Source organism: Sturnus vulgaris, chromosome 5, assembly GCF_052056855.1.
Source record: "Sturnus vulgaris isolate bStuVul1 chromosome 5, bStuVul1.hap1, whole genome shotgun sequence".
NCBI classification, from domain to species: Eukaryota; Metazoa; Chordata; class Aves; order Passeriformes; family Sturnidae; genus Sturnus; species Sturnus vulgaris.
In genome coordinates this window covers 61,044,530-61,188,708 of record NC_142247.1, presented here as the reverse complement: position 1 = coordinate 61,188,708, position 144,179 = coordinate 61,044,530, and the positions used below count along the sequence as shown (strand labels likewise).

Genomic DNA, 144,179 nt, shown 5'->3' with positions numbered 1-144,179 from the left:
CTTTTCAGCTATTCTTTGATAAACTGAGTGGTGTTTGCTTAAAGGTAATAGTCATTGTTTAATCCCAACTGGCAAATGATCCCTACACAGCCACTCACTCACTCCTTCAGGGGGGATGGGCAGTGAATTGGCAGACTAAAACTGAGGAAACTCATGGGTTGAGATACAGACATTAATAGGTAAGGCAAAGGCCCTGTGCACTCGAATAAAACAAAACAAGGAATTAATTCACCACTTCCCATGGGCAGGCAGATCATCCATCCCCATGATGCATTATAGTAATTGGGGAAGACAAACACCATCAGTTAACATGTCCCTTTCCTGCTTCTTCCCTCAGCTTATGTGCTGAGTATGATGCCATGTAGTCTGGAATATCCTTTGGATCTGTTGGGGTCAGCTGTCCCAGCTACATCCCATCATAACCTCTTGTGCACTCCCAGCCTCCTCACTGGCGTGAGGGGCACAACAGGCCTTGACTCTGTGCAAACACTGCTCAGCAATAACAAAAACATCCTTGAATTATCAACACTGTTTTCAGCACAAATCCAATATATAATCTCATATCAGCTACTCTGAAGAAAATTAACTCTGCCCCAGCCAAAACCAGCACAGTAAGAGTACACCAATTTGCCAAAGAACTAGCTGCAGAAGTGTCGTGAGAAGGTGGAGTCAGAGAGGAGAGTAATAGAAAACACCCCTCTTCATATTGCTATGATACCAAGGAGAATGTTTCCTACCCCACTGCCTTTACTCTGCTTTAAAAAGTTCTTGGTGCTCAAATAATACTTCTGTGATCTGTACTAGTGTGTGAAGACATCTTGAAGTTCTCTTCTTTGGAGGCTTCATGCATTTAACTAAAGGAGTGTCCAGGGCAGCTTCCAGTAGAGGGGTGGATGCTGTTTGAAGGCATCCCTTAGGACTGAGTGTCCCTGGGTGTGCTCTGACTCTGCAAATCCTCCAGGCCCAAAATAGAAATAGAGAGTCACAGGCCAGAACAAAAGCAATCAAATTCTGTATAAGCTGCCAAAAAAAATCATCAGCCTGGGTTGTTCCAATGAGCAGGCTGGTGTGGGAGCCCGAGCAGGCAGTAGTGCTGCAAAAGTCTTAGGAAAAGTCACTCACTTGTGATTTTTTGGATGGGTAATGTCTCTCTGAAATAGCACTCATTTCCCAAAGAAGTTGCCTTCCCTGGGGCCTGGCAAGGAGGATGAGGTGACCAGCTAAACCAGCTAAACATGCACAGTACAGCACAGATGATCACAGAAATGCTGGGACAGGGTCCGTGGTCCTTGCCTGAAAGATCTAATCAGGGCACTGGTGATGGCAGACCAGAGCCACTGCAGGCTCATGCCAGGAGTCAGACTAAGGGCTGTCATGTATAGGCTTTCCACAGTGTCCAGACATGGTCTTGGCATGGGCATCCCTGGAGCAAGGAAGCTCTTGTGAAAGGTTTATGATGTTGGAGGTGAGCTACAGGGTCACTCCTAATGAAGGCCACTCCTTGGCCTACGGTGAGAACAGTGAGAGCACCTGCATTGGAAATGGGCTTTATGGTCACTTTACATAATGAAATGTTGTGAACTTTTTGGTTTACAGTTTCTTGATACTTGTCCATGCCTTTCTTTAATACTGTAGGCATCTTCCTCCAGATAAGCTCTGATGTTGCCTGGGCATTCGATGGGGCTGTACAGCCCCAGGAAACCCTTTCTGGTCAATTTTTCCAACAGGTTGCAGTGGATGAGGCAGGGCTGCCAGCCCACCAGGGACCCTTCCACCACTGCCTGCTCAGTGCCACACAGATCAGCCCAAGATCCCAAGCTTGTCCTTTACTCTGCTGCCCTCAGAAAAATGTGATGGAGGGCATTTGACCAAGACCTCTTCACCCCAATAACGCTTCTGCTGTTTTGTCTGTACCAAGAGGTGGCTTTGATGGATATAATGCTTGGGGTAAAACACAGTTTCACCAACCCTGCCATAAACGGGAGCAACCTGGGCCACAAGCAGCCCCTTGTGCTCTCCCCTCTTCCCATAGCAGAGCTCAGCTGCCTCCCTCCTGCACTGCCTCCCCTGTCACAACCCAGCCCGGCTCCTGCATCCGGTGTTTTGTGGAAGAAACTATCTCCTTTGATCTGCTGATCTTTGATCATCTAATATAACTAAAGATCATGAATTAATGCTGATGCTGTCTCACAGGGAGCCCAAGTTCCAGATATTCTGTTTGGTGTACTGTCAAGATCTCTGAAAGCAGCATTTTTGTGACTGTTTAAATAGCAACCGTATGTGGAGAGCAGGGTTGATGGGAAGGTGACTGTAGTCCCTGTTGCAAGGATCTGGCTAATTATAGAGAAGCAGCTCCTCTGCTGATGTGAATTTGTCACAGCCCTGCTGGAAAGCACAAGCCATGAAAATTCACATCAGCTGAAGACACTTCCCATCAGCCAAGAATTTGCTGCAGCTTTGTCTCTCTAATATAAATATTTATGTGGATAGATCTGGTTCCATCTTGCAAGTTGACAGTCTATGAAATACCTACAGCTTCAGGTCCTCACCCTTCTGCCTCATTATAGCTCTTATAGATAGTATTACAAACAGAGCTATTGCCTGACACTAGGATTTTTATTTGAATCTTGATTCCACAACAGACAGATCATATTACTGCTGGCAACAGTTAACATGCTTCTGAATTGCCTTTGTTATCCTTGTGGATATAAGATGCACAGATTCATTCTGAAGCATCAAGAAATCCACGAAAGAATGCACATTTCAAGTTGAAATCTTCCCTGTGTCTTGCTTATTGTCTTTATCGTAGCACACAAATGAAGCTGTTATGTTTTTAGGGCACTGGCTGCTTAAAGCCTAAAGATCATGGTGGATATTTAAAGAAATAAATCTATCACTGTTTTTCCAGACGTTTTCTGTGGAAGTGCTTGTGAGCATGGATGGGGGAGTAGGGATATGGCATCACAGACCAAGTCAGCTGGAGGAGTACCTCTCCTCAATACCAGGCTGAGGCACACAAATATTGAGGTTTAAATTTCTTGGGGCCTCCAACTGCACCCCCAGGCAAGGCTTGGGCTGGCCCAGGCTGTCAGAAGGAGCTTCGCAGTGTCCATGTCATTGACACAGAAAAGATGCAGACATGGCTCCAGCCTGAGCTGGCTCTATCCAGTACTCCCACAACACATCTAGCATGTACCAAAAGCGTTGTGTCTCATTAAATGCAGAAATGATGAACACCAGCCTCTTTTACCTAAGGTGAACATAGTAAATTGAATTCCCTCATGTCCTAAAAGAGGATTTTAAAGTACATTTTCCAAAAGCCATGTGCTGGCAGCTTGTGGATGTACCCTTGTGCTGAAGCTGTCTAATAGCATAAAAATGGGTATCAGACATCCCAGGGATGTCAGAGAAACAGGGACACAAGTAGCTGGCACTGCTCTGGTGGTCATTGTGCTCCCCCAGGCAGGGATTCCAAATTTCTTCTCTGTCTTGCCCAGGTTGTCCCTCCATGGTAGCCTACCAAGTCTTGGGATAAAGGAGTAAGCATGGGGAGAACATTTCTACCCCCTTCTCCCTCCAGGGCAGGCACTGGACTGGCTCTGGTGAGGCTGGAGTCAGCTTTCCCCACAGCTGCCTGTACGGTGCTGTGTTTTGATCTGTGGTTAAGCCAGTGTTGACAGCACATCGGGGTTGCAGCTATTGCTGAACATGCTTGCACAGCACCAAGGCTTTCTCATTTCTTCACTCTCCTTTCCCCCAGTGAGTAGGCTGGCAGTGGGCAAGGAGATAGGAGGGAACACTGCCGGGACAGCTGGTCTGAACTGGTCAAAGGGATATTCCAAGCTGTGTAACATCATGCCAACAGTAAAACTGGGGCAAGGAAGAAGGAGATGTTTCAGGTTTCTAAAGGTGCTGTTGCTCAGAGAGTGGCTTGACATTGGCCTGCTTGTAGGAGATGGTGAGCAATTTACTTTGTGTTACCTGTGGGGATCTTTATCTTGTTCCTTCACTTATTAAATTGCCTTGGTTTCATTCCACAAGTTTTCTTGCTTTTGTTTTCCATATTGGAAAGGAACACATTTTTATGCTGGGATCCATGGAGTAATGAGAAATATTTTCGGGTGTAGGAAAGGACACTTCCAAACAGCAGAAGAATTAAGAGAATACAAACCAAGGTCTATGGAAATATGATGTGTCACATTCAAAGGACCACCTAAATGTCCTGCAAAGAGAAATGACAATGGCATGTATTAAATATAAGTCAGTGTAAAGTATGAGAGAAAAACAGTGTACAATAGTTCCATTTACTGAAAAAAAAGTGAAGGCTCGATTTTTGTTCTCTATTTCAATGTAACTGTAGAAAGAGAAAATGTATTTTCCCATGAGAAAGGAAACTACATTAATGATTCCTTCTTTTCAATAGCAAGCAAGAGAATGCAATGTGACAGGCATAAATGTGTGTAATGTCTAAGAATTCTAACTTGAAAGATTTCAAAGCAATGACAATTCAAAACTCATAGTGTAGTAAAATCACATTTTTAAGATGCTGAGAATAATTGGATTAATATTTATGTGGAGGGAGCAGAAGACATTCTTAAAGCAGAAAATCTCTCTGTGTCCCTAGAACAGGCCCCATGGAAAACCATACCCTAAAGATAAGAAACTGCTTGCTTAATGACAAATTCAAAAAGGAATTCAAACTCCAATTAGTGGACCCCCTGCTATCTTTCGGTAATATTAGTGGTTCATTTTCCTTTAGTATCTATAGGCTAGTTTTGAATGTAAAATTCTTCATGGATTGGTCAGAATGTAGAATTCCCTTGGTAATTGGTGCAAAATGTAAAACCCTCAAAAGGTATAATACCCCTGAAAAAACCGAACTGTTGAATATGCTGGACTGGATACCTTCACAGAATAAACTATGGAATTGTGCCTCTCTTCCTGTTCCGATCTCTTCACCCTGCTGGTTTGAGGGCGAGCTGCAAGGCAGATTCTATCCAGGCAAGGCTTGGAGTCGTGCCCTGTCACTGAGGACTGCTTTGGCAGTCTTGGGGATCCCACGGGGACCCCAAAACCCACCAGCGACATATTTAGATTTCAATTAAATTATGACACCAGAGAAACCACTCAGTTGAGAAACCGCTCAGTCAAAAAAAACCCACTCAGTCAAGAATAGGAGTACTTGCCAAGGACAATAACTTATTTGTCTCATATGAACATTATCATTCTACCTTAATGGGAGCAGGGATGGTCTGGTGCACAAGGTGCTAGTATGAAATCTAGGCTCATTTCTTCACAGCTGTCCTCTGTGCAGAGTTCTCCTCTGTCCAGACAAGCACTTAAGCCACAGAACCCAAAAAGCATTTTCTTACTTAACTCCCACCAGACTTGTAGTGAGACACAGGCAGGAGTCGGGTGCTCCTCACCTGGGCACTGGCAGCTGCCTGTCCTCACTCCTTGGTGTTTCTGCGTTGGCTAAGCTGCTGAGAAGGCCAGTGCCATGAAAACCAAGTGTACTCTGGATAGCTGTGAGTTAATTTGAGAGGCTCCTGCTGCTGTCAGATGCCCAGCAGCTACAAGAGCCAAACCAGCAGCCCTTGGTTAGCAGCAACCCTGGTATGCCAAGTCACTGGTAGCCTCCAGGGGGTTCCAGCAGTGGCAGGAGGAGGACTGGAGCCACCACAACTCATGAGATGACAGGTGACAAGCAGCTGAGGCTCCTCAGCACAATCCCAGCCAGAAAGTAAGGTGTCAGAATTTTTTTATTCATTCAGATAAAATCAGGTAGGACTGGAGCAGATGTCAGGAAATCAGCTGATCCAACCTCCTGCCCAGTTGCCCTTATAGCACTTCTGAAGAAAAGCTACAGAACATTTTCTTAAATAACTTCCAGGGATGAAGGTGCTTTTGTAGGATGCTCAGTGCCAGCAAGGTGTTTAAGGTCTTGCAGACAGCAAGGGATCCAGGAGTGTGGCTAATTCATGCCCAAGGTGAAGGGGAGATCAACCATTTCAGCCCCAGGGATGTCCTAGTTGCTGACCCACAGCGACACATGACATGTCAGAAGTTCAGCAGTGCAAAGGCAAGCTATGGAGGCATAAAAAAAAGTCAGGGAACCTGTCACACAAGGACATTATAGAAAAAGAAAAACAAAAGCAGGACTGGGTCCTAGTTGCAGTCCTGCCAGTTATTTCCTGTAATCTTGAGCAGCTCACCCTTGTGCTTCAGTTTACACATCTGCAAACCAAGGCAAATAGCATCTGCCTACTTCAACATGGACATTTGCCATCATACTGCAAAGAGCTAAGAATAATTTTGTGTCATTAATGTTGTTTAATTCTGTGTTGTCCTCAATAACAATGGATGTGGCAAGATGAGCTCACAGCCAAAAAACTGTTTTTATATGCTGAATGGCCCTATACAGTGGGACCAGGTGAAGCAGCAGCATCTGCTTAACTCACCCTCAACCTTCAGAGGGTTTAAACTGAGTTTTCCTTGTGCAGCATGAAATTGTGCTGCAGTATTGACCACCAATCCCTCAGGGAGCAAATACAGTTCCTGCCTCATATTGTTAATGAATGTTGGAGCATAGAAACGGCTTCACACGGCTTAACTTCCTTCTCTTCCTCAGTCACCAATAAAAATACCTGCCTGACTTTACTGGTAAAACATTTTCTACTACCGCTGGCAGCCACAAAAGGCTTTTCTCCCTGAATTGTAATTGTAATGCATTATGCAAGCAGTTAAGCAATGGAGAAAGAGCTAGAAGCCTGCAAGAAACCAAATAGAGCCTCACACAGAATACACATTTGCATTTTTTCTTCAAAATTATAAAAGAACTGTCCTAGCCAGTTGGGTTGGCCAAATTTTAAATCTGTGTGATATTAAATGACACAACCATGACACAACTGGGTTTCCATAATGGCTTTTTACAAATTTGCAAAATATAGATGACTTTTCCAAATGTAAGTAATGGCTATTTTTATTTCATGGCTAAACTCTAACTCCATAGGAAGGCTGTTCCACCAAAATATTGGATGTTTCACAGGCAAACACACATCTGGGAGGTTGTGGACGATTTTATATTTATGGGCCCAGACATTTTCCCCAACAGATGTGGGATCCCCCTGTGACAAATTTAAGTCTTCTGATAATAGACTTCACATTTTTTGGCTACTTACCTTGTACTAGTGGGATTTAATGGGCTGCAGATTGGAAGCTGCTGATTTAAATATCAATCAAATTAATTCTGCAGAAGGATTTGTCATACTGTGAGAGAAAGAGCTCAACCCCTGCAGATGCAGGGAGGAGGGGAGTGCAGGATTAACTTGTGTAGTTATGACATGGTTATGGAGGCTTCTTAGCAGAATTTCTTGTTTCAGAGATCTTCTGGGGTGCAAGGCTAAGGGATCATAAGACCCCAAGAGTATCAAGTGAGGACGGCACTAGGTAGCCCCAGCTCCACAACAAACACCCTGCATTAGTCTTCCTCTATCCAAGGATTACACTGTGCTCTGTGGCCACAGGTAGAATTCCTACATCTCTTTTAGAGCAGCATCATTCTGTCTATGACTGGATATCTCTGCACCTCTCCTATGGTGTGTCCTCCTCAATTGCCCTCTCCCCGTCTCTTGTCCTGGGCACTTTTCCCCTGATGAGGAAAGTGCATCCCCTTACACCGAGCCCCAATCGGCATTTAGTCCCAACTTAACTCTGGATCCACAAACAAGCCTGCAGTTAAAACATCATCTGGGATGAAAAATGTGATGTACTGATGACCGCTCCTCCATACCACCCCCCTGATTTTGTAGACTCTTGGTTTGGGCTGTAACTTTGGGGCAAGTACCAGGTTAGATGCCTGGCCAGGGGCATACCCTGTATGTGAGGATGGTTCCCAGAAATGAGCTAAATCAAATGGAGCCCTTGTCCCAGAAAGTAGGATCACTGTCCCACTCTCCAGATGGATTTATGCTGGGGCTGCCAAGCAGTAGGTACAGTATGAATGCCCAGTGATAGCTTGTGGGCTTTGACATCACGGTGCAGCATGGGAGCAAATTCAGGAGAGACCTACCCTGGGCTGTAGGTCAAAAACACATATTACAGGTTAACAGCTTGAGGGGAGGCCATAGGCTTTGTCTGTTTTTCTCTCTGTGCCCGTTTCTGCAACTTTTTTTGCATGGTATAGTTGTCAGAATCTTACATTGCATGCTGAAAAAGTTTGGGAATGCATAAAGTTAACTGAAAGTGGGAATTGTATACTAAAAAAATTTGCCCATGGACCCATGTCCTACAGACCATAAGGCAGCTTAGGGAGCACCAGCCTGCAATATTTGTTTGTTGCACAAAATCCAGGAAAGCGTTCCATGAACTAGATACTTTTGGGATTAGCCTGTTACAAGTCCTTTCATTGAGGCGTGTGATATAAAGCCTGATTTTAGGGTCAGAAGCTTTCAGTCTAAGCTGCACATGCAGTGTTGTGCAAGGGGATGTACAAGGGAAAGAAGCAAACTTCACTGTCAGACACTGACAAGTCTTTTGCCATCCCTTAAATCTGGAAGGCTTTACTTCTGGTTTTGGAGTTGTTGCTCAGATCTTCTCACAGACTTTACTAATTTTCTTTGAGCTTTGGTCCTGTAAATATTAACTGCTGTCAATTTGTTTGATGAGCCTGTTGCTACTCAAGGGTCTGAGTACTTCAAACCTTTACCTAAATAATGCAATGTGACTTATGTTTGGGAGGAGCCACTGCGAATCTTTCAGCTCCTGCATGATATGAATCACAAGTGAAACCAGAAAACATGTGGCTGGAATTAGTTGTATAACAGCAGAGCTGCATTATGCAAGTGCCCAATCCTCTGCTGAAGTCAAACAGGGACTTGTAAATCAGGAGACACCACTAGCAATGATGGGATGGTCAGTAGGTTGTTGTCAGACCTTGTTTATTCATTGAATAAAAGGAGTTGCCGAACTGATGCTTTGCCCTACCCCTAAACCTGAGGCCCTGACTCAGTTGTGGTTCAAAGACAAGGACAGGATTCCAGGTTGTTTTGTTCCATCGCTGGCCAAGGGCACTGGCTAGCTGTGGGATAGGGCAGCACTCAGCCATGGCTCCTCAGAGGAGTGCCATTGAATCACACCCAATGTAAACCTTCACCACTCTCCCTGGAGGCACTGTCAGGTCAGGCTTGTCAAGCCTCCAGGAGAGGCTGCTCCTCCTGAGGCACCCCCAGGCAGTGGTCCCTGCTGTTGGCTGTGTCAGGCTCTGGGATCCCATCTGGGGGACAGCCTGTGCACCAGTGCACTCTCACCACCTTACTGCACACCAGGGCCAGGCTGTGGCACTGAGCCCTGTGGCAGGGCACAGGGACAGGTCAGCCCACGCCAGCCGTGCTCTGGGCAAATGTCAGGGCTGGAGGCAGAAGCTCTGGGCACAGTAGTGGGAGCACTTGGGAAGCTCCCTGCTCTCACATCAGAGCTCCACTCAGGCTGCAAGCACCACAGCCAAAGGTTTCACCTGGCAGCTATGAGGGAGAGTATTTGCTTTCAGGTCATTCTAGCACAGATTTCTGTGACTATTGAGCACTTCCTTCTATGCTGTGCCATGTGCCTAGGGCAGGAGCCCACTCAGCTGCACCTGCAAGATACACGGATACAGCTCCTTGCTGCTGGGGCTGGGCATATCCTCTGCTGTGTTTCCCTTGGAATGAAGTGCTTGGAGGTTTTAGTCCATCCTTTGTCACCTCCCGCTGCTATATGATGCTCAGAGTTTCTATTTTAAGCAGAAACAGTCCAAATGAATATGTCACAGTTAAGGTGACTCACGCCCCAAGAACACATTCTTCCAGATTTATAATCTGATTTTTGAAGCCTGAGCAGCCCCACTGCACACTCCAGGCATGCCTGAGTAGCTTGTAATAACCCTCTGTGGAGGTTAAGGCAACTTTGTTCAAAGGTATTTCTTTCAGAGCGAGAAAAGTAAAATTGCCCTGGCTAAATAGACATGAGAGCACTGATCAAGGAGGGACAATGTGACTTTCTGCAAGTAGAGACATTGTGGAGCACTGAGCTGAGGCACCTGAGTTTTGCAAGTGCCAGCCCATCAAGCACAGTACCCCAGGGTAGTTCTGGCAGCCCCTGCTGCCTGCAGCCACCATCCTCCACCCCCACTATGAGTTGGGGTCCCCATGAAGTTCTCAATGTCTCCTTCCACAGTGCCATCTTCTACCCAACTTGTATTGAAAGTACAAGAAAAACTCTGCAGCATGCATCAGGTGCTCAGGGAGGTAATTGCCTTAGCCCTGCCATGTCTCTACCAGTCTGTTGTCAGTGCCGAAATATTGGTCACCAGCAGGAGGGCTCAGCCTGTGCACACCTTGTGCCTGCTTGCACCAGTGCATCCCGAGTGTTGAGGAGCAGGAGGGCTGCTCTTCTGGTTTGGTAGCCTCTTCCACTTCCTTGGCAGAGGCCTGAGCAATGACACAGCTGGGTGGGGTGACAGGGGACCCTATTTTCCGACAATAGCTGCAGAAAAATAAAAATGCCAACATGAATCAGCTGATGCACAAAGACACTCAGGTCATTTGTGTCAATGAAGTGTAACTCTATATTGTTTAAAGAACATCTGCCTAGTGACAACGTGCAGGAGTTTGACTACATTGAATTGAGGTTCATTTTTCACCTGGCTAAAGGGCTTTTACAAGTGTCTTAAACCTCCCTAGCAATGTTTGCTGAAAGGTGTTCTGAGAAGACAGTGATTTCACAAGAGGCAGTGGATTAGCCCATATGCCTGAGCCATAATTCCCACTGCTGGCAGTCTGATGTGTGCCTGCAGGATAACTGGCACATAACATTAGGGCATGGAGCAGGTCTGCAGCCCACGGAGCTATGTCAGGTGCCCCTAGGGAGCCTCCCACGTGCAGCACTGCCAGCCGGGACAGCTTCTATAAGAGATCAGGGTGCAGGGGAGCATCCTTGCAGAGATCCTGACTAGGGGAGCACTGAGCTCAGAAGACCTTGTGACCCGTGGAGCACTCAGCCTGTGTGTGCATGGGGTACCCTGCAGCCTCAGGGCAAAATTTCACCATCAGTTGTAAAGTAAGAGTCTGTGGGCATCTCCCACTTGGCACCAGCAATTACAGTATGGCCTTGCCTTTGTCCAAAAGTGCAGCAATAAGCTGTGACATGAGCATCCCCACTGTTTGACACAGTAGAAACAAGGAGCAGAGTTGCTATCTTGTAAGAAAATCCTGTAACAGTTCAAACCACCCAACTGGTGTAATCCTCTGTGTGGAGGGGTCTGCATGATGTACTGCACGTGGGTGCACAGCTTGGGGCTTCTGCTGTCTGAAGGGATGTAAGATTTTTACAGTGTTTTCTCCATGTTAGGATTTAACCCCAGATGGCAACTAAGGTACCATGCAGCTGCTTGCTCCACCTTCCCCTTTTGTCCCCCCTTCACACTGGTGAAATGGCAGGAGAATCAGAAAAAGGTAAAACTAGTGAGATAAAAACAGGTAAGAATTTTTTATTAAAATAAAATAAAATAAAATAAAATAAAATAATAATAATAATAGTCATAAAAAGAGAGAGAACAAAGAGAAGAAATGAGACAAATGAAACCCCAGAAAAAGAAGTGATGCTCACTATAATTGCTCACCACCCCAAGAAGCCATCAGTGGCTGCTGGCCAGCTCCCACCAGTTTATTAACTGGACATGATGTTCTATGATATGGAATATCCTTTTCGCCAGTTCAAGTCCCCTGTCCTGGCCACACTCCCTCCCAGCCTCTTGTGCCCCTGCTCATTGGCAGACCATGAGACACTAAAAAGTCCTTGCCTTAGCAAGGACACTATTGAGCAACACAAAGCTTCAGTGTTATCAACATCACTCTCATACTAAATCTGAAACACAACACTGTAACATATACTAGGAGGAAAACACTCTATTGAGTGTTGAAACCAAGCCACTCTAATAAACAGGATTTTAAATTATATTTCACCGAGTCTGAGTGCCCTTCTTATGGGGTCTGCCATGGGCCAGCCCCTCCTGCTGCAGGACGTCAGGCACTGGGTGTCAGGTTGGTAGGAAGCATCTGCTTCCACAAATCGGGTTTCCTGGAGTGGCAAGGGAGCAGACAGGCGTTTCCATGGACATTTAGCCTAGCATCAGTCCTAGAAAGGTCATTTTTCCAAGCTGGTGTAGCACTTCTGATAATAACAGTAGTGTGTGGCATATATTTGAGCATCATGTTCTACAGAAATGGGCAATGAAAGTGCCTTTTCTGATTTTCAGCATGGATGATTGTTCCAGGTTCTTAAAAAGGGAAGGATGTTATGAGAGGTGATCAATAAAGAAACTCCAGCATTTGGCAAACCACCTCTTCTATAAAGCTTCCAGTGTCCATGTTCTCTACCTGCATGCTGGCCAGGTTATTGCTGGATCAATCCCTGTGATGTTGAATCATTTCCACGCAGAGGTGTTTTATTACTCCACTGCCTACAAAACTCAAAATATGATAAAGCTGATAAATAATATATGAGATCTTTAGTTGCCACTGATCACTCTCTAGAAGCCAGGAAAGCACTCACCAGAGTGCCCTTGATTTGCAACACATAAAAGCTTTGGCTTCAAGGACCTTAAACCAAAACCAGAACAGCAACTATAATAAATATGCTCTGTGGTTGCTACTTTTGCTATCAACTTCAGCTGCTAGAAGGAAAGAAATAAGATAATAAGAAGAATATTAATAATAATAATAAACCAAAATTGAATGAAAACTCCTTGAGAATTTTTTTGGCAAATCTAGTCATTGCACTGAGATGGTATAAATGGATTCAAAAACACACTTCTCTTTGTGACTTCAGGAGGTTTGTTCCTGACCCTCTAACTAGGACATACTACTCATTGTGCTGTTCATGTTTATAATAGGCTGTCACCATATCATCACCGGAGGAAAACAAGGCTCTCTAAAAGAATAATATTCCCAAGTGGAAAAATGCTTTTACTCCTGTCACTTCTTGCATGTGCAGTTACAGAACAATTACTCAGAAGAGTCTTTCCCTCATTCACCTTGTTATTGATACAGTGTCAGGACTTAAAGACTATTTCCATTTTCTGTCCCTCTGTGCAGTCAGGGAGTCTACAAGTTTTTCTGGTATCTGTCCAGTCCTTCCATCTCATGATAAAGGAAACTAAAAATACGGGGCAGTGTATGCACTACATTTTGGCAGAGGAACTCAGGACCAGTCAGAGGATCTGGAACTATCTTACTTTCCTCCTTTTCCTCCTTACTGCTGCACTTTCTGGCACATTGGCAACTTGAATCTCCTAAGTTTTACAGTAAATTTTTGTATCACTAATAGATGTGTGGTGTGGGAAATGAGAAAGGGCAAAACGTCTTTAGGCTGTCCACAGTCTCCAAGCCAGAAGAGATGTGTAACATATTTCTGTCCAGGTTTCAAACACACATTGGTGCAGCTTTTATTAAAATAATGTTGAGTAATTTCTTAGAACAAATTTGTACTGGAGGTAAGTTAACTGGTTCTGTATTAGCCAATAGTTATAGCTAAAAAGAGCTGAAAATTTTCTAGCAGAATGATGTGTATGGGTAAACACGGTTGTGTTGAAACCCAGATACCCCAGGAAGCAGGATGATTTCAGTGACATTTGATAGGAAAAAAATGTAAACATTCATTTGGATAAGGCTAAAAGTTCTGTTTGGGCACTGCCAGAACAGAATATTTTTATTTCATAGTCTAATTAAGATATTTCAATGTTAAAAGCCCTCACATTCCAAACATTTTAGCATTCAACATGCAAAATTTTAATGCATCAAAGTATTTTTTAATTGTGATCTCATTTTACTTCTTTAAATTAGGGTCCTTCCTACCCATAAGACCTGAAGACTCTTGCTGCAAGTGAACTGCCGCTGGTTTGTACCACATAGCCCAACACAACGCCTGGAAAACTAAGCTGACCCTTTAGTGAGGGTAACATGCACTAAAAGCTTTGAGTCAGAAACTAAACACATGATCATGAGCTGCTTTTTAAAAATCTAGCACTGCCTGAGGAACTTCATTCTTTTCCCACAGTCCTAGGCAACATTTCTACTGCAATATCAAAGTGCAAACCCTAGATCAGGGTTTGCCTGCAAAGTTTTGCAAAGTTTTACCAGGTAGCTGTTATGGCTGAGAGTGTAGGAGTATAGGTATCTCAGTCAGCACTTTAGAAAATTTTTTAGGAAAAAAATATTGTTGTTTCAGTTGTAGAAAAAATAAAATCCCTACTGACAGAGTGCTGTAGGTGTGTCCTTATTGCTGACCTGGCCTGAGGCCAAACAAGAGAGCCCCTCCCTATCTGTGCCTTGCATCACTGAGGTTGGATCAGGACACCAGTTTCTGATGAGGAAATAAGCATTTTCCCAAAGTGGGGCCCAAATGATATTTTTCGAAGGAGCCTGAGTGGAACAGTGGTGAGCTCAGCTAAAATTCTTAGAAAAACTGGTGTTGCAATAGCAGCATGAAAGCCCTCTGCTCATATCTGCTGAGGTTTTGGAAGTCCAGTTCGTGTAGCCAAGACCCTGCAGAACAGGCCAGATGGGATATGGCCACAGCCCATATGGGGGGTTCCGGTGAATCCTTTGTAGTATCCTTCCTCATGACCATCCATCCTTATGGGACCCCTCCTCTAGCCCACTTTGTGTTTCTCCAGCTTCACCTAATAGCAATCAGACAGTGGCCTCTCTTGCTGTCTAAACTCAGCTGAAATGTGACACTACTGAGAACTGACCATGAGATGAAAAATGTCAAAAAATTTGAAGGCAGCAGTCCAGGCAACCTAAGGCCACAGTGCTACAGAGCTGTGGACATATAACTTCTTCTCCAAGCAAGAGAGACTGTCCCCAGTTCTGGGATACCAGCCAGGCTCCAGGAAAATAATGGTTGAGCTTCTGACAGGTAAACTGAAACCAGGCAGAACTGTTTTTCTCAAGGAGCTCCCTTAGCATGCCTTATCCCATCCTGTTGTGTTTGGGCAAGAGGGTGCAGAGCTCCTGCCTGAAACCAGGCATGAGCAGGGACTGACTCTCAGTCTGTCATTGCCCAGTGAATATTCCTCTGGTTACTTCCAGGCTGTTACAAAGAGGTAAATGACCTCCATGATCTTTCTGCTGAACAGCAAACCCAGGAATCTGGGTTCATTCTAAAGTAAATGATGAACATTTCTGATTTCTCAGGCATCTGTGAGAGTGAAACCATCTCCATTTGGGTGTTCCTAATGGGGATTTCTTGTCCAAAATCTTTTCCTGCTGCAAGAGGGTCTCTGTGCCTGTGTGGCTACAGCATGCAGCATCAGCATGTCAAAATCAAATGCAGTTAAGACTAAATCCTTGCTTGTGCTTTAATTTACATGAACTTAAATGCTAAGGCCATGCTTATTATCTTACAGGGTCAGAGCAGTAGCTGGGTCCTGAGGAAGCACTTGTTGGCAGAGTGAAATAAGCCAAAGCACTCTGCAGAAGGGAGGGAGAGGACAACATGCCTGAACTCAGCAGAGGGCAGGAGACAACAATTATTGGTGACAGGCAGTTTGGGCTCTTCAGCACCATCTGTCTTCACAGCAAATCCAATGCTACCTCAACTTTTTAATGCATCTTATTGCTAATCAAATAGCACTGCTCCCACACAACAGAGCTATTTACTTTGAACCAGCAGAAACATATAGAGCCCTATATGTTTATATGTTAATATGGCCAATTGCTACAGCTTGAATCCTTAGACAAAAGGAGAAAATCAGTCAGAAATTACTAAATAACTTGTTTGTTGGGGGTTTGGTTTTCTTTCTTCAAAGTCGCTGGATTTCCTTCATCCATTTGCTCAGCTCTACAGATTTTTCTGAACTGCAGAGCCAAAAGCCATCCATACAGGCCCACATATCACAGGAACAAGAGAGCCACCAAGAGAGTTGTTTTGACAGTAAATGCTGAAATTACAAAAGCAAACACATTAGTTTGCTTTGAAAAGCCCTTAGTGATGTTTATGCTGAAAAATCAAATGTAGTCAAAACATCAAGTCTTTCTTAAAACTTCTAAATTGTTCCTTCAGTTATAAATCCACTAAAGACTTGAAGCAGCAGAAGCATGGATGTCTTAACAGTCCTTGATAGCTGTGTAGGCTGCAGATGGAGAGCATCCAGCCAATACTACCCAAATATTGGATGAGGCAGACAAATGAAAGCAGGACACCATTTCCAGAGCTTATGATGAGTCCCTGTAATTCATAATCAAATTAGGGACTGGCTTCTTTTCGCAAGTGATGGAGTGGGAACGTGTTCCTGCCCTCATGTTTCACACATCCAACCTACAGCTTTCATGGGTGATTGGTGGTGCTTGTACAAAGGATGCCCAGTGCAGAACTAAGGTGCCTCTTTGCCTTTCAAAACATTTCTCTACCTCTCTCTTCCTAGAGACCTAGGACTCATTACTAGGTAGAACCTTTATCTTCCCATGTATAGCCAGGGCTATTTACACTTTCATATTTTTTGTAGAAGTACGCTTTATTTTTCATATATTTTAGCATACTATTCAATTGGTTCATTCACTATGTTTTCTGCTCCAAATTGAGATATTCCTGCAAGCTGGATAGCTGGTAGAAAATATCATTCTGTGCCATGATGAAGCAATCCAGAGGACAAGGATTCAGAGGGTTATTTCCAAACTGGTGTGTGCCAACAATGCTCCGGTAGAATTGAAGAGACCTTTGTGGCATTACTTGCAAAAATCACTGGAGGAATGTATCAAAAGTGCATTGTAGAAGTCGCTTTTACCTACCGAAACAAAGATGTGTTTGTGACCCATCAGTACAAATAAGTAGCCTCGATTAGTCCTATAGGTTTGCATGGGATCTTTGTTGGAGTTTGTTCAACTTGAACATTAAGAACATATACACACCAGAGAAAAAAACACAAGAAAATGACCAAATGGTTCACACAAGGCAGAGACAACAGAGCTGCGTAACAGCTCCAACACTGCAATAGTATGGAGTGATGGTGGCTCTTCAGTGACCTTTAAAACATGTATCTGGCCATAGATAAATGCCTAGTTGGTGAACTTTAACTTTGTTTAAAGCTGAAAAGACAGCAGGACGTAACTGGTGACTGCTATGAAGGCTCAGACATGGCCTGCCGGGGTGTGGGTGGCTATAGGAGGTACCTGGGGCACAAACACGTGAGCTGGTTCCTGCCTGCTAAAATTATAGTGTGTCCCACAGTCCCCAAAACTTTTCCTTCCTTTTTAAAGAAAAACAAAACAAAACCAAAAACAAACAAAACCAACAAAACCAACAAAGAAAATACTAAAAAAACCCCCAAAGAACAAACAAATGAAACGTAAAGGAACCACAATTAAACAAAATCCCAACCAAATAACCAGAACAAACAAAACCCCACGACACAACACGCACACAGCCGAGATACGTCAGAATGCAGTTGTTAGAACAAGCCGGCCCTTGTGCCCCGGTGCCCGGGCCGTGCCGGGCTCTGAGGGCCTGTCCTGCCTCCCGCCTTTGCGCTTCGTCTCTGCTGCGCCTCACACGCCACCTAGTGGCCTCCCAAGTGGAAAATTCCTCATTAAAGTGATTTACAGACACGCCTCCTCTACCCGCTGTTCCGGACACGTCAAGCTCGCTGTGGAAGAGCCCAGCCCCGGTCGCCGGCCCCTCATGCACCGTCAGGCTCCTCCGAGACATTCCCAGCTGCCTGGCCTGTGCTCACAGCTCCCTCCTGTTTTCTGTCACGGTCAAAGCCTTCATGGAGCCCGCACCCATTTGGCTGCTCGCCTTACCCCGCGACCTTTACCAAATATCTGGCAAGAGAAGAGGTTGTGCATTTTACTTTTAAGCACTCAGTGATGGCGGACGCTCACCACAAAGTTCATGTTAGTTAAAATCCTAGTTTTCCAAGGGAAAAAAAAAACAAATCAGAAATGTTTAAACTACTCTTGCTCTTTCCCTCTCCCTAACTTCTTACAAGGGTCAGGGAGGATTTTATTGTTCAGCTCAAGAGCTGCCTTTTGAGTGCCCGACAGCCATTTTCCTTCAGACAAAAGGCATTATACCATAACCTTTCATTTGGGCCATTTCCCCAAGAAACAGGAAGTTTTGAGTTTAAGAGCAATGTTTTGCCTCCAAAAGCGGTAATTTGATTAGTCTTGCTCCCTTCTCAACAAGTTGTCCTAAGGGGTGTGTTAATGGAATGCCCGTGTGCCCCAGCCAGCCCAGCGTGCTGCCAGCAGTGACACGGTGTCAGCAGAACAGGCAGGGGACAGCCCTCAAGGACTGCCAGCACCGCGATCCCTCGGGACAAGCCCAGCTCCAGCCAGGATGCGATGCCTGTCACAGGACACAGAGCATGCATTTGCTCTGTGAAAGGAAGAATGTTACCGTCACTAAATCAGGGCAGTGGCTGTCCAAGTTACTCTGGGCAAAGAAAGGAACTGGACCTGACCCATGTTATCTCCAGCACTTTCATTAGGCAGAGACAGCGTTAAAAAAGAAGCCAGTTTCCCTAAATATTAATTTCTTGGTTTTAATTTTAAGTGCTTGAAAACAGAATAGATCCTCTTGAAAGTACTTGAAAGTTTTCTCTGCAATAAATTATTTGATTTTTCTAAGAAAAAAACCAAAACAAAACACTCAAAGCAACTCTTTCAACATTTCTGAAATTATGTACCTTTTTTTTCTTCCAGACCACTGGAGAAATCACTTTCTTTTGTGAAAGGCCAGTGCTAGGCTTTACCACAGCCAAAAATCATTGAGCTATGCTGACACCCCTAAAATAATTTCTCCCCTCATCAGTGTGTCCTTATCTTATACGTAGTTTAAACCCAGGTGCTGACCCTGGTTGTTGGGCATCACCAGACCCTGAGGGCTGTGAGACATTGTCCTGCCCTTCAAGGACTGGTTCCTCACCATAGCAAAGGCAATGCAGGTGAAATTTTGCCACAAGGACAAGGCAGGACAAGGACCATCAGAGCTCCGGAAGCATAAAGGGAGGGAGCAAAACTGACTTTCTGTCCTGGCTGCTATAGGAAAGTCAAGGAAGCAGGAACGAAGGTGCACTCAGCAGCTAGAGGGCAGGCTCATTTTTCCTTTAAAACTTGGGAATCACTTCCTCACAGTTGCAGTGACTGCCAGAGTATCCAACAAAAGTGACTAAGATGTAAGTCAGTCGGGATGATTGGAGAAATCTTCTGTGTATTAACTTGGGGGAGGGGGGATCCAAATTTAAAAAACCCAAAAGCACAAATGTACAAACTCGATAGTTGTTTCAAAATGCTTAGCTTCAGCCAGGCAGGCTGATATCTGAAGCAGCAGGAGGAGAGAAATCATTTACAAGACAGGAATATTCCACAGATGTGGCCATGTCTGATTGGAAACACCCCACAAAAAGGACACATTGGCCTTCTAGGTTTCCATAACAGGAAAAAATAATTGAAAGAATTTACAAATAGCATTCATCAAAGCATTCCAGGGAAATTACTTCGTGGTTTTTTTTTTTTCCTATTCAGGAAAGGAATGTGAAGCAAGCTAAGAAGTCTCTGCAGAGTATGGTCTCAGGTAAGTTATGTACTCCCTAACACAGAATTTTCCGTTACTTTCTGTGAACATAAGGTTTGGGAGCTCAGCCCTTTGCAGGGAATGCAGCTAAAGCACCCATCCAGGCACACACCCAGTGCTGCTGGTGTAATGCTGCCACTGCTGTGCCCCCACTCAGATGGGCAATTTTATATCTTCAAAGGCAAATTCTCCTTCTCTTCATTGCTTTGTAAAAGAGCATTGAAAAATCACCTGTCATGGTATTACTGTTTGCATTGGAAACTTCCTTACTGAAGCAGAAGGAGAGACTCTTACACTCCCTGATGTCACTGCTGTCTCCCTGTTCATACAGTTAAGGACTAGGCCAAGCAATACTACAAATGATGCCTGAATACTAGCATAATTATGGGGGTTCTGCCAATGCAGTTCACACTGGTGAGATGCCAGGCAGTGCCAGCCTGGTGTGGATGGGGGAGGTAACACTGTGTTGGACTGGAGGAGGATTTGAAAGCTCCTGGGGTACACCAGCTACCTGCCAGTTTAGCAGGCAGACGCTTCAAAAGCAAATATATCTGAAGGCACTGCAGTTTTCCACCCATCTTGCAGCAGTGGTTGCACCTCCCAATCAAAATCTCATGGGCACCCTTGATAGGCAGCAACATGGGAGAAGCCTACCAGAGAAACAAGGCTTGGTCTGGACCTGAGCACTTTTGTCATCTGAGCAGCAGCCAGAAATCAGTAAAGTCCATAGAGATGTAATCCACTAAAAAATACACCACCCTTTGTATTTTGGTGCCATGGATGGCACACTGCACTGGTCTGAACTGTGAGAGCATGGCTTAACATAAACACAACCCTCAGCAGAGTATGTTACTGAGAAAGTAGTTCTTTTCACTGTGCTTCCCTTGTCTATCTGCAAATGCCAAATCGTCATGGCTCCAACATGGACATCTGGTGCATCATTTCAGTAGAGAAAGGCTTGAAAGATATTTGGAATATGAAGGTCCCATTAAAGGTCTGAAGAGCCTCCATTCTTGGGAACAGAGAAAGCCATGAGAAGTGTTTTGGCTGTTCACCAGACAAGGGCAGAGGTTTTTCTGAAAAAGCATTATTGGAAACACAGGAGGAGAGAGAGATGTTCACACACAGCTGTGTCAATGCAGCGAGGATTCGGCAGGCAGAGGTGGAGCTGTCAGGAGACAGCCTAGTGGGAGGGCCTCCCACTGCCCTCCTCTGCCTGCCTTTCTCCTCAGATTATGCTCATGGCCACGTTTCAAGTGACGCAATAAAAAAAACCCCACCCCCGATGGCAGCTGCCGGAGCAGGACCTGATTCCTTGGCAGCCGCACTGCTGGGAAGCTGCTTCTGGAGCTGTCCTGTGGCTCAGTCCTGTGTTAAAATGACATTTTATCTTTCTGGTAGCTTTTACCTCTAGGTTGGTATGGCTTAAACTTGCTTTTCCCTTTTTTTTTTTTTTTTTTTAGAGAGTAGAAAACACTTTCCACATGTGTAAGATCACATCTGATGAAGAACAAGCAAGCACTATTATATAGCACACGTATTTTTCTTCTTTAACCAGGGTGTAGAACAAAAACATTTCATCCTGAACTGAGTGGGAGAAAGAGATGCAAAAGCAGAAGTAGGATTAGAGGGCAGACCTTTTGCCAGCCATCATAGCCAGCACAATGTCAGATTTAACTGTCATTGTAAATAGCCCTGGTGCAAGACCGCCATGCAGAAACAAAGGAAAATTGAGCTAAACTGGTGCTCGGTAAACAAATTCTCCCTACTCCCAAAATTATGAACCAAATTACAAACAGTATTTTTCTTAAAGGGGAGGGGCTGGAGGGGAGGGAAGCCAGACGAAGAGGTATGAAGGCATACACTGGTGGGATCACCTGCCTCTGTTCCTACCTGGGCTCTCCCAGTGCCAGCACCTCTGGTCATATTGGCTCCGAGACCCACACAGAGTTAAGCTGCCTTGAGACCTAAGCTGCCCCTTGCTCAAGAGAGAAAATGTTGCATCAACTGCTTCCTTTTTACACATTTACCAAAATCTCCCTTGCCTTGAATATCCTGCTCCTTTATTTGCAGCCTCCCTTACACAACCATTCACATCATGGACACTGAAACAAGATTCATGGCTGAAACTTCTGCTATACATTCTCCATTTAATGATGTAACTCCATGCTACCAGAAATAACTCTAGCATAGCAGAACACCAGTGCACTTGCCTGTTGGCTCCTCTCTTCTGCCTCACCAGATCTCCATGAAACACCCTCCTTGGTGTGGGTCCCACCTCAGACTGTCCTTCCCTGTGCAGTTGGTCACGGGGAACAAGGGCTGCTGTCCCTCGGGCACGGGGGGGAGAGTAGGGAGCAACACTGGCAGAAGTAAAAATTATCAACCCAGAGAGACTGCAAAACTACAGCAGAAAATTCACTTGCTCTAAATGTACAAGCAGAAGCTGTGTGTACTGAAAACTGCTGTTTAAAGGCTGGAGAGGTACAAGGGAGAAAGGAATGCATGTTGTCAAAATGCTTTAAAGCAGCTCCCAAAAGGCCAGCTCCTACATGCAAGTTTATTCGTGGCTCTGCAAACTAATCTGTCCTTCACCTCTGCCAGAAGAAGGACCAGAAGTATCCAGCTCTTGGGCTCTAGAAATTACTGCCTGGGATGTGCTATTTAAAATGGTCTTCTTTTGTCAACAAAGAGCAAATATGGAATAGCTATTTGCAGTGTAAAATCCCATGCAAAGACAAGGTCCTGGTTGCAATCTGCTGTAGGGCACATCAGCAAGATGAGCACCACCGCCACCTCTTGCTACTCCCTCTCACTTTCCTCAGCCCGAGCTGAAGGAAATACCCTTCCTGTACTCTTTGCAACATCAGAAGGCCTGTGTATAAAATGGCTCCTCTTGACAGCAAAGCCATGCTGGGACTGATCCTCACAGTTCCCTCCTACATGCCAAGCTGCTGACAAATATTTGTTAGGATTAACCAATTAACCAGGCCAGATTCAGGCCACTATTAAAGGAGACACAAGCCCTCCTTGTGCCTCCTAATTTGATCCCACTACATGTCATCCTCAACCTCTCAGCATCCCTCAAAAATACATATAAAATTGCAACGGTAAGACACTTCTAGCAAACTTGTGATTGATTATAACAAAACAATTTTCTAGTCCAAAGCCCTCAGTGGGATTATACATGCAGATCCATAGTAGAGGCACGAGGAAGGTGACAGAGCAATTGTCTTTATAATTGTCTCCCAGATGGCCTAGATGCTGAGTGGTTTAGCAATTCACTACACAGAATTCCTTATAATAAAAAAGAGGGACTGATGTCTCCCGCAGAGAGGCAGAGGAGGGCCCCGTGGCAGAGACTGGAGTAGACCTGTGCTCTCAGTAGCACACTTGTGACCCAGCCTGGCAGGACACCACATGAAAGGAGCCACGTCTTTGTAGTCAGGGTTCTGGTAACAAGAAGCTTAAGAGGCAAAGAGCAAGCTGAGTCCAGCTGAACCACAGTGCACTGAGGCTGTTTATGATTTGTCTAAACCACAGATCCTTTTAATACATCTCAGCTGTGTCCTTGCTGGAGGCAGATCTCCCATGGTGGCAGCACACACACAGGTGCAGCACCCAGCGAACCCAGTGCTGTGGAGGCTGCTGGGGACATGGCCTTTGGCTGGGACAGCTGCTCTCACTGCTCATTTCCAGCCATCCTTCACACGCACACAGATTTCCTCTGTGGTAGGGAGCACTGCTGGGAAGACAGATCAATCATGCCTCTGCCTGGCAGGTTGTTAAAGCAGGAAGGCTTTCATTAAGTCAACAAGGGTGTTAATTTATAGTGTGTTTGCTACTTCTCTCCAAATACTCTTCCAGATGAGAGCTCGCTCCCTCACGCTTGCTGCATGCTGAGGGCAAAGATTAACAAGCGTTTTGTTTACCTGAGTGCTTGATGCAGTCCTTTGCCCCTCTCACCCTCCACTGTGGGCTGCTGGCCTCTGCTTTGGGTTGAGCTGCTGCTCAAACTGCAGCAGCAGATTTGTCCGATTGAAATGAAACATGCATATGTGGGGATTTGACCTAAGAGTTGCTATTTAAGGATATAATGTTGCAAATGACTCCAAGCATTACAAATGCAAAGCCAAATTTCGCAAAAACTCCTGTTTGGACAAGGTGTAAATTATTGCATACCAAGAGCTAATCATTAGTGAAGTCTGAATCTACCAAAGCAGAACTACTTCTCCACTCACAAACACTGAATTTTGTCAGCTTTTTGATACCAAAAAAATTTTCTTAGAGTTGAACAACTAAAGGTTTATTATTGGATTAAGGACAAACTAGCCAGTGCAATGAAAAATATATGCATAAAGTATTAATGCTTGTTTTTTGGAAACTGCAACTATTTATATTACATATTCCATAGGTAATTTTAATTAATTGCATCTGAGAGGCAAAATAATTAGCTTCTAACAAAGTATATTGCAGTACAAACTTAACACGTTACAAGCCATCCTGCATTTTCATATTTGCAGCAAGGACTGTGAAAATTATCCAATAAAAGGAGTAGTTTCATCATAACATCCTTGGCCTGTACTAGTTCAAGTTGGTGTTTTTCTTTTGTTGTGTGGTGTCTCTCACTGTTAGAAAACTTTAAAGAAAAGATGACACCACTCAGGTCTGAGATGTACCTGGAGGCTCTTGGACCCCAAGAGTCAAAGAGATGCAGGACAGTGGGGAAGGCAGACATAAACAGCTTCTGCAGAAAGAGTGCATTTCTATAGGCAACATCTCCCATTCTCTCCAGTACCTATCAGCCTGGGCCTAGCAACAGAGGATGTACTGAAGAGCCATTGAAAGAAGCTCAGGAGCCTTTGGGGATTTAGCAAGGTTGTGTGTGCTCACCTCCAGCTGCCCAGAAGTTCCTGTCTGACACATTGAACACTGTCCCAGCCTGTGTTAACTGTGAGCTTATACATCTGACATATGCAGAAACTGCCCAGGTCTCACTGTTGGGTTCTTACGTGGAAAAGCACCACACTTTCAGAGCATCTCTGTGTTAGGGAGCCTGGGACACTCTCTCCCTGGACAGACAATTGCTCTTTGAGATGCTGAAGGTGAAGAGAAACCTAAGAAGGCGTAATAACCAAAGTTACAGTCAAGAGAAAGCTCTCAGGTGCCTGTAACAGCTCACTGAGCTGCCCATGGGCATTTTACCCTTGTACTGACATGCTCCAGAGTGAAGCTGCCGTGCTGCCATGGAAGGTAGCATGCTGTAACATCACTCATTCAACTGGAGGACTTCTTTGGTTTTGCTCTTTACAGACACCTCAAGTGGAAAATATGTCCTCTCATAAAGTAGAGTGTGAGAAGCAGCATCCATAACAAGAAAAGCAGCACTGTCTCTTGGGAAAAAGCATTTATGTCCTCTGCAGTGGAGAATATGCAGCAGAAGGCTGCTGTTAGAAAGCTCTCTCTGCTGTTTCTTTTTAAGAAGAGCAGAGAGCATGTCTTCCTAGCAGATAGCTCAGAAAAAGCCTGGGAACTGAACAAAAAAATCCCTGGATTATGGAAGAGATGCTACCCCTCCTGCTATGCAATGAGTTGCGCTACACCATGGAGAGATTGGGAATTGCAATGGTAGTACCTGACTGGTCTGTAAGGCTGTGTTTGAGTGTGGCTATGAGCAGTGATGTTGGGCAACATAATCAAAATGTGAACAGGCTACAGGAGGTTTGCTCAGACCTATATCACCTCAGGTGTTCTGAGATGTGTTCCAGACTGTATTATGGACCAGTCTGAATGGAGGGATGAAAATTCAGACCATCCCCATGAGAAAAATCACTGAGAAGGACCAAGGGATCTTCCAACATGGAGACAAAACAAATGTTTGGAGCCAGGAGCTGAAGTCAGTTTTTGCCAGACCCATTTTTTGGAATTTCAAAGACCTATTGAAAGTTTTTATGTAGTGTAAAAACGATGTAGAAAATTCTGAATGTCATTAAAGCCAACTCAGATTTCCAAATTAACTCTTTGTCTCCATAACCTTTTCATTAGAGAGACAGTCCACTTACAAACCCTTGAAAACAAGAAAAAATGCAATGTACTGCTTTCAACTTTTCAACACAGAAGCTTGACCAGGAGGTTAATCTCTGAAAGTCTTAAGCCTGGCTAACATTGCATCCAGTGGTGGAATTCCATGCTATTATTACAGCAAGGCTTGATTTTGCTAGGACTTCAGAGAGCTGAGATGTCTATGGTGTGAAGACTGCATGCCTGAACTGTCCTTTTCTAGTGAAATAAAGTAGTGAAAAAAATTAGAGTTTTCAGATGAGTATTTCCTCTTAAAAAATCAACACAACTGGAAGACCACTGGCTCCTTATGAAGTTCCTTCCTTCATAAATCATGCTGGAGCTTGTTGGAAACAGAAGGTATTGCAGCCCTATTCATTCTCATTAGGCAACAGGGAACCACTAACTTCCTTTATGGAACTATAAACTATCTGGAACAATAGGATCCACCATCCAAAAGGCAAGCACATGACACAAGTCTTCTGAGGGAGCTGAGCTGCGCTGGCAAAGTGCTTTGCTGGGTGATGCCGGGTGGTACAGACTGCAGGCAGCACTCGCTGGAAAAGAGCTTGGAGCTGCAAACAAAGTGTTTCCTCATGTTAAGCAAAGAAAGCAGTGCCTGTTCTTTGTAAATAAACAGCTAGGTTTTGAAACAATCCAAATTTTGGCTAACCACTAGGGTCAAAAAAGGCTAATAAATCCTCTTTTTTCCTGTTAACAAAACCCACAGTTTTATTTTCTATAGCTTTCAAAAAATAAAAATGACATCATGACTAATTTTGGAAATTCTTAAATATTTCTTCGTTTGCCTGGCTGGAGCATCCTGTCCTCTCTCTGTCTCCCTTGCAGCAGGGACAATCTCCCTTCAGACACTGGAGGTTTGGTACAACTCTGACATTATTTCAACCACGTGGCAAAGTAGAAACTACAAAAAAGAGTATGGCTTTTCTCGATGGTGTAGGCTGCAGACAACGAATGTGAAGGATGGTGGGTCCAAGTGAAGAAATCTAAAGGATACTATGAGTCTTTGGAGAGGTGAAAGTTAGGAAGAGGCAGAGATATGAGCAGGAGAGGGAAGCCAGAGCAGAGAAATGCAAGATGAGGTGAGCAAGGAGATCAAAAACTTATAAAGTGCAAATATAAAGTTATTGGCAGGGAAGACGAGGGCAGATGGTGAAGTCCTCAGGAAGATCTTAAGAGAGAGAATGACCAGCCCAAATAATGGCAAATAAAATTCAGTGTAAGCAGGTGTAAAGCCATGAATGCATTTAAGGAGAAGCAGCTTCAGCTTCACATATAAATAATGTTTTCCATGCTTTCTGTTGTTACTCAGGAGGGAAGCCTGGCTTGAACTGCTGTAGACGTTTTCTTGAAAATATAAAATCGCTGCTCTGCAACAGTCAAAGAACAAATAAATGTTAGGGATTACTACAAAAGGAAAAGCCAATATAGTAGTGCTGCTGTATAAATCCATCTTGTATCTGCACCTTGAATGCTCAGTGCAGTTCTGGGCCCTTGAAAAGCATAGAGAAGAGATGGAAAAGATTCAGGAAGAGTAACAGGGTGAGCAAAGGTGTGACACAACTTCTGTACAAGGAATAGTGCAGGAGAATAGGACTTCTAAAGCTGGAAAAGGTATGAGATGTGGGATACAGTACAGGGAAAGCTGTGATATCATTAATGACTCAGAGAGAGTGGATAGGGATGGAGTGTTGGTTGTGTCTCCAGGAAAATGAGGGACCAGCTCACAAAGCTGGTAGGAACCAAGTTCCAACCAAACAGAAGGAAGGGGCTTGTCATGCAGCAGGCAGTGGACCTTTGGTCCTTCCCAAAGCACCCTGAGGATGGAAGGAACTTACATGCTCGCTCAAGTGTTTGGAGGGGTCCATGCCACAGGCAAATCACAGCAGGTTCAGGAAATCCTCTGACCTGAAAATTGTTGGAAACGGGCAGAAACTGATTGATATGAATCTGCTTACAGCCCCTGTTGAAGGCAGAGTAGATGAATGGGTTAGATGATCCAAACCAGCACAGCTGTTCCTACCTGGAGTGAAAATAGATAAGATAGACTCAAGCAAATACAGGGATCCCAAAGGGAGCTACAGTGGCAGCATGCAGCACAGCAGGAGGTGAAGTCAGGGGTTTGGGTGAAACTGGCATAGTTAAACTGCAGTCCAAAGGTGTAGATGAGGAGGCAGAAGAAAAGCTGCAGTTTCAACTCCATCAATGCTTGGGCTGAGCCCAGACATGCCCCACTATAATCAGGAGCAAAGCTTCCACCGAGCGGACCAAGCCCTCGAGACATAAAGACAAGCAGTTAAGTGAGGAGTTTCAGGGTCAAAGAATATCTCCAAGATAACAGGAGACATGGCACGGGTGAGTCTGTACAGGCAGAATTTGCAATTTATCTGTGTTAGTTATCTATCAACCAGATCCAAATTATTTCAGTCCTGACTGAATCCAAGAAAATGTTCAATTCAGAGATATTCCTTTGCAGACTCTCCATGATATCCTAAATAATAACTGCAATGTAGATATTGCCCACAGCACAGTTATTTTTTTTCAATCTTTTTAATAAGCACTTTGAAATAAGCAGAGTTGCCTCCACTTCAAATGTGATATAATCTAGTGGTGAGATGTTACAGAGTCATGGCCCCAAGGCAAGGTGCAAAGCCCCCCAAAAGGCCAAGAGTTTCAATTTTCTTTAAGGGTATGTGAGTTTAAGAAATATCCAAGTGGAAGGAACCACTATTCATTAGTTCTCAAAGCACTATTCCATCAGCAATAATCAGCAAAATAAATATGTTTCTTCACAGAACTGAAGAATGCTTCACATTCTAGGGCATATTCCTAAATACCACGATTTTTTTCTCATACTGACAACATTTATTTTTGGTAATGACCTTGAAATAAGCCTTTCCTGTTCTGAGGTTGTGTTTTCCTGAAGGACTGATCTTGGTTTGTTTTGTTTACAACTCCTACATGAAGTTTCTCAATAAGTGCACATGTTACGGTCAGTATTTTGAGAGAAGAGTCTTTTATTCTTTCAGCTGAAGTAGACTGCTTTTCCTGGAGTGCTGAGAAAAAATAATTTTAAGAAGCTGATCTGATTAACTGGGTTAAACTACAAATGTGCCAAATTGCTCTGCAGACGTGGCATAGCTGCTGACCTGCACCGAGACTGGAAATCATTCCAGGCTGTGATGTGCCATGTCTGTTCACATCAGCTGTGCACTGGGAAATGCACAAGCAAGGAGCTTCCTGAAAACGTCCTTCAGCTTAGGGTTCAAAAAAGATTTGTGTAAAACATGTTGCTTGTGAGGAAACCAGCCTCTCAGACCCAAGAAATATAACTTCTCACAATTTATTAGTATTTCTCAGTTTTCTTCCAGCGTATCCAGGACAGCATGCACAGATGGACACAGAGCACAGATGGACACACAGCCCTTCATGAAGAACTGTTCTTCACCTGATGCCACTAGCCCTCAGCAATTCAAGTTGTTTCTTCTTTGCACTATTGAGATGCAAAAAAAACCTTGCAGCAGTTTGTTTCTGACACTGCAGTTTGACATCTCTGTGTGAACCTTTATATTACGTTTGCTCCCCTGCATACTGCTCAGACACCCAGTTTGCAAAGCTGGGCCTCTCCACATAGAGCAGTCCTTGATCCCCACTGTTCAAGGATGCATTTTGGCAGTAGGAGGTTACATCTGTGGGTCTCAAACACCTTTTCAAAATCCATCCTCCTGTTTGTTTTCCTTATCACATCTGCTCCTCTTGCTCACATTCAATGGGGAGGAGAAGCTGGCATGTGAAGACAGATGTTGGAAGAAGAGCAGACCTTCCCCAGTGCAAAGCTTCAGGATTGCTGAAGACATTGCCTAATAGAGCTTTTGTTAACTGTTGGGAAGGAGGAGCCTCAGAGGTCATTCATGCTGCATCTGGTGAGCACTGTTGAAAGAGTCTCTCCTGTCTGTGCCTTCAGTCTATTTTTGTGCGATCTTCATATCATGCCATCACAAGTCAACGTGCAGCTGCACCATGAACTGGCCCAGGGAACTGATCTGGCTGAAAACTCACCCAGCTAAAAGAAGGAAAAAAAAATCTTTTCCAGACAGCTCAGATCTCTGATCTCATTTACCACACAGCAACACTAACAGTTGTACCACCACCGGGGAGGTAACCTCTTCCCACAGCTGTGGTGGCTGCTGCCAACTCTTCCTCAGGCAGCAACCCAAGCCTTTGCCCTATGGACCTGCTCCTTAGGAACTGAGTTTTCTCATTTCATTCCCATTACTAAGGCAATTCTAGCTTGTGTAGACAGGCAGTAACACATGGATGCCCAACATGCAATTTGAAGAGGTCTGGTTAGAAAGCTCACATGGGAAAGGATCTGCAAGAGCTCTCTCCTTGTAAATACAAATGCAATAAGAGAAAAGTTTCTCTGGCTACTTCTTGCTTCACTTTGCACTCTCCTATCTCCTTGGGGAATTTAAGTAAATAGTTTATATAGGCAAAATCTTTCAGTAGCTTCCTTCCTCTCCTTCCTGTTCTGTTAACCAGTGGACGGAACCAGCATTCCCTGCCTTGAGACCTCTGGTACCAGAGAAATACTACTACAGTACTACAGTACTTCCCTTCTAGCATTAATTAGAGTGGAAACAAGAAGCTGGTAACATGTGACCCATTTGCCACACACTACAGCTCTGTCTGTTAATAGATGTGACCTTTGTGACTAATACAGTGCTGGGAGGTACTGGGAGGGTGCATTAAATCCCTCCCTCCAGCACAGTTGTCATCCTCATCATCTCATCATACATCCAAGCGAGGAAGCTGCAGTTTCAAAGCCTGCCAATTCCTGCAAGACACACGAAATGCTGGACTAGGTCCAGAAATCAGCCACAGAATGGGCAATTAGTGTCAGGAGGTGACAGCAGAGGTCAGGCCAGTGCTGTACTGTCCTCATACCTGGAACTAGGTGCCCACGGGGGTGACAGCCCTCCCACAGCCCTTACTGTGCATTCAGCCTCCACCTGTGACAGGCATCCCACAGCTGCATGACACAGGGCTGGCAGCTGTAATGGCACCATCCCAACGCTCTGCAGAGCCTCTTCCTGCCCTCTGCCCTCTGCCCACTGCCTACTGCCTGCAGACAACAAGCCCTGGGCTCCAGCACAGAAAGGATGGCTTCCTGTTTGCAGTGTGTGTGTGTGGGTACCAAGGGCCTTGCAACATCTCCAGTGAAGTGAACTCCCAGTGAAGAAAACTTGTTACAATCCATTGAAACCACTCTGCTGCTGGACCTAAGGCCTGGAAATTTTCTCCCTCAGGTCTCTTGCCTGGGTGATTCTGTTACAGACCCTCGTGTTGAATGCCACAGGCCCTTCACACCTCTTACCCCTCAAACCACCACCAACCCACCAAACATTCTCACCGATAGCATCCCACACCAACACTCCACCCTCCAGTCTCGCTCCCTGGATCTCTTGCCCCTTCCCCAAGGACTGTTCTACCCTGTCATGCCCCACATCACACCCTTCCCTTGTGAGCCTTGCCCCAGCCCCCATCCTTGCCCCATGTGCTTCCTCCCCTCATTCCCAGAGCTTCTCCCTGTCCATCCTCCCCACTCTCTGTGGAGCCACATCCTGCATCCTTAGGGAGTACATACCTTGACATGGCAAGGGAAGGGACATCCCCCCAGACTCAGCCCCCGTCCAGCTCTGCACACCTTCATGATGATGTGCTGAGCTCAATACTCTGGTTGTGGTCACTCTTTAGAGCATTTCTGTTTGCTGTGGCTCTGGGCCAGCACCAGGCTGAGGATGCACCATAGAGCCCACTTAAAGCAATGGCCCAGTGATCCTAAAGATGGAAGAAAAATTTGCAATCGTACATATATGGAAAAATCAGCAGACAAGGGAAACTTTTATCTCGGGTATCAAAGTGCATGGTCAATTAATGTTTGCATCTCCATCAGGGAAACTTGCAGGAAATTAGCAGGCTGTAAATGCTGAATTTAGAGCGTGTTCTGGGAACTGCATGTGCAACTGCCAGAGGACACACAAGCCTGCAGAAGGAAATAGGGAGACAGAGCTGTACCTTTAGCCCTGAACTTCCAGATAATGCTAACAAGACAAACTTGGAGACGGGAGGAAATATCCCTACAGGAGTGGTGTGCAAGTGACTGCTTTCTGCTGCAGCACCTGGGCCAATGGCCACACTCAGCACAGGGGCAACACAGGGCTTACAACTATTGCCAACAGCAATAAAGTTGTGCTGGGGATGGACCCCTAGCATCCTCACAGTAAAATCTGCCAGTCATCCTGTTTGCTTACCTGTCCCTCCTGCATTTCACTCACAGTGAATTCACTGCCCTTCTTTGTCTTGTGGCTGTTTTACTGTCGATTTCTTCATTCCTTACTCATCATTGCAGGCATTGTCGTCTTGTGATAGCTGTCATGTAATTAGAATGAAAAATCTATGGAAAACTGTAGGTGGAAGGCATACAAACCATTTATTTGCCAGACTCAAAAAGTTAAAACGTGTTTATAAAAATATGAGAAATAAAGATTTGGTCTGAGGATCAGCTTTGTGCTTCTTTCGCATGTGCATGAGAGGGACATTAGTTTTCCAGAGTTACTGGCTTTTGTTCTGCAAATGTAGTACCCCAGGGTTACCTCTGTGTGTGTGCTGTGGGCTCAGCTGGACTCTCTCCATACTCAACCTGTGCCAGTGTTTCTGCTCTGCTAGCACAGCCTTAGAGCAAACCTGTTCAGACAGTTGATCTGGCTGAAAAATGCCTACTGGGTTTTAAAAAAAAAAAAAAAAAAAAAAACTAAAATCCAGCCTTTTGCTGGGTTACATCCTCTCGTCTGATTCAGCACATGGAGAGCAGCTGCTTTAGCAGAAGGAGAAGATGCAGGAGCAGCAAAGAGTGATGGAGAGGTGCTGGCAGTGGCTACACCACTGCCTTTTTTATTGTTGCTGGTGAAGGTGAAGCCAGAGGATGACTCTGGCCATTGCTAATTGCCTGAGAATGCAATCCAGCTCCTCTCCAAAGCGTTGTTACTTTGTCCTTCCCCTTCCATGCACGCTCTCTTGTCCTCCAAGTAATTATGAACCAACATGACCTGTATAAATGTTCCTCCCTCATGTGCCTCGCAGCACTACCTGGGATCCTGCTCTCTCCTCTGCCTCCTGGCAGCCTGCAACAGAGGGGCTCCCCCACTTTGCCAGTCAGACTTGGGGCTGATGGTTGAGATTCCCCTCTGCTCCCACACGTGGGCTGAAAGAAGTGGTGAGGCAAGCTGACACACCCTGGCTTTGCAGGTGGGAAAGGCAGAGGTGTTGTGAGTTGCTCTTTGCCCCTGTCCCTCTCCATCTGCCTCTGGGGTCCCACTTTGGGCAGCAGCTCTGACCTTATCCCCAAGGGATGAAAAATAGAGGTGACAGGAAGGATAGGAGTTTTCCCTCAGGCAGGGCTGCCTTTGAAAGAGATGTGGTGCTGCCTTGGGGATTAGCCAGAGGAAGTTGTGCTTCGCTGGAAACATGACTAAGAGCTTCAGTCATCTCTGAACTTTGTTCACCTCTGAATGTTGTTCATCTCTGAACGTCATCCACCGCCATTCCTAAAGAAAATCTCAGGTCCTTAAGTACCACAGGAATTGTGCTGCTGCCTTCAGTGAGGGCTCATTTCAGCCTTGCTTTGGTCTCTCTGCAAAACAATCTTGTGCCACTGAGGCATCACCACTTTGGTAATATTAATACACACCACAGCTTTAGGTCACAAACCTACAAACTCCATCTGGAAATGCAATTTTTAGTCTAAAATTAAGACTTCATCTCCTTTTCTCCAAACAATTCTGTGTATAGCTTTTTGGTTTACAATTAAAAACTCCAGGGGGTAGAAAGCCAGGTCCCAAAAGTTTTCCTGAACCACAAACCCACATTTGCCTCATGGAACAAATGTGTCTTATGCTCTGGCACTGCAAAGACCTCAGTTCCCTCCTCCTGCCATTGCACTGTCTCTGAGCTGTGCAGTGCTGGGGGTGCCACGTTGTCCCTCTCACAGCAGGAGCTGGGCCAGGCTGGGGGCTCAGTCTGACAAATCAGAGGCTCCACAGGTTGGCTGCTACCTGGAAGGCTTAAGGGAAAGATTATACTGCTCAGCCTAAAGCAGGAGTTGAACCAAAGGATGAGCAAAGTGTGCCACTACTGTTAATGTTAGTGTTTCATTCGCTACATTGGATTGTAATCCCAGGAGAAGTATCATGCAGTTATCCTCCTCCCAAAATAAATATAAATATAAAATAAATATAGCCATGGTTCAAAACAAACTTAGGGGAAAAAAGAGTATGTATTGACTGCCAGGAATAAACTCGATAAACGAGCTATTAAAATATTTATTGTATGCAAAGGTCTTTGCCATCCTTGAACCTTCAGGATCATTTTTGAAATCATTATTTTAAACACTAGAGATGAACAAAAATTTCTGGTTGGAGTAGTTTATTTTCATTATCTTCAGTAGGCTACATGGGAGCATGATAAAACTGCATGTTGTCCTTGATGCTGAGCTCCTCCTTATAGTGCCATCAGTAGTTCCCATTATTTGAACACACTGGAATGTTTTTTCTGTGGCATACTCAAGGCCAAGGATTAGTTGGGGGAAATTATCTCGAAATGCTGAATTATTTTACTATCCAAAATCTTAAGAGTGAGGTCATAGAGATTTTGCTGGCATTTTCACTTTTTTACCACAAGTCCAAATAGCATTAATTGAGGAATATATCTGTCAGAAATATCATTGTTAGGAGATGCAGTTTGTTTCTGTAACTCCATTTTTAAATACGCACTAATATATTTCAGAGTCTATTTTTTGGCAGTCTTTAAACAGATATATTGGAGGGTCTCATATTGCCCATGTGACTCGCGTGAGCTTAAAAGCTCCTGAAACAGAGTTCCTACGTGATGGATGCTCAGATCCCAGATCTGACATGGGTCATTCCAGGCTCAATGTTAGAATCAAACCACACTCCATCACTTCTCCATATTTCCCACTGTTGCTGCTGGACCAGCAGCCATAATTTCACCACCTTCTAATTCAGGGTATAAGGGAACTCTAGTGTGACAGGCGTGGCATATTTAGCAAGACACGTGTCTGGTCAATGGCTCAGAGTATCTGGGGGTGGCTGTGGTGTCAGAGCTATGACATTATGCAGATTGGAAGAAATTGAGAGATAGGTATCTTGCAAACACCTATCCTGAAAGAAAAGACAAACAGGGTCTCTGTTGAGGAGCAGGGGCAGGATACCAGGGACAGCTGCACCCACCCCTCTCACAGTCTTCATGTCAGTCAAAAATCCAAGAGCTGGGATAACATCTCTGCTCTTGATACTAATAGTAGTTTAAAAATGTAATGAAATTACGTCAAAACTCTGGTGACTGTGTAACTGATCCTTCTGGAAATGGGTGGTTGGGAGTGGTTCGGGTTCCACAGGGCTGCCCCAGCTATAACCCACATATGGAGGAGCAGGTATGATGCAGTTTCCTTCCCACCCCCAGCTTCTCTGCCAGAACTACAAAGGGTGACACTCACAGCTTAATTCAGCATGTTTTGAAGCTCTCCGAGGCAGGAAGTGCTGAGAGATGAGCCTGTGGGCACAGCTGGCATTTGAGGCAGCCAACCAGCATTTTCAGCTTGCCATCCATGTTAAGGAACATCCCTCAGGAGTGTACAGAGTGTCTCACACTTGGATCTATGCTGTCTGTGCAAGCATGCTTTCACCAGCTCTCCAGACTTCATCACAGTTTCAGAGAATTTGCTGTTTCACCTAAATCTAGTTCACAGAACCACGTGGTGAATATAAACTTCATAGAAACATTCTCTGTTTGAAGTAGCAAAGCAATAACAATGCACCCAGGAGCTCTAAAAGGAGCTTGGAAGATATTTTCAGTGCTCATCAGTTGTGACAGATAATTATGGATTTGAATAGATTTGCAATTTGTTTATAAATACAACTTCAAAAACTTTCTACTGAGATGTCTTCAGCAAACTGCTCAGCTTCATTGTTAATTAAGAAATAACATTTACACATGCATCTTAAAGTGTCAAGAAATTACAGGAGTACTGCCATTTCCACTTTAAGTGTTAAATTTTATAATCTTCTGGCTGGGGAAAAAAGAGGAACTTCAAGGGCTCAGCAAACAACATATATACCTTCACATTGACTGTGTTTTATTTCATTCTTTTGAAATTCCTGCCACGAATCTGTTGTTAGATGTATTTCTGACTGAGTGGGTCCAAGGACTGGTTCGCCAATCCTGGCTGTTTATCAGCTTTCTACCTTAAAATATATAGCCCAATAGTAGTTGATTTAAGTTTTAGATATTGTAGTCTGTTGCTGACCAACATATCATCTGATTAGAGAACCTAACAGAGTGTATGTGGAGGACACCTTCTCTTTCTTCTTTCTTTTTAAGTAGAACAGGCTTTTCAAGATGTACATGTGGTGTTTCAGCATACACATGGTAAGAAAGAGCTCCAAACCCAGTCTGCCAGAAGAACATTCCTCACTCAGCACCAACTCCCTCTCTGTGTGTTCAGGCAGATATTTAATTTTGAGTGGGCCCCTTCCCAGACAGGGAGCTGCATCCTAGGAAGCTGCAGCCAAAGTCCTTTCAGGTGCTTCCTATAAAAGGGTGCTGTTGCTTTGTTGTCATTATACCAGAGAGCCTGCTGCATTTTTGCTGTATCAGGAATACATTCATGCTCAGTAGGCAATGACTGATGGTGCTTTCCTTATCAAAATCCACATTTTTACACTGCAGGGTGAATTCCTTCCAAATTCCTTCCTTCCTTCCTTCCTTCCTTCCTTCCTTCCTTCCTTCCTTCCTTCCTTCCTTCCTTCCTTCCTTCCTTCCTTCCTTCCTTCCTTCCTTCCTTCCTTCCTTCCTTCCTTCCTTCCTTCCTTCCTTCCTTCCTTCCTTCCTTCCTTCCTTCCTTCCTTCCTTCCTTCCTTCCTTCCAGCTCTGATTTTCAACGTTAGCCTTGTGCAGAAATGTGAGCTCCACCTTTCCATGTGTACAAAAATGCAGATCCCACAATCACTCGTGTAACATCTCCATTACAAATCTGTGCAGTTGAGATTGCACCTAGCAGCTTCACAGTAAGCACAACTTATTAGAGATCCCCCAGGACAGCCAGCCCCCTTGTGTCAACTCTGCAAGAGGAGCCTAACCTTAGGGACATTCAGCTGGAGTACTCTGAAAAGAGTAACTATTCAAATCTATGAACACACTGTGCCTGCCTGTTTTGGAAAGCTGGGAACACCCTTTCTATGTATGCTGGGGCTGGAAACAGGGATGAACCCAGAGCTGCACAACACAGTTTCCAACTCCATCAATTATTTTTTCTCTCTTGCATACACGGTTTTATCCAAGCCCATCTTTCTTCTTCCTTGATTCAAAGAACTTGTATATTCAGCCCTGTCTACAACCATGACAGAATATTCAGTCCTTGACCATGCAACCTGATTTGGGTTACTTTTAAGTTCAAGTGTATGTGAATTTGGAAATCTAGCTCAAATCCATATCTGGTTAGAAACACTCCTGACACAGATAGTAAAAAATCTCAGTTTCCCTGAACTACTCTGATTCTGTGGGTAGATGGTCTTTTCCAGCTATTACACCCCAATCACACTGAAGAATCCTCCAGAGATCACTGCAAATAACACACAGCTCCTTAACAGGAAAACAACTACAGCAAATGAGGTAGAGTGAGAAATCAAAATTTCCACCTGGACCCCACCAACCCGCAGCACCCTTAGGGCAGCACACAACCACCCTGAGAGCAGCATGCACAGCCTCAGTACAGTTCACATCCCACAGACAGAGAAAAAAGTTACATCCAGCTTGAACAAATGCAAGGGAGAAATTTAGATGTTGTTCTGCAAGAACAAATTTATGGCTTAACATATAAAACAGGGCACTAAAGAGGGCAGATCAGGGACTGCTGGGTGCTGACCTTCTCCTTTGCTTCATGGTATTGCTCCACCTGGTTGATAAGGATCCTATTACTCTCAATTAAGCAATATGATTGTTTTTCTTTTTTTTCTTTTTTTTTCAGTTCTAGGGACAAAGTCCTGGACACCAGCAAAAGAAATTACTTGAGGTTTTAGGAAGAATTTGTGTTTGTATCTAACAGACCAATTTAACTCTCAACAGCTACGAGGCCATTCAGCCCTGAGAGCTCTGTAAATTCAACAGGTACTTCCCAGATAATTGTCTTACCTGCTCACCCTGCTAAACTCAGCAGAGTGCCACAGCCCATAATTACAGGGGACAGGTGTCTGGAAGTCAAACAGTGGAGTGAAGTGGAGAAAGCCCAGCACAGCAGAGCTTGGGCTATTGTGTGACCTGTGTGTGTGGTTAAAGGCCACTTGACAGAGGACATGCACAGAGAGCACAGATGTGCTTCTTTCTAGCACTTCCAAACTCTGAAGAATTTTACAACATAACTTAATAATGTGCTGGGGCCACAGTTTTTAACCTGTGGGTTTGCTCCTAGGTTTCAAAAGAAAAAAACTCATTCCAAAGTCCCATAAATATCATCATGCAGTTGGTATCAGGGTGGCAGGGACAGCAGCCACAGGCAATGCTTGCTGTCCACATGAGCCATCTGAACCCTTTAAATCTTACGTGGCTTTGTTGGTTTTTTTTCTTGTTCAGTATTTCAGGGGTGCAAATATTTTGACTTATTTTCACCAAGCCTTCACTTCAGACTTGGCTCCTTCCAGTTCTCTCCTCTCTTCTGTCCCTTCCAAACCACCTGTTTCTTTTCCCAGTTTGCTCTTCATCTAGGCAATTCGATGCATTTAAAATAAATTTCCAGGACACACCTAGGGCTTTACCTAGATCAAATGTTTTAAAATTTACATTTGTCTGGCTGTTTAGATTAAGTCTTGTGTATTGGCATATGACAAACAAAGTGATACTTACCCAACTGTAGCTGAGTTATATTGCATTTGCTCCAGTTAAATCTATATTATCATTTGCTTCTTTATGTTTAGTTTTGCAAGGTAATGCTATCTCAGGGAGCAACTGAAGCCAGCTGTGGCATTGGAAGGCTGTTATCTCCCAGCCTTGAACTTGGACACTTTGTATTTGGCAAATGTCCACACTCACAAGCTACATCCTAGTCCAATTTTCTCACTCTCCACACCAATTCGGCTTATAAAATGATTTAATAACACCTCAGTTACAAAGCAAGTTCAAATGGCTGGTATTGAGTCTGCTTTATATGAAAAGTTATGAACCAAAGTCAACGTGCATTCTTATGAGAAAATTTGATTGATATATGCAATCAATTTATAAACTCAGTTTATGTAGTGGATTGCGTTTCTGTAGAGCTGTCCTCACACTGGAGAGGAAGAAAAGTCAGGTTTTAGGGAAGGATAAGCTGCTGGTCAGACCCACCCTTGCAAATGCAAGCAATCCCCAGCTGTGCCTCCATGCTCCAGCCTGGCTGGCAGCTGCTGAGGGGCTTCATCCTCCAATTTCTTCTTGGCAAAGTCACACGTCTGTTGAGCCATGACCCAGCTGAAGCCTCCTAAAACCCACATCAGGGAAGCAACAATCCCCGGGTAAATTGGGCAGGCTCTTCTGCTGTCTGCTTCAGTGGCTGCCAGGCCCTTCCATTGGGCTTACACCTTGCTGTTGTGGCCCACTGGCAAAGGACACAGCAGAGTAAACCATTGTGCTTGAAGAAGCCTGGTTCTCCGTGGCAGGAAGGGACCATTTCAGAACCTTGACTGCACTGCCCTACACCTGGGCTTGCTCCTGTTGGTCCTGATGCTTAAAAGCAGGGTGCCATAGGTTGAAGAAAATCCATGGGCAGCCTGTAGAAGCATATTCCTGCTTCCCATCAGAGCTGCTTCATAGATTCACCACTCATTTGCATGTTAAGGTTTTGGCTAGTTTTGCTTGTTCCTCCCTGTGAAAAGTCATCACTTTGTTTAATTGCAAAAGTAAACCACTGTATTCAAGAGATGAATTATCCTACTGCTGCTAGAAAGTTTGACAATTAGTAGCTTGGAAGATATTTATTACCAAAGTAGTTGTTACTCTGAAATATAACATTATTTGTAGAAATTCCCCATTGGGGAAAGAATAATCTATGATACATAGAAGGTGTTAAAGCCCCACCAAAATAGCATCTTAACTGTTCCTTAAAATGGCGACTTGTACACAAATGATGAAAAACAACTCAGAAAGTTAACCAGTTTAGTCCTGGAGCAATGTAAGCCTTTAAAGATGGATCTACAGTGCACTGAAAATCTGATTATGTAAACTATCATAAATGGATTCAGTGTGTTAGAGGCCAATACTAAATCTTCATCTGTTTACTGGGAAAAAAAGGCAGTAGGGAGCTATACATTAAAATGAAGATTGATTTCAGAAAGCGTAGCAGAAATGAAATATGCTGACATAATGAGTAAGCACAAAGAAAGAAAGCATAAAATTAACAATCGTCAGCTCTTGCTCCAGGATTGGAACTATAAACTAGAGAATGACATTTATTGTAATGCTAGTCCTTGAGATGAACTGCAGAAGTTTTGATAGAGCTTGTCAAAACTTTCCAGGTACTTGGTTCAGAATCTCTGCTGCAATTATGCCTGGTCATTAAAACTAATGGAGACATTCCTGAAAAATTCTATGCACAAGCTCCTGCTCTTCCTGTCAGAATGAAGCCCTGGAGGGTATAATTTCAGATGTCAGAAGTAAAGATCTGGGGGCGTTCTGCACCACTCTGCTCTTACCTGACACCTTGGTGTTTTTCACTCACAGCCTCAGCCAGCCAAAGTACTTCGTCAGTCTCATCACATTGTAAAACATTACTTTGTTGCTATTGAACAGTGCATCATTAGCAGACAGGGCTGTAGCTCTTCCAAGGTGAAGTGGAGTCAGGAGCAGGGAGGGAAACCCTGGCCCTGGCGCCAGCTGAAGCTGGGAACTTCCACTATCATTGAGAGGTGAACTGTAGGTCACGGGTATCCTACTGTCTGAGAGTGTATCACTGAGTGAGGGACACAAGAAGAAATGTTTTCTTCCAGAGTGTGGAGGTGGATAACAATGTCAAGAAGGTTGGATTATGGAACATCTTGTTCTGGATATGACTTTTAAAGGCCTAGAAGGAATAAAGCCTACATAAATATGCTTATGAAATAGCACTCAAAAAATTCATCACAAGTATCAATGATGTAAAAGTAGATTTTCACATCTTCTTACACAAAACCAGCATGGTCATAAGTTGGTGGTATGGCATGTTTCAGAACTGGAGGCCACTGAGTCTGAGCCTGGCTGTTCTCAGCACAGCAGCATCCTTGGGGGTTCCCCACACTCAGGGTACTTTGTTTCAGAAATCACATCACATGAGGGGTTTTGGGTGTTCGTCAGTAAATATACCTGCTGTTTGGTTTGGTCCAAGGCTTCACAGCAAAGTTACTGTGAGTGCTGTGGAACTTTCAATCTCTCTTTTCTACCTATCTAGGCTGCACTTTTACAATGGTATTTAAATTGCCATAATCCTTCTTTAAAATTATTTTCATTGAAATTTATTATAATCCTGAAAGGGTTTATATGTGATTTCATAAATGTTTTTGGTCAAATATTGTGGCTTTTTATTTGTTACTAGTCTCTTCTTTTTCTCTCTCTTCCTTCCAAAAGGATTGTTCAGCAAAAGCACTTAATGATACAATTATATTTAAAAAGTAGTCAGTGGCATGAGAGTTGGGATTAGATACCATCCTTTTACTGGATGTATACATCAAAATAAATAATGAAAAAAAAAACAGGGAAACCATCCAGTGGAGCATTTCAGATCCTGAAAAGAACATACTGTGCTGCATTTTTTGAAACCAGGCCTCTATAAACTATAGCTTGGTAAAATAACAAATTTTTTTTGAAAGACCAAATGTGCTAATGAGCACCCAGGTTCACTGCCTGCAATGCTGGGCTGCTGCACCAAAGTGGAAATCACAGCAAATCAAAAGGTCAAATTAGTGTCCAGTCGGTTTACAGGACAGTTTCTGAAGGTTTTCTGATACCTGCTTGTGCTACCTCCCTCCCCTACAGGGGCCAGCAGACTCTGCCATCTGCAGAAGGGGTGTTCCATACCCTGGAGGAGTGCCAGGCTTCTCTGCCCTTGGCTCTCCTGGGGTTTTCCCATTGCACACCTCTGCTGGTTTGAAAGCAAAAACAGTGATAGACTCCAAGTCAGAAATACAATCTAACAGGAAAAACAAGGGAAAGGATAAAATACATGCAATAGTATGAAAGAAAACCACTGTCAGAGTCAGAATACAACCTGGCACTCCACTAGTTAGGGTGGTGGTAGCAGTCAAGGTGAAGTGGTCTTGTTGAAGTAATGATCCTGTAGAAAGGTTTGGTAGCTCTTGTCCTCTGGAAACCAGTGGGTAAGGGCTGCCTTGGTGTTCCAAATCTCAGTTTTTATTTAGGTAGGAAATGTTTCGCTCTTCCCCCTGCTTGGAGCATTTCACAATGGGATGATGTAATTTTATCAGTCATACAGTGATGGCAGTAATGGCCCATTAACAGACCATATCTTCCTGGAGGAAGCATGAGTCGTGGAAAAGATAAAGAACAATGCCCTCTTGGTTCTTAACAGATGGCCCATCAGCAGAGGATATCTCCCACAGAGATAAGGATCACTGCCTCAGCTGATTTCAACAGATGGTGATAGAATGCATACTTTGGGCACATCTTCACATTGTAACCCAGGACACACCATAATGGGAACAGCCTTGGCTCTGGAGGACAGGCACAGCTGTATCAGTCCAGAGAACCTTTCCAAAGTGACTTGAGGCTGAAGAGCGTCCAGCTTATTCTAATACAAGAACAATTTTTTGATTGTGGATTCCTTTAGACTAGAAGCCTGCTGATTTGAGGGTGGGGCAGAGGGAAAGGCTGCCTAGGGCATTTTATCTCAACAGATGAGGTATTCTTTTATGTGAACATGAAATAACTTCATTTTGTCCTGTATTTGTCATGCCAATTAATCCAGTGGGTCTGCCCAAATATTATCCATGCAACAAAAATATATTAAGAGAAAGCAATAAGTCATGTTGAGAGGGGTGGGAGACCATATCTGGATAACAGCAGGTTATTTTATCAGATCTTAAAATGTATATTTCTGACTCACCTGGAGCAGGATGCATCACCCATCACTTTTCTGTTTTCTGCAGCATACACATCAATGCTAGAGCCAGTCTTGCAGGCTGTCTCAGGAGTCAGCAAGAGAACCCACACTTTTACAGGAGTCACCTCATGCTAATGCTGATATTTAATCTAATGAAGGTGAATCAGGCCTGATTTCCCTCCAGTGACTGAAGGGGAGCCCAGAGCAGCCAGCTCTGACACAGAGGGGTGTGCATTGGCATCTACAGTGAGGTGGGATCCTCAGACTGAAACAGTTGATCTGCCTTAAAATGTAATCATGGGATTGATTGTCCCAGATTTTCCTGAACGTAGAGTGCAAAATTCAAAGAGGAAGGAAACAAGGAGAAACCAGTGTGAAGAACCTGATGTGACCCTGTACCCCAGAGATGAGTCACTCTGATCTCTCTCCAATAGCCAGGAGACAGGCAGATGGGTAACTCACATCACTGTCAGCACACAGACACATCCATTACCTGCAGTGACAAAGTCATGAAACCTCCATTTCTGCTGTAGGTGTATAATTAAAGTACAAGAAAAATCTGAGTCACGAGTGAAATTCAGCCTTCCTTCAAGTATGTGATGAGTGCGGTGTTAATCAATTGAAGGACTGGAAAATACTGATCACTGTTCAGGTGAATCAGAGAAGGAAGTTTCTTGGACGTGACATATAGAGAATATGTGGTTTGAAAAGTGTGGGGGGCAGCATATTAGTGCTGGGTCTGTCACAGTATTTTTCGCTGGAAGACAAGTGTGTCTCTTATTACCTCCCTACACTTTTAACTGGATTCTTCCAGGCAATATCTGGAGTTGTAGGTTTTCTTCTTTTATATGTGTATTTAAATATCTCAGGGTATGGAAGAACGCATATGCAATACCTGTTAACCTGTTAATAACCTTTCCCAGTTAAATAATTACTTACTGGACAAGTAGAGTGCAGTTGTAATAGAGGAACTCTAATGTCTACATAAATCCAGCTTAGAATTATACTGCTACTTAAAGATACTTTAAGGAGGTTATTTAATTTTCTTTCTTACTCCATTGTAATTAGTGGAAAGACACGGGGTTGTTAATGGAAAGAAGCCGGGCTGTTTGGATACCTTATTTAAATATTTCTGTGTCCTCATACCGTGTTGTGATTTGGCTAAAACCCTTTCGGTGCTTGTTGCAGTTGTGTAGCAACTGATACTCTGCCAGTCAAGACCCAGGAGCAGTAAAATGACCCTTTATTTGGGAAAGTTTCATCAGAAAAGGTTTCTGCTGAAGCAGATCAGTCAGTGCCAGGTAGAATTTGCACCATCAAGCCACTTTGTTTCCTAGGAAGAGGGCTGCAGTGAGGACCACCCAAGCACTGAAGCTGGTGACATCATCTCTGCATCTTTAGCAAATGCTGCAAAACACCCATAGCCAGGAGCAAGAAAATCCAGAGTCACAGGCAGGGCTGGATCAAAACATAGAAAGAAATTAAATTGTTTCAGTGTGACTTACTCTTGGCCAACCCTTATGGGCTGCTATTTTGTATCTGAGTTTCTTCTCCCCATCACAGTCCAACAGGCAATTTCTTATTCAGTCTTTTAACGACTTTGATCTGACCCATCCCAGGTCTTTTAATGTTTACCTGTTTTCCAGTCTTCTGCAGCTTCACAAACCCTCCAAGATATCATCAGCTCCCCACTGGAGCCTCAGGATGCTGAGACAGTCTGGGTGATGGATATGAGGAGCCATGCAGGTCTGTGAGGACACAGAACAAAGATAGTCCAAGGCTTTTTACCAACTTAGTCCAGTTAGACTTAGTAGGAACTCATGTTAGATGTGGCTTTTTAGATGGACCTAACAAGTTTGAAATTACGCAAACCACCTCCTTCAGGCTGTGCCTAAGCCTGTGATGAATTGTAATGATAGTCCAGGATCCTCCAGGATCCTCCAGGAGCTCAGCAGGGAATATGATATAAGTACAGGTACGCAGTCAGCTCACATCCAGATGGGTTTTCAGAGAGAAAAACTTTAGCTTCGCCCTGAATGGAAGTAGTTGGACTATTTCCAGACCCAGCCTGACTCTGGAATATGCAACACTTTATACATGTGGTACTAGTGCTAATGAGCCATGTCAGACACTACCTAGCTCTTTATCTGTGGCACAGATAATCTACAAACTGGATAATTCCACCAGAGATGCCTGAGAGCTGGTTTTAGCTGCAAACACCTTCATGATTGCTTTGACTATGTCCCTAAATACTGTAGAGTGATTCTCGTTAGACCAAATCAAGCTGAAAAAATCTAATTGTAGGAGCATTCCATTAGCTCTCTCTTCTCTTCTAGTTTCAGTTCTTCCCCTTTCAACAGTTATGTTAATTGCATTAAACATTTCATAGCTGTTACTCTTTTTAGTGAAGGTGAATGCATTAAAAAAGTGTATTAAGTAACCTGAGTAATCATGGAAGTCATGATAGAATAGGGTCTTGCTCTCAAAGGGGTGGTTGCATTGGCCAGATCTGCCAGTCTTTCACAGGCAAAAGAAACTGATGTTTGCCCTGAAAACCTCCTGCCTTCTGAATGATTCCTTTTTGGAAACAGGAAGCTTAAACGCTGCTTTGCCAAAACAGTTCAGGAGCATGAGACTATCTGCACAAGCCATCACTAAAGCCTGAGAAGGAAGGAGGGTGCAAAGAAAACAAGCAACGGAACAGCTGTGAAAGCCTGAGCTCACTATCTCCTCAGATTATGCTTTCACCCACAGGTGGAGCAGAAAGCAAAAGCAGCAGGCATTACAAGGAGAGAGCAACTAAAAACACAATGCAAGCTCAGTATTTGGTACCTTCCCTGCCTCCCATTCTCTGTCTCGTGTCCTGTCTGCTGGTCTTCAGCCCATTCAGCTGTGACAGCACAACGGTTTGCAGGACTCTAGTTTGAACTGGATTAGGAGCCTAATACAATTTTTTTAAAATCCTGCCAAGAAATGTCAGTTGTGTGATGGAAATGGGTGATTGTGAGAATAACTGAAATGAGCATTCCTCCTGAACATGTGGTGTTAAGAAACCACAGCCCAGCTCCAAGGCCAGCCTGCTCCACATTGTTCGGATTTACAAAAGGAGCTGCCGTTAGAAGCTGGGAGTCATCCTTCCTGGGATTTGGGTTTTTAAAATTTGCTTTGTTTTAAATAACTGAGCACTGATGTCTTCCATCACAACAAATATTGTGGCTATCTTATTCAGTGTTTATGTTTGCCATCTATTGTAATGAAAATAAAATTCAAAGGTGAAAAAGAGCTGAGAGGTGAAAGTATATCCATATCAGCAGTTTCTGAGGGCAGAACAATAAGGAAGCAAATTACAGCAAAATACAGCTTTATAAACCAAACAAAGTCAAAGGAAAAGGTATACTTAAAAATAAAATAAAAAAAAAATTTAAAAAGTTCCTCTTTGCAAAATGCAAAGCCATACTGCTGTACTCCAGAGGAGGTGAGTGCCCACCCATGCACATGGGCTGTGACTCCTGCCAGCAAGGCTTTTGGGGCAAAGTACACATCTTACGTGCCCTCATGCTCCCTACCAGGAATCTAAAAGGGTGGCATTGCTCCTACTCTTTCTAAGATTTTTCTTTTTGTCCATCACAGTGGTTGAAATTCTCAGGCTACCTCTATATCCCCACATTTAACAGTACCAGGAATATGCTTCAGCACTCCCTATTCTCCACACCACAAATTTTTAGCAGAGATCTTGACATATTTTGACTAATGCCAGGTAGCTCTATACCAACCAACCTGGGTAGAGTTCAGTACCACCATGGGCCAGGGACTGCTCCCAGAACCAGTTTCCATGTGGTAAGTTTTTCTTACCCTATTTTGGAGGGTAAGACAGTTTAATATTATGGACACAGGCAGCTCCTTGCCAATTGGCCTCAGTGCCAGCGAATGGACCCAGGAACATTTATTTTGCTAGCATAGACACAGCTTCAGTTTCTTTGTGCTGTGGTTCCTCTCTCACTCACTTGTGTTTTAAAACCTTTTTGGTAACATTTTGCTTGTCAGCTGGTAGATATTTTAGACAGCAATTTAAGGACTGAGCAGAATTCCTTGTTTTATTTTCCTAGAATAAGTCCACAGTAAATCTTCAGGTATCCTGAGGCTTTACAGTCACCTCCTGCAGAGCTGGAATAGCTGCTAGCAATGGGCACTCATGCTGAGTATTTTGGTGATGGATGAGACAAATCCTCTGTAATTTTTAGGCTTGCAAGTGCTTGCAAATACTCTTTCTTGTCTTGTACTAAAAGTCCAAAGATTTACCTGAGCTGGTACTTTGAGAAAGAAACCAAGGACTTCTTGGCAGCTTAAAGCACACTGGTAAACCATAATTTTAACTTGCTAATACTATTCTGTTTTAGGAAGTTGCTCTCATGAAACTATTATCTGGAGAGAAGCAGGAGTCAGCCCCTAGTGTCCTGCAATTTCTGTGCTTATGGGCTCTGCCTGCATTTTTTCCTCGATGTGTGTATAGCACAGTCAGACCCGCCTTATGTCGGAGAGCCAGACAAATACTAGTGCCTAATTTAACATGCAGCTCATGTGCCTTTAAATAGCAGCGAGAGCCGAGCCAAGCCATCCACTGCAGCAATTTCTGGACATATGTGCAGAGCCCCCCTCCTCCCCTGAGCCCTCCCAGCCTGGAGCTGGGAGCGCACACGAGCTGTGCAGAGGGGCTGGGGATTGGTGCTGCTGCCTGTCACTTCACAGTCACCCCACTGACGTCTCCTCCACGCTGTTGACTTGATCCCGTTTCTAGCCAATATAATTATAACATGGAGAATCAACAACGGTTAGCAATTTGGGTTAAATGTAATTTAGTGCCCCGAAATTGCTGCACTTAGATGAGATTTTGCTTCTCTTGAACCATGCAGGGAATGTGAAGAGCCTGCATACTTCTGCTAAAGTAATTCTGGACAAAGGAAAGATTGACACTGCTTTCTTCAGACTCTATTAAATGCTTGAGTGACTTTGGCATGAGTTTCTAATCTGTCGTTGCTCTTGGAATTCCACATGCAAGAATGGGACCTATCTGAAAGCAGAGGTTCCAAATCCATCTTTCTTTGGGGGAGGGTGTCCATATATATGGATGTATTCTCCTTAAAGAAGCAGAGCTCAAAATCCCTGATCATCTCTAAGGGTTTGCTTAGTCCCTTGAAGAATGTATGTCTAATATTTCACTTGCAGTGCCATTGTATCCGTAAACCATGGAAGATAGCGTGAAATATTGCTGTTACAAGGTCTGAAAAATAGTCACACGAGCCTAGAAAGTCAAAGAGCCCATCACAGAGTGCTCTTGTGCTACTGGGATGGCTGCCAAGCAAGGCATGCAGATTGCTGTCGCTGAGCTTTTGAATGATGAGAAAATGACTGGGACTGCTCAGCACAGCAGACGCTCCCTGGAGCACCCAGAGAGGTCAGTCAGCATGGCTGCTACCTTTGGGAGCCAGTTTCTAGGTGGATTGTGCTAGATCCTGGGCCAGATCCTGAACATACATTTTAATAGAGGTTTCCAGCTCCGTATATCAGTCCGAGAGAAGGCTTCCTGACTAGGGATTATAGCTTTAGAGCTTGTCTGCCTTCTCTGCAGATGCAGAACAGCCATCATTTTTCCAACCTTCCAAGCTTCCTCTGCCTGACTAGGAAGGCAAATATTTCTAAGTGAAATTGTCAGCTATCCTCTAATTCCTAAGAAACTCAGCAAAAAATAGCCTCAGCAACCTTTTATGATTTGGCGACAATGAGCCTTTTGTTAATCTTTAGTACTGAAAGAAAAAGGTTATCATCTGACATGCTCATGTATTTTGATTAAGTTATTTATGAGCTTGACTTTGTCAGGATCTATTAACTCATACCTCTGTGTTCCTGAGCAGCTGCTTTGATGACAGCATTTGTATTTACTGGCAGAAGTTTGTCAGCCTGTTGGTTCACAGCACGTAAATGGAGAAGCTTCCACATTCTATATCTTAATGTCAAATGTGCTTACCATGGTCTCAGAGACTTCTGTAGCTATCCAAGGGCTCAGAAGTAGGTACATTACTGTTTGTAAAGCTCTTGGCTCTTGGGTGGCAGGGGACAACTGATTTCCAGGAGCCTGTTGCAACAGCAGCAGCTCTCCACCATGCTCTCCAAGAGGCTTCAAGGCCATTTTCATTTGCACTATCTGGGATCGTTACAGAAATTTTCTTGATGGTGTCCTAACAGGAATCTCAGTCCTTGCATGGAGGTTTTTAGAAAAGGGCAGATGCCAATCTAGGAATTGGCACCTGCAGCTGACAATCACAAAAAGGGGTTCTGGCTATAAGTCATGAAACTAATCTCACAAAGAAGAAAGCCATCATTATTCTGTGCCTTGAGATAAAGATCAGTTTATATGGAGTGCTTTCCAGTATACACAATTTTTTTAATTGTTTTGCATTTATAGTCTTCCAAAAGTGCCCACAGAAACTTCTCCAGCACAGTCAATACTTTTCATAGCTCGTATAGTTTAATACCTATTAACACCAACCAGTTGGGTTGTAGTGTTGTAATGTTGGTAAAACCAGAAATGAACATTCAACGCTTGGTGATTTACAAATGTCTATCACATTGATACCACTTGTTTTATTCACAAATGTATACAATTGCATGAACTATACTGCTTGAATGACATTCTTGAGTTCATATTTTACGTGTAAAACAGACAGGTACTTCTGACTGTAGTTCACAAGCAAGAAAGCAAGAAAAAAATTATCTTTGAACAAGAGCCTGCTATGTGGCTCTCTGGAAGAATGAGAGTAGAATTTTATACAATTGGAGCATTTCCTATTTAGATCCATCTGTCTACTCTTAACTGCAGGATTTGTAGTGTAGTGACAGATTTAGTGATATGGTTGCATTGGCTATGGAAATGAGTGCTTTTCTGGTTAGAAGTGGTCACCCAGAGATGATGGCTCAGTCATGCAATAGGAAGCATCATGGCACTGTTCCAAACTTCTTCTCTTCAGATGAGTTTTCTGTCTGGAAGGATTTGGAATCCCTTTCTAATCACATGGGCTAGACCTAGAGACCCATGAGAAGCACATTCAGGGATATAGCTGAGGATGTGAAGTGACTTTCCAAAGAAAGAAAGCAGTAGTGAATCATTGCAAGCACAAAACCGCATAGGGCAGACAGGGTATTCCAACATGGATCATGGACTATTTCTATTGTACACTAAATAGACCCCCAGCCAACACAAGATTGAACCTGACAATGTAAAGAAGAGAAATAATTATTATCCATGGATAATCACATGGATTACATAGGGTGAACTGGAAGCTTCCAGCAGCCACCTGCAGTTATAAAGATTTGTCAGCAAGGATAGGAAGCGTACATCCACTCAAAGTGATATAAAGAATGAAACTACAGTAGAGAACTGGGTCTAAAATTAATCTCAAAGGAAGAAATCCACCATGACAGAATTGTGTAAGAAAACAACTGGAGATAAATAATGCTCCTGCCCATTATGGGGCTTTGTACAATTATTCTGAACACAAGCCACTACGTAGAGCTGGCTGGTTTCCTTCCCAGTACTTTGTTCCTTGACCGTACCTTTACACTATATAATACTAATGAACAAAAAATTAATAGCAAGGAGTACTCTTATGTTTCAGTGATTTTAGGAAAGCATTTGACACCAATGCCATTGTAGCAAGACACAGAAAATACACGGATTTCTTTGCAAAAATGTTTATATTTTCTAAAACTTTTCTCAGTACAGAGGTAATTAAATCATTGCTTTGATGTCACTGCCAGCATAGGCTAAGGGACATCCTCTCCCTGCAATGTCTTGTAGTGCTATGTAACAAATATCTGCACAGAGACTGGAGTCCCAGGGGTGTTTGGTGGTCTTGGTTTGCTCAGAATATCTATTCATCACCAGATGAGATACAACAAAAGACAAACAGCTTAGTCAGAACAGCAAAACAAAAAGGTCTTATAATCAACAGGTCAGAAAACAAAGGCTATGAAAATAAATATGACCTTACGTGGCAGTGCTGTTACAGAAGGAGTAACTGCAAGCATTGTCACATTTATTTACCCAGGCAGTGTATCTCAGAGCCCCTGTGACTCTGTCTGTGGTGCAGGGCTCAGATGAGCAAGGGAAAGAGTCCTGGTGAGAATAGAGTCTCATATAAATAAAGTTTTCACTAAACTGGAGATGAAGGAGAAGCAAAAGTTTCTTCAAGCACTGTTTGCAAATCTTCCAGTTGGAGATGCATATCAGATGTTCATAATAAAAGCCTGGGATAAAGAACAATGACAATTTGAGGTGTTTACAATCACCAGTAGATGACAAAAGTAAAGACAAAGAAGGTCGAATCCGTTGGCTGTATCCTGACCATATTGAACAACAGACTTAGTGATTTGAGGGCCAGAGAAGACAATGCTGACTTGAGGAATTTCTGCAGGGTCAGGAAAACTGGAGAAGTGACCTTGAAGATTAGCAGATGGATAAAATTAAAAGTATTGGTCTATAATAGGATTACTTAAGGGCAACTGACATCTGTGAGGGTTGGATTGCATTGGAGCATCCTTCAGTATGCTGAAGTTTTCTTCATGTCTTCCCACATCGCCAAGACAATGGTTATATTCACAGGGTCTCCTGCGGGCAGCCTTGACTTTGCTGTCATGACCAGTTTTTCCTACTTTACACACTACAAGCCTGTAAACCTGCCAATGGTTGCTTTGGATATCTCATTTCCAACAAAATCACGTGTGGTGATGGGCTAACCCTGTCTGGATGCCAGGTGCCCACCGAGCCAATCAATTACTCTCCCCCTCAGCTGAGCAGGGTGAGAAAAAAATATTATGAAAGGTTTGTGGGTTGAGATAAGGAGACAGAGAAATCAATCACCAGTTACTGTCACAGTCAAAACAGACTTAGTTTGGGAAATTATTACCAATCAAATTAGAGAAATACATGTTGAGAAGTAAAACCAGACCTTAAAACACCTTTTCCTCCATCCCTTCCTGCTTCCTGGGCCTAACTTCTTTCTCAACTTCTCTACCTCCTCCTCCCCCCAGCAGTGCAGGGACAGGGAAAATGGGGATTGTAGTCAGTACATCACACATTCTCTCAGTTTTGCTCCTTGTGCTCTTCCCCTCCTCCAGCGTGGGGTCCATCACACAAGACAACGAGACCCAGTCCTCCAATGCAGGACTTCCCCTTGGCTGCAGCTCTTCATGTAGTGCTCCATTATTATGGGATGCAGTCCTTCAGGAACAGACTGCTCCAGCAGTTTATGTTCTAGTAACATAAAAAATTTATTCCTCAAACATTTCAAGGTACTCAGGTCTCTTAGTGCTGCAATCCAATGGAACCTATTTCCAACAAATAAGAAAGCTTTTTCTTAACTCATCAAATGTTTACATTGCTATGTTAAAAGAGTATTCATCATACAGGGATACAGTCATAGGACAGTAATAATTATACCAAGAAGTATTGCAAGTTCCAGCACGGCTGTTTACATACCTATTTTTAAAAACAAATACCTACTGGAGGTGTGTACATGCTGAGGTATTTATTCCTTCATCTCCTAAGGAATATTAATGTATGCTTTTCTAGACCATAGGCGATTTTTGGGGAACACATCACTGAAATCTCTTCCCCAACTCAAAAGATGCATACATAAAGATGAGTCAAAAGGAAGGAAGAAGGATTAGATGGATTCAGGGATATAGAGAAATTTTCACTTGTTCTATCTTGAATATAAAAGGGCATCCTCCACTGAAAGTTTTTAAAAACAGTGGAGAAAAATTGAATCTTGGGCAAAGAACAAAGATAACTTAATTGTCTTAGTACCCAAGTTTGGGCCAGACAACTTTTAAATACCTGTCCCCAGCAGGAGACAGAGTGAGAGCAGGCAGCTGCCACCTCACCCTGGGTTTTGTTGTCAGTGTCTCACCCCAAAGATAGTGCTGAGGGGGCTTGGGGGCAATTCTTTTTAGAGGAAAACCAGCTTGTTTGAAGTCAGATGAGTTCCCAGAGCCAATGTATTGCCTAGCCACATCAAGTGTGTGTTTGCAAATGGGAGGACGGGTGGCATATGTGCAGGAGCCGTGGGAAACAGGACTTATCTCCACCAGGATGTGAAATTTCTCATGGATGCGACCATGAAACGAACCTAAGTCGTTGTTAAGGCAATGGAGTCATTGTATTTAAAGGTTTGTATTTTCATTGCAGATCTGGTTTGTCACTGGACTTCAGCACACAGAAAAAGCAATTCTTTAGATGACCGGTACAACTCAGTTTCAGCAGTAAATCATAGAACTGGGCCAAAGGGCAGTGTACCAAATTTTGTCAGCCCTAGTTCAGTGTGGTCTGCACTTCACCTTTCGGATATCTATTTCTTTCACTTCCCCAAGAGGAAACATTGTCATGCACATCCCCCCCTACAGCATTTTGGGTCTCTTCTGTTCACTTTGAGCCATGAAAGCAGCCAAATTTTATGATAGCAGAACTTGCTGCTCTGTTATAGAAGGGATACTCTGGTCATGAAGCTCTGATGGATGTGGCTCCTTAAGTTAATACCTTCTTTTTTCCTTCACCATGTGTCTGGAAACCTTCTGGCATGGGCTGGCCTATCATAGAGTAGCTACTCTGTTTCTTCAACTGGTCTCCTTTTTGCACTCATATAGGAATTCAGCAACAGCTTTGTAAACTTCCTTTTGGACTGCAGCCCCATCCTCATTTACTTTTAGAGACTTCTGCATTGCAATTTGCATATATAATGTACAGTTAATTACTGTTTAAATTAAGCACACAAAAATCGAGATGTGATGATCTGTATTATCAAATCAGGTATGAGATTAACAGCTATTATAAAATAAATAGAATGTGTAGATAACTCTTACCATTTCAGTGGCTCATTTATAGAACCATTGATTCTCTGGGATGCAATGAACATACAAATGGAGAACAAGTTGCTCATGCTAAAAATTCAGTCCCATCCTTTGTCTTCTTTTCCATCAGGCTGCTGCCTATGTACACCAGAAATTTCCCACGCTTTATGACAATCTGGTATTTTATGCCTTAATTTTGTAATTTCTTTTGCTTAACTAAATACAATTTTTAGTAGCAGTCGTTGCCAGAAAATAAAAAAGGACAGATCATACAAAAATTTTAATTTTATCAACAATTTATATATCTCTATAGTGTCTGTCCCTCTTTTCTAGCCCTGAAGCAAAATAACACTGGAATTAGTAAGGTTGTTGTCATATCCCATCCCCAGCAGGACTGCAAAGTCTGTGGTCAGCCCTTTTACATAAAAACTCCTCAGGCTTCTGCTCAGACCCCTCTCTGGGGAAGCAGAGTTTAGGTCCCACATGAAGAAATTAGGATTACATGTAAGACTTCTACTGCCTAGATAACACTGATCATAGAGTGTTGTATAAATTGTGGATATCTTCTCTCCAATAAAGAGCCAAAACTACTCGGTACACTTTTCTCATATATACAAATAGTTTGTGAATAAGTAAAACAAAATTTAGGGGCAAATTTTCTATTGGCAGTAAAAGAAGAAAAATTGCAATTTACAAGCTGCAGCTCTAAATGTCTTGTGTTTTGTATGCCATGTGTAGTGATACATCTGAAAGGAAGTGAAGGTGTTTTCTAAGAACAAAGTTAATTATTCAGTAACAGTTCTTAAAGTGATCAAAAAGAAAGGTGTAAGAGACTTTGGGGTTTTTTAATACAAAAGAGCTATTCTTTGAGGTATTGATCAAAGTAAAAAGAAAAGCAAATCAATTAGGGGTTGGTTTCAATACCATGCATAGGCTTTTGCTGAGACAGAATGGAATATTTTCCCAAGCAGGAGCAGTGCCTACCAAGACAAATTATTTTATTAAAAACAACCTGCACATTGCTTGTTTTAGTATGCAGTATTTTTAACTTCTGGAAAATCCCTAAATGAATTATTAATTTTTATCTTTGGAAAGATAAAACCAAGCAGTATCTGAGTTGTTCTTTTATTTAAATAAGCAGAGCTGTAAGAGTGAAGAAAAAAATAAGCAAATAAATAAATAAAGAAAAGAAAGAGGCAGGAAGTAATGAAAGGCTTTTAGTAGTATTAACATTATGTGTTTGCTTTGTGTCCATGTTGAAGAGCACAAGCCATGAAGCAATATCCCATTTTATAAGGCACTGTGCAATCACAAAAAAAGAGGAGAGGGTGTGCTCCAAGTAGTTCACTGTTTAAATATAGCTCTGCAGATGACAGACGAGTATTGAGTAATGGAGGAGGACAAGGACAAACAGTTCTGCACACCTAATGCCTGAGGTGGCTGTACCAAAGCATATTCCAGAGACACTCGTACTAGTGGTTTTGGGGAGCTCCCCTTGGCAGTGCTGGCCAAGAGCTCACACTCTAAAATGTTTGCAGGAAGATGTGACAAAAGGGTGGTGGATGGAGTATTGTGAACATCATTCAGGCCAGGAGGGAGATGATAAGAAGCGCCAGTTTTAAGGATGGGCTTGTGAGTGAAGATAAGGTTTATGAAACAGAAAAGAGAAGAGGGCAATGGAGAGGTCCCAGAGAGCTGAAAATTATTTCTTTGCTCCTGGGTGGTAAATGGAGGGCTCTCTCAGCTCAGATATAACTTCCTCAGGTGAATGAATATCCATTTTCTTGGGGGCATCACACAGCAAGCTTGACATGAAGTTGAAAGCTTATTGAAAGGAAGCAAATGGCACAAGAACAGCCATGGATTTTGTTTTCTTGACAACATATTTAGTGTCTTTCATTCGGGGTAAAACCTGACATTTCCAATTACCATTCTGTGTACGAATCCATTACACATGCAAAGATAAAAATAAAACCAAAACATGAGGCTAATACTGTGCTGCTCCATTTTCCATCCAAACAGAAGGTCTTTTCAGGATGAGCTGGCCTCTGGAGCAGTGTGGAGTGACCCCCATTTGGGATCCCACTCATACCCCACAGTGCTCACAGGTCCAGGAAGGAGCTCTCATGCAAGGGTAGTAGGTTGTCTTTAAAGGACTGCTGAAATGATCACCTCAAAGCTACCTGTTGGGCCTGACTACATATTCAGAAGTCCTATTTGTGGTGTCTTTCCTCATTAGAGTCAGAAGCTATTTAGAAAAATTATCTTTACTATTGTTACATTTATGGAAATGCAGAGGGTGAAAATTTAGGTAATATGCTCATGTCCACTTGAGAATTACTGGAAAAGCTGATCAACAGCTCAGTGCTGCCTTACACCCAGTTCCACCTCTAGAAAATGTCCACAGCTGGTGACCACTTCCAAGAGCAGGAATTGGCTGAGCAGCTCTGCCCTGTCTTGTCTTCAAGTTAGATTTGGGTTAACATGGAAAAGAAATTGGTGTCTTTGAAGGCATTCTTTGAAATGAACATGAAGGAAACGCTTTGCACACAAAAAAGGTCTAACTAAATAAAATCATTCAACTGTTTATGTCTGCTTATCTCCCTTCAGCTGTGATGGAAAGAAGACCTCAACTGGTAAGTGTTAAGAGTACAAGAGAAGATCAAACGAGTAGAGAAAAGGTTTAACTCCAGAAAGGGTCTTCCTACTACCTGTGCTGACCATTACTCGTGGTTATGTTTGGCTTTGCCTAGTGTAGTAGTGTCTCCTCTCTCTCTGAGATCTGAGGTGATCTGCTCCTTTGCAGTTCAGGTGGGGCAGCCATCCCATGTCCCACCTCATTGGCTCCCCCTGAGACTGCTGAGGTTTGGAAAGGAAGCATCTGCAGGGCATTAGCATCTCACAAGTAAGTCAACACAAGTGATCAATCCCCCACTGGTTTAACAGAAAAGGGGTTGCTTCATCTTTCCAGTGCTGGTGTGCAGGAAGACACCTGTTCTCTGGTTAAATTGAGCCCAGAGAAGCAGGCAGACAGGCAGGAAGGCAGGAAGGAAGGAAGGAAGGAAGGAAAGAACAGGATACAAATGTGTTTGCAGCCACCAGGTGGGCTGACTTTAGCTTACATTCGTTTTGAGTTATTTTTAGTTGTATATGCATTCCCAAAACAACTTCACTAAGTGTAAAAAGAAGCCCAAATGGTGGGATACATCAGAGCCCAGTGTCTTTTGCTATGTTAGTTCCCTCTCAGCCTCTCCCTATGGCCCCAACCCTCTAAACCCACAACAAAAGCCGTTTCTGAGGCTCCTCTGCCAGTACTGCAATTACTGCAGTAATTTTTCCATGGATAAGGTGGCCCTGGTTTATGGCTCTGTGTTCATGTTTCTTTACACACTGTTCACATGGCATTAATAACCTGGATTTATCATGCACTGATAAGCAAAGGTTGAGCCAAGAGCTTCTCTTGGCTCTAGCACCCCTCTGGGTTTGATGCTTGCAGTGATTCTGCATTGCTTTTAAGATTATCAGAAAACCTCAGGGCTTTCTTCTGCTGCTTTCTTCTTTTAAAGGTTGGCAATGTTTCCAAGTTTCAGTTGTACAAAAGCCACCCCCCAAGCCAAGGCTGTTGTGAGGAGGTTACATAGCATGTGCAGCGGGTAAAGGAAAGTTTAAAGCAGCATATCCAAGAGCAAATTAAAGGGGACGTTGGCCATTAAGATGATTGTTGTCAAAACAGCAGAACATTTATTTGTACTTTTATGAAGAATCACCTGTTTAAATTGTCTTGTTATAAATGATTATGTACCCCTGTTTACATAGCAATATTTTTTTCTTAAGAAGGCAGTCTGCCTTTGAGCAAACAGATAAAACTCTTTTCTTTGACTAATCATAAATCACCCTTCCACCATTTTTCTTTCTCCTATTACAGAGATCCTAACTCTGTCCTCTTTCTTATTAATAGATTTTTGATGACTACTACCAATGCCACAGAAATCATAGATTAATTCGAATTACGAATTAATTGTAAATTGTAAATTACGAAGTCTGTCCCTCGGCCATAAATGGACAATAATCTATTCATGTTAACATCTGTGTAAAGTGGCTTTCAGGAGATTTTTTTCTCAGATTCCTCATAATATTTACACATTGAGTGCAGACAAGTATTAAACAGACCTTGCTTCAGCAGTGAGAGCACGCCCTGCTCTAGGCCAGTGCCAGCTGAGTCCCACTGAGTCCCACAGGCTCAGCATCAGCCAAGGCAGCAGGAGAGGTGACCCCGAGCTCCACTGAACAGGGATGGTGCTGAGAGCCAGGGAGCTCAAACCTCTATACCAATAAATGGAACGAGTGGCCAAGAGCTTCTCCCTCTCCAGCCTCCCTGGGTGTGGAGTTTGCAGCTGGGATAAGGGAAGCCTGCAATAGACTCAGCAAATGGTGAGAAAGCTTCAGCACTGGGTACATGCACTTTACCCAGGCCAGAGAGGAGCAGCAAAATCTGAGGCCTCACACATGGTGAGGTGTTTGGCAGGTCTATAGACCCCTGCACAATGCAACCCATGGAATGCATCATGCTTGAAGGGCAATAGCTCTGTTCAGGAACATGGCTGGGCCTTGGAGGGATGGTGCAAGAACCCTGGTACTGGCCAGAGGGACTCCTCATCAAGCAGGGCTGCTGGTGTGCTCCTTGGGGATTAGAGCCCAGCACCTCTGTGCTGCTGGGAGCCAACAGCCATGGAGAGGAAGGAATCCTGTTTCCCTGCTGAGCAGACTGCCCACTGACTGTGCAAGGGCTTTCATAGTCTCAGTGCAGATGCAGAGAGGAAGGCATAGCACAGAATGAGATCTAGGATCTCTCTTAATTTCTTCTTTTCTGAGGACCACATTTATACTCAAGCATATATTTTTGCTGCCCCAAAAGCACCATAAGCTCAGCAAACTGTAGACTCAAAGAATTGTTTAGGTTGGAAAAGACCTCTAAGATCATTGAGTCCAACTGTTGACCCAGCACCGTTAAGTCCACCACTAAACCATGTCCATACATGCCACCACTTTTCTGGGCAGCCAGAGCTTGACAACCCTTTTGGGGAAGAAGCTTTTCCTAATATCCAATCTAAACCTCTCCTGGCACAACCAAAGGTGATGTCTTCTCATCTTGTTACTTGGAAGAAGAGACCAATACCTACTTTGCTACAGACTCCTTTCTGGTAATTGTAGAGAGTGATAAGGTCTCCCCTGAGCCTCCTATTCTCCACCAGCTCCCTGAGCTGCTCATCAGACTTGTGCTTTAGAACAAATGAACCAGTCCTTGCTAGTAAGAGTTTCTCAGAGGGGGACACCAAGTCTCACCAACCAAGTGCTCCCTTAGGCAGTTTCATCTCCTCCAAACATTGCTAACTGCATATTCCTGTCACTTTCCAGCATCTGCTGGACTCGGTGTGAAAGCTGTGAGGGAATCCTTTGCGTCTCTCACAGGGACTGCTTATGTTTGATCATCCCAAATAATTATGCTTCCTTAAAGAAACAGCCCATCTAAAACAAATGTCACGTATTTCCCTGGTCTTCAAAGTTTACTCCAGTCTCAGGCCACAAAACCATTCACCTTCTCTCTTTATGCCCCAGCAATTCTTCTGTGGACCACCTTTGGCTACCCAGCAAGGAGGGCAGATAACCCCTCAACACCACCCTGCAGTGCCTGCTTGTGAAAGATGGAGGAATTTAATTAACAACCACAACCTGCACTGGGCAGCCAGTGGGTGTGAACCTGCCATGTCCTTCCAGAGAGAACAGCCCAGGCAGGTGGCACACACCAGTCCTAGCTGGTGACACTTTGTGCCTTGTACAAAGTGTGATAGGCAAAGGACTCATCAGTCCAGCCCTTAGGGAGTCACCAGAGAGAGGTGGAGTCAAATTCCTGTCGGCAGGAGTGAAATGCAGCTTCTTGGAGTGTGGTCTGTGCTCTCCCATGGGGGAGAGTGAGGCTGCAGCTCCTGCAGTAGCAGCAGCAGAAAATATTTGCCACTGGGTTCCTTGGGCATTCCTTATGAAGACCTATAATTAGATATTTTTCTTCACATCAGATGCAGAGAATTTTGTTTCTTCTCTTATTTGTTTACCACCAAAAGGAAAAAAAAATAAAAAATGGAAATGGGAAAAGAAAAGCTTTGTTTGGGACCACATTGCTTGGGTTTTTTAGGGATTTTTTAAAATTTTGGCCACTGACCCATAAATCAATTTTCCTTTAGGCTCTATATGCTCCTGAGGGCTATGCATCAGCACCCACCCATCACCTGGATAATGAGATCAACTGCTTAATTTAATCAAATTGACAGAAACATGTTCAGACATAATGGGAAGAGGCTTTGTATGAGGATGCATTACCAAGCCTATTTCCTGCTTCGTTCCCCCTGCAATCCACTGCTCCACTTGTAATTCTGGTAGCTCATATCCCCACACCCGCCTTGCACTTCCTCTCAGCTTCTCACTCGCCATTTTTTCCTAGGTTTCTTTCCTTCTCCCTGGGAGCCTAGGAGGCTTTAGCAGCCTGCCCAGCTCCACCTCCTTTTCTGCTTGCTGCTTGCTCTCCCTCCTCCCCCTCATCTCCAGGCTTCTCAAAAGCTCAAGGCTTCTGCTTCCAGTATTTTGATTTCCCTTTCTTCCTCTTACCAGCTTCTCTCTCCATTGGGCATTAAAGCAGCCCCTCCACCTCTTTTTTTAAGAGCAAGAGTTGCTTTTAAATTTTTCCCTACTTCTCCCTCACCTTCAACAGCCAAATGAGCCTTTGTTCAATGAGATTTTCTTCCTGTTTTTTCCTTTGTCTTCTTCTTATCTTTTGTGGAGGTGCTACCCTGCTTCCCTTTTATATCTGCTTATTTACATTCTTTTCTCCAGTTAAAATTATCGCATTTGCACCAAATTTGAAATTTGTGATTTTCCTTGCTCTCCTGCAAGGTCCATTGAGATCTCAAAAATTAATTTATACTTTTTCTCCTTCCCCTTTTCTTCATGTCTATTAAAATTACCCTAAAATTCCTTGTCATTGCCACTTTTAACCAGGATTTTATTTCTGGCTTCTCCACCGCCTTCTCTGTGCTCAAACAAAGGCCATTCCATGATTGCAGTAATACTTCTGTAGATTCCTGGTAATTATCCTGTTTACTCATCCTTGCTGCTCAGGCAAGGTTTCCTTCTTGTTCAGAATAATTGTACATGTACATCTTCCACCCCAACTGCTCATCTCCCGTGTTTGACCACAGCTCTCCCCACTCAAAATCCTGCCCTGGATTTGCCTTTCGTGTCATGATCATAGCTGCTGTCCTCGTCTGCAGAGCAGCCTCCATTGCTCTGTGTGCTGCAGCCGCCTGCCAAAGCGCTCAGCCCTGGCACAGAGCTGTGCTCAGGGGTCCAAGGATCCCTTTTTGGTATTACAATGCATTTGTAGACAGCCTAGCATAAACACAGGGAAAATTGTGTTTATATTTTCATTGAGGGATATATAGTTAAATCTCTTTTTTATCATACCACCTTATTTTCCATATGTAAATTCAGATAAATGAAGTTTACAGGTTCTTAATTAACAGTGAGGTTGAATTTTTGTAGTTTTCTCTTTAGGAATTCAGCTGGAAGATAAATCTTCAGATATCAGAAAGGGAGTGTTAGTTTATATCTCACATCCTTTTATAAACATGGGTTTCACACTGCTTCCTCCAGCTCTCCCAAAGCAGGATACAATACACAGGCTCTGTAACACCAGCAGCCTTAAAGGAGAGCGTGCTTGTTTTTAACCTTGGATGGCAGAGTCAGACATGCTGCACAGGAGGCAGGGCATGGGCAGCAGTACCTCCACTGCTTCAAGGAGAGCTCTTTCCCAATCTGTGGAGGTGCTGTGCCGTTGTCTTGCATCCTTGGGGACCACAGGTTGAAGTGCAAAGGAAGGATTGGTCTTGTAGAGCCACAGCACCTGCACCCTTCAGGGAGAGTGAGTTGGCAAATCCACAGCCCAGGTTCCCCAAGGGCTCTGGGGAAAACTGAGGACAAAACCTCCTTAGCTGCCATACAGTCTTGTGAAGAGAAGACAGGAAAAACTAGGAATTATATATATAAATTAATTTCTAACCTGGAAATACCGAAGCAGAGAGAATTTTTTTTATCTTCCACTAGTAGCAGATGTACTCAGATACAACAGTACTTCAAGAAGCAAGCTGCCACCTCTGAGAGCCTTGGAAATACTAGTAGTAATTAAAAATGTATTTCAACTGTGTCTGCAATTTATAGCTGAATAGCTTTTGAAATGTAGAATGAACAACAATAAATGCAGGTTTCCCTGCAGGGAAAAGGTCTCTTCATCAAGGGATGATGAGCACATTTGATGTTTCATATTCCTTCTTTTAAAATGCCCAGTTAGGAAATTTGCCCAGATTACTTTGTAAAACCAAAATAGTTCATCCACTTCAGGTAGAATTAATCTAAAAATGTACTTGAGTATGAGAATAAAATCTAATTTGGAACAAATATATCTCTCTAACCTTTACAGTAATTATAAAGAATGAAAATAGGTGGTAATTAATCTTAATAGTTCAGCCTGCAAAAACAGAATCATTACATATCAGAATTTTAAAATATGCATTTTGGAAGCTTATGCATGTGCTCCCAAAAGTAGCATTATCCTTGAGACACTGACTATCCCCTCCTCCCCTAGAGCTGCCCAAACACTCAATGTGCCTCGCACCCACTTAACCAAGGTGCCCGTGCTTTTATCTCGAGTGGAACAATGTACCAGTGCTCCTCCACGGACCTCTTACAAGACTGAGGTCTTGATAACTCCCATAATTCTCAATTTCCCAGCCACCCTTTATGCTATTTTACTACCACTTCAGCATAGAAAATGAAGCCTGCTGACATCCTGTGTGAAGGAAGCACACTGCTGATGAACACATCAAGAAAGACAAGAGCTACACAGGTGCTTAAGGCAGCCTCTTGGGGTTTAAGTTATGCTGTATCGTTGGAAATTTTTAAAAAATTTAAAAAGCAAAAATAATAAAAAAATATGCAAATCTAATCTCAAGTGAAATGCCAACCAGTCTTAGATTTTGTGCTTTTAAATTAGGAGGAGACATCCCATTCCCCTACAATGGATCTTGCGTTTGAAAGTATTGCTTGGAACACCTGCCTTGTGGCACAGGCAGCAGATCCCACAAAACATTGCTGACACCCAACAGCAAACATACACACTGGAGCTGTAAAACCAAAAGGCACAGCCCTAATGAGCCAGAGGAAGTGAGCACAAAGAAGAAAGGCATCACCAGCATCCCAGACTCCTGCAATGCTGAACAATGCTGTCTTTGTAATGAGTCACTGTTTCATCCTTCCTTCCACTGAATTCAGAGTGAATCTCAGTAGGAGAAGAGCAGAGTTCTGTGCAGAGCAGAACCAAAATCGTCCTCCTTCTTGCTCAGAGACCACTGCTGTGCTGTGGTTAAGATAACAATTAGAACCTGAAGACAATTAAATACTTGCAAAATGTGCTCAGATCTAGCTCTTGTCTCTAGAAGCAGACAACTTGCTTATGAAGGAGAAGCACAGCACACTAGGTGAAAAAAAAACATAAACAAACCCAGATCCTGAAAATCTTGTGCTTGATTTTAAACATATAAAAACTGAATCGTCTTTTATTTTAAGAGGTTGGAAATCACATGCTCCATGCTTCTAAGGGTTAGACATGCACTTTCCCCTCTCGCTCTTTCAATGAAAACTGAGTCTCGTATAATGATAGAGCTCTTGGTGATACAATGTGAAAAAAAATATTTTGAGGTGCAAGGTGGTATTATCAGAAGTAGCAACATGACAATCATCCACACAGACCTGCTCACTGAAGTTGCTATGTGTTTCATCAAAAATTCTGAACATTGTGATTTCCTTGGCTAACCAGAGTGCCCTCTGAGACTTCAAGGAGAGTCTTCCTCTCTCACCAGTCCCTTGCCACAACATGGAGTTTGTCAGTATATCACAATTTGAGTTTTGAGTTTCTGTGCTGAGCTAATATTAAAAAAAATAGCCCTCTATTTTTACTAAAATTAGTAAGAATTTCTCCTGGAATGAAATGCAGGCCGTATTTCCAAGAATTGCACTCTTTTCCAGAAAGAGGAAAAGATTGATAAGGACTTGCTCCAAGGAGTGTTATCCTTTGCACATCCAATAAAAGGATAAAATACTGAAAATACTTCATATTAGAGCCAAAATTTGTGTGAGGTATTTATTGCCAAGAATACTCAGACTGAGTGCATCCCTTTTTATTGCTCTTGGCACAAAGGGCACTTCCATTCTATTGCTATTGTTATTTGAGCAGTCTGAAACAAGGCATAAAGTAATACCAGGTCTATCTCTGTGTTAATCCTCCCCAGCAATGCTGTTGCCATAGCAAGGTTATACATGGATTTCAGTGGGCACACACAGATTGAAACCTATTGGCTTTTGAAGTCAGTTCAGCATGTTTACAGGGGCTGTGTCTGCCTTCTGGATTCCTTGCAAACTTCAGGAATTTCACAATCTCATTTTTCTGTATAATTAGTTTTTCTTTGATTGTATAAGAAAATAAGATATTAATTCACTACTTACTTTCTAATAAAGAAAAAAGAGTGAAAATTACCATGCCTACCATCTTGTCAAATGTGTTAAAAAATCCAAAACCTGTTTTTTTACCCATTTGTACCATGAATTTCTTAAAACAGCATGTTATTTTCAGAGACTAGGTACACCATGACTTGTAATTAAGATATTTGATTAAGGAGGTGCTACAGTCACCACAAATCAAATCTGTCTTTGTACACACACACATATATCTCTATAGCTATTCATCACCAACTATTTGAGTCAAAACATTTCACACATTACAAGGATTCTACCTGGTGTTTTGTTTGTGTGCTGGTATGTGAAGTATATACTGAAGTTTTTTAGGCTTTAATTATGTGAAAAATTGCTATCTTTTACACTTTAAAAGTTTTTAGAGAGGGCTTTTATCCAACTTGTAATGCTTTATAATTAAAATATGAAAATATCAAAATAGCAAATGGAAGAATATGCATGGTTAGATTTTAGATGATTGTATACTTTAAACATAAAATCTTGACAAGCTCCTAAAATACTTTTAGGCAATGTGGGCTACTAGTGTTTCAACTATAGCAGACTGTGAAAATCTTAATTAAAATATTTACTAAAAGGTGTTGGGATTTGTACACTCCAGTTCATAAAACAAGAAATTCATTCTTGTTCAACCTTGTGTCCAAGCCTCCCACTGCACAATGATTCATTTTCTCTGAAGTTAAGAAAACAGAAGAATTCTCTCATGAACAAAACCAAACATAAATTCTGAAGATAAATCCTATTTCTTTGGAACTTAAGTCTGCAGAGAAAGAACACTATCAGTTAGAGGTGAGTGGGAGAGCAATGGCTAGTCCCTTCTTCTCCAAGGTTTATGGAGGATATAAACACGGGCATGCCATAAATTAAACAAGGTGAGTTTTCACTCCCAGTTTCTGTCATTTTTTCCTTTTAGATTGGAAACCCTTTTCTTATCTTGCTAAGGGATTCCTGAAATGCAGATCACACCACTGTCTGAGTGCCAAATACAATACTGTCTCATAGGATTATCATCACTGCAGCCTGCCTTTCACCACCCTGAGCACTGGCACATACTGTACTGTTGTGGTTGTTTTCCCATGGACTTTTTCCCCTTGTTCCAAGTTATTGCATCTAAAACCGTACTCTTGAAGGGCAGATTTGGCTTTGTCATATCTAGTAATGACTTCCCAGTAAGGCATTACACAGGCAAGGGCCAGTGACCAAGGACACCTTTTCTCCAGTGCTGAGGAATTTGGCCTTGAACAGAGGGAGATGTTGTGCAGCAGCCGCAGTGGGGATCAGACTGCAGGGATGGACAAGGACTGGGAATCAAAACAGAAAAGAATTGTGTTCTCTGACACCACCATTGCATAAATCCATAATGTCTCTATTTTGTTTAAACTGTCTGAGAAGTGTAGTCAAGTGTTTGGTTGACAAATTATGGGGAAGCATTGCTGTAGCCGTGAACCATTCCTCATCCCCTCCCTGCCACACCCCCAAACCTCAGAGCTTGTGCAGTGACCACAGTGGCTTCCCCATGTTTAGCTCAGAGATATAATGAGCACTCAATAAGGTAAACATCTCAAGCCACTGCCACCCCTGAGTGTCACACTGTCACTTGTGTGCAGACAGAAGTCAATGCATCTTACTGAGGGCCCCTAAATTCATTGCAAGTGTGGAAAAGGAAAAGGCACATACAGCACAAGATAAGCATGTAAGAAACTGGGTAACTACAGACTGACAACCAAGGAGGGTGCAAGAGCAATGAATCATTCAGTGATACATCTTTAGAAGAACGGACTTTAGGGGTGTGGCAACACCCAGAAAACCTCCTGAACAAATGTTGCCTCAGCTGGAAGGAGTCTGGCAACTGAAGAACTCAAGAGACATAGGGACACGAGTATCAAACCTTGTGGAAACAGACCAATGGGCTACATTTGATTTTCTCTTTCAGAACCTTTGGAAAGATGGCTCACCAAAACTGCAATTGCACCGAATGAAATTGAAAATGCCAAAATGTGTGTATGGTACTGGACAGGATTTTAGGAAAAAAAGGAATAGGATATGGGATGTGCTGTCTGTATTGCATTATGCATCCTACCACCATTGTCCAGATAAGAGGAAGACTAGAGGAAAATATATATCCCAACAGCTGTTACTAAAATCCCAGACAGTGTAACAGCCTGGAAAAAAGTCTGGGATAGGAGGAAAGCTGTTTTTCTGAGAATGCATTGTCACCCCAGCACAAACATGTTGGTTTTGGATAATAAGCAAGGGAATAGATTTAAGGTGAAACCAAAGAGGACTGGAATTGGCAGTTTAAACCAGGAAGGGCTTTGGAGTGGCCACCATCACATCACCATTGGTGGAGTAGACAGGGGTGCTGTGTAACAGCCCAGCCTTAATGCAGATTCTGAGGGTTTGCTCTGCACAAGGCAAGCTGAGCAATGACTGAACTGGTGCCTCCAGCTAAGAAGAAAGGATCTCAAGTGAGAGATACTAAATCACCAAAAATGTCCTTTGTTGTTAAGGGTTTGGGATTTAGACCCGCATTTACTGAATAATTTTGCTTCCAATCTTGAAGCTAGATGTCATGACTTCAGCTGATGCTAGAAGTGAGGTCAGCAAAGATTCAAAACATTTAATCCTGCTCTGTTAAGAAGCAATTTATCCTGTAAAGCTGTGCGTCCATGCCATGAGGTGCATCATGTTTGCTTGTCAAGGCTAGGGTGAGAGCACATTTGGTGAGTTCAGGTATTATGCACCCAGAACACTTCTTGACATGGGCAGACAGCAGAGGCACATGGCAATGGAGAGCTATGCAAACCTGTGAGCACTTCACCAGGCTGACTCTGAGTCCTCACAGGATTTTTGTAGCAATGTTTTGTACCTTCTGCACAAGACTGAGATGAGCAAAAGTTCATATCCAGCATATGGATATGTATGGATATATTATGTATGAGTGCAGAATTTTGACAACTAAACTGAATATATCCACAGCTCCCAGTAGCTAACTTTGTGGGTTGAAATGCTATGTTTTTAAGTCCTGCTTTAGTTAAGGTTCTCCAGTAGTGCTCAGAAATTCAGAGAATTCCAACAGCTATCTTTAAAACTTTAGGTTTATTAGAAACTATACCTAAGCAACAGGGCTTTAGATTTCTTGTAGGAGGTATTATGGGAGGCAAGAACTAAAAAGTCTGTGGGAAGCCACACATGAGCATATGATCTGCCCATAACACAGCCTTCCAGCTGTTCTCACATCACATTAGATGGTGGGTTTTGGTCTTTCTGGACTGTGAACTATAAATGGGTCAGAGCTTTCTCACAAGATGCCCTATATCCAGTGCTTTATGGGTGCAAGCCCAGAGGGGTGTGAGTCCTGACAAAATACTTGCCTATTCTGACAGAGGCAGAAAAACGACCAAAAAAAAGATGGACTGGAAAAGCAAAAATTGTTGCTCTTTGTTTCTGATAGTTATATCCACAGACCACCTAGGTATGTTCAAAGGTATTTGATTTATCATAGAATTGTACTCCTTTAGTTATTTTTTCTGCTGCTCAGTGCTTTTCTCTTGAGAACATCTCTCTAGAATCTGTCCCTAGAAAACAGTGAGCTATTTTTATCTCTGAGCTAGACAAAATAATTCTGCTGGGGGAAAATGAGGATGGCTGAGAGGTCACTTAACAGAAGGCAGGAGAGATGGGGCTCAAATTATATATTTGGACAGGCTGTGAGCTCTGCTGTGTTTACAGGTACCAGCATGGGGAAATCTGGGTTATGGCAGGTGTCTTGAAAACCCTCTGCACCAGAGACTGCTGAGAGGACGATTCACTGGTTGTGCTGTGGTCTGCAAAAGCAGCAAAGGGGAGACTGACCTGTGCAGGAATGCAAAAGACACTGGGGCTTCCCAAGCAAACAAGATATGCTATTTTATCCCTTCCCATTCTTTGAAAGCACAGAAATTAGACTAGCAGAAAATGGTTGCCACTAGTAACAAGGTGTTTTAACATGCTGGTGGTTTCAATAGCAGTGAGAGCTGTTGAGCACAGTTTTATGGGGACATATATTCTGTCTGGAATAGAGCCACAGCCCTAGCATCAGCTCTGTGGGATTTGGAAAGCCCATGCCTTTAGTCACTTTGTGAGACAATTTACATTTATCACCTCCTCCCCCATTGTGAACTCCATCTCACCAGGAAGGGGAAGAAGGAAGGAAGGAAGGAAGGAAGGAAGGAAGGAAGGAAGGAAGGAAGGAAGGAAGGAAGGAAGGAAGGAAGGAAGGAAGGAAGGAAGGAAGGAAGGAAGGAAGGAAGGAAGGAAGGAAGGAAGGAAGGAAGGAAGGAAGGAAGGAAGGAAGGAAGGAAGGAAGGAAGGAAGGAAGGAAGGAAGGAAGGAAGGAAGGAAGGAAGGAAGGAAGGAAGGAAGGAAGGAAGGAAGGAAGGAAGGAAGGAAGGAAGGAAGGAAGGAAGGAAGGAAGGAAGGAAGGAAGAGGAGGCTGAAACAGCAAGGGGTGGATGGTGAAGGAATGGTGCTGTAGTTGCTCACAGAGGTACAGCACCAGAGCTGATCGCCAGCACACACCTGGGGCTGGAAGCTGGTCCACTAATGTTGTTCCCCTGATTCCAGCTGGGCTGGGGAAGAGGACCAAAGACATGTCCCTTGATATGTCCTTGCATGGCTCTTCAGTGAAGGCCAGGGGCATCAAAGGAGTGACAGAAGAAGTGTGCCCTTCCAAACTCTTCAGGTGCTAAACAGGCAGGGTGCTTTGCTCCCACCAAAGATTGATTTGAGCTGTCTGCATTGGAGACACTTGAGCCATGCCAACCCCAGGAATTTGTCTGGATCTTCAAGAGCAAGGCCATAACCTTCCCAGTTTAATGAGGCACCATTCAGCAGCTGGAAGCCTCCTGGTACTGCCACGGGGTTATGTTGCTTCTGGGTACACTGATAGCCCTCTTGAAGCACATCTAATGGGTTGCATCAGTTTCTCAGTTGCGAACCCTGGACTTCTGGGATGCTGATGTCCTCAGAAGAAAACAGTAGGAAAGGGGAAAAAACACAGAAGAACAGCAAAGGCTGGGGAAAGCAGGAGAAGTCAGGGTTTCCATGAAAGAATATTACATAGGTGACTGAGAAGGAATGAAATAGTCAGAAAGAACTGAGGTCTGGCAGCAGCAAGGAAATCTGAAAATGCAGCAGGTCACTTGTACAGCAGGAGACACATTTGGGATGTTGCAGTATGTTGGGGTTTGAATTGTTCCCTTTTCTTTTTGTGGAATTTTTCCCATTGTTATGCTAAGTATTTGTGGCTACACCTTAGTAGTAATAGTTTCTCTAGCAGGGGGGTAGGGAACAGGGGGAGGACAGAAAAGGAGAGGTGGGACAGGGGGGCCTGGGCTCTCTCTCGCTCTCTCGCGCTCTGGTGGAGTCAGAGGAAGATGGCCAGGGCTCCTCCCGCAATCCCAACATCGGGAGCCACGTTCCCTGCTGTCAGACATCGCTCTGCTGCCTTCCCACTTCATCCCACTGCCTCCGGGCACTCTGCCGAGCACCACGACCGACACCGTGAGGGGGGAGTGGCTCCTCCATCCCTCTCAGCCCTGGGCCGCTGCCGCCATCACCCAGCGCCTTCAGCTGCGCGGGGCCTGCCCTGCCCACAGCACCGGGAACTGAGCGCAGGGAGAGAGGCCTTGGCCAAAAGGGACTGGAACTGAGCTACACTGTTCTGGTTTGTTGTCAATTTTTATAGCTCTTTATAGTTGTTGTTTCTGCTGTTTGCCTGGTTAGATATATTAGTAAAGAACTGTTATTCCTATCCCCATATCTTCTGCCTGAAAGCCTCTGATTTCAAACTATAACAATTGGAAGGGAGGGAGTTGCACTCTCCATCTCAGGAAAGGGGTTCTTGCCGTTCCTTAGCAAATACCTGTCTTTCAAACCAAGACACAGTATTAGAAACCATATGCTGAAGTAGGTCACTACATCAAGAGCAGTTATTGCCTTTGGGCCCAACTCTGCTGTTTGCACTGGCACAAGGAGCAGGCACCAGTGAGTAAGAGGGTGCAACAAACTGTGAAACCTATCACTCCCTCAGATGCTGTCCTCATCTCCAAGATCAGCCAGCCCTTTCTCTGGCTATGCCTGCACTGTTCATCAGTTCTGGGTCTGAGTTTGTGCTCAAGCCCAGCATCCTTTACCACCCATGCTGGTTTGTGAATGCTGAACTCCAGACCTGCCTGGAGTAGTGAAAACTTAAATACTTGCATTATGCTATCACATGCTTCCAAATTTTCCTTTACATAGTCTAGACAGACTGACATCAGCTGGATTGAATTAAGGTGGTCCATCATGAGACATCCTGAAACTTGTGTCTTCCTAAGCACAGCCCAGACAATTTATGTCTAAACTGCAGCTACCAAGATGAAAAGAAAATGGATGGCTAATATGGTTGAATCTCTTTAATGTGTCCTCAAATTCATGTTACAGCTCGCCCCAAAATAATCATTGGTGCGTGTGATGGAATTTCTGTGCACAAGAAGCCTAGAGCCAGAAATGGGATGTAGTCTGGGCTCTGCAAACCCATACACTTTAAAATGAATTTTCATAAGCATTCCCAACTTTCATGGGAGTAGTAGAAGACTGCTTTGTTACCAAAGGTCATCTGCGCTTCCCCACAGGTTCTAACACCTGAGGAATCCTGATCTGACCTTATTTCAGTTGTTCAAAACTGTGCACAGAAAAAGGCAAATTGTGTCTCCCTGAATCATTCTTGTGTACTCTCCCTTTCCTATAGCCTTGCTTCTCATAAAAAAACCCCAAAGCAACCAAACCACACACCCATTCTCAAACCCTATAACCATGTCAATGAATCCTCTGATATAGATGTTTTTATACATGCAGCAACTCCCTTCTGTTCATGTAATTCTATTCTGGGAAGCTGTCTAGCTTTCATCTTCATGGGCAGGGTTTGCCAGTTGCAGTTCTAACAGGAACCTCCTTTAAGTGGAAACAAGCTCCAATGTTCAGCTCCCATAGCAGCAAAAAGCTGCTTCCCTGCATGACTCTCTCATCTCCTGGGGTGCCTGCTGCCCAGACAGATTCCAGACAGCTGTCTCCAGCCTGCTGCTCCTGTTCACAGACAGGGTCTGGCTCTCTCCCAAGCCTTGTCTTCTCTGACCCACGACTGCCAACTCTGGGATTTTATTGCCAGGATCATGGTATTTGTTGTTTTTCTTACTGTCCCTCTTCCTAGACTGAGAAAACTTATTTGTCATTCAAAATTAAAATGAGATTCTGTTCTTCCTGAAGGCAAAGAAAATCTTGAAAAGCATATTTTGTGACTTGCTTGCAAAAGTTGCAGGTATATATATATATATGTATAATTTTTAAATTTTTTTTGTAAGCTTATCTTGTGATGGTGAAAAGTGAGCAAAGTGATTTACTCGTTAATTAGCAACACTGCAGACATGAAATATTATTTCCTTGTCTAGCACTCCAGATATTCTGTAGCATTTTGGTAAGGCAGGAGCTGCAATTCTGATGTGGTGGTATTTTACATTCTGTAAAGAATGTAAAGAAAATATCCTACACAACATAGGAGGGTAACAGCCTTGCAAACCCAGGTTTCAGGCCACCTTCTCTCAGGGGAAGGAGTGCCTTGGGAGAGGGGGAATGCTAAGCATCAGCAGGGAGGACACAGCAATCCTAATATCCTATCGTGTGTGCCAGAGCTGTGCCCAACTCAAGGACCCTCCTGCCCAGACAGTGCCAAGCTGACCTGTCCACGGGTTTTGTGATCCCTTTAGCTAGGCACTTACACAGTCCTGCACTAGACACTACTAGAAAGAAAACCATGGAGAAAATAATTAAAAATAAATTCTTTCTAGTGCTTATTGATATATTGTTCTGCATTTTAAAAAATCTTTACTCAAATAATGAAGAAAAAGGTCTAAGTGGCTTTCACCTCCACTATCTTTTTTACCTTTGCCAAAAATGGAAGCTTTCAAATATTTAGTTTAATGAAAGACTGTTTGCAAAAATAAAAGATGTTTTTATAAAAATGTCAACAAAATAAATAATGCAAAAACAGCAAGCTGTTTTGTACTTTTCTTTTAAATGGGACATTTCCCAAAATTCTATGAGGTTTTGTTTCATTCAAATTGTTTCAAGTCCATGATCCCAGCAATTACAATTTTTTTTTTAATAGGAAAGGGATTTTTACATACAGTGGAAATGTGGAAGAGGAAGATGGATGTGAGTAAGCAGATAATGATAAGTGTTAAGCCAAATCAGAAGGATACAAACATCAGGGGATTATTAAGACACCTGGTGTGATAGAAAGGTTTCCATTAGATACTGGACAATGAAGTGAAATTTATGTGCCAATATAAGTAATTTATGCACATTTGTTGCACAGAAGATCATTATTTATTGCTAATAAATGAGCACATTTGATGTATCTAGTCAGTATTCAAATACTTAATATGTTTTAAGAGCACCTAGGGTATATTCTCTGTAGCACAACTCACTGCACTCAGGAATTCTGTCAAATTACATGGAGCTGCAGTGGAAGGCTGGATCATAAAATAAAGACAGTAGTAAAGTAGATGGAACAATTTTAAAAAATTAAAATTGACAAAAATTTATGCCACTTTCTCCTCTACCTTTTTCCACTTGTCCAGAAATAAGTATTGGGGTGTTTCAGTTCAGCATCATTAATTTTATCATACAAGATGAGAGGATAAAAGCTCCAAATGACATTATGGTCACAATGTACAGATTTTATAATATCAAAGATTAGCACCTTCTTTTTCACTTTGGATTTCATAGAGTTATAGAATTGTTTGAGTTAAAATGGACCTTAAAGATCATCTAGTTCCAATCCCCCTGTCACAGACAGGGACATCTTTCATTAGACCAGGTTGCTCAAAGCCCCATCCAACCTGTCATTGACCACCGCTCTCGGCTGCATCCATCTGGCCAATTCCTTATTCACCAAACAGCCCACCCCTTCCAATTCAGATCCCTCCAATTAAGAGATAAGGATGTCATGTGGGACTGTGTTGAAAGCATTACAGAATTCTAGGCAGATGGCATTGATTGGTCTTCCCTTGACCATTGCAGTCACTCCATCATAGCAGTCACCAAATCGGTCAGGTGCGATTTGCCCTTAGTGATCTATCAGATCACCTCTCTGTCTTGCATGCACCTTAACACTGCTTCCATGAGGACCTGCTCCATGTCCTTTCCAGGCACAGAGGAAAGGTTCACCTGTCTACAGTTCCCTGGGTCTTCCTTTCTCCCCTCTTTAAAAATAGGAGTGATATTTCCTTTTTTCCAGTTTCCAAGAACTAAGCCTGACTGCCATGACATTTCAAATACGACAGTGTTGCAGTGTGTTTCTTATTAATGGTATGTTCTATTATTGCCCAAGCTAATGGTTTAGTCCAAAATTATACCCTCCCACCCACTTTGTCAATCGTAAACTACCTGTCAATCCTGCTTTGTGCCAGCCCCCTGCTTGGAATTCCCCTTTGGAAATCCCCTAAAACTCCAGATCTCATTACTCCATGCGACCTAGTTTTTCCCCCTACCTCTCTCATTTGGATAATGCCTTTGTAAACCCTACCCTTTATCTCTCCTCAGAATTTCTCCAATTTGCTAAGAATTTGTACTTTCACCTTGAACTTCCCCCGTATTTAAATTGTTGCACCTTCGCCATTTTTGTCTTTTGCCCCGCAGATTCCCCAAAGTAATAAATCCTTTTTATCCTATGCAAAAGACCTCCTCCTCCTCGCCTCCTTCAAACGCAATCTGACAGCCAAAAGGCCATGGAGCCATAGCTCCAGCCACACTGAAGGCTTCCTGTTCCTGGAGTGTGACCCATTCTAGGCACGGGACTGTAGTGCCAAAGTGAGTGCAGCTCTGGCTGGTGTGCCAACAGAGAGTGACTTGGCATCAACCAATGACATCCCTCAGGACCCTGGGATACATTTCAATACAGGAAAATTTGGCCCAGTATTGTTTCTAATTAATTCTCTCCCTGTTCTTTCTCTTCTTATGAGTTAGAATGTCTTTAAAGGACCACTTTTCAAAACATCTTTTACCTGTGCTTGCTCATGGAGGATGTTGTTTCACAAGGTTAACCTCTGTAAGTCCCTTCCAACCTGAGTTATTTTGTGTTCCACAGGCACAACTTTCTGACTAACTGATATATCTTTGGGGGAAAAATAGTGTGGGTAGCTCTTAAAAGATTTAACTTTGAGTTTCTTGAAAGATCTAGGAATGAAAAGCTGATTATTCCTTAATATAGCCTAAGCTACAAAATACTGAGAATTTCTATGAAAAACCACACCACATTACATTTACAACCACATTAAAGCCCACTCATAATCAGCACTGAAGTGTTTCTGTACACTCACGGGATAAGGTCCTCTGTGTTTTTTCCTGGGAAAAGTACTTAACTGGAAGGCATTTTGTGACTGAGCTGTGACCCTTCCTGCTGAATGCCACTCAACAGCAGCAGGAACATCACTTCAGTATTTCTCCTAACAAAAAAGATTTTCTGCCTCTGGTTGCTTCCTCTCTCAAACTGTCACTGTAAAAGTAAAAGAAAAATCGGATACCCATTCTTCTGGAAGAGCTGAATTTCCCTCACAATCTCCCAAGACTGCAAGTGCTAAGTGGAGATTTTACCACAACTTTTTAATATTTACCATGAGGCAGAAGTCTACAGAAACCTTACCAGAAAGGGATTTCTGGATGGGATAACCATTAGGAAGTACACAAGGTAGATTCCAGGAGGGATTTTTAGAATAAATGTGGAACATTTTCAGAATATATATGTTCCAATGGCATTGGACAAATAAAACCTAAAACAGAAGCCTCTTCAGGAGACCTGCTTTGGGGTCTGAGTGCATGTGTGCATGAGTACATACATACACTATTATTAATTGCAAACTTCCATAATTATATATATCATCTGTAAAATTTAGCCTCTGCTATACATATTTGTATACTTAGGAAATCATTGCTATTTGGAACCTTCTGCCAGAGCTTGTGAAGAATGAAGGGTAAGCACAGGATAGGGGACCATGCCCTAACCCACACTTTCTGCTCTATTTCAAGAAAACTTGCATTGCTGGACCCAAACTGTGGCACCAATTCCCTTTAGCTGAGTAGACACATACCCTTAGAGGGGAGAAATGTGTTGTGTCAGCTTCCTACATAATCTAACGTGCACAGTTAATTCAGAAGTGTATGTTCTTTTTTCACCATTTACCTTACAGATTAGTTCAGTTACAAATGACTTTAACAGTTCTGGGATGTATAAAGTGGATACTTGTTATTTCAACCACTCGACTGGAAAGGGAAAAAAAATAACATAGTATCTTCATGTTAGAATGTTTAGGAATTCATGGAGAGATAGAAAGAAACTTCTTTTCAAAAAATACTTTGAAAAGGTGTCTTGAATCACACAGACTCAAACACAAGAAACTGTCACATTGGGTTCTTTCAGTCTGGTTTCTTACCTCTCCTTCAGAAAATACCATCCATTTGGAAAAAGCATCTGATATTTTGAGTAATATCCACTGCTGCCAAAATGTGAGGTTAGGATAACACTTATTATGTGTACATATGAACATATCCTCTCCATCTTCAGAGATCATTCTACAGCAAGGTGGTTTGGCATGGGCAACATGAGCTGATGAACAGGCTGCTCAGTTGCACAAGCAAAGTAACAGGTAATTAGAAATGGCCAATGGCACAGCAAAGGCAAAGTGAAGACTCTCTGAGGAGGTGGAAAGCAGCAGCCAGCTACGTACAAGCCACATATACAAAAACAAACAAAAACCCACCCAAACTACAAAAACCCCACCTGTCTTTCAGAGGAAGAATTTCACCTCCTATCTATTCTAGAGTGATCAATTCTGTCTCTCTTCTCAACATCAGCCTGGGAAGGGAGGATGGGAGCAGAGGAAGTTGCAAGATGTCTGCATCCTTGAAGAAGCAATGGGGAGAGAAACCCGGAATAATGAGAGCAGCTCAAGAGACTGGGATTTCCTTTGACACTATCATCTCAACTTCAATACTATCAATGCTAATCTTCTATAGTCTCAAATAAGGAGGCTGAAAGAAAACCAAAATGGAAGCTTTCTTAAAGCCTAGCAGAAAGTACAGGGAGCCACAGACTTCTCTGTTTGGCTGCACACTTGAGTAAAAATGCATGAACGAAGGCCCACTTCTTCCATCTCCTATAATGTTGAGTACTCTGTAGCAGTTTCATGAAGAGTTTTACAGTAAATAAATGAATAAATAAGACTCTATTCTTGGAATCAACCCTGGAAAACATTTTCAGGTCTCTTTACATAAAAAAATGGTGGCAAGATTACCACCAATGGTGGCAGTACTTTTATCAATATATTTAAGTATTAACACTGAGAAGATATAAATATGCTTTATTTTTACAGTATGGAAAAATGGCTTTGCCTTGATTAGGGATAAGACACGTTCCAAAATTGTCCTACATAGTCCTACCACCACATATACTGGATGCCTCATTATAGTTCAGGAATAAACCATCAGGAGCACTCCAACATTTGGAGTCACCACCTCATCAGATTCTCTACCACAGAATACTGTGGGATGGGTTTGCCTCAGTCTTTTTGATTAAGGCAATTATGCTCACCTAAAAGAAATAATGGATGAAGAAGCAAGGTGTTTCCTAAAAACCGTGATATTCAGGAGTCTTTTCTCATGTAGGGAGCATTTATTGTACAAAGTTAAATGGCTCAAACTCTTATAACATGGTCCTCCATAACAAAGAACTTCAAAGTTCACCCTTACAAGTGTGACAGAGGTGGCACTGAAACTTGTGTCTTTGAAGTCTAGGATTTCTAGGATCTACCTTCTTTCTTGATATGAATTGCCAATTTCCATGAGGTATTTCCATTCACTCTTGTCAATCTAGTCCTTCACTCCCAGATTTCCTGTGTTTATAGACACAAACAAAACCTTCTGTTCAACCCCAAATCACTGGTTTTGACTCAAACATATAAATCTAAATTTTTGTGTTGGTCCATTGAGCCAAAAGGAAATAGAGGCACTTTCTGTGTTACTGGCATCATAGGCATGCAGACTTTGGGCTTGCAGTACAGCATTGAGCCAACACATATTACCATAAGTCAACTTTAAACAGCATGAACCCAGGACTCTGCCTTGCTGAAGAAGAAGTAAGTGTAAAATTATTTGGGATCGATGCTGAAATCTTCAAACCAGATTCACTCTGCTTTTGATTGGCAAGGAAATACAGATAGATATAACATTCCCTACTCTTTCAATGCAAAATCCAATCACTAGAATTGCCTTCTGCTAGTACAATGATGCTCTACATGAGGTTTGGACATATTAAGACTTTTTGTTGTTTAAAGACCAGCAACAGACAGTTTCAGGGACCAGTTATACACTTTGATCATTTTGATGCAAAACCTTTTATGTAACAATAGAGTCCAGGAGAACTCTTGCAAGGCACTGCATTCTCCTTGTATTAGCTAAGTCCTGAATAATGTATTTGTGCAATGACTCAGAGGAAGGCACTGCCTCCTGCATGTAAAGACTACAATAGGCAACATGCTAGACCAATGGTCACCTCAACTGACATGCAGAGCCATCATCCAACTCTTTTTGGCACTGGGACATTTTGAAGTTCAGTAACCTGTGAGTTACTGGTTGAAAATTCAAATCTGGTAATGGAAATAGCCCGTATTGCACTCTATAAAGGGAGCTCATATGGGAGGGAACCAGCAAGAGGCTATCACAAAATTCCTGTTTAATATGAGACCATCTGTGCTGACTAAAGCAGACTGGGCATTGTACACTGGATTTATTCTGGGCCTGCATTTTGTCAGTCTCAGAATCAGCACCATGTGACAGGATGCTGAAACCACTAAGTTAAATCAAGCAAATCACACCTCTCACACTGTTCAGTGTGGGCACAGGAACAGCCACATGGAGTCAGACCAGAGGTTAGTGCAATCCATTACACTATCTCCAACACCACACATAGAGGTAGACTACAAAAATAGTATCGGCCCTTTTCATAAAATAAACCTACTGTTACCATGTTTAAAATTATCTAACACAATATTGTGGCAATACTGCACACCCCTTTCCAACCTTCCTCAGATCTGGTCTACAGCTAGAATGTTGAACAAAAGCCAAACCTTGAATTGGAAGAATTTTCTGCTTGCTTAGTTTCCTCAGATGACCACTGAGAGGTAGGTGGGAATAGCACATTTGAGAAGGAAAAAGATGGTGGGAAACTGGACCACAGACAATCCTGTCCTGGATTGCCACAAATTTCCATGAATACAATAATGAAATAAGTTGGTTTAGTTTCCCTGTGACCTGTTGGCTTTCACACCCCATCCTGGACTCAGAACTTTGGTGAGCTATTTCAGCTCATTACATCGCCAGAAAACCTGACTAAAGATTTCCCATTCTTAATTGACTTCACAAACTGAAATAGCTGAGTTAAGAATCCATAAATGCAGCTGTCAGAGAAGTTCAGACTCCAGTGAAACTCCAACCCAACCTGCTAACAGGGTATCAGCAAAACACACTATACCCCAAACAAAGCTCCCACTTCTAAACCAAGAAGTCAAAGCACAATCAAGAGAAAAATAAGCAAGTCTTACTCATAGACCCCCCAGAGCAAGAGTCACTCAACAGAGATACAAGTTACTTCACTACATTTTGTTCTTACACAGAACATTTCAGGACGTGCCTCCAAACAAGGCAGCACAAATTTAATACAGTGTCTCCCATATCGTACCTCTGGCAGCCTTAACTCTCACCCTTGTAATCTGACCTAACCTGTCTTGCACCTGTTTAGGAGTTAAGAATCTGCACAAGCCAAATCTTCAATTTTATCATCTTTCTACAGAGCTGAAAATAATACTAAAAATCCCCCCAACCTAATAGTAGGAGCACTGAAATCACCTATACACTTTAAGAACTGGTAACTATACTCTTGTGTTTTTGAAGTAGAATTTCAAAATTGAAATACCTGGAGCCTCGGCATCTGGTAACACTGCAGCTTGCCTTACTGAGTTTTAAATCAACCCAATTTTGCTTTTACAGTCAAGCAGGTATTATACCCAGAGGAACAGCACAACAATATGCACCCTTGAACTTTCATTTAATTCACTTCTGAAATGCAACGTGGCACTACTGCAGCCATCAGCAGACAGTCTAACGTTATGTAAACAATTTCAAAAGCCAAATGGATGTAGAATAGATTAAGCACTAGTTTGGAAGGAGTTTGCATAGAAAAAAATTACAAAATATACATGTTTTTAGAAGAAGCTGGCTGCTTTACGTTAACACTAGGAAGTTTTTACAAGCAGCCTCTACACCATCAGGATGTCTTACTGCCTTTCTTGAAGGCAGGCAACAAAGAGTCAAGAGACAACAGAAATTTTAAATCACCAAATTATTCTATAAGCAAGTTGTGAGGTTGTTCATTCCACCATGAAAACTGATTAGTCCCATTTGCCAGGATAGTTGGAATGTAAGCTGTGTATTACCCAGCATCTCTTTACCCTCCTGCAAGCGTGAAAAAAAAATGTAAAAATACAATAATCAATCACTTTCTCCCTTACACACACACACCTTTGCTCCTCACACACCAGTTGCAAGGCATAAGAGCTAAAAAACCCTTTAATAAATCAGTTTAAAGAGACTGCCTATCACACAGAATGACTACATGTTATTTTTCATTCAAAATAATCAAGCTACATCATGAATTTTTCATCAGTCTACTGTGGAACCCGTGAAAGGTTTATAAAAATAATTATGTGCAAGTAATTATATTAAGCATGATTATCCATCATTAACCATCTCACAACCACAAGATGAGTGCTAGTTTGTTATCGAGATCAAGTCTTACTCTTTGCAGACAGAGGCACTTCAGTGTGATATTAGTGTCATGCAAGCTACTGACTTCTGGCTGTCAGCACCAATGCTGGATTATAGCTCACCTCCAGGCACCTATACATTGCTTTGATAAGCAGGTACATTCTTCTCAAAGCCAGAGCTCACTAACACAGAGTGCCTCAGTGGTGGTGTACTTCACCAGGAACCCATCCCTGTGCAGTTTCATTGAACCGAAACACCATTTGTTCTTTGACTTTTATTAAGTTCACTTAGGTTGACCAAATGAGCTTCCCTAAAGTAAACAGGGTTATAAAATATCAGGATGATTCTATCTTTAGGTGCTCCATAGAAACAAATACTTAGTTCAACTAGAAAACTTTAAAAATGACTTTAGATACAAAAGTGTAACAATTATACTGCGCGATACATCTTTATATATCACTAAGCTCATGAAATTAAAATTTAAAAAGTTTTTGCACCATCAAGAACAGCCACAAGTCCTGAACCTCCATTCTTTACGCATCCTTTATCAGAGTAAACTGAAACTTGGGAATGCTTGGGATTCAAAATACCCTGAGCACATACTAGTGCAACACCACAAAGCATACATAATCCATCAGAAAAGGGGAAAGGGGAAAAGGAAAAAAAAAAATAGCAAGAATCAGATGGTGCTTTATTATACAAGCATGAAAGTAAGTTCCTTTGGAAAATAACTTCTTGGGTGGACTTCTGGACCAGTGAGGTAGCCCAATGGGAGAGAAAAAAAAGTGGAAGTGGAACTTGGTCCCCACGCGTGATACCTGCCAGGCGGTCCCACCCCGGGGCGAGGCCGGGGCCCGGCAGGCTGCCCCCCGTGCGGCGGGGGGCCCGGCACCGCCCGAGCGGGCCATAAAGTGCAGCAGCAGAACACGATCCAGACAAAAGCAATGTAAACAGGTGACTGATACCGGTCTCTTTGTCCGTACCGCGGCCAAGGTGAGCCGCGGGGAGCGGAGCCCCGCAGGCTCAGGACGGTGCCACGGGGAAGCGGCGCACTCGCACCACGGGGGACAGGTCCACGCCGAGGATCCGCTGCGCCCGCTGCCGCGCCGCCGCCAGGCTCCGCGGGCACCACATGCTGCCCCGCACACGGATGGTGGGGAACGTGGTGAGGCGGGGGGTGGCCGCCTGCCAGATCTCCTCCAGCGACTTGCCGCCGAACGGCTCCCAGACGGCCGCCACCGCCGCCAGGCTGCCCTGCTTGCTGTCCGCCTTCTCGCCCGACGGCTCCGCCGCCTCCTCCTCCTGGGCGCGGGGGCCACCGGCCGCGGACCGCTGCCTGCCCCGCTCCCTCCTGCGGCGCCGCCGCCGCCGCCGCCGCTTGGCGCTGCCGCCCGCCGCCCCGGCCCGGCGCTTGGCGTCGGCGGCCGGGAGGCGCCGCTTGCCGGCGCGGCGGCGGGGCCGCTCCGAGGGCGGCGGTGGGTCGGGGACGACGGCGCGGCAGGAGGAGTATCCATAGACGTCCTTACTGCGGAGGATGACCGGGGAGAACTCGTGCTTGAGGCTGCAGAGGAAGTTCCACAGCTCCGAGTCGGAGCTCATGAACTCCGTGGACTTGGGCATGAAGAGCTTGAGGGCGTCGCCCAGCGCCTTGGTGCCGGCGAAGGAGACCTGCGAGCGCGAGTATACAACTTTCTCCGCCTCCCCGTCCAGCCCCCAGGCGGTGGCCGCCGGTTCGCCGCCGGCTGCCCCGGCCGCCCCTGCTGCCGCCGCCGTCGCCGCCCGGGCTCCCGCGGCCGCCGTCGCCGCGGCGCTCCCCGCCTCTGTGTTCATCTTCCCGGCTCCTCTCTCCAGCGCCGCCTGCTTCCTACTGCGGGTCATGGAGGCAACGGGAGGGGGTGGCGGGACGCACGCCGAGAAGGCCGAGCGGAGGCAGAGCGGACGCAGCGCCGAAGGCAGGCTCCGGCCGCTGCCGGGCGCCCGCCGGGTGTGAGCCGCGACCGATGTCCTGCGCCCAGCACAAAATGGCGCTTTAAAGTCCCGGGCGGGGCCTGCGCGTGCCCGCCCCGCTGCGCCGCCCGTTGGCCCGTTCGAAACGCGTCGGGCGGGCCCGGCCCGGCCCCGCCCCGCCGGGGGCGGTGGCCGTGAGGGCGGAGGGGCCGGAGACCCCTGCCCCCGGACCCGCTGCCCCCGGAGCGTGGTCCGGCGGGGACCGCCAGTCCGGCCCCGGCGCGACACCGAGCCGCGATCCCCGCGTCTCCAGCCGGTGGCCCCTTCCCGCACGGGGGTGGCCCCTCATGGCGGGGTGAGCGCGTGCCCGCATCGCGCCTCGCTGAGAGGTGAGGATCCTCACAGGGCGGCGGACAAAGGTGGCTTGTTGTGTGAAATGTGTTGGAGTAAGGATTTGGTTGGATGAGCAAACTCCCCGAAGGAGTAGCCATGAGGGAACTGAGTCAAACAACAAAAACTGGCCAAGAGATATGACACAGTGAAGTGCTTTACGTGATATTAAATGCATCCATCCTGTTTTAGAGCGGGTTTTTAGCATGAACCTGTAGGTTGGTCAGTCAACATCATACATCATAGAATTGCACGACAGCTCTGGACGTACCTGGTCCAACCTCAGTGCTCAATCATAGCCACCTAAACCAGGTTACCCAGGACTGTATCTGGATGGATTTTGAATATCTCCGAGGATGGCTGCTCCTTGCTCTGCTGACCACTGATAAGACATGACAAATCAGAATGGAGCTGCATGAGGGGAGGTCCAGATGTGATTCTAGGAAAAAGTTCTCTGAGAGGGTGGTCAGCCACTGAACTGGCTCCCCACTGAAAGGGTCACAGCACCAACTCTGTCAGAGTTCAACGAGCATCTCAATGTTATATGTTGTATATTGTTATATGGTTTAATTTTAGACATTCCTGTGAGGAGGAGCACAGTTGGACTCGATGATCTTTGTGGATGTTTCCAGCCTCTCTGGGCAGCCTGTACCAGTGCTCAGCTATCCTCAGAGTGAAAAGGTGCTTCCTGGTGTTTGGAGGAAGCCTCCTGTGTTTCAGTTTGTGCCCATTGCCTCTGACTCTGTCAGTGGGCACTGCTGAGAAGAGGCTGCCTCCATCCTCTGTGCACCCTTCCTTCAGGTATCAGTAGACCTTGATGAGGTCCCCCTGAGCCTTCTCTTCTCCAGGCTGAACCAGTCCCAGCTCACTCAGCTTTTCCTTACAGCAGAGATGCTCCAGCCTTTCCATCATCTTTGCAGCCCTTTGTTGGACTCTTTCCAGTGTATCCATGTCTCTCTTGTACTGAGGAACCCAAAACTGGACAGTGTTCTAGGTGAGGCCTCACCAGCACTGAATAAAGTGGGAAGATCTCTCTCTCAAGCTGCAGACAACACTTTGCCTAGTGTAGCCCAGTATAATATTCACCTTCCTTGCGGCAAGGGCACGTTGTTGGCTCATATTCAGCCTGGTATCCACCAAGACCCCAGATCTTTTTCCCCCAAGCTGCTTTTTGTCAATACTGAGATATTTACCACATCATTGGGATTGACTTGATATCCGAACAAAGCATATCCCAAATGAAGCAGTAAAAACTTGGCTTGGCTGAGTTTGAGCCCTTTGTGAGAGTCACCGCCTTGCTGAGTCCACAGCAAGGCATTTCCTGCGTGGCACTGCTACACTTGCAGCTTTTGGAACTAAATTTGGTCAGCTGTTGGGAAGTCCCATGTCCCTCTGGATAGTCCTTTCCAATACTTCCGATTGCTGTCGCAGGCAGAGTGTCTTGATAGATTCCTGGATTGCTGCAATTAAAGCAGAGCTCTTTCCAGCACCCAGAACAGCAAGATGCCAGCAAGGGCAGAGGTGGTTTAACCTACTGTACAGATCCTATTTGGAGTTTGATTAGACCCCTAGCTAATTACTTTCTCTCAGCTTGGGTAAAGGGAGAGGAATAACATTTTTCTTTATAGACAGTCTTTGTTCTGTAATTAATCTTTCAGATTAGAATAGGGAAATCTTTTATTCTCAACTCATCAAGAACCTAAATTGGAATGTCTAGAAATCCAGTCATGTAAGAGGCAGAAATTCTGCATAAGAAATTATTCCTTACTGCCAGTGGAAATTAATTCATTTTCTTCATAGGATAATTCAGCTTGTGTTCATGGGAAACTCAATAATATTAATCCAAATAGCCATTAAAGTGGATGTTAACAAAGCTATTTTAAATATTCATGGGGACAGTCTTGAGGTACAGCCATATTCTAAACCAGCTTTGTAAATTACCCATTTTTTAAAAAGAAATCTTTCGCAAAATGATGGCGTTAGAGCCATTTTTAATGGGATCCATTTCACAGTGTACTTTAGAATGCAGTCATGTAGCCAGATCGATTTAACTGATCTTTTTATGGGAGGTTTATATATAGGTATAGGTTTATAGGAGGTGTCCTATAAACCAGAGGACAAGAGCCTGGAACTGGAAGCACCAGGGACAGGCATGTCCTGATCCATCTGGCCTATTGTTGGTCACATCTGGCTATCAGGTCATCACAATTTAGCAGATGCTCATCACCTGCTGAAGCTGCCCTGGGCTCACATTCTTGGTGGAGGCAGCTATCATTCTGCAGCTCAGCTGACAAATGGGCCCTCTGTAATGTGCAGAAACACGGTTGTCCATTGGCCATAATATTTTCCCAAAATTACAAACATTTCTGGCATATGACTACCCTTTTAAGGCATAGGATGTAATCTCACCTTTACAACTTCATTATGAGTTTTCTACAGTGTAACACTCTTCTTTTAATACCCTACAAAGTCATCTCAAGAAAGTCTGTGGTAATTGCCTATCTTTTAGTAATTTCCAATAGCTCAGAACAGTAATAACAATGATAATAAAATTAATAATCCTTTGGAAGTGCATAGCACTTCATTTCAATCATACTACTTCTTGTAAGCATTAATTATCATTCACAGTACTCCTGAGTTATGTAAGTAAATATTGCCTTTCCTTAATAGATGAATAAAATGAAGAAGTGGATCAAAATGGCTTGACTAAGATGTATAGATTCAATTATCCATAGATCTTCTAACAATCATTACTCTAAAAATGCAGGAAATGTTCATATTGGAACAGAGTAGATTTTTAAAAATCCTGTAATCTTTGTTTCCAATTATCTGTTATAATTTCTTTTCTGTATTGCATTCTTGAGAAGGAAGAGCAAAGTACCAATTGAGAATATGGTACACTAATTGCTGCACAATAGAGACACTTTATTGTCTTTAACGTTGCCTACCTGGTACCAAAAAAACGCACTGGTAACTGCTAATTATTTTAAGTGCTAACAATCTTATCTGTACAAATGATCACACAGTTTTGAGTCCTGCTGATGAGCCCTTAAATCCTGGATATTAAGCCACATCACTTCTGCTGACAGAACTTTTCCTTCAACATACTCAAGCTCATCTACCCAGCTTAGCAAGAGCAGTCTTACTGTCCAATGTCTTCAAAGATAAACACTCTTTCCTAGTATCTTTACTTTTGCTCTTGAGAGGTTGCATTAGCAGCCTGGCAGCATTGGCAGCCTGTTTCAGTTAATTTAGTTCCCAAATGCCTTTAGCATATTTTTGGGAAAGTTTATGTGGTGATGCAAGCATGACTCCACATCCATTCACAACTAAACTTCAGATGTTACCCAATAGCCATCAAGTTCCTAGGCCTGAGAAGTGCTCAGACAAGTATTGGCAAAATTCCTGAAAATACTTTCTAAAAGAGACAAAAGCAAATAATTTACAAGAATTATTTCTCAATCAGTTATAAGGGAGAAAAAAAATCATGGAATCACTGTCTGTAGAAATCACAGCTGCAGTAAAAAAGGAAAATAGGGTGTTAGAAATCATTATAGAAGGGATAGAAAGAAAAACAGGAGACAGCATTCTGCTGAGTGTAAGTCCATTGTGCCTCCACAAATCTTGAATGCTATGCATTTCTATTCTTACCATCTCTAAAAGAAAATAGCAATGATACAAAGAAAGGCAACCAGCATGTGCAGAAATATGGAACAGCATCTCTATGAAAAGAGATTAAATAGGCTAAGACTCTTCAGCTTGAAAAAACAGATGGCTGAAGAAGAATATGATAAAGGTTTATAAAACTGTGATAGTACAAAGAAAGCAGATAAGAAATTATTATGTCTTATTAGTTCACAATCCAAGAATGACAGGGAAGCACATGAAGCTATAAAGCAGAAAACTTTTTAAATGACCAAAAAGATACATGTCGGTTTTTTGTTGTTTTGGTTTTGTTCCCTCCCCACAACCCGGTGACTCGTAATTAGCTTGTGGAGTTCATTTTTCAACAAAGTTGTAGATCCCAAAATGGAAAAATATACCCCAGTACATTTGCAGTCATTACAGAGCACACTATTGAAAAGTACTATATATGATCGGAAGAAAAAAAAAAAATCCATCAGTAGCTCTTGTACATGAAAACTATGGGCTCAGAAAGGCTATAAGCCAAAGGCTAGGAAAGGAAGGAAGACTATAACTGGGGAAGTAACTATCAGTGTTTGCATCATTCTCACAGTCTTCCCCTAACCTTCCTGACCTGGCCTCTATCAGTCAAGCGCGCTGGGCTGGGCGGACCCTGGAGCTGGCCATCAAGGCGGGCTCTTCTCTACGGACCTGTTAAAAGACAGAGGGGGCATTCCATCAATTAAATGTAGCATTTCTTTCCCAGGGCTTTAGTGTTGCATCAGTTTGCAACAACCAGAAGAACATATTCTCGCTCTTAAAGGTAACAAAGCATTTTCAGAGAAAGAAACACAGAGGTTACAGTATCCATCATCAGCTACGCTAGGGCAGAAGCACAGCGAGGATGAGGTAAGGTGTATTCCACTGGCTCTGGCCATTGCATACTCATTTTTCCCTTTGGTCATTGCCTCAATACACTTTCTTTCAAAATGTTGACTGACTGCATGCAGAGGAGAGGAAACGATATTTTTTTAAAGTAAGCTTTTATTTTAATAGAATTCAATGACAATGTTTGTGAGAGGAAAACATCTCTAACAAATTTAAGAAGACTGATATATTCCCAAAAACTCTGTAGCAATTGTAAAAGCAAAAGTACACAAAGGAGCATGCTTTGTGATACAGAAAGCACTCCTGGAAGATACCTTAGCAGAGACTAATATTTTTTCCATATTCTGGAAAATAATCTGTATGTGATGCACATTACCATGCAAACTGTACATCACTTATGTTGTCATTGCCCTGCTATCAATAAATACTGATAATAGCCCAGCTGGTTTTTACTACAGTCATGATGGTCTCTTGGTCTATAACATTAACAGGTCCTTGCTTTTTACATCAAAAGTTAAACTCTTCTTGCTAATCCTGTTTTTATATAATTTTATTTTTCTCTTATTCCTTTCAGTCCACCTAAGCCATCTGTTTAACCACTTCTGTTGGCTTTGACTATGTAACACTCTCAAATCTACAGTCTTTGAAGTACTTCACCGGAGGTTAACTTTACTGTAGACAGAGTAGCAGTGCTCTAACCACTGTGTCATCTTTGGAAAGCCAGCGCAGAGAGAGCCACACTGTATCATCTTCACTAATTCGGCTTCTAAAGTGAATAATCAAATGGTGGGACTTCGTGTAGATATACGATGCAGGGTTTGGAAACTGCACAGGCTAGACCAGGGGAAAAAAATCTTCAACATCCTTATTATAGAGTAAATGTTTCCACAAATTAGAATATTTCAGAATGCCTACTCCAATTTCTTCTCTGTTCTTACCTATTTCATTCTAAGACAACTTTCAAAGGGAGCTTCAGAAGGAGGGTGGAGCTCTGCAGATCTCAGGCTGTAGGGAGTTCCTGGGGCCTTTCTTGAGGCGGGGGCAGTGGGAGGTGGGAGCCTGAAGGAGATGCGGCATTCTTGAGAAACTGTCACCATGAGAAGGTGTCACCAGGCTGTGCAGCAACGTAAGAATAAAATGTTTTTAAGGATGACTGTACATTCGAACGGGTTGCACAGAGATAATAAAGATAATAAAGTCTCCAGTCTCAGAGATGCTCAGAAACATTCTGTACACAGTCCTGAGCAGTCTTCTGTAGCTGACCCTGCTTTGAACACAGGGTTCGGACTAGAGGATTTCAGAGATCCCTGCCAATCTCCACAGTTCTGTGAATCTGTTATTCCACTAATTGCAAAAAGGCAACTCCTGTTTTTATTTAAATTTTTTAAAGTTCTCTTTTCTGCTGGTATAATTTCTGCTGGAGCATTCTCCTTCTTCTATTTCTTCAGTCACATTGAGTCTAAATTATGTTTCCTATTGTACATCCTTCAAATGATAATCCTCATTTATAAACCAGAAGTAGATTATGTGCTGCTCTCCTATACAGGACCAACTAATAGGTTTTCAGTATTATCAAGGGTGTAAAATGGGTCGGTACTGATTCTTGAATATAATTCCAGCATAAGAAATACTCAAGAACATGGTTCTCACATATTACAGATCATGTCACCTTGTAGTATTGATCACATTGTTTCCTGAGGCACTCTATTTAAAGTACTATCACTGTTAAAACAAGTGTGAATTTCATTCACTTGTCTCAAACCAGACAATTTTTTAAGCCTACTACCAATTATTTTAAACCCTTATTAATTAAATCTTATTTCTTGATATCATGCGTCTGAGCATGTCAATTCATTAATTCTTTTTGTGATACCCTCCAGCCTGTGCTGCCATTTTCCTTCCTACCAGATTTGTTCACTACCATAATGAGCTGACAGGACAAATTCACTCCAGAACAGAGGGTCACAATTGAGTTGTTGTTGTTACTGTTGTTGCTGCTGTTGTTGTTGTTGAACTTGCCACAGGATACAATGCAATGTTTATATTGGATTTATGTTTTATGCTGGCCTAGGGAGGACACAATACGTGATCCAGCATAAAGTCCATTAAGGAAAGATACCTTTCAAAACGTTTTGAGTGAATTAGAACAAGGGAGCTGATACTAGCTCAGCTTTGTATGTCATATGGATGTGCCTTTATAAATAGATAGTTACAGCAGCTTTACTGTGTCATTGGACCACGTCTTAGTCAGGCTCGTTCTTATTTGTTCTCTTTGTCCGAATGAATCTTGCAAAACCTACTGCCCGCTGTGTTTGTTTTAACAGAAAGTGACAGAACCCGGGTTTGGGTTTTTTTTCCATGTCGTCTTTGGCACTTTCAGAGGGCAGAGGAGAGAGAGCTTTAGACACTTTAGGTGGAAAAGGTCTTGATCTCTCTGTTTCAGTGAAAGTTGCAAGCAGGCAATTATTATGTAGATTTAGCTGTTAGCATTAACACCTCCTTTTGAATCTCTCTTTTGTTCTCCGAGTTAGGCATGGGCTTCAAAAGCCTGGAGGCTTATCCCCGCCCAGCTCCCTTGCTCCTGGCAAGGGTCCCCGCCGCAGGGGGGGTTGTTTGGTGGCCCCTGCGGTTTGGATGCAGCGCTGGGAGCCGGCACAGGCCTGGAGTGGGGAGCTTGGAGTTGTCGCCTTCCCTCACATCACATGAGCTGAATATCTTTACTGCACTGAGATCGCGCCCCGACTTATATCTGCTAGAAGTCTGCCATATTACTTTTGGCGGTATCATTTTCTTTTCCTTGAAAGTGTTTTTTATGTTATTCAGTGTAGTCAAAACCCCTCAAGTGTGATTTGTATCAACTTCCCCAAATAGTCTAATAATTTATAGTTCCGTAGCACTTGGTTCGCAGTATTTCTTATAATATTTTTAAAATTCTTGTGAATTCATGCCAGCACACAATAAATATCAAAACTGGATAATTTGAACACATTACTTATTTTGACCATTTTCGATAACATTGCTACAAAGAAAGACTAAAAATAGATTGATAATACCTTGAGAACTGGGCTTTTAGATGGCAAGTTTTAAAATCAAAGATTCTCTGTAGCTATAGATACCCTTCATTTCAATACAGGCACAACGACAGATACTAGCTGAGGTTCTGACCCTGTACATGATCTGCATTATTATAAAGGCTCTCCACAAAAGAGGCGAGTTCATTCATCCTCGGTCAACCTGCAATGGCTCCAGGTGGATGAGTAGCTTATTTAGTAGAATTTTAAGATCAGCTTTCAGAAATGCAGTGAATTTTTTATGTGTTTGCTGTCACAGAGACATGTATAAACATTATCAACTGAATTAAATATTTTCCAAAATACACAAGTGACCCAAATTTTCATTGTAAAGTCAAAAAGTAGTCAAAGTTAACAAATCATCTATATTTGATGCCCGCTCCCCTCAGCTGTCTTCAGAAGGCTGTTCCAAATAAGAAATGGTAGCAGTTTAATCTTTTACCGACTTAATTAAACCCATGGAAAGCCGCAGTGTGGCCACTTACTCCAGTTTGTTTGGTTTAGTTTATACAGGCTACTATTCAGTTTAAGCTCAGTGAACCATTGTTGCTCACATTTAGGAGTATCCACATACGGGTTACTATTGGTTTAATTAAAGCCATATAATTAAGCCAGAATTTCCACTATCTATTAGCATTCTCTTAAATTTGCATTTTGAGTCCTGGGATTTCTACACTGGGAACTCAAAGTTGAAGTCCCAATGCATTGTCTGGAGGGAGCAGCTTAGCGCTCAGCATTTGCAATTCATGGTCTGAGCCATTCATTTTTTCCTTGCAGGCAGTGAGAACTGCAAATGGCCCATCACTTTGGAAAAGTGATCATTATTTAGGAGTGTAAATGAAGACACCAGAGGCTACCCTCAGGTTTTGTCTGAAACAAAGACTGGTGTCTCTGGTCTGAAGCAATGGATTGGACATGTCATAACAGAGGAATACCACATTTATCCTCAACATTACATGTTACATGCACAGGAATCATCTTCCTTTTCATATTCTCCATTTCTTTTCTAGCTTCTTCCTGATCCAAATTCTTCCTGGTTGTCCCTCCCTGACCGAAAGCTGAATCACTGAAATTCCTGCCCATTTCCTTCCTGCCAAAATGAGATGGTGTTTCCAAAAGCACCACTTCCTCCCACTGACTAATATACTACAGTATCCTACGATACAGGTTTGCTTTGCTTGCTGCGCCTTCTGTTTTATCCCACAATGTTTGTAGAATTAAACAATTTAGCTATAAAGTGGATAAGATTAGATCTTGATATGTACAGGCCACATACAATAGCAAAGGAAAAATAAATTAGGAAGAAAACAATAGAGAAAACTGGAAGGCTGAGACTTCAGGACTGAAGTAACAATTACTGATAATGAGCCATTGCTGAAAATGTTTGCCAGAAATAATCTCTATTTGCATATAATTTGAACCAACACCAAAACAAAACCAACAATAACAAAAAAGTCCAACTCACCAAAGGAGAGGTTGTAGAATGATTTCCCTCAGTGGCAGGTGTTGCCTAGCAGACTGTTCCTGTGCCAGGAGAGATTTAAGCATGTGAAGATGTAGAGTTTTCCAGTTACACAGAAGAGGAAAGATTAGAAAGGGACTAAAATATTAACAGAGGAAGACAAATGGATTGCAAGAAAATGCCTCGCCTGATGGCAAACTGAATCACACACATTTTAAATCAATGAAATCTGACATAGCCTAGCTGTCAGCATGGATATGGGCATTTCATTCATTTATCTCCACTGATTTCAGAAGAATGTTATGCTTAGTTTAGATAGGAATCCTCTTGGAATCCTGATTACAGTGAAATTCTATCTATCACAGTTGTAGATATATTTTCAGCCAAAATTTATCATTTCCTTACACCAATCTCTTCTTTAAATTTACCTACAGTTATGTGACCTCCAGAGCAGAAGTGGAGAGATGCGAGAAAAAAAATTGGTCATTGTTAAGTCCGTTCATGACTGACTATGCAGCCTCCTCTCCCTCCTTATGGGTTATCTTCTAGTACATTAGCATTCCTATAAGTGCTCACCACTTCATATTTGGGATCAAATCCCTAGTTACTTCCACTTCAAACAGCATCTCCAGTTCCTGTTCCAGAGATACACCATTTAGTTACTGCTGATAAAAAGGTATATATGTCATGTGCTGACATTAAAGATGAACAAAGCTAGTGAAACTAGGTTAAAGAGTTTTCACTGGGAAACCATTAGGATATATAGCTAGTGGTTATCTGGCACATCCATGTTTGACTTTAACTCTGTCACTCAACCCATTTGTCTAAAACTATGGCTAATATAGTGTAGGGTTCTGTCCTGGGGTACAATGCAAAAATGTGTATTCTATCACCATCTGTTGAAATGTGGGAGGGGTGGTGATCCTTATCTCTGTGGGAGATATCCTCTGCTGATGTGCCATCTGATAAGATCGGGGGATGATCATCGTTATCTTTTCACAACCCATCCTTCCTCCAGAAGATATATTCCGTTAATGGGCCATTAAGTCCTATTGTGTGACTCATAAGATTACATCATCCTATTGGGAGATGCCCCAGCCAGGGGCAGGAGCCAAGCCTTTCCTACCTAGATAAAAAACTGGGGTTTGGGACCCGAGAACAGACCTTTCTACTGGATCCCAGAGGAAAGTCGGACCATTTCCACATCATCGCTGGATCTTCGGAGGAAAACTGCACCTTCTACAGGAGCACTGCTTCAACTGAACCACATCCGTCATCCAGGAGGATGCAGCCACCATTTATATGGACTGCTACCAACACCCTGACTGACAGGGTGTCAGGTTGTATTCTGACTCTGTCGGTGTTTGTTTTTTTTTTTGTATTATTGCATGTCTTTTATTTTTTTCTCTTTTTTTCCTATTAAATTGTATTACTGACTTGGCGTCTCGCACTGGTTTTGCTTTCAAACCAACATAGGTTCCCTTAGCATAATACATTAGCACTACTGCTTTTTGTAGAGCTGACTAATCAAGCACTGGTAGAAAAACATGAGCCATGGTCTCCCAAAACTGTTGTAAGCTCTGAGCTGTTGCTTGCTTTAAATTTATCACCAAAATAACTATTCTGAAAATTCTTATATCTGTGGCAGGATAAGGTGTTTTGAAATTTTGAAAATATCTTCAGGACAAAACCCCTCTTTCCTGTCCAAGCTTAGTTGACATGGAGATACATGTCACCAAGCCCAACAGCTTCTGCGTTTATATAGCTCTATAAAGTGACAGGAACAATACTGGGGCAGTACAGACAGGCTGCTCCATCAGGGAAGCCACGGACCGTGGGAGCTGAGGGTGACAACACAGGCAGGAGTACTGCCTCACCCACGGGTGTCAGGAAGTTGTGCTGGTGAGTCCAGATAGGAGGTCTGGAGGCAGTGATCAGGGTCAGCCTCAGGCCACTGATCAGTCAGGAGGTCTGTTGTGATGAATCAGGTCTGAGGCCAAGCCAGGAAGTCAAGTCAGAGTGGCAAGATTCAGGTCAGAAGAAGAAGGTTTGAGAGGAACTGCAGACTCAGCTGCAGGCAGAAAAGCTTTACCTTAAAAGCAGCTCCTAAGGGGAGGAGAGGCAGGCCCACTCTCTTCCTTTTCTTCGCAACAGCAAAGACCAGCAAAGAAGCTGAGCTGGACTCAGACAGCCAAACTTTTTTCATCTGGGAGAAGCACTGAATAGACTAAATAAACTGAAGGTCCATCTGTGATAGTGGCCAGCTGTAGAACTGGCTCCATGCTCTTGGTTTTGTCCTGTAGGCTGGTACTCTGAATGAACAAGAAGTTGTGCTCCTAGCTGTCTTCTGTATGTTCTTCTCTGACACCCAGGTAAAGAGAGGCAGAAAAAAGAACCAGCACTATGGATGCAGCATTAAGATTCTGTCCCTCTCCCAGTCAATAGTGTGAGAATTGATGTCACCAACTTCTAAAGTTTCGCCTCATTATTTTTGGAAAGACATGGACTGTAACTACTGGTGCACCCAACACCTTAGTACAGCTACCCCCACAAATCATTACCTGAAGAAATAGCTCCCACCATTCCCAAATTTCTTCTCCATTCCCAAGCGTTGTTGGCGTCACCCTTATTTCATTACATGTACCACTATCCTTCTCAGCTACTACTTCTGTCTGTCAAGCTAATGCCTCATTTTTAAAAACAAACAACCCTCATTCTTCTTTCATTTCTTCTCCCTAAAATGATCCTCTTGCATGCAGTTCCTTCTGCTCTCAATCCATTTTCATTTTCTTCTTAGTCCCCTTTTTTATTTTTCATTCACCTGGCACCAAACCATGCCATTTCTTTCCACCTAGACCTAGAAAAGTTGTGAGTATGAAATTCAGCATGGTAAAGAAGCAACTAGATGGTTTCTGTACAAGGATTGAGTGCTTAGACTTTTAGTCTGTGAAAAACAGGCTCACAGGAAAGAAAAATGGAGAATGGTGTCTGCTGTTTCTTGTAATACAAGATCTAGAAGGCAAAAAATCAAATTCTCAGGTGGCAAATGAGACACCCTTCTATGCAGTGCATAATTGGGCTGTGGAAGTAATTACAAGATGACATGGATTTCAAAAGCTTACATGGTCCAAAGAATAACTAGACAAATTAATGGTTAAAAATAATCTAACAAATACTACTAAAAGAATGCCACAGGATCAGGCTTTGGCCTGGATGTGCTAGTGAGAAGCTTGGTTGTCTCCCAAGGATTAAACCCAGAGGATAGCCTGGAGATGCCAATCCTCCTCCAGGTACATAAGAGGCAGTTGCTGTACTGACAATGATGAAAATAATAATTAACATTACAGGGCTAGACAAAATTATAGCTCTGAAGGATACTGCAACAAGGTGTCCTAGTTTGAGGCTGGGAAGCATGGCGGAGACAGAGGCCCAGAATTCCCCCTAGCGTGTGAAAAACTAAACCCTATAAAGAAACTTGTGATTTTTGTTTACAAATTTTGCAGTTATTAATTTTTAAAGGAATAAATACTAGTAAAAGGCACTTGTCATCACTTGTGTAACCCATTAGCAGGCCTCAAAGACTATAATTAGAAAGGGGGAAAAAAGACCAAAAGTAGATTCTTACCATAACCAGTTTTAACTGGGAATATGTTAATATAAGGTGGTACCTGCTAAACAAAGTAGTTTACCACAGGAAAATAGAAACCTATAAGGCTGAGAAAAATATCCAACTTGTCCTATCCTAATGCAACAAGTGAAGTGTATGTACTTATCTTAGGCATTCTAAGTGCAATACTGAAACGCCCATAGAAAACGCATGGATATTCAGTATAAAAGTGGTAATCTGGTTTCAGATGCTCTGAATTTGTGTTTAAAATGCACTAAAGCTGATAGTATGCGTGCTCCAGGACTGTATTCCCGGATCTCTCCAGGCACTGATGTACATGTGCTCCTCCATTTTCTAAGCATTAGGTGTGCTGAGGTGACACAAAGGAATTCTTCTGTATCCACTACTAGCAGAAAAAATATTAAATGCCAGTAATGAGAGTCATCACACTTCACCCAAGACAAATGGAGATCACTATCAATATAAAGCAAAGGGAGAACAAGAGACTTACCACTCTGAAGAGATAGATATCTGTCACTTCCCTAAACATTTTTTGACAGAATGTAGGCCAACCATGGGCTGTACAGATGTTCGCTCTGGTTACCTGTGGAAAACACAGGAAGATCCTGGAATCAGGCATCCTGTGTGCCAGGACAGGCAGATGCGTTCTGGACCATCCATCTGTGCTCTGAAAAAAAGGCCACCCTTAGGGAAACTGTGCTTCAGTTAATGCCAAACAGCTGAAATCCAGTTTTGAGTTCAGTGTACGTATTTGTAGATAGCTGTTAGCAGCTGGCTAGCTGTCTGCCTGCAAAGACTCCAGTAATGTCAAGGTTATTTTATTAACATTGAATAACTTTATGAATGGATTTGGTTATGTGACACGTGGCTGTATGAGCACATGCAAGAAAGCCAAGCCATTGAATCTAAACCACAAACAAGCTATCTGTCATAAACCAAACATTAGACAAACAGTAATAACACAACTGACTGAGAAGGAATGGGAATATGCCCTCTTCATTGCACAGATCTATATTCCTTCACTATAGTCTAAAATGTTCTCATCTGAATTCTTACCATTTTTCACCGCAAGGCTGTGAGCACAAGATATTCCCTGTGTTCCATCCCTCCCTAGTTCCTATGAGTCATCTACTTCCTAGATGCCTGTTCTACATCACTGATGCCTTAATCCCAGCTTTGTGTACAGATTTCCTCCTTCTCCTGATAGATACTTTGGAGGTCACTGCAAGCAGCAGCAACAGAGAAGTAATTGGCTCCACTAGCGTAGTAGGCAGAACTCTCCTGCCTTTGGTCTGGCTCTGTGGTCTCCCAGCACTGCAGGGTGGTGGAATACAGTAAGACCTGTTCTCCCACATGGGACAGCTCACGTGCCCGTGCTGTCCCTGTGTCTAGCAGGAACAGACTGAAGGTAGGAGAATGCCCTTGTAGAAAGTCTTTGGCTGAACATTTCAGCAAGTTACACCCACACCAACCGAACCAAGCCAAATGGCAGATGTTTTCTCTTTCTAAAGGGAAACAACCAGCTTCTCTAGTTTCCTCTCTCTTTCTTTTCCCTAGGAGAAAACAAACTTTACAGCATGCTTTTCTTCATCCCAAGTCCACCAAGTGGGGGCTGAAGAAACATATTTCCCAGCAGTTCCTTGTGCTGAGGTTCCCAGTGAGTTCCAGCTCTCCCTGATAGAAATAAGTTATTGTGCCCTCAGTGGTATTTGGGATTTCTTCATAACCAGTGAAAGGCCACGAGAATCTGCAACTTAGCAAATACAGGCAATCTGCCATGGCCAGTGACTGAGGACAGGAGGCAGGGAGAGCTGTGCCACCACCAGCTTCAAAGGTGAACAGCTCATCCTTCTACCTACCCACGCAGATTTACTGAAAGTCATTTAATCCAAGAAGGCTTTTTGGGGGGTTGATATTATTCCAAATATATTTAAAATTTATTAATTGAGGCCAAATATTTTAAAATTTTATCTTTCAACTTAGAGATAGATGTTTCTTTAAAAATTCCATTTGCTCCAGAAAAGTCTAGTAAGGTACCTTAATTACTAATTACCTTAATTACCTATTGAAGGTAATTAGTACTGCTGACTGCATACCATTTAACTTCATACTGTTATTGAGAAACTGTATCTTCTCCTTTTTAAAATATCATTTCCCATAAGTCAGCATGCAGTTCTACTGGTATGCTTTTAATTCTTTTCTTTGAATACAGTATAACTTGATCATCTTCTCATGTTACTGGAAAAGTATTTATAATGGTTTCATAACCATTTGACTCCTTTTACTTAATAATGTTTGCTGTATCCCTTTTGTTAATATCTTGACTAGGATTTTACATCTGAATTTAATAATTTGTCCTGGACTCTGCTTTCCTGTGACATTAAATCCAAGGATAATTATTATCTTATGAGCTTGAATAGAATCCATCCCACCAGCAATCTGCTGGTGCTCTGAGGGTGCTGAGTTTTACCATGCTACATAGTGATATTCTAGCAGATAATATTCTGTCATAGATATCCCATTGTGTCTAATAACTGAAGTGACAGTATATTTCATTTAAGAGTTTTCAAAGACTTTTACCTGCGAAGCTGTGAAGAGAAGGTGGCTGCACAAAAGCAGATGGTTTAAAGAAAAAGGCTGGGCTTCCATATAATGCCAGCACCACATATGGCTGGCTCAGTATCCCTGATAACACTCACGCAGAGCTTTGTGCTGTGATGGTTATCTGCTGCACACAGCAGGAGAAATAAGTTGTTATGTTCCTCAAATGTAGACATTTGAGCTGAGAGAAGGGATATTGCAGGGCTTACTGAAAGATTTAACAAAATCATGGGAAGTGCTGATGCTCCTGGGTACAAAGAAGAGAAACACTTTGGAGAAAATGAAGTCAGGAAGATGAAAAAACTTGAAATTACAAGGAAGTCATCAAGATTCATATTACTGGAAGATTATAGAAATCAGGACGTGTGAAGCAGCCCCAGCACCAGCAGCCACCCTCTCAAGCAATGCATGCTCCTCAGTGACAATTTCAGGCCAACCTTGTGCGTAGATATTATTGTTCTGAAGATGTCAGACGCCTCACTGGTCCATGTGGCACCCCTGGATAGGTGGGTTTTTCTGGGCACTCCCAGCTGTAACCCTCAGCCAAGGGCAAGTTCGAAAAGTGTTTGGAGACCCCAGCTCTCATGTGAGCTCCTTAATCCAGGCTGTGCTCATCTCTGGCAAAGCCTTAGCTCAATACTTGGTAGGCAGCTGAGAGGCAGCTCTGGCACAGCACCTTGAGCTCTCCCATGGAGCCTGTCCTCAGCAAGACAAGTCCTCCCTTTCCTGTCCTACTCCTCTCTGCCAAGAACTGGATGTCCAGAACTGGATTTAGATGCTTACATGACACAATTTACATGGTGAGTTGGTGGGATGTGTAAGCTCTGCTAATGCTTGCTTTGGATGACACACGTAGTTGAGGCACAGATAAGTCAAAATCATTGTCACCATCTGTCTTCCAGAAACACACAAATACTTTGTATTTCCATACCCTAAGAATCTTTAATTACTTAGATATTAATGGCTGAAAACAGAACTAACTATGGGTTAGGTTAATTATGGGTTAACGTGGGTAATACTGGTGGGTGACATTTGGGTACCTCTGGTGATTAACATTATTCTCCACAAGCCGTGGGTGAATCAGGGACAGGCGGAGGGAGGCAGAAATCCAGAGCCCTTCCCCGCTGTCTCACGGGCGGGACAAAGCCCCGGTGATGTTCCTGCCGGCCCAGCAGGTGTCACCACAGCACCAGCGTCCCTCTGTCCCTGCGCATGACGCAATGCTGCCGCTACCCGGGCGGGTCGTGACGTCACACCCGAGGCTGGTGACGCAGCCATGGCGAGCGGGCAAATGGCACGGGTGGCTCTGAAGAGTTTGTGGGAGCCACTTGACTTTGTGTCCTTTGGCCCGGCCACTGTCACCGCAATTGGTGGCACTGCAGCAGGGCAGCGGTGGCTGGGGAGGGTCGGACAGAAGGCTCATGCCCAGGAAAGGTCACTCGCTTAATTGCCTCAAAACCGGCACAAAACTGGGGGCAAGGGGCATGTCCTGGCTATGGTGGCAAGTCAAAGAGGTTCGGTGACAAAGCTCGGCTATAGTGATATCACAGAGGGTTTGTGGTCAGCTGAAAGGTTCATGTCAGCCAGTGTACTCCTTCCTCACAGATACACCTCCAAAGGCTGGTCTTAATCCTCCTCTATGGGCTGGATCTGGACTTGTGTTCAATTTCCTAGCAAGTTTCACTGCCAAAAATTGCACTTGTATTTCTCCAAGCATATCAAATGCAAGACCTTCCCTTCTCCCTGGCTGAAGGACCTGTGATGGATTTGCTTATCTCAAACCCCACAGTGTTTCAACATACATAATTTGGTTAAATGAGATTATCAGACTAACTCAGGTTCAAACAGCTGTTTTTTTTCCTAATCAGCAGTGAAAAGAATCCTTGCTTTTTGTACTCCTCCTTTCATGGAATTAAGTCTGGAAAACAGGGTAATGGCAAGTTCCTTTGAAATGACTGCCAACACAAACACTGCTACCGTTGCATGTCTACCCTCTGTGCACAAAATCAGATCGTTCTTGGACCTTGAGTCCACACGCCACACTTTTCATACCTTAACTACATGGAACCCTAAAATATATTTATTCCTGTGGCACCCCTTGATGCACCATGTGTCACCTAAATAATTCTTTTGTTAAGACTGCCTGTAAAGTCAACGGCCTCCACATATTTTATCTACCATGAGTTTCAGTGAAGTTAGTTCATGGTACCCACCTCACTGATACCAGAGCATCTCACAAGCTAAATCTGGGATTTCAGATCAATCAGCTTTTGATGTGCCTTCACTCTTAGCACTCTCACACTGCTCTGAATACCTTGCTGTTTATCCAGGTGAAACTGACTTAACTCAGCCAACACTGTTCTTTCCTGAGCTTTTAACATGCCCAAGTCAAGCCACGGTCTTCTGGGTTTCTCCCCCTCATTGGCAACCTCCTGGGTACAAACACATAACTCCTAAACTCCCAGCAACACCTTTTCAAATGTCCCTTTCACCTACAGCCATTGTGATGCCAATGACTTGAAACAGAGTCAAAAATAATGAAAAGTAAGAATCCAAGTGCACTTGCCACCTCCAATGCTCAGTCTGTGTTGACGAAGGAGTCTCTAAACTCTTCTGGGCTTCACTTTTTCACAGAAGTCTAAGAAGTCCCATTCACAGGTGTTGGAGCCCAAGAGACCACACAGTCCTGTGCCAGCAGGTCACCCTTCCCCAGGGAAGCCCTGTAGCATTGATCCTCATTCATAAGGACCAGCTTCCTACAACATCTGCAGCCACTCCTCTGGGGCAGGCCCTGCAGTGTCTGCTATACCAATAGCAGCAACTTCTGTACCTAAAACAAGCTCTGCTATGTAGCATTTTGTAGTCACTCTTCTGGAGGAATTTTCAAAATGCAGTCTTCAGAGTCACTCATTCATTTGGGTTTGTTACACATCCTTAATATCAGTATTTCCTCTATGGTGTGGTCTTGTCCTCTTCCTCTGGATATAGCAGGACCTTCTACACATTTCTTTTATTTTCTTCTCTTTAATGGAGTCCAGGAATGGTCCAAAGCCAATCTGGAGTATTCTAAATCATCTGAGATTAGAAAGGAAATACTATCCTAGGATCCTTCCATGTGTCCCTCATCTCCATATGTTTATTCATGACTACTACACACTTTTGGGGTACTGTTGTACTTTGGAAAGACTGCAGCTTCTGTTCTATCTAGGTCTAGGTTACCCTCTTCAAGAAGGAAAATCGCATCATCTCAGCTAAAACATTTTGCTATTGGAGACACAAGGGAAAAATACTGGGAAAGAACATCAGCTTCCCAGAGAAGAACAATTGCTTCCTGCTGGGATGAAACACAATACTCCTGCATGTCTGCCTCATTATGTGAATTTAGGAAGACTTCCCTTAGCTTCTGAAATGCAACAAAGAAATTCTGAATGTTGTCCATGAAATTATTATTGTGGGGTATTTTGTTCAGTAGCTGACAGACAGCTGGATGAACAATTATAAGGAGATCCAGCTCAAGGCCATGCCAGTTTTCAGCCACACAGGTGCTGCAGGGAAGCTGGTGTGACTTCACCAACATGCTTGGGGTTGGTGTTCTACATGCCTTGGAAAACATTATCTGGCCAACTGATATATTTTAACTGCAGAAATAGAAGACATTAAAGGTTTCTATCACACCTAAGTAGTGTAGCAGGTATTCAGATGATATGTGAGGTGTTGTGACTCTGAGTCATGGTGCAGAGAACTGACATTGCTACATTCGCTTTGAGCTTTGGGGGGCAGAGCTGCAATCCAAAGTGTAGCTCAAGGGAGAATAAGGCACATCTTACTTTGTGGAGAGTGTGAAGAGCAGGTTCTGACCAGCACTTTGCAGCAGTTACTGCTTTCCACAAATGACTGAGATACATCTCGCCCAAACTGGACTTAGTTACCACGTCCTTCCCTGCTGAATGGCTCAGGCTTCAAGATATGAAATACTAAAGAGGCCTTGCAAAATTTTGCTGGAGACACCTGGCTTTCCACTGCCAGCAGGAAAGCATGCATTTTATAGATAATGCAATATTTGTGATGGTAGCTCAGGGAATACTAAAATACATGAGATGTCTGGCAATACCAGCTGTTTTATCTGGGCTGTGTTTCCATGTTTGTTTGTTTGTTTGTTTTGAAAGAGACCTGTCTACAGGTTTCCTGTACAAGGGTTTCAGCATTTTGGAATGAAATCCTGTTATTCAGTCCCCAAAATCCCCTCAGATGTTGTGACCTGGACACTCTGCTAAGGCCACCTGTTAAAGTTTAAAGCTATTGGAGAAGATTAAGGATACGTTTCCAGATAAGACCAGGCTGGGAAGGAGATTTCTTTGTAGCCAATTTTATTCAACTAAACTCAGTGGAACAAATACGTCTCCTTAAATATCTTTTCAGTATTCCTGAGTATTATGACAGCAGATCAATTAATCTGCCTGAAACTCTGGTAAGAAACACTTTTCTGTCTAAAGGATATGTTGTTTTAATATACAGAGAGAAGCAATGAGGTAATTTAAAGGGAAAGAATTTTACATTACTTATTTACAGGAACAAAAATACAGAAATCCTCTGATAAAATCTAGCCTTACATAACTCCTATGAAATGCAAATTTATTTACCTCCTCACAGACTGAAGGTTGCCCCAACAAATGAATATACAGCTGAGCAAATTTTAAACTATTAAGAGCAATAAATATCAGGACAGGAAGATAGCATGGCAACACAGTTCAGAGAGCTTGTCTAGAGAAACCTCATAATGTATCAACAAATTTGACTCAGTATTTTCTCCGTCAGAAACTTTCAGAGACTGAGGAATGCTTGTCCGTATGTTATACTAAAGAGCACTTAATATAATGTGATTAGACTAGAGGCCTTGTTGGTATTGGGAACTCTTTTCCTTCATTTTTCTATTTCTGACCTCTTTCATTTCCTCTGTCATGCCCCAACACCACAAGATGATGCAATATTGCATCACCACCTAATATTGAGACCTCCCTCTGTCAGCAGCCATAAAAACTTGTGAGTTTCTCCACCCTTCAAGAATAATGAGTGATCTTGAAGATCTATTTACACACACTCTGCTACCACAACCACTACATCTCTCTCTGACAAACCCATACATGTGTGAACAGACAAAAAAAGGCATTCAAGCCAGTTAGAGGCATTATGTGAGTTTTGCATCTCAGCTGATGTGTGTATGCATGTGGTACAGAGGAAACAGCTTGCACTCCCACCCCTGTGCTTTAAATACCTATTCTGAAGTATAACAGCCCAAATCAGTAAAATGGGAGACAGTCTTCAGCAGATGTATCTCAGAAGGCTTCTGAACACCTGCTGTTTCCTGTTTGCGAGTTTAAGGTGCTTGAAGTGAGGGATTTTGTGCAAAATCTCAATCACCAGGAGCACCAGTCTATTAGGAGGAAAGAGTGGGTGTTTCTTGGAGGAGATGGGAAAGACATAGGAAAGACTCGTCTTTTCCTTGTTTGAGATTTCCTGACTCTGCTCTACCTACAGAGGTTCACAGCAATCATTTCTGGATCAGACCACAAGGCTTCTTTCATGCCCAGGAGATCTTAAAAGATTCCCCTGGACCAAGATTCTAGCTGGGAACCAAGCTCATATAGGAGACATCTCAGAGAGGACTTAACTGCCTGCAGAGGGATGCAGAAAGAGTCCACCCTTAATTTGCTCCTCTGGGTCCTCCTATTTCCCCAAAGCATTCTCCTGCTTCCCCAAGTAATGACCCCGAACCAGCATCAGTAGAGTTGCCTTTTCCATGACATAAAGCTGTGAATGGAGGATAGATCTGCAGGCAACACTTACCTGTCTGTTACATTCCTTTCACAAGCAGCTACCGTACCTAGAACATTATGTAAGAGCCAAACTAAAATTCAGCTCACTTCTCCTCTGCTTGTTGGCAAGTTACAGCAAGAAGAAAAGCGTATTTTTGATACCAAAGTTACCATATGATCATACATATGGACAAACCAATGACAGTGATGTTGATACAACTGATCATATGTTTACATGATCAGTTTTCACAGCAGAGCTTTAAGATACAGGGTGTCTGTCAATTTATTTTAAATCCTCCCCTGAATGCGTCATAAAGAGTTGACAACTCAATTAGAAAATTCCAGCTTATAAATTCTCCAAGAAAAGAGAAGGCTACCTATCATTCCATCAGGACGGACAATGTATCATACAATAGGGTTTTCCAATTTTCTTTACATAGAGAAGCAATTACAAAACTGAATGCAGCTATTGTAGGGTTTAGGCAAGCAGGCTTGGACTTTGTTGTTACAAGACCTACAAAGCTTCTGCATTTAATTTTTTTTCTCTGCTGGCAATATAGAAAATAAAAACCAACCCAAAGTATTAGATACTATTTCCTAAATTGCAATAAACCTAGTTTGTTCATGATAACAGAACATTTACATCCAACATATAAAATTGTTGCTGAGCATTTAATGTAGCTGTTATTCTTTATTGCAGTTCCTCCACTACACGACATAAAAACTTGATGTTTGACTGTGCAGAGGATACAAAAGATACCATCTTACATTTTTTCAACCTCCAAAACTCCCATTTAAGATCATGGCAGGAATTTCTTGTCATATTTTTATTACAGCTGGTAGATAAAGGAAATAATTGCATTTTGACTGCTCCCCACAAGATTATATTAGCAAAGTGATTGCTTCTTTGCATGACTAATTTTGATTAAATCAGCTTCATTTAAATATCAAATTGTGTTCTTCACCTTTCTTCATTAAGCTATGGTATTCCTGACTGTTTTAAAGTTCTATTTTTGATATGGTAAAATATGCATTTCAATTTATTGTGCAGGCTGTTCTTGACTAAAAAATACAAATCAACAAACCAAATGATAATTTATAAGAAAGGGTTTAAGTCACATTTGGAAATGAACTGGAATAAAATAATATTAAAATGTGTATTTTTAAAGAATATACAACCTATAAGGAGAGCATCCTTGCCTACAGGAGAGTTTGTACTACTTGATTTGTCAGAAAAAGCAATAAAGAAAATGAGCTGTATATAGATTAGCTGAAGATTAACTGCAAAAATGTAATATTTTATTAATATACTAAATCCTGAAGAGAGAAAGATTTTCAGTTTACTGACCTTTCTCAAATATAATATGTAGACAATTTATTCTTTCATTGCAAATAACACTACATTGACTTATAGCTATTTAAAAAATGTTATACAATTCTGGCTGAAATCAACATGAAATGTGTCATTTGCTCTGGCTGTAAATTATCCCCTCTATAATCGTGTTTTGACAAATGATACTCTTTTTATTCAGCTGCTCAAATCTCCATATGTTCGTGCATCCCCAAATAAAGTCCACGGATTTTAACAGGATTACTCGCCAAACTGGCTACACTTGTGTTCCCGGAGTGATCTCTCTGGGGATCCAGCCAAAAACAACAAAAAAAGACTTCCTATTTTGATAAGGCTTTTAAATGTCTTTTAAAGCATTCAGTAATGCCGTGCAAAACTGAACTTCTTTGACAGCTATTACTCATTGTATCAGGTAAAACCAAGCATGAAGTGTCTTCACTGTGTTTCCCCAATGCTGCACACACATCACAGGAAAGTTGTTGAAGGTTTTTGCTTTGCTTTCATCTAAAAGGGAACTTGAGGACAGTACACTTATAATGATTCCTTACAGACGCAGCTCGCTGTAATGTATATTCATTTTGAAACAGAAGTTTCTCTTTTCTGCTTCAGGCTGGTTTGATTCTTAACACCACGAAAATAATTTTTTCAGTCAAAATAATCCATCCATGCTGTAACAACAATTATCCATCTTTTTATAATAGCATCTGTACATGTAATATTCTAGTTATTTCCTTCTGATATTTTCTTCCTATGGAACTTAAGAACGTGTACCTAGAAAAATCACAATAATTTTTAAAGTCTTTGTGGCAACTTATGGTCTTGTAGAGTGTTCCCTGAAGGTGCAACCTTATGTCAGCATAGACTTCAGGGCAAGTGTGTGTACTCAGTGCCATACAGGGTTCCCCTGTGAATCTCATTGCAAGATCTGGGTCTAAAAAAAAAGTCTCAAAATAATCATGGAAAGAGTTCTGTAGTTCACTCTGAACAAGAGCTGTGGAGACAGAAACACACAGCTCCATTCAGAGCCAAACAGACAGCAGTCTGGATGGGGAAAGAGTGGTGAGGGGGAGTTGTTTGTTTGTTTGAATTGAATGTGAATGGTTATGCCTGAGCTGCAGTTGGAGTCTGGCACCGTAAGGCTGATGAATTAATCCTCCTGCTGTGGGCAGCCTTGGCAAGGCCTTAGCTGAAATACTACTATGTCCAGTTTTGAGCAGTGCTTTCCAAAAACAGTGTGGCCCAATTGGCAAGAAACTGGAGGTGAGCTACAGGAATCACAGGAGGTCTAAGTAACAAGACCTAAGAAGGGAGATCCAAGACTGCCCCGTCTGGAAATGGAAAAATAGTAGAAAAAATTAACACCGCAAATTCAAACAAGAAAGTACCTGGAGGGGAGGGAGGAAGAAAACCCCCAAACTGAATAAGAGGAATAAGACAAACAAGATGCTCAGTCTGTAGGAGAAGATATTTAATCAGACAGCATGACAATTTTTCCTAGGCAGAAGACCACCACGCTGGAGTAGGTTGCCATCTCCAGGGTTTTTTTAAGGGCAGTTTAGACAAAGTAATTTGTCCCTGCCCTGAGGTGTGGGGCTGAAGGAGCTGTCAGGCTGGCCGGAGAGGCGGAGGTCGCTGCTGGAGTGCCACGGTCGAGCGGGCTGTGGGGCCCTGGGCAAGGAACAGGGAAGCTGCGCCCAGGGAGGTTTTGCTGCCTGTCCTGCGTGCCTTGTGCTGGCGACTAAGCCTCACCGCGGCTGTAGTGCTTTCACCCCAGCAGAGGGGCTGTGCGCGCTCCGCTGATGCGGCCGGGCCGGGGCCGGGGCCGGGTGCCCGAGGCCGCGGCGGGGCCGGGCGGGGCGGGGAGGCCCCGCAGCCGGTTCCCTTTTTGCCCGGCGTGTGATTGGCGGCGGCTTCGGAGCTGCGTCTGCCGCCGGCTATGGAGCCTCCCCGCCGGCCCCTGGCCCGCGCCGCTTCCTGCTGAGGGAAACACCTGTCCGGAGCCGGGGCCGGGGCCGCCGCTGCGGTGAGTAGCTCCGTGCCGGGGGTAGGGGGGTCGCGGCGGATCCCTCCCCGGGCCGGCGCTGCCCGAGGCCCGGGCTCGCAGGTGGTGGCGCGGCTCCGCTCCCCGTGCCGGCCGCGGCCGGACCCCCCCCGGCCCCGCGCCCGCCGCAGGGCGCCCCCGGCCCCGGCAGCCGCGGCGGGGCGGGCGCGGCGAGGTTCGCCCTCCCGCGGGCGGCGCTGGCCGCCATCTCTGGGCCCGGGTGGTGGGCCGGGGGCGGGAGGGAAGGAAATAGGGAGGGAGGCGGCCCCGGCCCCGGCTCCCGCCGCCTCCCGTGCCCTGAGCCCCTTCCCGCAGGGGTGTGCGGCTGGCCGGGGTCGCCCTGCGGGCCCCGCCGCAGCCGGCACTGCTGAGCCCCACGGGCTGCCCGGTCCCTCGCGGCCTCGGTCCCGCCTCACGTCATGGCCCGAACAGGAGTTAACGAGCTTGATGCCAAACCCGCTGAGGAAGTTGTTGGAACGTGGAATGAAACAATGCGAAGTGAGGGATCACAATAGACAGTTCTCTCGAGTTCAAGATCAGTGAGTCAGCTCTGCTACAACACGGCTTTTAAAAAGTAACTATTCCTCATCCTACAAATTTCTTGTGTCTATCTGATGCATGTAGACCATGAAACCTTCCCACACCACAATCCCTCTGAAATAATAGCTGAGGGCGCTCGGGAGTTGGTTGCTGGAGTAGATTAGATCACGCCGTTATCAATCAGTGTTGGAAAACCGGGCACAAGTTGTCAGGACAAGCAGTGTCTAAATAGCGAGTGTGTCCCAGCGGAACAATAGCAGCGATCTCTGGGTTTTAAAACTCTGAAGTGTTGGTTCCAAGGTGGATTACTTTGAGATTACTAATAGATCTTTTATTTGTGTAACCACAGTTAACTAGAACTTTGCCGAAATCCTTACATAAATTTTCAGAATCAGCTAGAAGTTATTGTTTGTTCCAGGAGCCCCAAATAGATAATTGATATAAAGATGGTGAAGGCAGGGCATCCTGAAAATGCTACAGCTGTAATAACAATCTGATTGACTCCCCAGCCTCCTGACCAAACTATATCTGCTGGTTCATATACTCTTGATGAGGAATGTGACTGCATTACCTGTGAATTTTATCTGCTAATGGGACCCTGCACTCATTTATTTCTCATGAGAGCTAGTAGTTGCTAGAGGATCTGGCAAAGAAACTGAGCCAGAAAACTGGTATTTTGTTGTTATGTTCACACTTGAAATGTTAGTGCTGTATCTTACCTGTGAAGTTCAGCACTGAATCACTGCAGGTGTAGGGAAGATGTGCTCCTGTCCAACAAGTAAAAAGTCATCTCCTGCTACATAACAGTGTGGGCAAGTAAATGTAGTATGCTGCTTGGAAAACTTTGAGTCTTGTCATTGTAGTTTTGAGGTTTTAACAATTTATCTTTCAAGTGAGCTTTGTCTAAAACTGTGAATGTAAACTTTAGCGTTGTATTTACATAAATGCATGCTTGAGGTAATTCTTACTCTGGTAGAGAGTGCTTATTTTCTTGAAAGTTAAGTTGACTGGGAAGGAGTTCACACTAAAGTGAAAGGAATAATTTTAAAATAAGGTTTTCACATGATGGATGAAAACAGAAGCAGGAGCTAATATAGAATAAGCATGATAGTAACTGGTAGAATTCTAACATAATCTTAACAGAGCACTCAGCTAGCCTAAATTTTTTGTAGCCAAATAAGCAATATAGCATAATACCATGCTGTCATTTTAAAGCACCTTTCAGCCAGTTTTTTCAAATAATTTAATGACTTTACTCATTAGTATATCTCCTAATCCTGCTGTGAATCATGTTTCAGTCTCAGTTATTCTTAACTGTGCTGGCTCCATTCCCTTTCCTTCTCTTCCCTTGCTGCCCAACCACTCCTGCAAGTGTTGAGTTAGATAAAGGAACTGATCCAGCTGGAAATTAACCAAATTTTTCCAGATTTTGTTATGATCAGATTGCTGACCTGAGTGATAAGATAGGAACACAGCTGGAGACAAAGGCAAGACTCGTTGCTTTTCTTAGTTACCTTTTGCAGACCCATCTTTTCCTTCTCCATGGGGCCCCATCAGGATTTTTGGACCAGTGTAGGACAGGTCTTGTAATACAGGGAGATTCAGGGTTGATGAGGCTCATTAAAATTAGAAATAAAACAGAGATTTTTTTTTTCCCCTTTTTGGGGGGTATTGGTGCAGTAGAGTTATTGAAATGTCAATACTGTAAGTAAAGCTTAGGCATGACAAAGGTTTTAGGAACTTAATGTGGAATGATTTTTCATTATAAACATCAAAGTTTTATAATTCATATACATGAGGAAATACGGTTTTGCCAACACATGGATTAGCAGGAAATGGATACAATTTGGTGTCACCATAAGAATGGGTCATTGCAAAGACAGATGAGACACAACTGTTGCTCCAGGATTTGCTTTCTGAAACTGAGGAAAAGGGGTCGGAGCAGAACTGGAGATGGAGATTGGATTGGGCTGGGCTAGACATGACAGGTGGCAGCCCAAATAAATGCACGAGAAAAGACAGCCTTGTATGGGAAAGGCGGCTACAGAAGTACCACGCATTTTGTGTTGTGTCTGATGCAGTTTGTCAGGGGAATATTTGAACCCACGGAAGTGTTGCTCTACCTGCCTTTATGAGTGGATGAGAGTGTGAAACAATTGCATTTGCTGAGAAGTATCCAGATTAGTTCTGCTTGAGGGAGAGATGCTGCCTTTGCATGTATTATAAATGAGAGACAAAAGTCTCGATATTCAGCAAAATTTTAGATTACTTTATTTGATATAGACAGAGCAAGCAGCGCGCTGGGGAACGTGAGGGGTCACTGCCCACTCCACGCTCCACCAAACCTTGGTTTGCAGCCTCTTCTTATACTGTGGGTTCTCATTGTTCACAAATTCACAAAGCCTTTGGGTGATAGTCACAGATAGCCATCCGGTCCTTGTAGATGACCACCAGGGAAGTTCTGGAGGTCTGGTCTTTGGTGATAACCACCAGAGAAGTTCTGGGAGTCTGGTTTTTGGGATAGGCAGTATTGATTAGACAAAGGTAGGAAGGGCTTTTTGGGAAGTCCGATTTCGCAAGCTGGTAGCCGATACAACTTATTTGAAAAACATAACATAATATAACATAATGTAATGTAACATAATACAACATAATATAACATAACAAGGTGATTTTAAACAGAATTATTTAATCATATAATTTCCTTTACCTAGTGTCCATGCTTCACTTCAGAGCTTAGTATTCTGGTTTATGCAAACCACAATGCTTTTGTGATTAACACGAATCTTTTATCAATTGTCACACATGTCTTGGTGGTCTTGATCTATGGAGTAGTGTAGAAGAGCTATTTGTGTGTATATGTGTTTGAAGAATTAATCCTTAGGTGCATGACTCATAGGAGCAGGCTGAAGACATTTTAAACCAGGAAGCTTTCCTAGACCTGCAGAACCCAATGAAACTGAAATGACTCCAGGTTTACTTAATGGGGCAGCACAATGACTTTTACAGGAAAGACTGCAAAAAATCTATATAGCCTGTTGGCATGAAAAAAAGCCTTAGTGCTAGTTGCTTATGTCTAAATGAAGAGAAATACATGACTACATTGTATTTTAGAATTGAGATGAGAGAGGGATGCAGTGTGTAGTGCTGAGATGCCACAAAGGCTGTGGCTGATGAATGCTGACAGGCTGCATGTGGATGGAGGATGAGTTTTGTGGGTGTCTTGGCCAAGATGGGTAGATCTCATGTCAGCAACAAAATGTTCAGGGTAACTTCACCACTACCTTGAGAAAATTCAAATACTGGCTTTAAAAGATAGAGGGATCTGGGACAGAATGTGTTTCCCTCAAACTGACTTCCTGAGAAAAATAACCTCCAAAAAAAGATCGTAGCTGACAGGCAGAGTAATGCTCAGAGAGAGAAGAGCTGTATCAGTGATGGAGGGGATTTTCTGCTTTTTAACCTTATCAGAGTGTTAATCAACCTGGGCATGTTAGAGGCAGGTACAAGACTTAAATTTTTTTGCCAATACAGAGAGAGGGCTTATTTTCCGCATTTTTATTAAAAATGTGTCTTACAAATATAGGAAACATGCATATGTTTAATAAAAGGACACTTCACTGTTGGTAGACAACCTTTCAGTTGTTTCATACTTTTTTCCTCCTTTTCAAGAGTCATCATTTTTGCATGATATCTACCACTGTAGGATGTGTACTGCTTGTTGCTCTTCAAAAGGTCAGTATTTCACTGGAAAAGTCAAAGGCAGAAGGATGAAATTAGAGGGTTTTCTGTCTTTTCTTTCTGTTTTGTACATGTTTTCCCTAATGTTTTTTTCCTTTGGGAATAATTTTTTTAGTAAAAGAACAGCACCTCATGTTGTAGTTAACCACAAGAATTAGGGTTGAAAGTCTATGGTTTAATTTCTTCCTGAATCTAAAGTCACCATTTCTAGAATATCTAGAATATCTAGAAGATATTTGGGGTAAGGCTACCCAGTTGTTCTGCTGCTGAGGTTTCCATACAAGATCCTTGGCATATACAGTCTCTATGAGATGCCTGTATGGAGACTGGCTTAAAAATCTCTAGTGAATTTTAGCTGAGAGTCCTCAAATGGCTATCACCATGCAAATAAAAATGATGAAACATTGCATATTTAGTTGTCTTTCATCTACTATTTGCATTTAATTCTCTCATGAGGTAATCTCTCAAAAATATATTTGGTTTAAATACCTTATTTGAATTAATTAAATTTATTGTTCAGATTATTTTTTGCTGTTTTTAATAGGCTGTAAACATGTCTTCTGTATGTGTGTGTTAAATTGGTGTACTGGTTTTTGGTGTATTTTTACTGTTGTAACAGGAAAAGCATTCTGACTTCTTTTAAAATGAGCAATCATATATATAATCAACTTGGTTAAAACTTCCTTCCTGGTAAGTGCAGAACTTCCTTTGCATCTGGATATGAGAGCAAGCAAGAAAAACAGAACAGCTTAAACAAAGAAATTTTTTGTGTGAAAGATCTTCCTTTAAAAAAATAGGAACTACAAAAATTAAATAAATGAATCATCTTCAGCAATTCAACCTTTGTTTTATAAGCAGGTAATATTTCCTTGTACTTTGTTAGGTATAGTGGTGGTGTGTCCACAGTTGCTGCTTTCTGGGACTCGAAAGAAGAATTTTAGTTAGCATGCTATGTTGTTTGAGTTTAATCTTTTATATTTTATGTGATGCTTTTATTATCTGCTAAGGCATCATGGCACTGACTTTATGTTTCTTCAGCAGTTAAAGATTTTATGTGTAGAAAGTGTTGCTTGGAAAGTAAGTTCAGTATGTTGCTGTAACTTGGCTTGTGCAAGTGCACTCAATCAGCACTGAATAATTTCCGCTTTAATATTGGTGAATGGAGATTAACTGAGCAACAATATTTTTTGTTTACTGAATGCTGATAAGGTAGAATGCTCATGTTTAATATTGTTTTACTGGTGTTTTAGGTGTAATTTGATATATAGGGTAATAAATCAGCATCATCTTGGGAGATTTTTCTTCTGCAACAAATAGTTCATATTGGGAGTGTGTACTTTGAAAATGGATAGATATTATCAGTCTGGTGAATTGATTTATTTAAAAGAAGCACATCTAAGGACACTCGCCTTGAATTTAGATGCACATTAAATATATCTTCAGAAATAGTCCTTGACTTTTGCATCCTAAAGGCTTTTTTTGTGTTGAAGTCCTGATTCCTCATCCCTAAAAAGAGAGGCAGAGGAAGCTGGGAATAGGCTTGTGTCTGTCCAGACTTCAAATAAATTGCTTGTTTTGTTAGTTTCTGCCATTCTTGGAGCTCAGTGGGACTGCATTCTATTCATATACAGTAGTGTGTCTTTTGATTTCTATGAAAACCCACTTACATTAACATCCGTGGCATCAAAACAGATGAGGCAGTAGAAGAATCAGTGCTTGATCAAATAGAAGCAAGAACTAATCAGTATGGAGGTTGCACATTCAAACTGCTTATCCTCAGTAAAATCTGGCCAGGATGTTTTAAACCTCTATTTTAATTGCTTAATCACTGGAGGATTGGTTGGAGGTTTTTTATTTATATTTGGTATTGAATTGAATAGATTACATCGGAGGTGGTTTATGTAAATCAAGTATTTGGAACCAGAAATTAAGGGGAAGTGGAAATATAAAAAATGCATATGAAAAGTTAAAAAGTAAGAGTAAAGATAAATGTAAATAAGAAAGTAATCAAGTAATTGTATGTTTCGCTAGATTTCTTCTGGCATGGAGTTGGGGGATCATGAACAGCCCGTTGTTATGAGAGAGGAAAACAAACGAAGGAGAAGAAGAATGAAACCTCATTGTACATCGAGTAGTTTTTCTTCAATGGAGCTGATACCCATTGAGTTCATTTTACCTACAAGCAATAAACATACTAAAGCACCAGAAATTATGTTACTTGAAATAGCTGGCAACTGTACGGTTGAGCAAATGAAGGCACAGATTTGGATGCGTGCAATAGAGATGAGTCAAACCACAGACTTCTACCATGCATTCACCCCAGATCAGTTCATTCTGCAGTATCAGAAAAAAGGGCAGTGGTATGAAATTTATGATAAACATCAAGTATTACAGACATTGGACTGCATACTGTACTGGAAGGTGTTACAGAAAAAGGTAGGCAAGATCTATGTTGTCCAGAAACAAAAACCCTCAGAAGAAGTCCAGGAATTTCAGCAGCAACTTAATGATTTAATTGGTTATGATGTCACTGATGTAAGCAATGTTCATGATGATGAACTAGAATTTACTCGGCGCCGATTAGTCACTCCACGAATGATAGAGGTAGCCTGCAGAGATCCTAAATTATATGCAATGCACCCATGGACTACATCTAAGCCACTCCCAGAATATTTATTTAAAAAGATCACTAATAATAACATTTTCATAATCATACACAGGGGAACAACTAGTCAGAAAATTAAAGTGTCAATAGATGACACTCCAGATATGATTCTCCACAGCTTTTTCACAAAAATGGCAAAGAAAAAGTCTTTGATGGACATTCCTGAAGATCATAGTGAACTGGATTTTGTTCTCAGGATTTGTGGCAGAGATGAGTACATTACTGGAGAGACACCAATCAAAGATTTTCACTGGATAAGACAGTGCCTTAAGAATGGGGAAGAAATCCACCTCGTCCTCGACAATCCCCCAGACCCAAATGAAGATGAGGTTCAGAAGGAAGAATGGCCCTTGGTTGATGACTGTACAGGAGTTACAGGGTATCATGAACAATTGACAATAGATGGAAAAGATCATGAGAGAGTATTCACTATATCTTTGTGGGATTGTAATAGGAAATTTAGAGTGAAAATAATTGGCATTGATATCCCAGTTTTACCAAGAAATACTGATCTTACTGTGTTTGTGGAGGCTAACATTCAACATGGGCAGCAGCTCCTTTCACAGAGAAGAACTTCGTCGAAGCCTTTTACTGAGGAGGTTCTGTGGAATATTTGGTTGGAATTTGATATCAAAATCAAGGATTTGCCTAAAGGAGCACTTCTGAATCTTCAGATCTACTGTGGCAAAGCACAGGGACCATCTGCAAAGACAAACCTTCAGTCACATGAATCCTCCAACTCTGATGCAAAATACAAAACTCAGCTTCTCTATTATGTAAATCTTTTGTTGATAGATCACCGTTTCTTGCTACGGAGTGGGGACTATGTGCTCCACATGTGGAAAATTCCAGGTAAGGGGGAAGAACAAGGAAGTATAAATGCAGACAAACTCACATCAGCAACTAACCCGGATAAAGAAAACTCAATGGCTATCTCTATTGTGCTGGACAAATATTGTCACCCAATTGCCTTGCCCAAGCACAGGATATCATCAGACCCTCAGGGGGACAGGACCCGAGCTGAAATGCCCAACCAGCTTCGAAAGCAGCTTGAAGAGATCATAGCAACGGACCCACTTAATCCACTTTCTCCTGAGGACAAAGAACTGTTGTGGCACTTTAGATATGAGAGTGTAAAGCACCCCAAGGCATATCCTAAGCTGCTTAGCTCTGTGAAATGGGGACAACAAGAAATAGTCGCCAAAACATACCAGTTGCTAGCTAAAAAAGAGGCTTGGGATCAGAGCACTTTAGATGTTGGACTCACAATGCAACTTCTGGACTGTAACTTTTCAGATGAAAATGTCCGAGCAATGGCAGTTCAAAAACTGGAAAGTTTAGAAGATGATGATGTTCTTCATTATCTTTTACAGCTTGTGCAGGTAAGATGTATTTGCATTCCTGAACTCTGCCTTCCAGGAATATATTTGCAAACCCCATTGTATTGGGTTTGAACCACACAGCACTGAAGAGGTGTTGACTGACTTTACCGATGGTTTAGAAAGAGTGTAGATAGAAAGAAGGCAAATGCAGATGTTGATATGGGCAAGGCCTGAAGAAAAATTGGAGGGTGGGTTTTAGGTCAAGAACACCAGTGTAATTAATTACACAGTATGTTGCAGCAACTTCAGTCTTGCACTGTTAAGGGGAGCAGATTTATCTAGAAACTCCCCCCCCAGTTTTGAAAGTGACTAAAGAGTTGATGGGACTACATACTAAGATTAAGTCCTTCTGGGAACTTGGGTACAAAATTGTGGTTCTAATGGCAAGAGATCACTGCTGTATCGATTTGAAGCACTTTGTGTGCACATCTGCCAGATCAAACATTGGAAAGGTTTATATCAGTTACACAAGAAACTTGGTTTGGTTGCTTTTCTCTCAACATGATGCCATCAGTTGGCAGTGGCAAAGTCTCCTCTGTTGTCTGATGTAACCTTGTGTTCTTCCTGGTAAGCACAGCCCCAGGAGCCAGGTGAGTCTGCAGGCCTCCTACACCTGACAGGGCTCTGTTTTGTATGGAAGGCTGTTGTCCCTCAGAGCAGGAAATAGATTTTTAAAGAATCAGGACAACATTCAAAAATTTAAAAAAAAAAATTTAAAAATTGAACTACTGCAGCTGGAGAAGTCACTTTTTATTTCTGCAGGTTCAGAAAGAACCCAGAATCCCAGGAAAATGAAGTTAGTATTTCAGATTTTACTGCACATTGGTAGTGCTTTAATCAAAGCTTTTCTAGCCTTGTCTTTGCTTGTCTGAAGATTAGGCAGAATTTATGCACTTCTGCATTAACCAAAGGAGTCGCTAGGGTTACCTCATTGGACCTCCCACGTAGCTGCTGCTATATATTTGCTTGGCTTGGGAGCTTTTGCTCTCTACATGTGGCTCAGCAATTTTATTCACTTTTTTTTCCCGTATCTAAATTAGGAGTTTGGGGTGATGATTGATTGTTATCAAAATGTCTGAGAAAATAGGGGAAATACTGGGGTTGTTTCCATTTTTTTTTTTAGATTGCTTGTTTTCAGGAAGTACAAATCTGTGAGTTTTAAAAAGAATAGACCTTTCTAACAGTAAAATAAAATATTGTACCATAAAATCATAGTGGCTTAAATTCATTCTGTCATTTTTAGTAAGAGGTGTTGTAAGAAATAATGAGCTTACGGTCCTTAAAAATGAAAAACATGCTAGATTCCAACTTTTACCTCTCTGCTGCTTTCCTTGTCTTTATTTCTTAGCTAACTGTGGAACATAAGTGGTCAGCATTCTGCAGCAAAGTTTTGGTGTGACGGTGTATTTAAAATCTTCATTTTTCAGAGAATGGATGCCTTCCATTGCTCCAGTGGACACATCTCTTCTGCAAATGGTTGTCATTTTCAAATGCACACCTTTATGAAAGCTCTATGGTTTATTTCACTCTGCACAGGATATTCCCATTTTGTCCTCTGTAGAGTTAGCAATCAAGTGTTTTATTTCCCTACAGGTTTATTTCAAATAGAGGCAGCCACACCATAAATCAACCTATTGAGCTTCCTATAATATCTGTTCTTCTCTGTACAGTTGATAAAGTATGGATAGGAGAGTTAAAATGCAACAAAATTCTTTGTAAGATAAACACCAATGGCTGTACTGCATGTATATGGCAGTGAGTAAAGGCCTTCTGCTGAATTGACAAGGAAAAGGTACACACAGGGACCTGGTGAAGTACCAGCAGGCATTTTTTAATGGCCAGCTTTTATTGTTGCTGTGCAAAAGTTGATATTTGACTTTGTGAAGAAAAAGGGGCTGGACTTTTAAAAATAATTATCTAAAACATCAGCTCAATAAGGATGGTTATAATACATTTTTAATATTGTTTTGTGTTAAAATATATTTGCAAGCTCGATAAGGAGGTTCAATTTTGAAGTAATGGTCGGTTGTTTGGCTATATTTCAGTTTTAACTTGTTTTTCAAGGTTATGTGAACATTAAGTATAGTATATACCAGAATGAGGTTTATAATAGGCTTTCTTGGAACTGTAAGAAAATCCATTTGAATTTATGTGATAATTATTGCTTTTGGGCACTTTACTGAAGTGAAAATTAATTTTCATTAAAAACTCCTCATGCCTCATAATCTCATACACAAAGTAAAAGGATCTATATATTGTTATATTTCTGAATGCTCATTGTCTTTCGTAAATAAGATGATGTTGTTTGGGGATATAAAACAGTACTGCAGAGACAGTCAAGACAGTTCTTGCAGAATTATGATACAGGAGAAGGGCAAATCTGGTGCTTGGCTTTTTTGTCTGTCTACTGCTTGGCTTTCTTGTGTGTCTCTCAGCCAGCAGCTAGAAAGAACGTGTCCTTGTGACATTTTTATAAGTTTTAATAATAAAAATGCAACCGTGTGCCACAGTACTTGTAAGAGTTTATAAAATTATGATTTGTTTCATGAATTTAGCAGACCTTTGCTGATGGCTTGGTTGCTTCTTTGCAAGCTGCAGACCGCAGTGATCTTGAAAGAGCCATTGTATTCTGTTGAATAACTATTGGTAGAGGTTTGCATACTTTGTTGCTTCTGAAAGCTGAGCATACTACATGCACCCAGCTCTCTGCACATCCCTTTGTTTTCCCTTAATCTCCCTACAGGCTGCTTCCTGGCACTCTATTTCCAGAACCTGAAGCCATTCAGCAACCCCCTCAGTCCATGACAGGGATTTTGTGACTCTGATTCATAGATTGTATGCTTCTTATTTCTCTTCTGTTGCCATGGGATATAAGTGCATACTTCTTTCCACCATTAATCTGAATATAAACCTTCTATAAACTTGAATTCCTCAAGCAGCATGACAGAAGCCGCTGGAAAAATGAGTTGAAGTGGAGAAGTTCCCTGGTACTACCCAGAATCTGGAAGTGTGGTGGTTTTCTGGTACACCAATTCACTTGGTTATTGGGATGGAGGAGAGGATAACAGAAAAAAAATTCCAGTGCTGACACTTGAAAATAGTTGTTGACTTTTCCTCCCCCACCCCCTTTTTTGGCAGTACCTTGGAAATGTCTGTGGGCTTGGATGGAGGGGAGCAGCTTTTGAAAGAGAAAAAATGCATCTGTTTTCACAGTCAGTAAAAGAATGCTCTGGTGGTCTTCTTCTTAATTGCACTTCATTATTATAGGATATGTATCAGAGCTTTTATTCTGTCATTCATTTATAAGGCCAGATAAGTGCTCTGAAATCTGTCCTGTAGCTCGTTTTTTCTGGGGAACCCAGCAGTGAATCCTGGTGCTCTAGTTTGGAAGTAGTGGATGTTCACCCAAACCAGTATTTTATTATTGAAATATTTTATTAAAGAGCCATTACAAATACATAATTCCATCTGTCAGTAATAATTTCAAGCATTCTCAGTATCAGTCATACTGCAGACTGGTTTCTGATCTTGCTGGGTTTTGCCAAGAATGACGTTTTGTGCATATACTCAGGTTGGACTCTCTGGTTAGGTACTCCATGCCTTGTGTTGTCACATTAATAATAAACCTGAAAAGAACCTGTTGCAAACAAAACATGCTTCTTGAATCTGACAGAGAAGCCTCAAAAAGACCTGCTTTGTTACACATTTTCTACTCCTGCAGAGGTGTGTTTTCTAGATGTCATTGGTTAAGTGTAAGCAGTGGGATCTTTAATGTGTTAACAACATGTCTTCTATTTTGTATTACTCAGGCTGTGAAATTTGAGCCATATCATGACAGCGCATTAGCCAGATTTTTGCTGAGACGTGGTTTGAGAGTAAGTACTTCAAAATACAGCCAACTTATGCTAAAGTTGTTGGCATTATTAAAATCCTTTGTCAAGAAATGAATGCTAATTTGTAGTATTTTTCTTTACCTGTAGAACAAAAGAATTGGTCACTTCTTGTTTTGGTTCTTAAGAAGCGAAATTGCCCAGTCCATGCACTACCAACAGAGGTTTGCAGTCATCCTTGAAGCCTACCTTAGGGGCTGTGGAAAAGCAATGCTGCACGATTTCATGAAGCAGGTTCAAGTAATTGAATTGCTGCATAAAGTCACAATGGAGATTAAATCGGTTTCTGCAGAAAAGTATGATGTTACTTCTCAAGGTATTTGCTAACAGGCATTTCTTTGTTGTTGATTTTGTTTTTTCTCTTTGAGTGTGAAAAATTAGGCAGCAAATTGTACTGTTCATTAAGAAAATTTGTGGATGAATTGCTGTCAAAGGGCAATTTTTGCTTCCTATAAAATGTGAGGGTAAGTTAATAACAATTGAACTAGTAATATATTTGTTTGCTCATTTCACCCCAAAAGGGGAAGAATATCAATGTTCTAGACTCCCAGTACTTTCCCAAGCTTTGGCTTATCTTCTTGAACCTCATGCTATGAAAGCTCTGGAATCTGGGAAACAGATAAGTTCTTGTACATTAGCTGAATGCTGGTGCTGAAGAAAGACACAAATATCAACTGGAAATTAAAAGTGACACTTGCCAAGAAATACAGCCTTCCCCTAAACTCTCACTTGAGGATTTTTAGCAGGAAGATTAGGGAGGAGTCCAGTGCAGCCTCTGCTATGTCATGGAAGTAGGTGGTGGATCAGGAGTGAATATACAGGGCATGTCTTTGAGGAGTCCTGTGAGACAGATGTGGTATTGTTCCAGTTCTTGCAAGCACTGCTTTGGAAGTCACAGTAGGGTTATGCAATGCCTCTTTACCTCTAGGTTTTGCCTGCCTTTTTTCCTCTGCCTCCCAGCTTTCTTAAAAGCTTGTTTATCCTCATTCCTATTACTTGCTTGGTGTTGGGAGTAAGTGTGAGAAGACATATGACAATATTAAAATTCGAAAAGCTGTAAAGAGACCATCTCTTCCTTCATGTTCAGCCTGGTATGTTCCAGGCCAGGAAGTCCTTGAATTGGAAAGCTTTTCTACTCTGGCTATGCAGAAGTGACTGTGATGGTGTTTCAAAAGAGATTTAAAGGACATATGCATTTATTCTTCTATATAGTGTAAAATCTGTTAACGTTACCACATAGTGTGAGTTAAGGGACATACTGAAGCCCCATATAAAACACTGTTTCTAAACAACTTCCTAAATTTTTCTTAAAATATTCTATAACCTAAATGTATTTAGTCAGAATCCCATATTTTGGAAAAGACTATACAACTTTGCAGATGTACATGTCTGTAAGAGCAGTGGATTCCATAATACATTATCTTTGAAGGATATGTGGGCAAAGAAGAAAAGCTTCAAGAGAAAGCAATCATATTAACACCCACCAGATTTTGAAGTTAAAGAATCTTTGGGTGTAATGTACAGCAGAACACTGAAAGATGACTTATATAATTGACATTCTCACTGAATAAGGCTTCCTGAAACTGTGGAGTGTCCTAATAATGCTATATCTAATATAATTTATTCTCAGAATTTTGAGGACATTTTTTTTTCTACAGGCACCCTCTACTTCATATATTTTGAAAAATGCATATCCTAAAATTTATTCCATAGGTTATTGCTTTTTCTTTGTCCTGACATTTCTAAGTTCATGGTTGTTCATATTTTCAGTCTAAATGTTTTGTCCTGTTTCATTTCATTCTGTCATGCAATCTCATTTTATTCTTGTATATACGTTTCTCCAGTGTTTGTGGATTTTCTTTAAAGAACAAATTCCTTCCTGCTAGATCCATACCATTCCAGTAGCAAAGATGTTGTCAAACTGTTTCTTTCACTTTTCACTGTAATCTCTTTGCTTATATTTGAAGATAGCAAGTAATAAATAAATAAATCCTTAAGATCATAATATTACATCTTGCTTGGGATTATCTGCTTTCATCACCCTCTGAGCTAAATTATTTTTCTCCCAAGAATGTGTCTATGCAGCTGTTTCATCTCTTAAAATGCATAGCACCATGTTCTTAAGCCAGATCAACTTGAAAATTGTTTTAGCAATGCCTTTACTTGCATTTTAAGATCGGCTATTCCTAATCTTTTGTAGCTTCAGTTAGTTTGCTTACAGTTTTCAAATTGTATTACAACGAGGACACTTACTGAACTAACAGTAAACTGTAAAAAGTAACTTTCCTAGATATTTGTCTAGGAAATCTATAGTTACATAATAGAAAGCTGTTTCATTATCCAAGTTACTACAATTTAGGTGCTTTTGGCAAGCAGGGGGAGAATTGTTAGGGTTTTGGGGGTTTTTTTGTTGGTTGGTTTGATTTTGCATTATTATTTGTTTGGGTTTGGGATTTTTTAGGTGTTTTTTTGAAAAGTGACTGATTTTAAAATCCACTTGTTAGCTCTTGTGTATCGCTGTCAGATGTATTTTTCACCAGAAGAGATACCATGTTAGTTACCAGGCACTCTAGTAGTTCTTTTCTAATGATGTAATATTTGTGTTCTGTGAGTTGTCAGCCAGTTCTTTTGGCTTGACTTTCTTAATTTGATAGCAGCGTTTGAACTGTCCTGACTTTTTCTCTAATGTGCACTAAGAGCCCAAAAAGTCAAAGTGTCCTGGGCTGCATCAAAACCAGTATTGGCAGAAGGTGAGGGAGATGAGTCTGCCCCTCTACACGGCCCCTGTGACACTCCATGTGGAATACTGCATCCTGCTCTGGGCCATGAGGACAGGAAGGACATGGATCTGCTGGAGTGAATCCAGAGGAGAGTCACAAAAATGATGGCAGGGCTGGAGCACCTCTCCTGTGTGGAAAGGCTGAGAGTGTTGGGGTTGTTCAGCCTGGAGGCTCAGGAGACCTGACATCAGCCTTCCAGTGCTTACAGGGAGTTTGTAAAAAAGCGGGGGGACAAACTTGTTAGTAGGGCCTGTAGTGATAGGACAAGGTTTAATAGTTTTAAACTAAAGGAGGACAGATTCTGACTATGGAAGGCAAGGCATTTTTTTTTTATTATTAGGGTGTTTGCATACTGGAACAGGTTACCTAGAATGGTACAAAATGCTCCATGCCTGGAAATATTCAAGGTCCAGTTGGGTGGGACTCTGAGGAAATTGAGTTGAAGATGTCCCTGCTCATTGCAGGGGGTCTGGACTAGATAGCCTTTAAATGTCCTGTCCCACCCAAGAATCCATGATTCTATGATTCTTTGATTATGATTCTGTTTTAAGTATCCAGGTCCATGTTTAGCTTTATCAGTATGATTTTTTTTTTCTCTTTAATTTTTATCTCTGAAACTACTTGAACATGTATATACATCCTTTGCTGTGTAGCTACAGTTTCTTTTAGTGTTCAGGTGTTTGCCCTGATGCAGGGTATTGGCCAGTGTATTGCTTATGCTGCTGACACTCAGTAGCTGAGGTGAACAAAATGCATTGTATAATCTGTACTATTCTGAGTTGAAGATTCAGAAGCTTGAGGTTTTGTTAATCAAAAGATTGCATTTAGATATGAACATTAAAATTCTTGTTCATATAAATATACAGCAAATTTTCTTCTTACAGGTATGTGAGATTGAGAAGGCTGCACTATGAAAACCGTTTTAGGAGAATAGGAAATTCAGTGTCTCTGTAGTTTGTCTCCTTATGGTTACAGAATAATTGATTCCAGGAATTCAAAATCCGCAAGTCTGTCTGCATTTCTTGTCAGTTATGAGGGAAAATACTTTTTGGTGTGTTCTACTGTGTTTTGTTTTTTCAACAAAAGGTGACATTCTAATGTAAACTCCTACTGTGCTGTGTTTCTAATACTGCAGAGAAGGCACTTGACTTCTGAGGTGTATGAAGATTTTACCTTTAGGTATCTGAAACAGCCCTGGTCATTGGTAGTGCAAGTTAAAGAGTTTTTCTCCATTCCTTGAATAAGGAGATCCAGGAGGAAAGCAATTTGAAATGGCAGCTAAGCAGAGCTTTTTAGCCAGAGAATAATGCTCAACAAGTTTGATTGCCTTAAACCTCTTTTCCTTCCAGTGTTTGATTTCAGTGTGTTTTCTTTCTTGTAATTGCAGTTATTGCACAGCTGAGACAAAAGCTTGAAAAATTACAGGGCAGCAAACTTCCAGAAAGTTTTAGAGTTCCATATGATCCTGGGCTAAGAGCAGGAGCACTAGTGGTAAGTATATTCTGACTTTCTACAAATAATTAAAAAAAAAATTATATGCAAGTATGTGCCACTTGGTAAAAGGTTTTGCTAGTATGTCAAAGATCTTATTTCTCTGTAGATACAATGACATTGCAGGCACTCTATAGGTTTTTTGCCAGCGCTATTATTACTTTTCTAAATGTAATGACATGCCACCATGTGCTAAAAAAATTGCAGCCTATGAAATTCTAATCATTAAATGGCAATTATACTTTTTCCATTAGTTAAATACAAGATTTAACCAGGTAGCTGACTTTTTTTTTTTAAATTAGATAACCGTATAAAACTTTTATCTGATTCAGGGGATTTGGGATATTCAGTTTCCATTCTTCTGGTTACTTTCTCTGTCTTACCCTGATTCATATCTGTCACTAAGGTTTGGGTCCAGACCTTCATCATACTGACAAAACTGTCTACCTCAGCTATTTTTGATTTTTCAGTATCTCTATGTTGGTTTTGTTAGAAAATACATTATGATTTTGTTAGAAGTACGTTAAGAAACACTTGAGTTTTTCTATATTGCTGCTTTCAGTTTTGTGGTGAGATTGCAATTGTGTATGTTGACTCAGAGTTAAAAAAAGATTCATAGATCAGCAGATGTGTAGTGAGAGGAAATTGGATCATGCATCTAAAATGCAACGTGAGGTCTGGTTAAAGAAGCACAGCCAAGATCCTTGGACTCACTTGATGTGCAGCAAGGACCCTACAAGGAAACCCTTAATTTTCTCCTAGCTAAGGACAGAAGGACAGACAAATCATCCAGTTTAAAGAATTGTCATATGTTCAGGCATTGTCTAGCTATGGCCATGGTTCTGTTCAATAAACCTGTGCCTTGGGAGACAAGCTATAAGCTACTCTGTCTTCAAGCTGAAGAGAATTAAACACCTCTCAGGCAAGCATGGCTGAAGCACTGTCAGCACAGAAGCCCATTCAGACATTTCTTACTCAGAAATAATTTGTGACGTTTTAAATACTATTTTCTTGTTTGTATTTTGTATATTCGCTTTAGTCTTTTTTTTTTTTTCGTACAGAAATCATCAACAGCTTGATAGAAAGTAGGTTTTAAAATAAAAGATTTCTCTGGATTTTCTAGTTTTCCTTTACTTAGGAAGTATTCAGTCCTACCAGGACCCTCCTAGATGAACAAAACAAGGAAGATAGCTATGTCCAAAAATTGATGGGTTAACTTTTTCCAAACTACGTGAATAAAAATATGTGGTAAAACAAACTAAGCTTTCATTTTATGTTTGTTCTAACAAGTGCTATTTGTACATAATCTTCAAAACCTAAAATTTTACCAAATAAAATAAAAAAACAAATATTAGAAGCAAAATCAGAGTTTCTAATAAGATCAAAGGTTTAAAAACTTCTTTACTTTTTGAAAGTAAGGATGGTAAAATCTATTTTGTTTTAGACTGCTGGATCAGAATTTCAGTAGATGAAACATGAATATACTAAAAATACTCCTGTATCATGAGTTCTGTCTGCTCTCAAACACTGATGTTCACTTGCTTTTTTTTTTTAATTTTAGATGGCTTTATTATACATAGTAATGTTCAGCAATGAATCAGGAATTCCAGAATAGAAAGTAAGACATACTAAAGTTGTATTAGCCATAATAACTGGAGAAAACATTTGAAATACTGCAGTTTCAGTAGTGAATTTATCAGTGTTGAAAATGTACTAAAACTAAATAGGGAATCTATTTTATCTTATGAATGATTACATTAAAATAGTTTTTAAAATGCCATTTCCCTCATGAATTTGAACAATTTACTAAGGGAATTGAATCAAGCAATCTGGAATGTAGTTGCTAGAAGTCAGAAGGGTGGATGATGTGGTAAATTGCATCAGACAATGATTATGTTCTGGTTTTGCAAAGCACCTGTCGAAGTGCTGTTGTGAAGGACTATATTTTCCAGTTTTGTCAGAATCTCTGTTCCTATATTAAATCTGTCTGAAGCTGATTTGCAAGCTAAATCCAGTTTTGGAGAGTCAACATACACTTTCTCATTTATCATGAGCAGTGATTAAAAGTTGTGCAGGTTCAGGGAAGCTTTGTGTGGCAACTGAACTCCATCCTTTACATGTGCTTTCAGTGTGTTGCTTGTGGTATAGCTGAGTGGAAGTTGGTAAACTATTCTGTAGCTGCTGTTTAAAAGGTTTCTTGGGTTTATGTTGGCATACAATGGCTAACAAGCAGTAAATGTGTCTTTCACAGATAGAAAAATGTAAAGTAATGGCATCTAAGAAGAAGCCCCTCTGGCTTGAATTTAAATGTGCAGATCCAACAGCTCTGTCAAATGAAACCATAGGCATCATTTTCAAACATGGAGATGACCTCCGTCAGGACATGCTAATTCTACAGGTATGATTGCTAAAGCTCATAAAGAATAACATGAATATTTTAAAACATTTTAAAATAATTTTACTTTTCCAAAGTGTGTATAATTTGTCTTTACTGTTCACATGAAATGCGAGGTTGTCTTTTGTATTTAAAACTCTATATGGCAAGGCTGATATCAACACTGGATCATCTTTGTTGTACTACAGTTTTTTTATGTTACTGTGTTATGGATTAACCCTGGTGGGATGGGAAAAGAGGAAGAGTAAGAGCAAGAAGATTTGTGAATTGAGCTAAAGGTGGTTTAATAAGCAAAGGTGAAGGTAGAACAACAAAGGAACAAAACCAAACAAGTCGTGCTAAGGCAGTCACTCACCACATCCCATGGGTGGACCAGTTCCCAGCCAGTCCCTACACAGAAGATGGTTAACCTGCATAACCCCTTCCTCCCTTTTTTATTGTTGAGCATGACATTGTTCAGCACGGAGTATTTCTTTGGTTGGCTTAGGTCATCTGCCTGGTTGTGTCCCCTCCCAATCTCTCATGCACTCCAATCTAGTCACAGTGATGCAGCGTGAGAGGGCAGCCTTGGCACTCAGCAGACACTGTTCAGCTGAGACATCAGTGTGTTCCCAGCACTGCTTTGGTCACTCTGCTGTGAACGAAGCAGAGCTTTTATCTAAGAGTAACTCGGTTGTTACAAACGGAGCAGAGACTGTTTAGTAAAAGCTGGCGCTCGTTTATTAGCTGTAGCAGACAGAGGACCCGAGATAATCTCGAGTCCCCTCGCAGCAAGCCGGAGACGACACAATGTGTCGAACCCCTGACACACCCCATGCTCCCTCAGAAACGAGCTCCGGAGAACACCGGCAGCTGCCCGACACCCCCTTTTATACCCCCTTGGGTCCAGGATTGGTGGGATTTGGATCCTCGTGGTGATTGGACCATTTTTGGGGCTCTCCTTGGTCCTGAGCAGCGTTCATTCCTGTCCAGTCATTCTCCCAGGGCGTCGCATGATTGCACTGCTCCTTTTACCAATCTCGTCTCGTGGCGCTTATGTCACTGCGCTGACTTCACCCCAAAGTGTTACCACGACCCTCTGGAACAACCCACACATCATCCTGGACCCCTTTAAACTTTAAACAAACATTAATTTAACTTATTATAGCATTTCAATTAATTTCAAAAACAATGAACTTCTTCATAAAATCACAACAGGGCGACAATTAACTTAGAAAATTAGCAACCTTAACTTGTAACAAACATTAACCAAATTTTACCCATAACAGCCCCCTAAAGCACTGCACAGTACAAGCTGCTCTGAAGAAAAGGAGATTCATCCCCATCAGACACAGTGCACACTGTTACCCTGGCTTTGTCTGCCATATGCCATACGTATTTCACATTTCGATATTCTAGAGACAGAATCTTACTGGCAAGATGGCCTGTTTCTCTGATTAATTGTTTTTGTCATTTATTTATGCGATGGGTGAAGTTAACAAATGAAAAATCAGTAGCTAGCATTACTCTAGTTAATGCATTCAATCTCACTTTATGTAGAAATCATACAATATATTTATTAATACTTTATAGAAGAGTAGAGATTTCCTGGTCATGGAACAGATGAAGAAATATAAACCCTGGTTCTATAATTGATTCTCTTGAATGGCTGCACACTTTCTGTATTTATCTCTTAATCAAATAGCAAAATAAGTTTAGCCCCATCTTAGAAGTCTGGATAGTGCTATTTGTATGAGTAATCTGTAATGTTCAAATAATTTGAAATAACTTGGCACATACATTGTTTTTATAGATTCTTCGAATTATGGAATCCATTTGGGAAGCAGAATCCTTGGACCTCTGTTTGTTGCCATATGGTTGCATTTCTACAGGGAACAAAATAGGTATGTGATCACACTTACTCTGATTAGAAATTCAAAATACCATATTTACAGAGGATGTGTATGGGAGAACTCTTCTAACATGTACTGTAGTCCTGAGGTAAATAGCATTTATTACACTTTCTGTGAGCAGCCTTCAGTTGTATCTTGGCAGTGGCTTCTGCCCTTCCTTGAGCTGCAGTACCAGCTTTACTGGTTGCAATTCCTGTGCAATGGCTTGGCTTGTGCTGCAAGTTTCTCTTTAATAACAATATTTAGTACAAAACAGTAGTGAGAGTGAGTGACTTATTCAAGATGTATTTTATTGCGTTGATAGGAATAAAATAAAGAGCAAAACATTTCTATTTTTTCCTGACCTAAAGCTTCATACCCTATACCACTTAGAAGAAGCAACATTACTTAACAGGATACTCAGGCAATATTTCTCACAGGGCATTGGTTTCTGCAACAGAGGTGATCAATTTTTCAGAACTTGTGGTGAAAGAAATCAAGTAAGAAATCCTAATAAAATTAAGACTCTTTACACTCTTTAATATACTTTTTAATGTACTTCCTCTCTAAAATCCATTGCAACATAAAATTTTTTAACATCATTTTGATTTCAGGGTATCTCAGCAATGCAGGAAACCCAAACTCACTGATAAAATACTAGGTAGCGTGACATAAGAGAGTTTCTTTTCTTATAATAGAAATGTTTTAAAATTGAATAATATTTATTGATAGAATTTTAATAATAAAGGAAATGGGAAATTGTACATCAAAATACTAACTAACTAAAAATATAAGGAAAGGCAGGAGTTTTTCTCTCGTTTAGCAGTGTTAAACCTAATTTTTTAGAGTGCTTTGTAGGATCTGATTTAATTTTGTTTAAAATTATCTCAAGATGATGTCATATATTGAAAAAAGTGAAGGAAAAAGAGGAATTCTGCCAGTGATTCTAGCATTTTCATACTTGAGTTAGAGATTTCTGTTATTCTTTCATGAATTCTTAATTGATTCCCCATTCTTCTGTTTAAAGGAAATAATATTTGATTTTCCTATAGGCTTGGGAGAGATGCAAGAATTTAGCATCCTTTTAGCACCACAGTAGGGGTATGGTTGATCGTATTAACACTCCTGCTTGGTTTGCTGAGAATACCTGCAGCCTAAATTAGTAATGCCCAATGTGGCACTCTTCAATGTAGAGCTTATGCTTGTTTGGAACAGAACCAAAGAGTAGTGGCATGCAAATGTTCTTTCACAGTATTCACATGTGGTCTTCTTCCAGGCTGCTTCTTCCCTCCCTCTTAATACTTCCATGGAACTTGGGCATTTTCTGTGTATTGACACAAGGACAGTACACTGAGCACAGGGAAACGGGTGTCTTACATCTGGGGCTGGCATCTCCTCCTGCATAGAGCATTCTCATTCTGTTAAAGACAATGCAACCAGTGCAGTTTGTAATTTTGGAAGCATCTGTCCTCTTTGCTGCTGCTGCCAAACAGACCTCTGTAGGATGAACTTTCTCTTTTCTGTATCACTGGTAAAAGGTGATACCCTGCTCTCTCTCCCTTTGACATGTCCCTATGTTCCTGGCTCTGTGAGGCAATTATCACTATTTACTGTGCAGCATCACTGCTGAAATTAAGAAGTTCAAGCTGGCTCTTAGAAGAGTTACTTGGCTTGGTACCACAGAGCCCCAGAAACACATTGCATGGTGCATTTACTGCTGCACTCCCTCCCAGCTGAATGCAGCCCAGCTGAGAGCTGCCATCCTCAGAGCGTCCTGAGCCAGCTCGGCTCCCCTGCCATCAAAGAGCTGTTGGCCGATAGAGGGAGATTTGTGAGCACGGGCAGGGAAAGCTGGAATGGGAGCTGGAGCTCACACCCGGGAGAAAAACAGCAGCTTGACAAGCACGAGCCAAAATGCATATTTCCACAATAGTGTTGTGGCAAACATATCCAGGCCACTGTAAAGACAGAAGAAAATACCTCCAGGGAGTATTCAGCCATGAATTCAGCCATGCAGAGGGCAGGAAGAGATTGCTGTGTTGTTACTCTGTTACACAAATTTTTGCACATAATTCAGTAATTGCAAAAGGGTGGGATTACGAATGGAAAGAAATTGATCTGTTTCAGACAGTTAAACTGAAACCAACTTAGAAAGTGCTTTGAATTGCTTTGGAAAGAAAGGGATATTTTTGTTTGCTTGTTTATGTCTGAACTGGAGCTGAAGCTAGAAGAAACTGTTGAACTAGAACCAAAGAAAGAAATAAAATATTGCCAATTACCAAATAAATCTAATTAAAATCTGACTTTCTCCCATACGGTCATGCCCATTCTGGACTGCATTTGCTAGTCTTGGCTACAGGGCAGAGTTGTGTTGCAGCCTCTGTTTCTGCATTTCCCTCCATCTTCCCCTTTGTCACATGCCATGCTGGCATGAACAGGACAAGGCCCTGATTCTGCATCATATTGCCGTGGTGTGACTGTGCCTTGGCAAGGGTCTGTTCAGTTTAGGGACAGACTCCATGGCCCTGACAACCAGAGCTTTCCACCAGCAATCCCACTGCTGTACCTTGCTGTGCAGTGGTATTTCTGTGTATATGCACACTTAAATTGGATTTACTTCAGGAGAGCCAGCTCTATTCCTCTGCCACAGCCTGGCAGCACTTGCATCCCTAGACTGCAGCAAAATGAAGGCTTTTCTTCAGCTCTGCATATTTGTGAAGTTGGAGAAAAGCTGGGGAAAATATTAATTAGGATCAGGACAGGAATATTTCCTCTCCTTGGGAAAAACCTTTATGCAGCAGGTCCCACTCATCATGTGATACATCCATTTTAAAAGAGAAGGAGATTTGTTGCCAGGCTCTTTATGGACTCTGGCTGGTTTCAGTTGGGAATGAACAGGAGCCATTGCTCCTTGTCAAATAAATTTCTGCTCACAACCTATGAAGATCTGCAGTTGATTATTAAACACAGTTTAAAAATTATTTTTGAATATTTTTAATATACTTTGATAAATATTTAATAACTTCTTCTAACCTTTTCCTTATTTTCTTTAGGAATGATTGAAATTGTGAAAGATGCTACAACAATTGCCAAAATTCAGCAGAGTACAGTTGGGAACACTGGTGCATTTAAGGATGAAATACTAAACCAGTGGCTCAAGGAAAGATGCATGATTGAAGAGAAGGTGAGTTCTTTGAATTTTTAGGTAGGATTTTTAATTGCACCCTACTAATTTAGGAGCATAGAGCCCATATGGGCTGTGCCCACTGGTTTGTGTTTGTTACTCGCAGGAGTTTGAGAAATTCATTCATTTCCCTGCACTCAGCTGCGGGTGTCTGTGAATGAGCCTCCAGCATCCAGCTGGCAGCCAAACTCCTGAGAGACAAGATGCTTCTGAAATCTCTCCTTTATCAATGGAAGTTAGAAGTGATACATGAGGAGCAGGTTGAGAGGACATCTAAGAATACTGAAAGGCAATGTGGTTTTAGAGGGTTTGGGTGCTCACAACTCCTTTGCTTGTGTACATCCACTGACCTACTACAGCTTTCTGCCACATATTTTTCCTCAGAATGTGGGAGCTGCTCTATGCTGCCTTTCTGTGCTGAGGGGTCGAGCCAGCACAGGGAGTGCAATGCAGGGCTGTGATCTTGATCTCTGCTGTGCCGTGGTGCATTTTATAAGACAGTTTGCCTAACTGATGATTGGTACATTTCAACAGAAAGGTACATAACTTTGAGAATTATTGCATTTAGTGCCTAGCATTGAAGCATTTAACATCTCTAAGATTTGTTTTTAGTTTCAGGAAGCTGTGGAAAGATTTGTTTATTCTTGTGCTGGATACTGTGTGGCAACCTTTGTACTTGGAATAGGAGACAGGCACAATGACAACATCATGATTACAGAAACAGGTGGGTTATTTTTTTTGAAAATTTCATAGATATGTGGACTGTCTATACTTCTCTAGATTTATGTTTCATTTTAATAAATAATGCATTTAACAATGAATGAAGAGACACAAACCAGTTCTGTCAGTGGTGCTTACAGGGGTATTTTCACCCCTGTTTGCCTTCATACAAGGTTGGAGATAGGTATCATTAATAATGCCATTATTTTCCAAGGAGCAGTTTGATATGAATTGATAAGTCATTAGAAATGTAAACCGATTTTTTTTTTCACTGTCTACATCTAAGATCTGAACTCAAAAAAAATTTATAAAGCAGACAGCTGTTCATCAATCTGATGTGTGGATGTGGTTCTGACAGTGTTCAGTGGAACTGAATTCTGTCAGAATTCAGATAGTGCTGGACTGATTTCACTTGTTAGGAATGTAATTGCTTTGTGTACTGTCCTAAAAAAATTTAGGAAATAAGTGTACATGGAGTGTATTTGTTTTCCAGCTAAAATCTGTGGGATGGTTATATCCTCCTGAAGAAACTCAGGTTTTTTGTACTATAAACTTTGGAAGTTACTTCCATAGCTGCACATTTTTTCATCCTTAATTTTACTTACCTATGGAAAGAACCCCAGAACAATCAGTACATGCGGAGAAGTTTTTTTTAGTCTAAGGAATTCATTTTTCGTTTCATTATCCTCTCACTTCATAATTAGTCTCTGATAAGGGATGGAAAATAGATAGAAGGCTGAATATTTGATATTGATTATATTAAAGTTTTATCAGTTGAAGGCTAGAGAGAAGAAGTACCCTGAAGGCAGAAGTTAGGTAATTGAAGACTACAGTAAAAAAGTTCAGCAGAAGCCCTTGAGGAAAAACAACAAAGAAATGCTTTGATTTCAACATTATATATAATATAATGTGGTGTCAGTTCCCACTGGCAGAACATGAGGCACAGGTCAGTAGACAGGGAAACAGAGAAAGAATTGTTCTGTTGTGGTCATGAGCAGGTTTGTGTCAGAGTCTTTAACAGCATTTTTCTTGAGCCTCAGGAACCAAAGGATCTCAGTCTGAGAGGTCTGCAGAGAGTCAGATTTGGTAGACTGGGGGAACTTGAAAGCTGGCTTAAAATCTGGAACATCTAATGATGTTCCACCTACAGATCACTGTTAAGTATCAATTTACATAATTCGATGTTTTATCTTTTTTTCTGAATATGCCACTACTACAAATCTCTGTTTTTAAGTAACCATACTCTTGTGTCCTGCTGCCAGTGAAAGTAATAAAGTGATATGGAGAGTAGCAGCACACTCCAGTCCTGTAGGTATAGTGACCTTTAAAAGAAGAGGTTTTCATTGCTTTTTTGGGAACTGATGCCCTACTGCTCCCTCAAAGCTATCCAAAGGGTGACAGTGCAGACTTTGAACACACGGAGTGGTTTAGAAATCACTAATGAAGGTCTATGAGGAGAAAGCATGTTCTAGTCAATGACATTTGCCAGGGAGATGGGTAGTGCCAGGATCCCATGGGTATTTGAAATGTAACCCTTGAGCCTTTTCTGTGTAGTGATGCTCTGATTGTTACAGGTATAAGGCACAAACTTTCCTTGGTTGGTTTTTGAAAAGCTGTGAGTGTGTGTTTAGATAATGCAGCAGTTCTGCCAGACTTTTAACAGCTGCCAAAGATAAATAAGAAGTAATTTTGCCAAGAGGACAAAATTGTGTATTTCCCCAAAAAAAAGAAAGAAAATATTCATTTCTGCTGACCTTAAGAGAGATCATATATACCAAAAAAAACAAAGGGGTTGGAAGTACTGTGAATACATGTAAATGTTCTTAGCAGTTTATTGTACTTATCTAAATGTGACTTCTTCTCTTTATGAAGGGAACCTTTTCCATATTGATTTTGGCCATATTCTTGGGAATTATAAAAGCTTTCTTGGAATTAATAAGGAGAGAGTTCCTTTCGTGCTGACTCCAGATTTTCTGTATGTCATGGGAACTTCCGGAAAGAAGACGAGTCTCCATTTCCATAAATTTCAGGTATCTAATAACGGGTATCTGGCTTCAAAACAATTAAGCAATGTTTTTTTACCCTCTGAAATGAACATTAATGCCTTGGTTTTCAAAGATCTAGGCTCCTGGGTATTATCTTAATAAAATATACTGAATCGTAATACAATTCTGGGAAATTTTAGGCCCAACTAAGAGAAAAAATTATCTGTACAATTATGGGAACTAGAATTCAAACATTCACAAAGGCACATTGAAAAGCTCATTAGCAGCAGACCAGATAAGCAGTTCTTTCTTTGTTTCTTGTCTTGATTGAAAGTACTTTGCAGAGGCCTTCAGTGTTTGTGCAATTAGAAGAAACTCATGGCTCTAAGCAGAGCTTCTGTGGAGTATGAGCAGGTGTGAGGCATTTGCCAGCTGGCTTTGCCAGTGTTATTCCCTCCTGAATCTGCCCTCGAGTTCTGGGGCTTGGACTCCTGCATCTGAGTAAAAGTCTGTAGTGACCCAAAGCTCTCTCAGATGCTGGTTTGTGAAGAGGATGGATAGATTTAACTCTGAAAAAAACTAATGGTGTTAAAAATCTGTTCTATTACTTCTATTTGAAATTGGTCTCTTTCAAACCAGTTGTGATTATTTGAGCTAGTGTAGGACCTAGTCAAAGAAGGAGTTCAGTATACAGTTCCTATGTTTAATGAAATGGTTGAGAATGTGGTTGGTCAGAAGTACATATTTGTTGGTGTTTTTATTGGTGTTATTTTTCCTGTGGTCATCTTTAGAAACTTTGAGTAAAGTGTCTGATTTAGAAGCCAGGTACCTTATAATGTCAAAAGAAAAATTCTTCTGTAGAGTGAATCAAAGCCAAAGCCTAACTTTTATGTTCTGGATTCCTTGTGAGTGAACCAGTCCCAGTATGGAGTCTGGTTTTCTAACCTGAGTACCTAATTAAGGTTTTTCCTGTTGGATGGTGACTATGTCCCTTTGAACATATACGCTGTTGTACAGCAAATCTGTGTCCAACACACACGCACACAGACAAACACACACACCCATCTCCCCTGTGATTGTCTGTGATGAGGAATGGGAATTATCCTAAGATGATAACACCATGTGGGTCCCCAGTGCAATTACTTCAGCATTTTGTCTCAATTTGTGGCCACATCTCAGTGCTTTTACTCACTCATCCAAAAATGAGTGTTCCCCATCTTTGGGCTGGACACATCCTCCAGGCCTCCCTGCCAGGGATGGGGATCCACTTGGATCCTCTTGCAATTCCCTCCTTATGGTATTCTTATGTTAGGACAAACCACACTGTCCACCAAAGACAATCAAATGGCAGAGGGCATGTGTGGAGAGGACTCATGCAAAGAAGAACCAGTGATCTTGGATTGAAGTCGCTGCCCAAACTTCTGAAAATAATTAAAGAACCATGTGCAATCTTTGAATCTTCTTTTTTGCAAGGACTGCGTTTATCACAGTGGAGGTGCCTTGAAGGGGACTTGTAGATCAAAAGATGGTAGGGTAGGATTTGCCATGGGAAGGCAATGCTGAGCCCATGCTCTCAGGGAAGCTTGTGGTCTGTGCTGTGTACAGCAGTAATGCTGTTGCTGCAACTGTAAGTCATGTGGGACTGAAACACCAGTCTGGGGTATGTAATTTCAAAAAAAGACCTCTGTTCTGGAAGCAGAAAATAGTTAAAAGTTTGAAAGTGTGCTAATGGAGAATTGAAAGATGCCTGCAATGAGTAAAGTGGTTTCCGGATACATATGTGTCATCCAGCTCTTCAGACAGTGTCTGACCTATATTTCAGCAGCCCAAATACCAAAATCAATTAGAAGTAAGTTTGGTCATAGCTTCTCTTCAATACATCATGCCTCCACCATGGAGTGCTGGGTTGGACTAAATAAACTTTTTGTTACTCTGGTACTAATTTCTAAGTACTGTAACTATCCCACTAATGCAGATGGTTTAGGAATGCTGTGATAGCACCAATGTAATTTCCACTAGTGTCCTTAGCCAGATAAAAGGTGATTAATATGCTTTTACTGTTGTAAGCTGTGATGGTCATATGCAGCCTGGGCATTTTAAGTGACGTGATTTCGGCACAGATAACAATAAACTGACCAAAAAATGTAAGTTCACATATAGTTCTGCTGCAATAGATATGTTTATATACCACTTTTGCAGTGGTATATTAAAAGTCTTTTCTGTCTCAAAGACCAATAAAAAGAAAGTTAAAATACTTCTATACAAACAAAAGAGTAACAAAGAGCAAGATTTGCATCATATATTTTGCTATGAAAAATATATATTTTAATTACATGGCCAGAGTTTAAAAAAAAACCCCAAAATTGTAGTTTCACTTTTCAATTGACTTATTTCATCACGTTTCCTAATATTGAGGGATTCATTCAATCTGCCTGATGACTCATCCATGTATTAATGGAAAAGTCTCAGCATTTATCCTTCATTAATTTTTAAGAGCATCTCTCATTATTTTGTACTTGACTACATTAAAACAGTTTGTACTTCAGAAGACTCCTTTGTTTTTTACCATCTTTGGTATTTTTAATAACTTAATAACCTACTTCAATAAAATTTTATTTCTTTGTTATCCACTGGACACAGTTCATGCAGGTGTGTTAGCCAGAGCCCATATTGCAGACTGGAGAAAGTTAAAATGACAAATAACTTTGACCAAAGTTCACTGCAGAAGAGTATAGTTCATTATTAGTGAACTTCTGAGGCTGTTGGTGGCCTGGCAACTTTTCTGAACTAGCAATGAAGTTCCTTTATATTAGTTCTTAATCTGATTTTGTTTTCCTTTTTGTTTGCATTTTTTATGATGGTTTAATGAAAATTAGAGGCCAGAGGTTATTAATGACATCACACAAATGCTTAGAAGGAAGCAATTTTTGATGGGCTTTTTCCTCATCATAAACATGTATTTAAGTGTAACTTAACCTGAGAAGACAAGTATTTTTCTGTTCCCTCTGAATTTTTCAGCTGCCCTAGTACTGCCCAGATTTCTCTTGCTGTGTCATATCCTTTCCAGCCTTTGGCTGAAGCCCATCAATTTTCTTACTTCTATGCACACACAAATTTCTCTCTTCTTGTAGAAACCTTTGAGTGAGCCTGATCTAACATCTTCATGGTCCTTTTTGAGCTTTGTCCACCTACTTATTGTTGATCTGCCTAAAATTGTCAATTTATCTTTGATAGTTTGTGCATTAAATTATGGACTTATTTTTATTCATTAGATTTAATTTACTTAATTTATTATTTTTTCATTACTCTGCTGACTTGATCATAAAGAGATCTGTATTTTCAGTGCTAATCAATTTTTTCCATACCATTTCTTTACAAAATCTCATGTATTTGATTGTCAAAGGTGACAGAAGATGGAGGTACATAATTCATCACTGAGAAATACTTACTTGCAGTGTACTGTACAGGAAAGGGATGGTCTCGTAACAGAATTTAGACACTTTATATTTCAAAAATGCCCGGATTTTAGGATTCAAAATGATTATTTTTTCCTATTAGGCAATAGGATTTTGGTTTCTCCTCAACTTCTCTCATTTTGCCTATGGCTTTAGAAGAGTTAGCAGCTTTCTTCTTAATCCCCCAGTGAACATGTACATATCCTTGACACATACCTATCGGCTGGGTTATTTTTGGTTCTCACTGCCTCTCTCAAAAGTGCAAAATTTCCTTTTCTTGGAAGATACTAATGCAAAACCACATTCAGTTCCTGTCTGAATAAATAACTGTAACAGGCATATGCAGATTTTTAAAATCTTTTGAGTTCCTGGAAGGACTGCCTTTGAGATGCAGTGATCCCAGGTTTTTCTTGACTGCATAATTGTTTTTCTGTCTCAGACACCCAAAGCAGTGAGATACATCATCCATACAGAAATGTAAAACCTTCTTTGATAAAACTATAAAGACCTTTCATCTCTTTCAAGGGTAACAAAACACAGACTAGTTTTTGTGACAAGACTTCTCTGTTTGAAGTTGATAATACATAAGTTCTTTTTTTATTTTTTATCCTGCTATAATGGAGAGAAACTATTCTTTGTGATAAGGTGATAGTGTTTTTTATTGTAAATTGTGCTTTGACCATTGCATTTAATATTTTGTTGTGCTAGAACTAAACTAACACTGCAGTTCATAAGTATGACCTTATTTCAGGGCAGAATTTATTTGGGAACAGAGTAAAAGATTTAACTTCCCAGGCAGTACAAAAAAGGAAATTGTACAGACACATCTTCAATATATCATCTTTCTTCCTTAGTATTTTCCTAACCTGTCTAGTTGGGTGTCCTGGTGTTGCTGATGTGATAGATGTTAAGATTATTTGTGCACTTCTTCCTGTTCCAGAGGAAGAAAAAAACCATGTATCCTATAAAAAATGTCCTGTGTTTTAGAGGGCTGATGGGATTTGTTGGACGTTGACATTAAAATATTTGGATTTCCCAAGTATTACTCCAAAACTTAATATACAGTTGTTGAAAGGTTAAATTGAATATTTAATTGGGTAAAAATTAGCATTTCTTCAGCTGTGGTTTGAATAATAACAACCTTCTTGGAAATATTTTTCATATTTTACATTACTGCATTGCAGACCTAATTTCTAGTTGATTGATGATTGATGTCTTTGTTGCATTGTTCTTACTTCTGCTAGTAAATGAGTTATAAATTTAATATAACTGAAATATAATTGAATAAACTGAATTATAATGAATAATTTCAGTTTAGATATTAGTCACTTAGGAGGAAATATTATTTTTAAAGTGTTGCATGTTTTTCCAAGCTGCAGAAATGTCATTTTTCTGAAAGTTCTGTTGGAAAGCACAGATTATTTATACATGGAAATGAAAAGGCTATAAAAAAAGCCTATGGAATCCAGAATGACAGTACATAGTGATAGAAATCTTCCAGCAAGGCAGAGTGCCTGAAGACTAGAGCTGTCAGCTAGCAAAATTCCTCTAGAACACCAAGCCTGAAAATCTTCCCTGTTAAATAATCCGTGACCACTGCAAAGTTAATAAACATGTAAAGAAAATGAAGAGCAATCCCCTGGAGGTGCTGCTTTGTTCAGTATCACTTGCCAGCCACAGTTTTTAAATGGGAACATCCCAACAGGAAAGGAAGACAGTGTATTGCTCTCTGTTTTAACAGCCACAGAAGGAGCTTATATGGTAGTGAAATTCCTTTGAAATTCTGGTGAGGCTAAGGTTTTATGCTTTAGTAATTAATGTAGTATTAAGAGCTGTTAGTTGTACACCCAAACTGTTCTTGTTGCCCCAAGCTGTGGTGAATGAAGTTACACTGAGCAGCAGGTGCAGAAATTTATGTCACGTTTCAGCTCAGGTGAACAGCTCTGTTGGGTCTCTCGAGTTATTGAATGGCACTGGTTAATGAGAGTCCTGTGAAATTCCTACACCATCCCTCTCAATTCATCTCCTCAATTAACAGAAAACTCTTCTCTCTCACAGGACGTATGTGTGAAGGCTTATTTAGCTCTCCGACACCACACAAACCTGCTGATCATCCTGTTCTCCATGATGCTAATGACTGGAATGCCCCAATTAACCAGCAAAGAAGATATTGAATATATCAGGGATGCACTGACAGTAGGGAAAAGTGAAGAAGATGCCAAAAAGCATTTTCTTGATCAGATAGAGGTTTGCAGAGATAAGGGCTGGACCGTGCAGTTTAACTGGTTTTTGCATCTTGTGCTTGGAATCAAACAAGGAGTAGAAAAGCATTCTGCTTAATATTTTATGTAAATTAACTGTGGGTGTGAATAGGACGTTAGTGAACCTACATGTTATTTATGAATTCTGAATAAATGAGCAGTCAAAATTGCCTTTACTCTTCTGGCAGCTTAAATAGATCTTGTAAAAAGGCAGGACATTACTCTGCCCCTCCAGAAGATTTTCCTGCAGATAAGATTTTTTTTTTCCAAATTTCTAATGACACTTCAAGTTGCTGGATTCTTTTAAGTAGTTGCTTTGCTGATGTGGCTTGGATTTTTTTTTTTTTTTGCTTTCTTTAGCAATAATTTCAGATAAATATAAGGAGGAGGTTAAGTAAGATGATAACCTGCAAACCCCCTATGACCTCACCTTATTTGTTCATGAGGGTCAAGTCCTTCAAAGCCAGAAGAATTTGTATAAAATGTATGGTTATAGTGAAATCTCTGTAGAGAATCCATATCTTTCTCAGGGTGATTTACACACTAGTGTTCTTCATCCACATCCTTCCCTTTTGTCCCTTCCCCAAAATTTTGTCCTTTGTGGATTTTTAATACGTTGTCAGTAGAAAAAAGCTTTGGCTCTGCCGTTGGAGGAAATTGCCTTACTGTTATTGTAACCTCCTGACACAGACAACCAATCTTGACTGCCAGGAGAACTTCATAGTTACCTGGAAGTTCCTCAGATTTGAACATGAAATTCTGAAGGTTTAATTTTGAAAGATTTTTTTTCTGTACTTTTTAGTGGGGAATGCCCATATTATAGTACAGATTATATTCTTAGTGTAAAGTTATTAAAATTCCACCTGTATAGGAAAAGCTTTGTAGAAAAAGCAATGGTACTTCCTTATCCTCAGAGAAAACTCCTTATGTAAGAGGTAATTGACATTTTACCAAATATTGAGAAACCCAAAGTTATTTATTCCTTGATGATATATTTTCAGGATATAACTAGAAGGAATTAAATGTAATCTTTGAAGTTTTGTATATTTTGCTATTTATTTTTAAATTCCTGAAGAAACAATACTACTGAAAAGCTATTTATGGAAGAAAAACCCCCACCTTATCTTTAATTTCAATATTTTAACTTAAAAGAGGAAAAAATGGACAGTGTTAAATAGAATCTTAACTCTCTACTGTAGATTACCTACAAATCAAGTCTACCTATGGTAGGAAAGGAAAAAACCATATAGCCTGAATTAATATTTGACTTGAATTATTATGGTATATTTCTTGCTAATTGATTTTTACCAAAGAAAGAAGATGGCTTACAATATTGCTTTTTTGCACTTGTGCCCATGTAATTTCTTCCTTCATTGTAGTGTTACATGGGTTTTACATTACATATAAATGGTTAACTGAATTTTAAAATTCTGTTATCATTTGCTTTGATCATTTCACAGAACTGTTATGATTTTAACTACTGTTACTACTGAGTGCATTCTTGAAGTATTTTTAATAAATGTACTGTAACTGGTGCCTCAGTTATGAGATGTAGCCAATCTATTCTTGAAATGTAGATGTTTAATTGGTTACTGTGCACAGGTATTTTTGATGTGAATGGTAGACACCAGTTAAGGAAATCTCTAAGGTTAAAATGTAGACTATTTTGTTATTCTGTTACATTATTATTCTGTGCAAGATAGGCTTTAGATCCTACTAAAATATAAAAACTTAATGGTGAATATTGTCTGTAAAATGGTATTTTTCGATTTGTATTTTATAGATCTGAAATAAATTTATATGTTCTATTCATTTGATTATTATTCATGAGTAAGCAGCTTAGTCCAAAATACATGTAAATATTTTTTATCCAGTTTCTTAAAGACTACCTAATCTCAGTAAGAAATCATATTCAAAGTCCCACTCAGGAATTATTTTAGTTCCATATTAATAACTCTGTACTATGTCAGATATCTTAAATTTTAATAGTCTAAAATATTAGAATTGCAATTATTGTAATTGTAAAATGTGAATAGAATATTGCCACTTTCGAAGAGCCCTTTATTCATTCCTGGTTTGTTCTGTGAAGAAAAATCTGAAGATTTTAGTAAGTTCCTAGTTTTAAAAAATAAATAGATCTAGTGCTAAGTTTAAGTCTAGCATAGGGAAATAAATACTAATCACAAATTCAAGGGAAATGGCACTCTTGAAGCAGCCTTCATTTGCAGGAAAAGGGCTACAAGAGATCTGCACACAGAGGAAAGTAGTTTAGTCTAAACTTAGCACTAAACTTAGACTGATGATTATTATCAGCATTTTACAGTGTGCTATATTGAATTATGTTTGTTGCAAACACATGAAACACCTCAGTGCTGAGCAAATTCCCAGACTTTTCATTGCTTTCCTTGCCCATACAGCCTATGGTTGGGCTGCCTGAGCTCTGCTCGGCTGCCTTGTGTCTCCTGGGCCAGCCTCACTCCTGGGAGATCAAAAGCAGCTGCCAAATCTCCTCTTTACCTACAGAGCAAGCTGTGGGCACCAACATCTTCTTATAAATGGCTGCACAGTCACACAGCCGATTATCAGCTGGATTTTGTGTCCCTTTGGAAACCTCCACCTACCACTGACCTGGTTTTGTGGCAAACCCTGAGACAAGGAGGAGCAAGAGCTGTGGAGAGATGTGGTTTGAGGCAGTGCAGCCCCGGGGGGGAGAGGAGCTGCTTTTCAGGTGAAGAGATAGACACAAGGACACATCTGCATCTTCCAGACAGAGCACAGCTGTCCTGTTTTTCAGTGGCATTCCCAAGGCCTGAGAGCTGGAGCTTTAGCACAGATGCCGCTGCTGGAGCAGCAGCTGAACCACAATTTCCTGAGTCTCTCAGTGCATAAATTCACTGAACTTTCAGAATAACTGAATAGCTGGTTTTTAAGGGTTATAAGCCAGGAAATGTAAATTAGTCACTAACCACTAACCTTTTTCAGAAGCTCTAACACAACATGCAGAAAAAGAAAATTACTAAATTTTCTGTGTAGGTCTCAATCATTGTCATTGTGTCCAATTAGCCTTAAGATTTTTTTTTTTTAATTCTTTTGAGGGTTTATTTGTCTTTGAGATCTGTCGTATTTTCTTGGTAGTCTCATTCACATTACGACTGCACCTAACAGTGGAAATTTGAATCTATTCTTAAGAGTCAGTGCCTCAGATTCAGTTGAGACTTGACATCTGCTTTGGCCCCAGCAAGGTCATTGAGATGTTGGTTAGCAGTGAGTGTGTCCCCAAGGCTCCATCCTAATTATATTCCAGGACGGGAAGAGAAGTTCAGATGGAGCTCAGGTGCACAGTGTGATTATATGTAGATCTTCTTTGAATACACTGATTGCACTTGTTAGAAGTGCTTAATCTATCATTAGCAGAGTATTGTGACTTAATATGTTTAGCAGATTTTTTTCCTAAAATGTGATCAATTACTTTAGAAAAATATCAATGGAAATTATGATTCTTGTATTTTTATTATACACCTTTTTCCTGACTACCAGCAGCATTCTGCAAATCCACGAGTCCCAAGGATTATATAGATTTCAGACTCTCTGCTAATGACTTTATAATGTAGTTTGTGTAAAGTAGTCTTGAAAATAAAAAATTACTAAAATTAAAATCTGGGATACCATCTGCAGGGTCTGATGGGCTCTTTGAGCATCCCAGCAACACTGAAGTTTCTGAAAAACACTCGTGCTTTCATGAGTCTTCTCATTGCAACTTACATAATACATGTTAAAAACAACACTACAGAAATAATGAATTCTCCTAGAGAGCGGTCAACAGGGAGAGATTCCTGCTATGCTCACCCCACTTGGCATTTGGAAGCCAGAATTGGCCCAAAAAAGTACTATAAATCTTGTGACACACTGACAGAAAGTAAGATTCATGCTGGAGAAAATAGAAAGACAAACTGTTTGTCTGCAGTTACACAGTTAATAACAAGGACTGGCCAAAGATATGAATACCATGGTTATACCCAGATGAGGTGTGCACATCATTATGTCTTTGAAGAAAAGGGGCACTGGTGACATGTTCTATTCTGCTGATACAAGGAGACAGGCACAAGGCCATGGCTTCTCCTGGCTTTTTGTGCATCATTGCATCTCATATCCAGCAAAAGAAAGTCTGAAGACCTCCTGTTGATAATAAACAAGTGGACACTGGAGAGAATAAATTCCCTCCTACCCCTGGAATGAGTTTGTTGTTTCAGAGGGTGCCCGGCAGCACTTGACATGGCAAGAGCCCTCTGCAGGCTGGGGAAGGCAGGTAGGCAGCATGTGCCATTTCTCAGGTATTCTCCTGGGGATGCAAAAGAAGAAGCTGTCACTTTGGAAACAGCAGCAGCACTGCCAGGAACACGTGCCTGTTAATTTTAGCTAACAAAAGATTCCTGTGCATGGCAGAAGTGCTGTATCTCGTAAGTGGGATCACATCCCACACCTGGGTGCAGTCACTCGGTGTTCAGCATTAAAAGTCACCATGTGCCTGTTCTCGTCACACTCTCAAAGCTGTCTTTGGTCTAGTGCCTATGGTCAGTTTACCACTGATCCATTTATTAAGTGCATGAAGACAAAAAAGGAAAATAATACACTGTAGATAGCAGCATTTCTTTGTAAGATAAACAATGAGTAGATACACAAGAAAAG

General features: G+C 41.9%; 2 protein-coding genes and 1 long non-coding RNA gene across 3 annotated transcripts; 1 reads left to right on the top strand and 2 right to left on the bottom strand.

Annotated features, from left to right (window-relative positions):
* Window positions 1–81,191: 81,191 nt before the first annotated feature.
* Window positions 81,192–82,334, bottom strand: CCDC71L (coiled-coil domain containing 71 like). Its single transcript, XM_088165816.1, has one exon. It carries the CDS (start codon window positions 82,193–82,195, stop codon window positions 81,341–81,343), a length of 855 nt encoding a protein of 284 aa, XP_088021942.1. The 5' UTR covers window positions 82,196–82,334; the 3' UTR covers window positions 81,192–81,340.
* A 4,970-nt stretch (window positions 82,335–87,304) lies between these two features.
* Window positions 87,305–102,888, bottom strand: LOC148223736 (uncharacterized). The gene is made up of 4 exons (XR_015804076.1): window positions 102,569–102,888; window positions 95,818–95,994; window positions 91,703–91,761; window positions 87,305–88,280 (listed from the first exon to the last, which is right to left on the bottom strand). It is a non-coding gene; the product is annotated as an uncharacterized LOC148223736 (long non-coding RNA).
* A 4,079-nt stretch (window positions 102,889–106,967) lies between these two features.
* PIK3CG (phosphatidylinositol-4,5-bisphosphate 3-kinase catalytic subunit gamma) lies at window positions 106,968–141,305 on the top strand. Its single transcript, XM_014869001.2, has 11 exons — window positions 106,968–107,115; window positions 113,446–115,461; window positions 119,271–119,336; window positions 119,442–119,667; window positions 123,519–123,622; window positions 125,874–126,020; window positions 127,810–127,900; window positions 130,942–131,072; window positions 131,685–131,796; window positions 133,665–133,822; window positions 139,291–141,305. Exons 2-11 carry the CDS (start codon window positions 113,458–113,460, stop codon window positions 139,570–139,572), a joined length of 3,321 nt encoding a protein of 1,106 aa, XP_014724487.2. The 5' UTR covers window positions 106,968–107,115; window positions 113,446–113,457; the 3' UTR covers window positions 139,573–141,305.
* The last annotated feature ends 2,874 nt before the right edge of the window (window positions 141,306–144,179 follow it).

What these genes read in the sequence shown, in the direction of transcription:
- CCDC71L (XM_088165816.1), bottom strand. Translation starts at nt 82,195, where the DNA reads ATGACCCGCAGTAGGAAGCAGGCGGCGCTGGAGAGAGGAGCCGGGAAG.
- PIK3CG (XM_014869001.2), top strand. Translation starts at nt 113,458, where the DNA reads ATGGAGTTGGGGGATCATGAACAGCCCGTTGTTATGAGAGAGGAAAAC. An exon ending in GTATGATGTTACTTCTCAAG is followed by an intron (nt 119,668 to 123,518) that starts GTATTTGCTAAC and finishes TTGTAATTGCAG; the next exon opens with TTATTGCACAGCTGAGACAA. An exon ending in TAAGAGCAGGAGCACTAGTG is followed by an intron (nt 123,623 to 125,873) that starts GTAAGTATATTC and finishes TGTCTTTCACAG; the next exon opens with ATAGAAAAATGTAAAGTAAT.